This window comes from Phyllobates terribilis, unplaced genomic scaffold (genome assembly GCF_046119375.1).
Source record: "Phyllobates terribilis strain yellow unplaced genomic scaffold, ASM4611937v1 Scaffold_4__5_contigs__length_816908805, whole genome shotgun sequence".
NCBI lineage: Eukaryota > Metazoa > Chordata > Amphibia > Anura > Dendrobatidae > Phyllobates > Phyllobates terribilis.
Window position 1 is genome coordinate 418,170,275 of NW_027362764.1, and position 144,179 is coordinate 418,314,453.

Here is a 144,179-nt window from a genome sequence, read left to right on the forward strand (position 1 = left end):
CAGGCATGGTACGTGTGTGAGCATCGCCTCAGAGCCGCCACCAGGTTCCGGCCATTGTCACACACGACCATACCTGGCTGAAGGGTCAGCGGTGTCAGCCACAGATCTGCCTGCTCTTTCAGAGCTGTGCACAACTCTTCAGCTTTGTGCGGTTTGTCACCTAAGCATATAAGCTTCAGCACAGCCTGTTGCCACTTTGCCGAGGCAGTGCTGCAGTGCTTCCAGCTTGCCACTGATGTGGTCATTTCGGAGATGGAGGCTGAAGAGAAGGAGGAGGAGGTGTAGGAGCTGTAGAATGTGGGGGCAGCCCTGATTGACCCAGGGCCCGCAATCCTCGGCATCGGGAGGACGTGTTCCGCATCAAGGTCTGACAGGGTCTTGGCTTCCAATATATTAACCCAGTGTGCCATCAGCGAGATGTACCGTCCATGCCCACAAGCACTTGTCCACGTGTACATGGTTAGGTGGACTTTCCCAGTAACTGCGTTATTGAGGGCACGTCTAATATTGTGGGACACATGCTCGTCTAATACGGGGACGGCACACCAGGAGAAATAGTGGCGGCTGGGTACCGAGTACCACGGGACGGCCGCCACCATCAGGTTGCAGAAAGTTCCGTCTCCACGAGCCTAAAAGGCAACATTTTGACCACAAGCATTTGTGAAATGTGTGAATTTAGTAGTGTGGCCTGTGGGGCATTGGCTGCGTATTTACGCTTGCGTTCCAAGGACTGCGGTAGGGACAACTGAATGCTTCGCTGGGACAAAGATGTGGACGTGCTTTCTGATGGTGCTAGTTGAGAGTGTTCAACGACAGGTGCAGGGCGGGAGGCATCTTGGCATGCGCCATGGACAGGGGATTGGCGTGTACGCACAACAGTGGAACAAGCAGTGGTGTCACCAGCAGACACTGTTGCTGGACCCTGGGGTTCGGCCCACTTAGTCGGGTGCTTTACTGCCATGTGCCTGATCATGCTGGTGGTGGTCAGGCTGCTAGTTTTGCTACCCCTGCTGATGCTGGCCTGGCAGGTGGTGAAAATGGCCTTTTTGGGGTTATCTGCTGTGTCTTTAAAAAATAACCAGACTCGGGAAGACCTAACAGTTGTACTGGCAACTTCCTTCGTGTTGGTGTTATGGAAAACACTTGCCTGTCTTCTGTCTGCGGCCACCACACTGCTTCTTCCTGCCTGTTGGTGTGCTCTGCCTCGCTCACCCCTGTGTGCTGCTGTCCTCGCTCTGCATGTCCTCCTGCCAGGTTGGGTCAGTTACTATATCATCCACCACCTCTTCTTCCACTTTCGCACCCTGTTCCTCCTGACTTTCTGGCAATTGTATCTCATCATCATTATCATCCACCTCTTGCAACAGTAATTGCACTTTACCACCATCGCCTTCTTGTGACCGTGGCTGCTCCAATACTACATGCTACACATGTTCTACTACTCTTGACTCGCTTGAAGTTGGCCAGGCGAGAGGCCCGAATCTACAAATGGAAAGTGAAGAGCTCTTCTGAGTGTCCAACTGTGGGATCAGTTGTCTCCGGGCACTTGGCATGGTGGGAGGAAGGAGGATCAAGTTGAGGAATATGCGGTCCAGACTCACGGCTACTTAGACTTGACCGTGTGGAAGACAGGGTGGTGGTGGCGGTGGCTAAGTGACTGGAAGCATAATCTGCTATCCAACCAATAACCTTTTGACACTGCTCTGTGTTCAATAGTGGTGTCCTGCGGTCCCCTAGTAATTGGGACAGGAAGGTTGAGCGACAAGATGTGGGTGTTTGGTGTGGCACAATTTCAGCTTGCCCACGGCCACGTCCTCAGCCTCTGCATCCACCATCACCATCACGTCCACTTCCCCGTCCCTTACCACGTACCTTGCCCATTTTTAATGGAGGACAATATTTTCCACATTCGCGAGAAACGGCTGATTTTGAAACGCAGTTATATGTGATACATCTGACAGAGTACAACAATTTTAAATAGCAGGCCTGTAATTTGCTAATACTATCCTTCACAGACAGCTAGTGTGAATAGCTTGACCGACACACTGCAACGGAATGAAAATGGAAGAAATGTCTGATTTTGGAACACTCTTATATGTGTTATGTCTGACAGAGAATCACGGTTTTAAAGAGCAGGCCTGTAATTTACTAATACTATTCTTCACAGACACCTAGTGTGAATAGCTTGACGACACACTACAACAGACTGGAAAATGAGGTCAATATTTTCCACGTTCAGTTTAAATTTCTAGATTTTTATCGCTAAAATATGGAACAGATCTGGCTTTATTCTGCAGTGAGAACAAGCAAATGGAGCAGAAAAATGGATTGCTTTTTAAGCAAATAACCAGGATTAAGATCAATCAAATTTTTTCCCTGGCCCCTGATATCTGGGGATATGTCTACAAATATCTGTAAGAACAGCAGCAGCAGGAACATTCAATGGACCCTCTTGCACTATATGCACTGCAGTCTGCCACATACACTGCCTGCCTGCCTAACTCCTGCTAGCACCACTGAATTCATGTGTCACAGGTGTGTCAGAGGTGACAGACAGTCGCCCTGCAGTGGTTTGCAGGAGATCTCCACGTTTGGCAATGCAGAAAGCAGCCTAGATAGGAGGCTTTGTTTAGGACCCAGTGACTACCTCCCTTTAGTCTGGGTGTATATATACCTGGTGTGTCTAGGTGGTCGTCGCCGGTTATACTCATTTCTACTTGGAACTTGGCTGAAGCAGCATCATGTCCTCACTGGAGTCTTGAGGCCATGTGCCCTGTTGGAGTTCTTCTAAAGCTAAGTTTTTATTACCCTGTGTTGTCTTCCCTTTTTGTCTTTAGAGTGCTAGTGGATGTTGACTAGTGCTCATCTCCTTCCACCCCCAGCTATAGCCTTACACCAGGGATAGTAGGGCAAGGCACGTGATCGGAGACATCTGCGGAGGCTGTATAGGGACGATAGGGGGAGACAGGGTGACGCTAGTCCAGATTAGGAGGTCACCTCTTCCCCCTTTCCCTGGTGTTTGGACTTCCTTTCCCTTTCCGCTCTGTGTTGCACTCACACCTGGCGTGACTCTGTGTTGCACTCACACCTGGTGTGACAATATGCATCTGGATTAGTCCTCAGAAGGACTTTTAGCTCAGTTGGAGAAATATATATATATCTATATCTATATATTAGTGGAATACTTATACTAACTATGAAGAAGCAAATCTCTCCCTGACACAGCAGCACCTCTCCCTACTCTGCCTGGTTCTGGAGTAGACTGTGACGAGCATGGCGGCGCCCGGTCTTATATACACATAATGATGCTGTGCGGCCAGTTAATCACTGTAATGCCCACAACCAACATGCCTATGGCATTACAGTGCATGGCAGGCAACCCCTGCATGTTCATTGGCTTTCTAAAGAGCGCCAAACATACAGGGAGGGGACCCAGGTTCCTACCCGACCAACTAGGAAATACTTGCCGAGCTAGTCGAGCACAGTGATGCTCGGGCAAGTACCAAGCATGTTCGCTCATCACTAATCTTAACTAAAAAAGTCACAAAAATTTTCAGTTTGCATTAGAATTCTTTCTTTATGCATTATACTTTTAACCCTGAACATGTTAATTAACAACCACTCAAAAATTCATGAATATTCTTCAGATTGAAATTGAACATAATTTCCTAATAATTTTCACACAAAATATGATTATTTATGGCAATTTGACAGTTTTTGTAAGGGTTTTTAGAAAGCCCTGTTGCATGACAGTCTCTAATGCAGAATGTGAATCTAGGTCAGAGCACACAATTCTTCCTTCTTGTGTACAAATCACTGCATCTCCTCAGAACAGAATGTCACATCAAGCATCACAGACACTTTGCTACCACATTAACCAGGCACCACTGATCAAGAAGCAGAGACGACTCCTGGAGACAAAAGACAGAGATATCCCATTGTTAGTAATATGTTGGCATTAGTCAACATAAAAAGCACAGCAGTTGTATTATCTTACTTAAGCTAGGTCTTCTAGATTGTTTTCTCATTGTGTTTAATCTGTATTACACTTTTCAGAAATTATATTGATTCTGGGCTTGACATTTCTTAGCAGCATAACTGTAGCTTTTGTTTAATGAACGGTCAACAGCATATAATAGAAAGCAAAACAAAATAGGTCCATAAAAACATACGTAATATAAAAAGGCAGACTATGTTTGCTTAAATTAGCAGAAGAATGCCAATTTAAGTTACATATATTCATACAAAAGCATAATAAATTCCAGCTGGATCAGACAACTGGTTGACTCAGTGGGCTTGGAGAAAAAAAAGAGAATGATCACAATTTACATTTTATAGAAAATAATGTTGTTACATGAGTAAGGTAAACTTCTGGAATGGACTTTGGTATTATTGAGAGATCTTCTAGTAACTGGCGTAATGCAAATTGACTAGGCAAATGCTCTTGTACTTGAATTCACTAAGTGAGCAGCACAAACTAGGATGATACAGTGCAACTTGACTTGTTAGATGGCACATGGAATAGTGAGGACCAGTACAGCTGGATATGCAGGACAGCAGATGGAAGGGAAGATGGAAGCACTAGATGCATCAAAGCCAGATCTGCAGACTACACAGGAGCAACCTTGTTGCTGCAGTGTTGAATATGTAAACACTAGTGTTGAGCGAGCACTAAAATGCTCGGGTGCTCGAAGCTCGGGCCGAGCTCGCCGTGATACTCGGGTGCTCGACCCGAGCAACGAGCCCAATGTTAGTCTATGGGAGACTCGAGCATTTTTGCGGTGGCACCCCCGGCAGTCTTTTAAAAGCCTAACAAGTGCCCAAAACGATAGTGACAGTGCTCAAATGACATGGGGACAGCATGGGGATCGCCCCAGGAAGCATTTCTGACCCCCAGGTCACTGCTGTCAACAACGTGGTCAGAGGTATTAAGCCACTTTCACGGGCTCACAATAAAACGTTCAAAAACGAAAGTGAAACTTTTTTCCTGTGAAATATGTTAAGGAACATCCTTTCCAGGGAAAAGATTTGTGTATAAGTTAAAATAAATGACCAAAAACAAAAATACTCCTCCACACCTTCGGCTATGTTCGCAAGTAGCATTTTTTATGCGTTTTTGCACTTTTGTATTGCTTTCAACTATGACAAATGCATTCACCGGGAAATGTCATTTTAACATTTTACAACCTTATCTGGCCATGTGCTGTGTGACACATGCATAAAGTGCTGAAAAGACATGGCAACAGAATGGGGAAGACCCCTGGAAGCATCTCTGACTCCCAGGTCACTGTCTAAAAGTGTGCCCATCATAAGTGATCCTTGCTGCATCATAAGATGCAGACTTGCAACTATCCCCATGCAAGTTCTAGTCCCAGGGCAGTGTTCAATTGTACCTCCCCCATTCCTTGCAATGCAAGCGCAAGTATGCAGCCATAAACGGTCCCCAGCCGCCCCTATTTCTCCTTGGAACATCCCCCCACACACTTTTCTTAGCCCGGCCTGCTTTAGGCAGCATTGGACGAGCCCACCAGAGAACCAGACTCCTCCGGTGGGCCCTGACTTCTCCATCGGTGGAGTTGAGAGTGCCAAGGTGAGGAGCATGATGATGATGACAGAAGTTAGCATCTGCTATGTTTTCTTTTAATGCAAGTGTAAGGGTGCAGCCTGCCACCCACCCACCCCCAGACTGCAATTCCATACTGCTAGCTTGCACTTGAAATGGGGCCTTTTAGTTTGGAGGAGGCCGAAGCTGGCCACTACCTCATGGCTGCTTCGGCAGCGAGGTATCCATACCAAAACATTACCTGTGCCCTCCCCAGTGCATTTAGTGGGAAGGAGAGCCTATTCCGCTGTAGTGTGTGCATGCCAAACCCCTGTTTATGATACATGCGAAGATGCCTCCCACCTTGCACCAGTCGTTGCAGACTTGCAACTATCCCCATTCAAGTCCTTGTACCAGGTAGAGATGAGCGGTGTTCGACTTGAACTGTTCGCCAATCTCAAATTCGAGCTGTTTTGGGCGGTGTTCGAGCCGTTCGGCGAACACGAACGATTTGAAAAAAATTCGGCTGTTCGAGGTTATGTTCGATATCTGTTCGTGCACCAAAATCATAACTGGATTTTTTCTCAGTAATGATGAAAATTAATGTTAATACGCAGTTTGAGAGTACAGCGGGGCGGGGGGAGGGGCAGGGGATGGATCTCTGCAGGAATAATGAAGATCTCCATTTTTTTTTTCTCTTTCCCGCATTTACAGTGGGGAGGTGCAATCTGTCAGCCTATCAGCAGCGCACACACAGAGCGAAGTGCTTTTTTTCACACAAGCAAGGGCATGTGTCATAGGCAGCGTATGTCACATGTCCTTGCCCTATAAGACCAAGCCATTTTCCCCGTCGCCACCATTTTCTCACTGCTGCAGCTGCGTGTTAGACGGCACCGCTGTTGCTGTGTGCGCTATACCTTGTTCATTTCAAGCCAATTTTCGCACAAATCTACAGATAGCTTAGGAGTAGGGAATAGTTGTGATTGCAGTCCATTTAAGGACTAGGTTACAGCATTTCCTACGACTTTTATCAGGCAGGGCTGTGCTCTTAAATAGATAGGTTGGGAGTAAAGACTAATTGTAATTGCAGACCTTTTCAGGACTAAGTAAGATCAGTTCCTATCAGTTTTTGTCAGGCAGGTCTGTGCCAGTGCTGTGCAAGTTTTTTTCACAGCATTTGGCTAAATCTAGAAAAGCTAATCCTTTTTGGCCTATTGCAGAGTGGGTTAGTAAGTGGAGTAGCTACACCACCTGTGTATAGAATACCAATTTTTTTACTGCACCTAGTGAAGTAAAACCTTTTGGGCATAGCATCATTTAACACTAGAACTACTGATGGAGTCATTTTGACTCCTTTCGTTTTTTATTTCTCTTCTGTGACTACATTTTTCAGAATTCCGGCTTGAAACTCGGTGACTTTTCCTCAAATATGATGTGAAAAAAGATTTTGTGAGAATAAATAATTTTGGTGAAAAATTTGCGCGTTTTTTTCAAAATTTACCAAGAACTACTGAAGGGAGTCATTTTGACTCCCTACTATATTTTGAGGTCCTTTTGTCACTAAATGTTGCTATAAAGTTTTGTGCATAATTTTTTCACTCTGTCTTATTTACCCTGATGTTCATATAGATGTAGTTCAATTTACATGTCAACTTTTCACATTTTCCTTGTGTTTTACCTGCTTGTATTACTGTGTAATGCTGAACAAACTCTATCTGATGAGGAGCTAGATGCATTCATTGCGATATTCTATGCTCGTGGAATATCTGGCACGAACCGTCACTCGATTAGCAGTATTTGGTGTAATGACTTGGGAATACCGTTTTGCAAAGCGACAATGTCTAGGGACCGCTTTGTTGAAATTATGAGGTTTCTCAGATTTGATGAGAAATCTACTCGATCGGAGAGACTGCAAACAGACAAGTTTGCTCTATTTTCTACTGTGTGGGACAGGTTTATTGAAAATTGTATTGCGTGTTACAAACCTGGCCCATACATAATGGTGGATGTGACGCACCCCTGGGCCTGTGTCGCACAGCGTTGCGCATGCAGGAGCTTACCCGGAGCCGGATCTGTTGAGGGTTGTAGTCTCGTGGCGGTGACCCGGTCCGTGCCCAGGGAGTCAGACTAAGTGGCGTTGTATTAGCGGTAGATGTTGGACGACTACGCCACCCGTTGAATGCAGCGAAGGAGCTGCCGCTGCAGGGCAGACCGCTGAGGCCGGTGGTAGGATTGTGCAGCGTGGTAGTATCACCCCCAACGGGAGGGGTATGGCCTCAGGGCAGCCGACGTGGATGATGGGGGTAGCAGGAATCACTCAGAGACGATGCGGTGTAGTTCAGGGTCTTTACTGGTGATAAAGATTGACCCTCCCGGAGTACTGGCTAGCGATCGGGGCCTGGTCAGTCCTTGAGCAGTTGGGATCTCCCCTGGCCAGGCGGAGTTGTAGGCCTCCCAAACTGACTGTACTCTTCTGGCTACCTTGCTAGAGGCGGGTATAAGTAGCCCACGTCCCTGAGTGTACCGTGTGGTGCTCACCCGTATGGCCGGTGACTCGGGGCCTTCTAGTGGCGTCCGCTCCACGACGGCGGTGCTGGTCCCACGCGTGTGAGCGTGCCTTCGGGTTTCTTGGCCAGAGGACCTGAAATCCCCTGCCGGGCGGTTTCTGCTGCTGGGTAAAGATTAGTCCCCACAGCCTCGGACTCCGGGTCCGGTGATAGCTTCTCAGTCAGGGCGAGCTCTGCAGCTGCCAGCCCCTGACTCCTTATAGCACTGCTCCCACAGAGCTCCTGATGTTCTTCTCCTATATCTGCTGCTCTTCTCTGTCTCTACTTCTTCTCTACTCACTAACCCTGCCTCAGCCCTAGGTTTATATAGGGGAAGTCCTTCCCCTCCCAGGACTGGGCAGGAGGTGTGGCATGCAAAGGATCCCTGACCAAGAGACCTCCCACCTGCTCTCAGACATAACATAGCTGTTACTGTGGAAACCAGACCCCTGGGGTGCCACATTCCCCCCTAGTGAAATTTAGTACTCCGGGACTAAACATATTTTTAGAAAAACATAACAAGGTATAAACAATAATAATACAATAAGAAAAACACATAAAGATGGTTACGGCGTGTCCGCAACCGGGTGCAGTTTTGAAGAAAAGCAAGATGTCCATTTCACCAAAACAGGGAGACGTAACCAGGTAGGGGTCTGTCCTGACCCGAGTCCTTAACAGTCTTTAGTCCATTCCTAGGTTACGCTCCAACCAATTGTACAAGGATTCCCGGTAAATCCACCAAGGACTCCTAAAAATAACTAGAAACACATAATTATTTACAAGTAACAGACAGGTGACCACAAATAAAACAATTTAAACACTTCAAATCCTCCAACGTGCGGGTAACTGGCCTCTAGTGGCCCTAGTGGACCTACGGAGCTGACTGTCTGGCCCTGAACTACAGGGTGTAGGAGCTGTTAAGGGTAAACTGGGCAGCTGTTTACGGGCTCTTTGGCTCACTAGGGGTACGGCAGGCTCACTATGAGCAGAGGGTTGATCCTCCTGTTCTGCTTGTGTGGAGTCTGCTGCCTCCTGGACTGGCTGCTCTTCCAGCTCTACCTGTTGCTCCGTAGGCACTTGGGATGCTGGTTGGAGGAACGTGAGGACGGGTACCACAACTGCACCATTGACTTGAGTCCAGGACCGAGGGAAGTCTCCGAGCACAGTACTAACCATATCTTCCCTTTCCTCTACGGGTCGAGGGTCTTCTTGCTCTCCTTCTGGGTTCCGTAGCTGTTCGGGACACTTCTTCAGGTGATCCCGGGATACAATGGCTGTGGTTTCCCCTCCGTCTTTACTGATGGTACAAACCTTTGGGTTGTCGTGGCTTGAGGGCAGTACGGTGTACGGGTCCTTCTCCCACTGGTCGTCCAACTTGTGGAGCCGTCTCTTCCTCTTCAAGACCTGCTCTCCGGGTACCAGGGGAACAGCGGGAGCATACTGGTTGTAAGTTTTCTCTTGTCTTTCCCTAGCGAGACAGAGACTTCGCTCCACGCTCTCCTGTACTTTCCGGTACTGCTGCTGCCTCTCTGTGTCCCAGTCTGCTTCCAGTGAAGTGTCCTCGGGTGTCAGGACTCCCATCTCCAGGTCAACAGGTAGCTTACCAGGCCTTGCCCTCATTAGGTAAGCCGGGGTGCAGTTGGTGGAACCTACAGGGATGTAGTTGTATAGGTCCACCAGGTCGGGCAGCTTCTCAGGCCACAGACTGCGTTCTTCCAGGGGCAACGTTTTCAGAAGATCCATTACCACCTGGTTCATTTTCTCACAAAGTCCATTAGTTTGCGGATGATAGGGTGTCGTCCTTATCTTCCGGCAGCCATACAGATTGCAGAATTCCTGGAAGACCTCCGCTTCAAAGGCAGGTCCCTGGTCCGTCAGCACTTGGTCCGGGTACCCGTGTGGACGGCAGAAGTGCTGCTGGAAGGCTCTAGCTGCTGTTTCAGCTGTTAAGTCCTTAACGGGGACGACAACCAAGAACCGGGAGTAATGATCCACAATGGTTAACGCGTAGACGTAGCCACTTCTGCTTGGGGTCAGTTTTACATGATCCAAGGCTACCAGTTCCAACGGCTGCTTGGTGACGATGGACTGAAGGGGGGTCTTCTGGCTGGCACGGTCCTTCCTTCTTAGGTTGCACGGGCCACAGTCTCTGCACCACCTCTCGATGGTTCCCCTCATGCCTACCCAGTGGAACCGCCCGCGCAGCAGGAACTCCAGCTTCTTCCATCCGAAGTGCCCAGCCCCGTCGTGGTATGCCTCCATCACCATGGCTGCGTCTCTTCGTGGCACCACTACTTGCCAGATTAGTTCATGCGTCCGGGAGTTAACCATTCTGCGGCACAACTTCCCCTTGTAAAGGAACAGTCGACTCTTCTCAGCCCACAGTTGTTTGGCTTCCTCCGGAGCGTCTGGGTCAAGGCGAGCCTCTGGCCGAGTCAGCATCTCCTTCACCAGTCGGACGGCAGGGTCACTGTCTTGCGTTTCCTCCCAGTTGTAGTGAGGCAAGGGGTTAAACGTAGCGGCTTGCTTACTCCTTACCCGATGGGAATACTGGATAGTCCCATGACGGTGGAACGCGGGGAGTTCAACTTCTTCCAGTCCCTCTGGATCTTCTCCTACGTCCGGTAGGTTTGGCATCCTGGACAGGGCGTCCGCGTTGGTATTGGAGCGTCCTGCCCGGTATTTGATTGTGAACTCGTAGTTGGACAGATGGGCCATCCATCTCTGCTCTAGGGCACCGAGTCTTGCCGTGTCCAGGTGTGTCAACGGGTTGTTATCCGTGTACACGGTGAACCGGGAAGAAGCGAGGTAGTGCTTAAAGCGTTCGGTGACTGCCCACACCACTGCCAGGAACTCTAGCTTAAATGAGCTGTAATTCTCAGGGTTTCTTTCGGTGGGTCGCAGTTTTCGACTGGCGTAAGCGATTACTCGTTCTTTCCCCTGCTAGATCTGGGACAGTACAGCTCCTAGCCCGATGTTACTTGCGTCGGTGTAGAGGATAAAGGGCTGGCTGTAATCAGGGTACGCCAGGATTTCATCCCCCGTGAGGGCCATCTTTAGCTGGCGGAAGGACTCTTCTTCTAACTTCTCCCATTTGAAGGGCGGCTTCTGGTTCTTGGCCTTCCGGGACTGGCCTATCAGGAGGTCCTGCATAGGAGCTGCCTTTTTGGTGAAACCGGGGATGAATCTGCGGTAATAGCCTACCAACCCGAGGAACTGCCGCACTTCCTTTACACTGGAGGGACTTGGCCATTCCTTAATTGCGGTGATCTTATCAGGGTCGGGAGCCACTCCGTCAGCGCTTACCACGTGTCCCAGGTACTGCACCTTTGGTTTTAGGAGGTGACACTTGGAGGGTTTTACCTTTAAGCCGTAGTTTGCCAGAGCTTCGAACACTTCCGCCAGGTGTTTCAGGTGGTCCTCATAAGTCTTGGAATATACGATGACATCGTCCAGGTACAACAGGACCGTCTCGAAGTTTCTGTGGCCCAGACAGCACTCCATTAATCGTTGAAAGGTTCCTGGTGCGTTACAGAGTCCGAACGGCATGCAGGTAAACTCACTAAGTCCCATCGGGGTGGTGAATGCGGTCTTCTCCCGGTCCGCCTCTGCTACAGGAACCTGCCAGTACCCGCTAGTGAGATCCAAGGTAGAGAAGAAGTTAGCAGATCTTAAAGCAGCCAAAGACTCCTCTATCCTTGGTAAGGGGTACGCATCCTTGTGTGTGATACGGTTGATTTTCCGGTAATCTACACACATCCTCATGGTGTTGTCTTTCTTTTTGACTAAGACTAGTGGAGCTGCCCAGGGGCTACAGCTATCCCTGATCACCCCAGCCTCATTCATGTCCCTAAGCATCCCCTTGGCGTGTTGGTAGTGTGCAGGGGGTACAGGTCGATACCTCTCTTTTATGGGAAGATGGTCTCCCGTGGGGATGTGGTGTTCTACCCCCTTGACTCGCCCGAAGTCTAACGGGTGTTTACTAAACACTCTCTCGTACTCTTGAACCACCCGATAGACTCCCTGTCTCTGGTGCGAGGGAGTGGAGTCAGTACCCAAATGTAGTTGCTGACACCAGTCCTCCATTGTTTCCTTAGAGCCGTTACTTTCCTCCGGGGAAGATGGAGGCAAGGGTTCTACGGACTGTATGGAATTTTGATTGATGGTATACAATTTGGCTAGCGTGGCATACCGGGGAAGGTACACTTCCCTCTTCCCGATATTTATTATGCGAACGGGCACCCTCCCATGGCGTACATTGACCACCCCCCGTGCTGTCAAAATGGTGGGCCTACTGTCTGAGTAAACTGGTTCTACCATTGCCTGGTAATCTCTACCTCTCAGACCAATAGCTGCCCGGCACCAAATCATCATTTCACTTTTTGGGGGCATGGCAATAGGGAAAGGGTCACACATTCTTACGCTACCAATCTCACCACCGGAGAGTTCTATCTGTTGCCGTCGCATCAGTGCCCGGATCTCTTTCTGGAGCACTCGCTGCTGGCCGGAGCTGGCGTTCTTGGCAACCTGCTGTAAAAGGAAAATCACCTCTGCAAGACAATTTTCAATTACATTAGTTCTTTGGGTGACTCTCGTGCTTGTCAATGTCTACAATGATCAGTCCCTGTGCCGCCAGTTCAACTCTACCGATTTTAATGGTCACCTCTTTAAATCCAATCTGTGGCACGGGCTGACCATTGCTGGCGATGATACTCAAATCGTCGTTAGGGTAGCGGGTGATATCCGAGTCATTCCAGTACTGCTTGAAGAGCACGTACGGGATAGTGGTAACCTGTGACCCGGTGTCCAGTAGGGCACTCATAGGGATGCCATCCAGTACCACAGGCAAGACTGGACATCCTCCCACATATTTGTCGCGCCAGTTCGATGGGCCTGATGATCTTTTTCCTGGGGTTTGGCCCTCTACCCCAGGTTGTGCCAGTTTAAAGGACAGTACCTTGCCATATGTCCGGGTTGATTGCAGCGGCGGCAGATGGGTTGTCCGTCCTCGTTGTATCGGTCGCTGGGTCTTCCTCTGGCCGGTGGGGTCCTCCTTGGTCGACGCCACGGGATGTCCTCCGGTCCGGATGCCAGCTGGATCTTCCCTGGAGTGGAAACCTGTAAAGACTGCACAGTTCGGGTTAGCGCGGCAACGCTTTTAGCTAGCTCTTGGACCTGATGGTGCAGGTCTGGAGCCGGGTCATTGTTCAAAGCCTGCGCATCAGCTCCCACAGGCCCTGCCGACAAGGGCGCCGCCTCCTGGTGGTAAGTGGTAGTGGGGCGTCTGTGGGTCACAACGCCACCTGGTGCCGGTTCTCGGAGCACCCGGATGGCTCTGTCCTTGAACTGTGCAAATCCCAGATGAGGGTCCTGTAAGGCCATTGCCCGCAACTGGGTTCGGTGGGCATTGCAATATAAACCCTCTATAAATTGTTCAGTCAACAGCCTGTCCTCGTCTCCCACGCCGTCAGGGTCGGTCTGCTTAATGGCTCTAAGGGCCTCTTGTAGGTTCAGGGCATAGTCCCTTATACTCTCGTGTGCTCGCTGCTTGCACCCGTAGAATCTAAGCTTGATCTCGGCTGAGGTGCGGGTATCAAAGGTGTCCCTCAGCCGGGTTAGTATCCCTGTAACAGTCCTCCCCCCAGGTGGCCAGGACTTTACCTCCCTTTGGGCTGCCCCGGTTAATTGGGCCACCAGGATGCTCACTTTTTGCTCTTCTGTGAGGGGATACACCTGGAAGAGGCTATCCAGCTTTTCTCTAAAGTCATGCAGGGTATGTGACTCCCCTGAGTACTGGGGTAGCAAGGCCGCTCCCGGGATATAGGGCATGGTGAAAGGCATGACTGCAGCAGCGGTGGCGCTGGCGGGGGTTGAGGCAGTGAAGCTCTCCTCCGTATCCGACATCTTCCTCCCCCCTAGTGGACCGTGGCCTACCTTGCGATGATCCACTTCCGTAGGCCGCGGCTCCGCAGTGGATCGTCAGGGTTGAGGACCTTCCGTCGCGCTCCTGTGACGTCGGCGTCTGCTGGGCTCCTTCCAGGACCTTACGCAACGTCCGGACGTGAGGCGGGGCTTCAGTTCTCGCGCGCTTTCGGAGTCCACGCCCCTCTTCTTCCCGCGCGGCGTCTTCAAGATGGCGTCCAACGGCGGGAAAACTCCACGGATGGCGGGAAGAAGGCAGAAGATGGCGCCGGATGGCGGGAAAACTTCGCGGATGGCGGGAAGAAGGTAGAAGATGGCGCCGGATGGCGGGAAACCTCCACGGATGGCGGGAATCTTCACCACTGGTAAGTTTGAGCAGTCTTTTTCAGGCACGCAGTACCCGGTGGTTGCGGGCACGAGATCCTGCCGACTACGCCAAAAGTTGACGCACCCCTGGGTCTGTGTCGCACAGCGTTGCGCATGCAGGAGCTTACCCGGAGCCGGATCTGTTGAGGGTTGTAGTCTCGTGGCGGTGACCCGGTCCGTGCCCAGGGAGTCAGACTAAGTGGCGTTGTATTAGCGGTAGATGTTGGACGACTACGCCACCCATTGAATGCAGCGAAGGAGCTCCCGCTGCAGGGCAGACCGCTGAGGCCGGTGGTAGGATTGTGCAGCGTGGTAGTATCACCCCCAACGGGAGGGGTATGGCCTCAGGGCAGCCGACGTGGATGATGGGGGTAGCAGGAATCACTCAGAGACGATGCGGTGTAGTTCAGGGTCTTTACTGGTGATAAAGATTGACCCTCCCGGAGTACTGGCTAGCGATCGGGGCCTGGTCAGTCCTTGAGCAGATGGGATCTCTCCTGGCCAGGCGGAGTTGTAGGCCTCCCAAACTGACTGTACTCTTCTGGCTACCTTGCTAGAGGCGGGTATAAGTAGCCCACGTCCCTGAGTGTACCGTGTGGTGCTCACCCGTATGGCCGGTGACTCGGGGCCTTCTAGTGGCGTCCGCTCCACGACGGCGGTGCTGGTCCCACGCGTGTGACCGTGCCTTCGGGTTTCTTGGCCAGAGGACCTGAAATCCCCTGCCGGGCGGTTTCTGCTGCTGGGTAAAGATTAGTCCCCACAGCCTCGGACTCCGGGTCCGGTGATAGCTTCTCAGTCAGGGCGAGCTCTGCAGCTGCCAGCCCCTGACTCCTTATAGCACTGCTCCCACAGAGCTCCTGATGTTCTTCTCCTATATCTGCTGCTCTTCTCTGTCTCTACTTCTTCTCTACTCACTAACCCTGCCTCAGCCCTAGGTTTATATAGGGGAAGTCCTTCGCCTCCCAGGACTGGGCAGGAGGTGTGGCATGCAAAGGATCCCTGACCAAGAGACCTCCCACCTGCTCTCAGACATAACATAGCTGTTACTGTGGAAACCAGACCCCTGGGGTGCCACAGATGAGCAACTTTTCCCAAGCAAAACTAGGTGTCCATTCACGCAGTACATGCCTTCCAAACCAGATAAATATGGCCACAAATATTGGCTAGCTGTTGATAAGAGGAGCAAATATCTGGCAAATGGCTTCCCTTATCTAGGCAAAGATGACACACGCCGTGCTGAGGACCGTTTAGCTGACCATGTGGTAATGAAGTTATTGGACCCGTTTTTGAAAAAAGGTCGCAATGTTACAACCGATAATTATTTTACTTCAGTAAAATTAGCTAAACAGCTGAAAAGCAAAGGAACAACCATCGTGGGAACACTGAACAAGATAAGGCGAGAAGTGCCTAAAGAAATAAAATCCATGAAAGAGGAATTGTACAACACTAAAGTGTTTAGAAATGAAGACAATTTTACACTTACAGTATATCAAGGAAAGCCCAACAAAAATGTTGTCATTTTGAGTTCCGTCCATCCAGATGTTGTTGTTGCGTCTGATTCCGCTAAAAAAACTCCAGAAACGGTAAAGTTTTACAATGAAACAAAATATGGAGTAGATGTAGTGGATCAGATGGCACGAAAATATACCACACGAACATGCACAAGGAGATGGCCTGTTCATGCATTTGAAAATGCCTTAGACTTTGCGGGTATAAATGCATGGATAATATTCAAGGAGATTACCCACCAAAAAATGTCACGCAAGGCATTTTTGCAAACGCTTGTGAGAGAGTTGAGTGGTCCTTATGTCACAGATAGGGAAAAGGGTTCCACGTCCCAAGTTTCTACATGCTCAGAAGTGATGGTTCAAACAAAATTTTGCCAGATCAAAGAAAAGTGCAAGAAAAATAGATCTGTCGGAAATTGTAAGACTTGTGGTAAGTCTTTGGGTGGGCAAAGTACTGCCATAAATCAAAGGCAATGCCTAAAATGCGAAACACCAAATGTTTAGAAGGTGAATTCTGCACCATATTTTCATTTTTATGCACCTCCACCTACATTTTCTCTGCCTTTTGTTCTTCAGTTGTTGTTTATATGTGTGCACTTGAATAAAAAAAAATGTTTGAAAAACGTCTATTATAATTATTGTTATTTTCTGTAGAAAAATAAGAAAAGCAGAAAAAAAACAATCAAAAACATTACTGTTGGATCTCACAATAATACATTACAAAAAATATAATTATTAATAAATAACCACAAATGAAACTCTAAAAATAAACGAAAACAAGCAAGGAGTCAAAATGACTCCTTTCAGTAGTTCTAGGCGGGGTCACGAGTCCAGTAGTCCTAGTGTTAATTAGTCCATTTATACTTACCTCCATAAGGTTGCAAATTGAATATAATTTTTTTCTGCATCTACCTCTGAAAAAATATTTGGCCTTCTAGCAGTGTGTGGGACTTGTTCTATTAGTCCATCTATACTGACCTCCATCAGGTTGCAAATTGAATATTTTATTTTTCTGCATCTAGCTCTGAAAAAATATTTGGCCTTCTAGCAGTGTGTGGGACTTGTTCTATTAGTCCATCTATACTGACCTCCATCAGGTTGCAAATTGAATATAATATTTTTCTGCATCTAGCTATGAAAAAATATTTGGCCTTCTAGCAGTGTGTGGGACTTGTTCTATTAGTCCATCTATACTGACCTCCATCACGTTGCAAATTGAATATAATTTTTTTCCGCATCTAGCTCTGAAAAAATATTTGGGCTTCTACCTGTGTGTGGGACTTGTTCTATTAGTCCATCTATACTGACCTCCATCAGGTTGCAAACTGAATATAATTTTTTTCTGCATCTACCTCTGAAAAAATATTTGGGCTTCTAGCTGTGTGTGGGACTTGTTCTATTAGTCCATCTATACTGACCTCCATCAGGTTGCAAATTGAATATAATATTTTTCTGCATCTAGCTCTGAAAAAATATTTGGCCTTCTAGCAGTGTGTGGGACTTGTTCTATTAGTCCATCTATACTGACCTCCATCAGGTTGCAAATTGAATATAATATTTTTCTGCATCTAGCTCTGAAAAAATATTTGGCCTTCTAGCAGTGTTTGGGACTTGTTCTATTAGTCCATCTATACTGACCTCCATCAGGTTGCAAATTGAATATAATATTTTTCTGCATCTAGCTCTGAAAAAATATTTGGCCTTCTAGCAGTGTGTGGGACTTGTTCTATTAGTCCATCTATACTGACCTCCATCAGGTTGCAAATTGAATATAATTTTTTTCTGCATCTACCTCTGAAAAAATATTTGGGCTTCTAGCTGTGTGTCGGACTTGTTCTATTAGTCCATCTATACTGACCTCCATCAGGTTGCAAATTGAATATAATTTTTTTCTGCATCTAACCCAGACAATAGTTTTGGCCTAATACCACAGTTTGGCCACTCAGCTCTGCTCGGTTCCCATCCATTGTTTTCTTGTGCAAACAACTCCAGAGTTGTGAATTAGTTAACCACCAAAATGAGTGGAAAAAGGCCTGCTGCTGGTGGAAAGGGGAATAGGAGTGTTGGGAAGGGGAAAAAACGTTGTGTCCGTGGAGTAGGTGTTAAAGCAACAGTAACTTCGGCAGAAGAAAGACCATCTTCCAGCAAAACTAAAATGTCTACTTCTTTTAGCGGACAATGTGATAAGATCCCTTTCTTATGGCCACGCCAATCGCTACAAATTCCAGATGAGGCACAAAAACAGCAGGTGCTTCAACGGATATCAAGTGCTCCTTTAAGTGGGCTCTCCTCCACATCAACTTCAACATCACAAATACTCCAGTCCTCAGAGGTGTCACCCCAATCGCACTTGCTTCCTCACAGCTCCCAAATCTCCAGCAGCCAGTCTGAGTATGAGGTAGGACAGATGGTTGAGTCTGCAGAGCGGTTTACTCATACTATAGCCTGGGAATCAGAGGTCGGCTCCAGCGCTTCTGTGAATCCAGACGAGGAAATGATCTGCACTGATGCCCAGAATCTTTATGAGTTGGATCCAGGACCAGACGCAGAAGGTTCTGACCATAATGTAGACCCTCATTCCCAACCTGTTGGTGGAGACAATGAGGAAGACGATGATGAGACTCAAATACCTGATTGGAGTGACAACTTTAGTTTTTTGTCAGGGCAGGAACAGTTTGGCTCTGAGGACGACGGGTGTGATAACACACAGGGTGATGATGATGAGGTTGGAGATCCCACTTACTGTTAACCCACAGTCAGCCAAGAGATGAGGTCAGCAGAGGAGGTGGAGGAGGATGCTAGTGACGACGAGGTCAGGTTGCGCCTTCCTGGACAGAGACGTAGTACTGGAAGCACGTCAACAACTGCATCCTCAAACACAACTCTGCCTCTGACCACAAGTCGTGGTGGCTCTTCAGGTCGCATGGGTGCTAAGCCTTGCATAGCCTGGGCATTTTTTCAGATCGATAAAGATGACCCAACTCGTGTTATCTGTAACATTTGTCAACAAAAGCTAAGTAGAGGCCAAAAAATACATAGTTTGAGTACTTCATGCATGAACCGGCACATGAACATGAAGCATAAGTTGCAGTGGGAAGCTCACTGTGCTACAATGCGGCCTAGCCGGCCGGGCCAACCACCGTCTGCCCCATCTTGTGCATCTGCGGCCTCTTCATCCTCTGTGACTGGGGGGACAGCAGTCACACCTGTTTTGGGACGCAAACCTGCCACCTCTTTACCCGCAACAGCCAGCGTGATTGGCAGGTCATCATTTTCTTTGGAGGTGGTAACACCAGCTGGTGTTGAGCGCTGTCAGACATCGATAGCACCACCTTTGGTTCAAGGCAACCTAACATGTCCGCCTGCATCTTCCTCACAGACCGGCAGTTTGCCAGGGACACCCTTATCAACCCCGTCTAAGCACAACAGCCAGCCCTCAGTCCCTCAGATGTGGACAAGTAAAAGACCATTTTCTCCTAGACATGAGAAAGCTAAGAAGTTGAAATTCACCATCTGCAAGCTCTTGGCTACAGAAATGCTGCCTTTCCGCCTGGTGGACACATAGGATTTTCGAGACCTTATGTCCGTCGCAGTGCCCCAGTAACAGATGCCCAGTCGGCACTACTTCTCAAAGAAAGGTGTGCCTGAGCTCCACCAGCATGTCGCACACAACATCACCGCTTCTTTGAGAAACTCTGTGTGTGACAGGGTGCATTTCACCACAGACACTTGGACGAGTAGGCATGGACAGGGGCGTTACATTACGCTGACTGGGCACTGGTTAACTATGGTGACAGCAGGACAAGGGGCTGCTGTCCAAGTCTTACCGTCCCCACGAGTTGTGCGTCAATCCTCTTTATGTCAAAGTTCCTCCACTGCTTCTGCCTCCTCAACCTCCTCTCGGTCCTCCACGTGCACCCAAAGCCTGTCTGGTCATGCCACAAGCTTTCTAACTGCGCAGAAGTGATCCTGCACACCTCCTTACTATGCTGGCAGTAGGGCTCAACGTCATCAGGCGGTTTTTACTTTGAAATGTCTGTGAAATGTGAGTCACACAGCTGAGGAGTTGTGGTCAGCTCTGGAGAACCAATTTCATGAATGGTTGTCTCCACTGGACCTGAAACCAGGGAAGGCCGTGTGCGACAATGCTGCAAACCTGGGTGCGGCCCTTCGCCGGGGCAAAGTCACACACGTGCCTTGTATGGCTCACGTGTTGAACCTGTTGTCCAGCAATTTTTAGCCCACTATCCCGGACGAGATGGCCTTCTGCAGAGGGCACGTCGCTGTGTGCTCACTTTCGCCGTTCACATCCGGAAGCTCAGCGACTTACATCTCTACAGAAGTCGTTGGGCCTGCCACTTCACCGGCTAAAATGCAATGTGCCTACCCGGTGGAATTCAACTCTGCACATGTTGCAGCGACTGTGGCAGCACCGACGAGCCCTGGTGCAATACATTCTGATGTATAGCCTGAGCCAACGGGATCCAGAGGTGGGGCAAATCAAGCTGGAGGAGTGGTCTCAGATCAGGGACCTATGCACCCTTCTGCACAGTTTTGAAATGGCGACGAAGATGTTTAGTGGTGACAATGGCATTATCAGCATGACTATTCCGGTGATTTACATGCTGGAGCACATGTTAAACAGAATTTGGAGTCAGGTGGTGGCACAAGATTAGGTGGAGGAAGTAGAGGAGGAGGAGTTGTTTGCGGAAGGGCTAACATCTGCAAGGTCCAGCAGCACCAAGGCGGCAGGCATGTGAGGGTGGGGGAGATGGTTTTACCAGGGCGCATGGTAGCAGCCAAACTAGTGAGGAAGGTGCAGGAGCCCAGGAAGAAGTGGAGGACGAACTGATGGAAGACTCATCAGATGAGGGAGACCTTGATCACATTTCTGTTGTGCGAGGTTGGGGGGAGAGGACAGAGGATGGAAGCATGATTGTTACCTTGCCACCAACACAACAGGGACTTGGTGCTCCTGGATGCGCAAGACACATGAGTGCCTTCTTGCTGCACTACCTGCAACATGACCCTCGAATTGGGAGAATTAGAAATAATCCTGACTACTGGGTTGCCACACTGTTAGATCCCCGGTACAAAAGTAAATTTGCAGAAATAATTCCTGCCATAGAAAGGGATGCACGCATACAGCAGTATCAGCAGAGACTGTTGCAGAATCTTACATGTGCTTTTCCACAAAACACCAGTGGTGCACGTAGTGAATCTCACAGTTCCAACTTGCCAACCGTGGGACCGTCGAGTGTTCAGCACTCAAACCGTAACAGAAACACAGTATCTGCTGGTAACATCAATTTTGCGGAATCATTTCACCACATTTTTAGCTCATCCTTTGCAAGGCCACAGGAGACAAGAAGTCTGACACATAGTTAATGCCTAGAGACGATGGTACAGGAGTATCTCCAAGTAAACATTGAAGCCATGACTGTGTCACTGGACCCTTGCTCTTTTTGGGCTTCCAATCTGGATAAATAGCTGGAGCTCTCCACTTACGCCTTGGAGATCTTGTCATGCCCCGCAGCCCGCATTCTGTCTGAACGTGTGTTCAGCGCTGCTGGTGGTGTGCTGACAGATAAGCGCACGCGGCTCTCCACTGATAATTTAGACAGACTCACGTTCATAAAGATGAACAAATCATGGAACCGAAACGACTTTTCTACCCCTGTGTCATCCTGGGGAGAGTAAAAGCTTGATGATTGGTTAAAATCACCTCACCAACCATTTTAAGCTTACAAATTACTAATCATGTTTATCTGTATCTTGGCTGGAAAATAATTTGGGCTTTGTAGCAGTGTGCAGTACTGATTCTATTAGGCCATCTATACTAAGCTCCACCAGATTTAAAATTAATAATAATTTTTAGCTGCATCTAGTCCGGAAAATAATTTTGGGGCTCCGAGATGCGCAAGACACATAAGTGCCTTCTTGATGCACTACCTGCAACATGACCCTCAGATTGTCAGAATTTGAAGTAATCCTGACTACTGGGTTGCCACACTCTTAGATCCCCCACACTCTTCGATCAACCTTTTCATTTTAATAAAGACCAAAAAAATTGTCATTTTTGAAATTATAAGCATTAGCAGGTTATTACAAACTGAAATCAAACAGTTTTCAACTCAAAACTTTATTCTAGGTGATGTTACATTAGCACATAGGACCCCTTGTTCGAAAGGAGCTTCTGAACTCTCTCGTCCATTGAATTTGTCAGGTTTTGGATGGTTTCTGCTTCAATTGTTTTGCATGAGGACAGAATACCCTCCCAGAGCTGTTGCTTAGATGTGAACTGCCTCCCGCCATCATAGACACTCCTTTTGATGATGCTCCAGAGGTTATTAATGGGGTAGAGCTCAGGGGAGCATGGGGGTCACACCATAAGTTTGTCCCCTTTTATGCCCATATCAGCCAGAGATGCAGATGTGTTATGTGCAGCATGAGACGGTGCATTATCATGCATGAAAATGATCTTGCTGCGGAATACACGGTTCTTCTTCTTGAACCATGGCAGGAAGTGCTGTTTGAGAAACTCCACATACATTATGGAGTTCATCTTTACCCCTTCAGGGATCCTAAAGGGGCTGACAATCTCTCTCCCCATGATTCCAGCACAAAACATTACTCCACCTCCTCCTTGTTGGCGCTGTAGCCGTGTTTGCGTGGGGTGTCCATCAACCAGTCATCCTCCACTCCATCCATCTGGACCATCGAGCGTTGCACGGCACAGTTTTGAAATCTGTCTTCATGTAATGTTTGGCCCACTGGAGCCGTTTCTGCTTGTGTGCAGTGGATAGAGGAGGTCGACAGGATGGCGTACGCACAGCTGCAAACCTCTGAAGGACCCTGCATCTTGTTGTTCGGGGGACGTTGGAGGCACCAGCAGCTTCAAAAACTTGTCTGCTGCTATGACAAGGCTTTTTTGCCCCTGCTCTTTTAACCTGACGTAATTGCCTGCAGGAAAGAGTCCTCAATTTGCCCTTATCAGCACGCACACATGTGTACTGTGAATCAGCTACATACTTCTTGATTGCCAAGACACTTCATCCTGATCATCGCACAATGTTGATTGTAGTCATGCCTTGACCTAAACACTCCACAATTTGTTGCTTCTCGGCAGCCGACACATCCTTTTTCTTTCCCATTTTGGCAGAAAATGTAGGCTGCTTAATAATGTGGGACAGCCTTCTTAAGTAGTCTTGCCGTTCATTGGACACACCTGCCAAACTAATTAGCACAGGTGTCTGCAATTGCTTGCAGTGATATAAAGAGCCCTGACACACATCACCATCAATGAGTTTAACTGACAAACAAACAAATTCTTCCCTTATCACTCCTAAACACTTTTTGCATAATAATTTGGAACACAGTGTAGATGTGCTTTTCCACAAAACAACAGTGGTTCACGTAGTGAATCTTACAGTTCTAACTTGCCATCCGTGGTATGTATGGAGTTGTTCAATAAAGGGCCCAAAATTAGGATAACATAGACGGGAGAGGTCTCTATGAATAAGAATTACTAAGAATTTGATACTCTGTGAGGGCCAGGCAAAGGGAAAGTTAGGCAGGATGGAATACTGTATGGATTTGGGGAGGGAGACATCGAGGGCCTCAGACTTCGCTGTATTGATTTTAAAATTTGACCATGTAACAAAGTGATCTATTTCAGCCATAACAGCAGGGATGGATATATGTGATTGAGTGATATATACTAGGACATCATCAGCAAATAGAGAGCACTTGTACTCGGTGCCTCCCACCTCAATCCACCTAATATTGGGGTTATGGCGAATTGATTAGAGCAGGTGCTGCGTCACTAGGATGCATAAGAGAGGGGATAGAGGACATCCCTGCCTTGTCCATTGGTGATTATGAAAGATGATGAAAATGTTCTGACGTGCCCCCTGGGCCTTGGTACATCCGGAGCCGGACCCTTTCTGGTGGATGCTGGTGGTTGTAGTCTCCGTGGCGGTGACCCGGTTCCGTGCCTTAGGGCGGTCAAACCAGTGGCGCAACTATTTATGTGGTTTTGATGTTTAAATGTCCAACTACGCCACCCGTGGACTGCGGTCAGAGTGAACCGCCGCTGCAAGGCAGACCGCTGAGGCTGGTGTTGTGGGTGCAGCAGAGCGTAGCATAACTCCCCACGGGAGGAGTATAGCCTCAGGGCAGTGTATGCGGAGGATGGGGGTGATGGTGCAGGGCAGCAGCAGTAACGACACGGAGTCAGTGATGCAGTCCAGGGCCTTTACTCACAGTTCTTATTATCCAGACCACGTCTGCAGGTAACGGCTGCCCACGTCGTACTGTGCTCACCAGGTGAGGGGCTCAGACAACTCCCAGATAACTTTGGAGCGCTTCACAGGACCCCCTTTGTGTGTCCTTTGTCTGGCTTTTCTTACCAACCCTTCTGTCCGGCAGCCTCGGGCCTCCTCTTGGTAAACTTGGCGCCAGTTTCCCTGACTCTATGTGCTGCCCTCCTAGCGGGTGTAGCGAGGGGCTGCGCCACATAAAATGTCACAGCCTCCGGTTTCTAGCTGAGGGTCGTTTCCCGCCTCCACTAGTTTCGGGGACCGGTCTCCCCCTTTGGCCTGACCCCTCCACGCAGGTGGATTCGGGCGTGCGGTGGCGACTCGCCCATCCACACCCCTGGGATCCCTTCGTTCCTCGTTCCTGGAGCCTTCTCTGCTCCTCTTCCTTCCTTCTCCCTCTTCCAGGCCTTGGCCTCTGTTACTAGGCCCGCCTCTGGAGCCGAGCTCATGCAGAGCCCCTGCTCCCTGTCACTTCTGCTCAGACTTCTCTGCACTGAACTAAGATGGTGCCCACCTTTTATACTCCCTTCTCAATGCAACCAGGAACTGCTTCCTCCCTGCTCCTGCACTACAGGGTTCCCCTTCCTCAGTGTTCCCTCCCCCCACTCCAGCCAGGGACAGGGACTGTCATGCCCAGCTCAGGGGCATATTGGTCGCCCTGCCCCACGGCAATCTGGTGTAATGCATGCAGGTGTCAGGGTCCTGATCCACACACCATCCTTACCTGAGAGTGAGATATCACACCTCTGGGTGAGGTGCAATACCTCTGCAGCAACCGAGCCCTCGGGGTGCTACAGTTCCATTTATCTTCAGCCTAGGTGACGCATTGCAATACAGGGCCATGATTTTGGATATAAAAGGGTCCCCTAGACCCCTACCCCAAGCTTTTTAAGAGAATAATATATGGCGTGCCAGGAGACTCTATGGAATGCTTTCTCAGCATCCAACGAGAGTATCTAATTACAAATTTTTAACTGCATCTAGCCCAGGAAATACTTTGTGCCTAGTAGCAGTGTCTGCTAGTCAGCGGATTATCCCGGCTGTTAAGCAAGCTACACCACCTGTAGTTTGGACACTTAACTTTTTCAAAGGAAATGCTTCGGGACCACGGGATACTCAGTGAAGAGCATCAGGAGGCACCCCAAGGCATAAGGGCTGGGACTGGCGGTAGGACGCCTTGCGGTGGACAGCCGAGCTCGATCCTTATAAAAGCTTTTTAACTGCAGCAGCTTTAGTGGACGCTACTGGAGCTGGAATTACGCGGCTGCTGGCATGAGACTTGCCCTTCAATAGATCCTTGTAAAAGGATTTAAAGTGTATTCATTCAAATTAGAGAGACAATTTAAATTAAAAAGCTTAGAGCTGCCTCCACCACAGGGGGGCTCGCTCGACCCACCAGTGGACAGGCACCAGTATTGGGAGAGGGGGGCTGGCCGTCAGGGTCCACCGCGGCTCTGGCACAAACGGAGGTGGCAAGGGCAGGAACGGACTGGCCATGTCGGCTTCTCACTTTTTGGATTTTAGAAGGGCATGACATGCCTATATCTGTGTCTCCCCCTCCTATTACTCCTCCACCTCTTTTCTTTCCGCATGACTATATGTACTTGTCACTTTTCCATGTGTTAGTTATGTCTTCTGAGCAGTTTGTCAGCTTTTAGACACCTTTGAAGTTGTTCTCTATGTGTTTCCATGTGTTTTTGTTTGCCTGCCATTGGTTTTAACGGTGTTCGAAGGTGTTCGACGAACAGTTTGACGAACAGTTCGGCGAACACAAGGGTGTTCGACGAACCGAACTGAACTCGAACACTACGGGGGTGGCTCAACACTAATCCCAGGGCAGGGTTCAATTGTACCTCTCCCATTCCTTGCAAGTATGCAGCCTGCCACCCACCCACCCCCAGGCTGCAATACCATACTGCTTGCTTGCTTGCACTTTAAATTGGACCTTTTAGGCATGTGGAGGCGGAATCTGGCCACCACGCCATGGCTGTGTCGGCGGCCAGGTATCCATACTCAGTCCCCAGCCGCCTGGTGGCCGGGTGTCCCCTCTTGCTCCCCAGCCTCCAGGGGGTGGTCGGGTGTCCATACTCGGTCCCCAGCCACCCCTATTTGTCCCGGTAACCTTTCCCACACTTTTCTTAGCCTGGTCTCCTTTAGGGCAGCATTGTCCGAGCCCACCGGACTATCAGACTCCTCCGGTGGGCCCTGGCTTCTCTATCAGGGGAGTTGAGAGTGCCAAGGTGAGGAGCATGTTGAGGATGATAGAAGTTAGCATCTGCTTTGTTTTGTTGTAATGCAAGCGCATGTATGTATTAGCGGCTAGGCCTGAGGTGGTCAGCGTTTTGGCGCATATCCTACCTCCTCCAAGGATTGCTGGATGTTTTCCTGCTACTATCCAAGTTCTATGACTCCCGTTAAAACAAAGCTTCAGGTGATAAATGATGGATGAGGTAGTGGCAAAGGAGAAAGAGCAGGAGGAACAGGGACCATTCACATCAATATCAGGCCAGTCAACCAGATATGTCTTGTAGGATACGTTTCTGTAACAAAAGGAGCGGTTTGGCTACACAGTTATAGGGCATACAGTGAGTGCAATGCCTACCAAAAATTTCGAGGCACTCCAATGCTCCTTGGAAATGACATGGAGGTCAGAGGGCGTTAACTAAACCTTTTTTTCCATTTATAGCAACAGGGTCTCCTGTGCACTGTTGGCCTAAGCAGTGAATGGAAGGCTTTCCATAAATTATGAGGAACTGCAATGCCCCTTACAAGAGCCATGTGTGGCACCCCAGGGGTCTGGTCACCACAGTAATAGAGATATTACGTCGGAGAGCAAGTGGGATGTTTCCTGGTCAGGATCCCTTAAACATGCAACATCCTCCTGCCCCAGTCCTGGGAGGGGAGAATTCTGCCCTTATAAACTGGATCTGGGGCGGGGTTGAGTGAGTCAGAGAACAGAGAACAGTCAGAGTCAGAGTGAGAGCAAGGGAAAGTAACAGCAAGGAGCTCTGTAGGAGCTAGGAGCTACAGACCAGGGGCTGGAAGCTGAGCAGAGCTCGCCCTGGCAGAAGACAATAGGAACCGGACACAGGAGTCCGAGGCTGTGATGACTTATATATCCAGCAGCAGAAACCAGCCGGCAGGGGATTTCAGGTCCTCTGGCCATAGAAGCCCGGAGGCTCAGTCACAAGCAAGGGACCAGCACCGCCGTCGTGGAGCGGAGGCTAACAGAAGACCCGAAGTCACCAGCCATATGGTTGAGCACTACACGGTACACTCAGGGATGTGGGCTACTTCTACCCACTTACAGCAAGGTAGCCAGGAAGAGTGCAGACAGACGGGGAGGCCTACAACTCCACCTGGCCAGGGGAACTCCTGCTTGCTCACAGACTGACCAGGCCTCTTATGCTAGCCAGTACTCCCGGGAGGGTCTACATTATAATCACAGTAGAGACCCTGAACTGCACTGCAAAGACTCTGAGTCGTTCCTGCTGCGCTCGTGCACCATCACCCCCATCATGCACACTCTCTGCCCTGAGGCTATACTCCTCCCGTGGGGAGTTATCCCATTCTCTGCTGCGCACACAACACCAGCCTCAGCGGTCTGCCTCGCAGCGGTGGTACTCCCTGACCGCAATCCACGGGTGGCGCAGTCGGACAATTAACCTCAAAACCTAAGAAAGACTGCCACTGGTTTGACCAGCCTGAGCCACGGGACCGGGTCACCGCCACGGAGACTACAGACCCCAGAGACCCGGCACCGGGTATCCCACACACGTGTACACACGGCCCAGGGGGCGCGTCACATGCAGTACAGCATATTACAAACATAAGTCCCATTATTGGGGAGTGGGTGTCCCATAGTATTTGCTTATGCCTTGCAAGCAAAAGCTGCCAAAAATTAGGACGGAGCAACTTGCAATGCCCCTTACAAGAGCCATGCAGTACAGCATATTACAAACATAAGTCCCATTATTGGGGAGTGGGTGTCCCATAGTATTTGCTTATGCCTAGCAAGCAAAAGCTGCCAAAAATTAGGACGGAGCAACTTGCAATGCCCCTTACAAGAGCCATGCAGTACAGCATATTACAAACATAAGTCCCATTATTGGGGAGTGGGTGTCCCATAGTATTTGCTTATGCTTTCCAAGCAAAAGCTGCCAAAAATTAGGACGGAGCAACTTGCAATGCCCCTTACAAGAGCCATGCAGTACAGCATATTACAAATATAAGTCCCATTATTGGGGAGTGGGTATACCATAGTATTTGCTTATGCTTTCCAAGCAAAAGCTGCCAAAAATTAGGTCGGAGCAACTTGCAATGCCCCTTACAAGAGCCATGCAGTACAGCATATTACAAACATACGTCCCATTATTGGGGAGTGGGTGTCCCATAGTATTTGCTTATGCTTTCCAAGCAAAAGCTGCCAAAAATTAGGACGGAGCAACTTGGAATGCCCCTTACAAGAGCCATGCAGTACAGCATATTACAAACATAAGTGCCATTATTGGGGAGTGGATGTCCCATAGTATTTGCTTATGCCTTGCAAGCAAAAGCTGCCAAAAATAAGGATGGAGGAACTTGCAATGCTGGCACCCTGGTGGTATAGTGGTGGTGGAGGCTGAGGATAAGGAGAAGAAGATAAAACAGCCGAAACGAGGAAGTGTATACCCATGTGTGGGTGTGAAGCGGTGCATGTGAGTACACCTCCCGAAATAACACAGTGGATTTGACTTTATGTTACTCTGCTGTCATTTGGTGGTGATGAGAAGTCAGGCCCAATCCAGCCCTTGTTCATTTTGATAAGGGTCAGCTTGTCAGCATTGTCAGTTGACAGGCGAGTGCGCTTATCAGTAGAGATGAGCGTTGTTCTACTCGAACTGTTCGCCAATCTCAAATTCGAGCAGTTTTGGGCGTTGTTCGAGCCATTCGGCGAACACGAACGATTTAAGAAAAATTCGGCTGTTCGAGGTTATGTTCGATAACTGTTCGTGCACCAAAATCATAACTGGATTTTTTCTCAGTAATGATGAAAATTAATGTTAACACTAGGACTACTGGACTCGTGACCCCGCCTAGAACTACTGAAAGGAGTCATTTTGACTCCTTGCTTGTTTTCGTTTATTTTTAGAGTTTCATTTGTGGTTATTTATTAATAATTATATTTTTTGTCATGTATTATTATTGTGAGATCCAACAGTAATGCTTTTGATTGTTTTTTTTCTGCTTTTCTTATTTTTCTACAGAAAATAACAATAATTATAATAGACGTTTTTCAAACATTTTTTTTTATTCAAGTGCACACATATAAACAACAACTGAAGAACAAAAAGCAGAGAAAATGTAGGTGGAGGAGCATAAAAATGAAAATATGGCGCAGAATTCACCTTCTAAACATTTGGTGTTTCGCATTTTAGGCATTGCCTTTGATTTATGGCAGTACATTGCCCACACAAAGACTTACCACAAGTCTTACAATTTCTGACAGATCTATTTTTCTTGCACTTTTCTTTGATCTGGCAAAATTTTGTTTGAACCATCACTTCTGAGCATGTAGAAACTTGGGACGTGGAACCCTTTTCCCTATCTGTGACATAAGGACCACTCAACTCTCTCACAAGCGTTTGCAAAAATGCCTTGCGTGACATTTTTTGGTGGGTAATCTCCTTGGATATTATCCATGCATTTATACCCGCAAAGTCTAAGGCATTTTCAAATGCATGAACAGGCCATCTCCTTGTGCATGTTCGTGTGGTATATTTTCGTGCCATCTGATCCACTACATCTACTCCATATTTTGTTTCATTGTAAAACTTTACCGTTTCTGGAGTTTTTTTAGCGGAATCAGACGCAACAACAACATCTGGATGGACGGAACTCAAAATGACAACATTTTTGCTGGGCTTTCCTTGATATACTGTAAGTGTAAAATTGTCTTCATTTCTAAACACTTTAGTGTTGTACAATTCCTCTTTCATGGATTTTATTTCTTTAGGCACTTCTCGCCTTATCTTGTTCAGTGTTCCCACGATGGTTGTTCCTTTGCTTTTTAGCTGTTTAGCTAATTTTACTGAAGTAAAATAATTATCGGTTGTAACATTGCGACCTTTTTTCAAAAACGGGTCCAATAACTTCATTACCACATGGTCAGCTAAACGGTCCTCAGCACGGCGTGTGTCATCTTTGCCTAGATAAGGGAAGCAATTTGCCAGATATTTGCTCCTCTTATCAACAGCTAGCCAATATTTGTGGCCATATTTATCTGGTTTGGAAGTCATGTACTGCGTGAATGGACACCTAGTTTTGCTTGGGAAAAGTTGCTCATCCACCATTATGTATGGGCCAGGTTTGTAACACGCAATACAATTTTCAATAAACCTGTCCCACACAGTAGAAAATAGAGCAAACTTGTCCATTTGCAGTCTCTCCGATCGAGTAGATTTCTCATCAAATCTGAAAAACCTCATAATTTCAACAAAGCGGTCCCTAGACATTGTCGCTTTGTAAAACGGTATTCCCCAGTCATTACACCAAATACTGCTAATCGAGTGACGGTTCGTGACAGATATTCCACGAGCATAGAATATCGCAATGAATGCATCTAGATCCTCATCAGATAGAGTTTGTTCAGCATTACACAGTAATACAAGCAGGTAAAACACAAGGAAAATGTGAAAAGTTGACATGTAAATTGAACTACATCTATATGAACATCAGGGTAAATAAGACAGAGTGAAAAAATTATGCACAAAACTTTATAGCAACATTTAGTGACAAAAGCACCTCAAAATATAGTAGGGAGTCAAAATGACTCCCTTCAGTAGTTCTTGGTAAATTTTGAAAAAAACGCGCAAATTTTTCACCAAAATTATTTATTCTCACAAAATCTTTTTTCACATCATATTTGAGGAAAAGTCACCGAGTTTCAAGCCGGAATTCTGAAAAATGTAGTCACAGAAGAGAAATAAAAAACGAAAGGAGTCAAAATGACTCCATCAGTAGTTCTAGTGTTAATACGCAGTTTGAGTGTACAGCGGGGTGGGGGGAGGGGCAGGGGATTGATCTCTGCAGGAATAATGAAGAACTCCATTTTTTTTTCTCTTTCCCGCATTTACAGTGGGGAGGTGCAATCTGTCAGCCTATCAGCAGCGCACACACGGAGCGAAGTGCTTTTTTCACACAAGCAAGGGCATGTGTCATTGGCAGTGTATGTCACATGTCCTTGCCCTATAAGACCAAGCCATTTTCCCCGTCGCCACCATTTTCTCACTGCTGCAGCTGCGTGTTAGACAGCACCGCTGTTGCTGTGTGCGCTATACCTTGTTAATTTCAAGCCAATTTTCGCACAAATCTACAGATAGCTTGGAAGTAGGGAATAGTTGTGATTGCAGTCCTTTTAAGGACTAGGTTACAGCATTTCCTACGACTTTTATCAGGCAGGTCTGTGCTCTTAAATAAATAGATTGTGGGAGTAAAGACTAATTGTAATTGCAGTCCTTTATAGGACTAGGTTACATCAGTTCCTATCAGTTTTTGCCAGGCAGGTCTGTGCCAGTGTTGTGCAAGTTTTTTTCACAGCATTTGGCTGAATCTAGCAAAGCTAATCCTTTTTGGCCTATTGCAGAGTGTGTTAGTCAGTGGAGTAGCCTATCTGTGTTGCAAGATATACCACCTGTGTATAGAATACCAATTTTTTTACTGCACCTAGTGAAGTAAAATCTTTTGGGCACAGCATCATTCTATTAGTCCATCTATACTGACCTCCATCAGGTTGCAAATTGAATATAATTTTTTTCTGCATCTAGCTCTGAAAAAATATTTCGGCTTCTAGCAGTGTGTGGGACTTGTTCTATTAGTCCATCTATACTGACCTCCATCAGGTTGCAAACTGAATATAATTTTTTTCTGCATCTAGCTCTGAAAAAATATTTGGCCTTCTAGCAGTGTGTGGCACTTTCTCTATTAGTCCATCTATACTGACCTCCATCAGGTTGCAAACTGAATATATTTTTTTTCTGTATCTACCTCTGAAAAAATATTGGGCTTCTAGCTGTGTGTGGGACTTGTTCTCTTAATCCATCTATACAGACCTCCATCAGGTTGCAAACTGAATATAATTTTTTTCTGCATCTACCTCTGAAAAAATATTTGGGCTTCTAGCAGTGTGTGGGACTTGTTCTATTAGTCCATCTATACTGACCTCCATCAGGTTTCAAACTGAATATATTTTTTTTCTGCATCTACCTCTGAAAAGATATTGGGCTTCTAGCTGTGTGTGGGACTTGTTCTATTAATCCATCTATACAGACCTCCATCAGGTTGCAAACTGAATATAATTTTTTTCTGCATCTACCTCTGAAAAAATATTTGGGCTTCTAGCTGTGTGTGGGACTTGTTCTATTAGTCCATCTGTACTGACCTCCATCAGGTTGCAAACTGAATATAATTTTTTTCTGCATCTAGCTCTGAAAAAATATTTGGCCTTCTAGCAGTGTGTGGGACTTTCTCTATTAGTCCATCTATACTGACCTCCATCAGGTTGCAAATTAAAAATAATTTTTATCTGCATCCAGCTTTGAAAAAATATTTGGCCTTCTAGCAGTGTGTGGGACTTTCTCTATTAGTCCATCTATACTGACCTCCATCAGGTTGCAAATTAAAAATAATTTTTATCTGCATCCAGCTATGAAAAAATATTTGGCCTTCTAGCAGTGTGTGGGACTTTCTCTATTAGTCCATCTATACTGACCTCCATCAGGTTGCAAATTAAAAATAATTTTTTGTCTGCATCTAGCTCTGAAAAAATATTTGGCCTTCTAGCAGTGTGTGGAACTTTCTCTATTAGTCCATGTATACTGACCTCCATCTGGTTGCAAACTGAATATATATTTTTTCTGCATCTACCTCTGAAAAAATATTGGGCTTCTAGCTGTGTGTGGGACTTGTTCTATTAATCCATCTATACAGACCTCCATCAGGTTGCAAACTGAATATAATTTTTTTCTGCATCTACCTCTGAAAAAATATTTGGGCTTCTAGCTGTGTTTGGGACTTGTTCTATTAGTCCATCTATACTGACCTCCATCAGGTTGCAAACTGAAAATAATTTTTTTCTGCATCTAGCTCTGAAAAAATATTTGGCCTTCTAGCAGTGTGTGGGACTTTCTCTATTAGTCCATCTATACTGACCTCCATCAGGTTGCAAATTAAAAATAATTTTTATCTGCATCCAGCTCTGAAAAAATATTTGGCCTTCTAGCAGTGTGTGGGACTTTCTCTATTAGTCCATCTATACTGACCTCCATCAGGTTGCAAATTAAAAATAATTTTTATCTGCATCCAGCTCTGAAAAAATATTTGGCCTTCTAGCAGTGTGTGGGACTTTCTCTATTAGTCCATCTATACTGACCTCCATCAGGTTGCAAATTAAAAATAATTTTTTGTCTGCATCTAGCTCTGAAAAAATATTTGGCCTTCTAGCAGTGTGTGGGACTTTCTCTATTAGTCCATCTATACTGACCTCCATCAGGTTGCAAACTGAATATATATTTTTTCTGCATCTACCTCTGAAAAAATATTGGGCTTCTAGCTGTGTGTGGGACTTGTTCTATTAATCCATCTATACAGACCTCCATCAGGTTGCAAACTGAATATATTTTTTTTCTGCATCTACCTCTGAAAAAATATTTGGCCTTCTAGCAGTGTGTGGGACTTTCTCTATTAGTCCATCTATACTGACCTCCATCAGGTTGCAAATTAAAAATAATTTTTTGTCTGCATCTAGCTCTGAAAAAATATTTGGCCTTCTAGCAGTGTGTGGGACTTTCTCTATTAGTCCATCTATACTGACCTCCATCAGGTTGCAAACTGAATATATATTTTTTCTGCATCTACCTCTGAAAAAATATTGGGCTTCTAGCTGTGTGTGGGACTTGTTCTATTAATCCATCTATACAGACCTCCATCAGGTTGCAAACTGAACATAATTTTTTTTCTGCATCTACCTCTGAAAAAATATTTGGGCTTCTAGCTGTGTGTGGGACTTGTTCTATTAGTCCATCTATACTGACCTCCATCAGGTTGCAAACTGAAAATAATTTTTTGTCTGCATCTAGCTCTGAAAAAATATTTGGCCTTCTAGCAGTGTGTGGGACTTTCTCTATTAGTCCATCTATACTGACCTCCATCAGGTTGCAAATTAAAAATAATTTTTATCTGCATCTACCTCTGAAAAAATATTTGGGCTTCTAGCTGTGTGTGGGACTTGTTCTATTAGTCCATCTATACTGACCTCCATCAGGTTGCAAACTGAATAAAAAAATTTTCTGCATCTAGCTCTGAAAAAATATTTGGCCTACTAGCAGTGTGTGGGACTTTCTCTATTAGTCCATCTATACTGACCTCCATCAGGTTGCAAATTAAAAATAATTTTTATCTGCATCCAGCTCTGAAAAAATATTTGGCCTTCTAGCAGTGTGTGGGACTTTCTCTATTAGTCCATCTATACTGACCTCCATCAGGTTGCAAATTAAAAATAATTTTTTGTCTGCATCTAGCTCTGAAAAAATATTTGGCCTTCTAGCAGTGTGTGGGACTTTCTCTATTAGTCAATCTATACTGACCTCCATCAGGTTGCAAACTGAATATATTTTTTTTCTGCATCTACCTCTGAAAAAATATTTGGGCTTCTAGCTGTGTGTGGGACTTTCTCTATTAGTCCATTTATACTGACCTCCATCAGGTTGCAAATTGAATATAATTTTTTCTGCATCTAACCCAGCCAATAGTTTTGGCCTAATACCACAGTTTGGCCACTCAGCTCTGCTCGGTTCCCATCCATTGTTTTTTTGTGCAAACAACTCCAGAGTTGTGAATTAGTTAACCACCAAAATGAGTGGAAAAAGGCCTGCTGCTGGTGGAAAGGGGAATAGGCGTGTTGGGAAGGGGAAAAAAGGTTGTGTCCGTGGGGTAGGTGTTAAAGCAACGGTAACATCTGCAGAAGAAAGACCATCTTCCAGCCAAACTAAAATGTCTACTTCCTTTAGCGGACAATGTGATAAGATCCCTTTCTTACGGCCACGCCAATCGCTACAAATTCCAGATGAGGCACAAAAACAGCAGGTGCTTCAACGGATATCAAGTGCTCCTTTAAGTGGGCTCTCCTCCACATCAACTTCAACATCACAAATACTCCAGTCCTCAAAGGTGTCACCCCAATCGCACTTGCTTCCTCACAGCTCCCAAATCTCCAGCTGCCCATCTGAGTATGAGGTAGAACAGATGGTTGAGTCTGCAGAGCTGTTTACTCATACTATAGCCTGGGAATCAGAGGTCGACTCCAGCGCTTCTGTGAATCCAGACGAGGAAATGATCTGCACTGATGCCCAGAATCTTTATGAATCGGATCCAGGACCAGACGCAGAAGGTTCTGACCATAATGTAGACCCTCATTCCCAAACTGTAACTCCTGTTGGTGGAGACAATGAGGAAGACGATGATGAGACTCAAATACCTGATTGGAGTGACAACTTTAGTTTTTTGTCAGGGCAGGAACAGGTTGGCTCTGAGGACGACGGGTGTGATAACGCACAGGGTGATGATGATGAGGTTGGAGATCCCACTTACTGTCAACCCACAGTCAGCCAAGAGATGAGGTCAGCAGAGGAGGTGGAGGAAGATGCTAGTGACGACGAGGTCAGGTTGCGCCTTCCTGGACAGAGACGTAGTACTGGAAGCACGTCAACAACTGCATCCTCAAACACAACTCTGCCTCTCACCACAAGTCGTGGTGGCTCTTCAGGTCGCATGGGTGCTAAGCCTTGCATAGCCTGGGCATTTTTTCAGATCGATAAAGATGACCCAACTCGTGTTATCTGTAACATTTGTCAGCAAAAGCTAATTAGAGGCCAAAAAATACATAGTTTGAGTACTTCGTGCATGAACCGGCACATGGACATGAAGCATAAGTTGCAGTGGGAAGCTCAGTGTGCTACAATGCGGCCTAGCCGGCCGGGCCAACCACTGTCTGCCATATCTTGTGCATCCGCGGCCTCTTCATCCTCTGTGACTGGGGGGACAGCAGTCACACCTGTTTTGGGGCGCAGACCTGCCACCTCTTTACCCGCAACAGCCAGCGTGATTGGCAGGTCATCATTTTCTTTGGAGGTGGTAACACCAGCTGATGTTGAGCGCTGTCCGACATCGATAGCACCACCTTTGGATCAAGGCAACCTAACATGTCCACCTGCATCTTCCTCACAGACCGGCAGTTTGCCAGGGACACCCTTATCAACCCCGTCTAAGCACAATAGCCAGCCCTCGGTCCCTCAGATGTGGACAAGTAAAAGACCATTTCCTCCTAGCCATGAGAAAGCTAAGAGGTTGAATTTCACCATCTGCAAGCTCTTGGCTACAGAAATGCTGCCTTTCTGCCTGGTGGACACAGAGGATTTTCGAGACCTTATGTCCGTCGCAGTGCCCCAGTACCAGATGCCCAGTCGGCACTACTTCTCAAAGAAAGGTGTGCCTGCGCTCCACCAGCATGTCGCATACAACATCACCGCTTCTTTGAGAAACTCTGTGTGTGACTGGGTGCATTTCACCACAGACACTTGGACGAGTAGGCATGGACAGGGGCGTTACATGTCGCTGACTGGGCACTGGGTATCTATGGTGACAGCAGGACAAGGGGCTGCTGTCCAAGTCTTGCCGTCCCCACGAGTTGTGCATCAATCCTCTTTATGTCAAAGTTCCTCCACTGTTTCTGCCTCCTCAACCTCCTCTCGGTCTTGCACCTGCACCCAAAGCCTGTCTGGTCATGCCACAAGCTTTCTAACTGCGCAGAAGGGATCCTGCACACCTCCTTACTATGCTGGCAGTAGGGCTCAACGTCATCAGGCGGTTTTTACTTTGAAATGTCTGGGAAATGTGAGTCACACAGCTGAGGAGTTGTGGTCAGCTCTGGAGAACCAATTTCATGAATGGTTGTCTCCACTGGACCTGAAACCAGGGAAGGCCGTGTGCGACAATGCTGCAAACCTGGGTGCGGCCCTTCGCCGGGGCAATGTCACACACGTGCCTTGTATGGCTCACGTGTTGAACCTGGTTGCCCAGCAATTTTTAGCCCACTATCCCAGACTAGATGGCCTTCTGCAGAGGGCACGGTCGCTGTGTGCTCACTTCCGCCGTTCGCATCCCGCAGCTCAGCGACTTACATCTCTACAGAAGTCGTTGGGCCTGCCACTTCACCGGCTAAAATGCGATGTGCCTACCCGGTGGAATTCAACTCTGCACATGTTGCAGCGACTGTGGCAGCACCGACAAGCCCTGGTGCAATACGTTCTGACGTATAGCCTGGGCCAACGAGATCCGGAGGTGGGGCAAATCACGCTGGAGGAGTGTTCTCAGATCAGGGACCTATGCACCCTTCTGCACAGTTTTGAAATGGCGACGAAGATGTTTAGTGCTGACGATGCCATTATCAGCATGACTATTCCGGTGATTTACATGCTGGAGCACATGTTAAACAGAATTCGGAGTCAGGTGGTGGCACAAGAGGAGGTGGAGGAAGTAGAGGAGGAGGAGTTATATGCGGAAGGGCTAACATCTGCAAGGTCCAGACGGTCGGCAGCACCAAGGCGGCAGGCATGTGAGGGTGGGGGAGATGGTTTTACCAGGGCGCATGGTAGCAGCCAAACTAGTGAGGAAGGTGCAGGAGCCCAGGAAGAAGTGGAGGACGAACTGATGGAAGACTCATCAGATGAGGGAGACCTTGATCACATTTCTGTTGTGCGAGGTTGGGGGGAGAGGACAGAGGAAGGAAGCATGATTGTTACCTCGCCACCAACACAACAGGGACTTGGTGCTCCTGGATGCACAACACACATGAGTGCCTTCTTGCTGCACTACCTGCAACATGACCCTCGAATTGTGAGAATTAGAAATAATCCTGACTACTGGGTTGCCACACTGTTAGATCCCCGGTACAAAAGTAAATTTGCAGAAATTATTCCTGCCATAGAAAGGGATGCACGCATGCAGGAGTATCAGCAGAGACTGTTGCAGAATCTTACATGTGCTTTTCCACAAAACACCAGTGGTGCACGTAGTGAATCTCACAGTTCCAACTTGCCAACCGTGGGACCGTCAAGTGTTCAGCACTCAAACCGTAACAGAACCACAGTATCTGGTGGTAACATCAATTTTGCGAAATCATTTCACCACTTTTTTAGCCCATCCTTTGCAAGGCCACAGGAGACAAGAAGTCTGACACATAGTCAACGCCTAGAGACGATGGTACAGGAGTATCTCCAAGTAAACATTGAAGCCATGACTGTGTCACTGGACCTTGCTCTTTTTGGGCTTCCAATCTGGATAAATGGCCGGAGCTAGCCACTTACGCCTTGGAGATCTTGTCATGCCCCGCAGCCAGCGTTCTGTCTGAACGTGTGTTCAGCGCTGCTGGTGGTGTGCTGACAGATAAGCGCATGCGGCTCTCCACTGATAATGTAGACAGACTCACGTTCATAAAGATGAACAAATCATGGATCCGAAACGACTTTTCTACCCCTGTGTCATCCTGGGAAGAGTAAAAGTTTGATGATTGGTTAAAATCACCCTACCAACCGTTTTAAGCTTTCAAATTACTAATCATGTTTATCTGTATCTTGACTGGAAAATAATTTGGGCTTTGTGCAGTGTGCAGCACTGATCCTATTAGCCCATCTATACTAAGCTACACCAGATTTAAAATTAATAATAATTTTTAGCTGCATCTAGCCCGGAAGATAATTTTGGGGCTCCGAGATGCGCAAGACACATAAGTGCCTTCTTGCTGCACTACCTGCAACATGACCCTCATATTGTCAGAATTCGAAGTAATCATGACTACTGGGTTGCCACACTCTTAGATCCCCCAAACTTTTTGATCAACGTTTTCATTTTAATAAAGACCAAAAAAATGGTCATTTTTGAAATTATAAGCATTAGCAGGTTATTAGAAACTGAAATCAAACAGTTTTCAACTCAAAACTTTATTCTAGGTGATGTTACATTTTCACATAGGACCCCTTGTTCTAAAGGAGCTTCTGAACTCTCTCGTCCATTGAATTTGTCAGGTTTTGGATGGTTTCTGCTTCAATTGTTTTGCATGAGGACAGAATACCCTCCCAGAGCTGTTGCTTAGATGTGAACTGCCTCCCGCCATCATAGACACTCCTTTTGATGATGCTCCAAAGGTTCTGAATGGGGTAGAGGTCAGGGGAGCATGGGGGTCACACCATAAGTTTGTCCCCTTTTATGCCCATATCAGCCAGAGATGCAGATGTTTTATGTGCAGCATGAGATGGTGCATTATCATGCAAAAAAATGATCTTGCTGTGAAATACATGGTTCTTCTTCTTGAACCATGGCAGGAAGTGCTGTTTGAGAAAATCCACATATATTATGGAGTTCATCTTTAGCGCCTTCAGGGATCCTAAAGTGGCTGACAATCTGTCTCCCCATGATTCCAGCCCAAAACATTACTCCACCTCCTCCTTGTTGGCGCTGTAGCTGTGTTTGCGTGGGGTGTCCATCAACCAGCCATCCTCCACTCCATCCATCTGGACCATCGAGCGCTGCATGGCACTCATCCGTGAACAAAACAGTTTTGAAATCAGTCTTCATGTAATGTTTGGCCCACTGGAGCCGTTTCTGCTTGTGTGAAGTGGATAGAGGAGGTCGACAGGATGGCATATGCACAGCTGCAAACCTCTGAAGGACCCTGCATCTTGTTGTTCGGGGGACGTTGGAGGCACCAGCAGCTTCAAAAACTTGTCTGCTGCTATGACAAGGCTTTTTTGCCGCTGCTCTTTTAACCTGACGTAATTGCCTGTAGGAAAGAGTCCTCAATTTGCCCTTATCAGCACGCACACGTGTGTACTGTGAATCAGCTACATACTTCTTGATTGCCAAGACACTTCATCCTGATCATCGCACAATGTTGATTGTAGTCATGCCTTGACCTAAATACTCCACAATTTGTTGCTTCTCAGCAGCCGACACATCCTTTTTCTTTCCCATTTTGGCAGAAAATGTAGGCTGCTTAATAATGTGAGACAGCCTTCTTAAGTAGTCTTGCCTTTCATTGGACACACCTGCCAAACTAATTAGCACAGGTGTCTGCAATTGCTTACAGTGATATAAAGAGCCCTGACACACATCACCATCAATGAGTTTAACTGACAAACAAACAAATTCTTCCCTTATCACTCCTAAACACTTTTTGCATAATAATTTGGAACACAGTGTACATGTGCTTTTCCACAAAACACCAGTGGTTCACGTAGTGAATCTTACAGTTCTAACTTGCCAACCGTGGTCTGTATGGAGTTGTTCAATAAAGGGCCCAAAATTAAGATAACATAGATGGGAGAGGTCTCTATGAATAGGAATTCCTAAGTATTTGATACCCTGTGAGGGCCAGGCAAAGGGAAAGTTGGACTGGATGGAATCCTATATGGATTTGGGGAGGGAGACATCGAGGGCCTCAGACTTCGCTGCATTGATTTTAAAATTTGACCATGTAACAAAGTGATCTATTTCAGCCATAACAGCATGGATGGATATATGTGATTGAGTGATATATACTAGTACATCATCAGCAAATAGAGAGCACTTGTACTCGGTGCCTCCCACCTCAATCCACCTAATATTGGGGTTATGGCGAATTGATGAGAGCAGGTGCTCCGTCACTAGGATGTATAAGAGAGGGGACAGAGGACATCCCTGCCTTGTCCCATTGGTGATTGTGAAAGGTGATGAAAATGTTCTGATGCACCCCCTGGGCCTTGGGACACCCGGAGCCGGACCCTTTTTGGTGGATGCTGGTGGTTGTAGTCTTCGTGGCGGCGACCCGGTTCCGTGGCTCAGGGTGGTCAAACCAGTGGCGGCACTATTTATGTGGTTTTGATGTTTAAATGTCCGACTACGCCACCCGTGGATTGCGGTCAGAGTGAACCGCCGCTGCAGGGCAGACCGCTGAGGCTGGTGTTGTGGGTGCAGCAGAGCATAGCTTAACTCCCCACGGGAGGAGTATAGCCTCAGGGCAGTGTATGCGGAGGATGAGGATGATGGTGCAGGGCAGCAGCAGTAACGACACGGAGTCAGTGATGCAGTCCAGGGCCTTTACTCACAGTTCTTATTATCCAGACCACGTCTGCAGGTAACGGCTGCCCACGTCGTACTGTGCTCATCAGGTGAGGGGCTCAGACAACTCCCAGATAACTTTGGAGCGCTACACAGGACCCTCTTTGTGTGTCCTTTGTCTGGCCTTTCTTACCAACCCTTCTGTCCGGCTGCCTCGGGCCTCCTCTTGGTAAACTTGGTGCCAGTTTCCCTGACCCTATGTGCTGCCCTCCTAGCGGGTGTAGCGAGGGGCTGCGCCACATAAAATGTCACAGCCTCCGGTTTCTAGCTGAGGGTCGTTTCCTGCCTCCACTAGTTTCGGGGACCGGTCTCCCCCTTTGGCTTGACCCCTCCATGCAGGTGGATTCGGGCGTGCGGTGGCGACTCGCCCGTCCGCACCCCTGGGATCCCTTTGTTCCTCGTTCCTGGAGCCTTCTCCGCTCCTCTTCCTTCCTTCTCCCTCTTCCAAGCCTGGGCCTCTGTTACTAGGCCCGCCTCCGGAGCAGAGCTCATGCAGAGCCCCTGCTCCCTGCCACTTCTGCTCAGACTTCTCTGCACTGAACTAAGATGGTGCCCACCTTTTATACTCCCTTCTCAATGCACCCAGGAACTGCTTCCTCCCTGCTCCTGCACTACAGGGTTCCCCTTCCTCAGTGTTCCCTCCCCCCACTCCAGCCAGGGACAGGGACTGTCGTGCCCATCTCAGGGGCATATTGGTCGCCCTGCCCCACGGCAATGTGGTGTAATGCATGCAGGTGTGGGGTCCTGATCCAGACTCCATCCTTACCTGAGAGTGAGATATCACACCTCTGGGTGAGGTGCAATACCTCTGTAGCAACCGAGCCCTCAGGGTGCTACAGTTCCATTTATCTTCAGCCTAGGTGACGTATTGCGATACAGGGCTGTGATTTTGGCTATAAAAGGGTCCCCTAGACCCCTACCCCAAGCTTTTTAAGAGAATCATATATGGCGTGCCTGGAGACTTTATGGAATGCTTTCTCAGCATCCAACGAGAGTATCTAATTACAAATTTTTAACTGCATCTAGCCCAGGAAATACTTTGTGCCTAGTAGCAGTGTCTGCTAGTCAGCTGATTATCCCGGCTGTTAAGCAAGCTACACCACCTGTAGTTTGGACACTTAATTTTTTCAAAGGAAATGCTTCGGGACCACGGGATACTCAGTGAAGTGCATCAGGAGGCACCCCAAGGCATAGGGGCTGGGACTGGCAGTAGGATGCCTTGCGGTGGACAGCCGAGCTCGATCCTTATAAAAACTTTTTAACTGCAGCAGCTTTAGTGGACGCTACTGGAGCTGGAATTACGCGGCTGCTGGCATGAGACTTGCCCTCCAATAGATCCTTGTAAATGGATTTAAAGTGTATTCATTCAAATTAGAGAGACAATTTAAATGATAAAGCTTAGAGCTGCCTCCACCACAGGGGGGCTCGCTCGACCCACCAGCGGACAGGCAGCAGTATTGGGAGAGGGGGGCTGGCTGTCAGGGTTCATCGTGGCTCTGGCACAAACCCGGCGACACGGAGGTGGCACGGGCAGGAGCGGACTGAACGTGTCGGCTTCTCACTTTTTGGATTTTAGAAAGGCATGACATGCCTATATCTGTGTCTCCCCCTCCTTTTACTCCTCCACCTCTTTTCTTTTCTCATGACTATATGTACTTGTCACTTTTCCATGTGTTAGTTGTGTCTTCTGAGCAGTTTGTCAGCTTTTGGACACCTTTGAAGGTGTTTTCTATGTGTTTCTATGTGTTTTTGTTTGAATGCCATTGGTTTTAACGGTGTTCGAAGGTGTTCGACGAACAGTTCGACGAACAGTTCGGCGAACACACGGGTGTTCGACGAACCGAACCGAACTCGAACACTACGGGGGTGGCTCAACACTACTTATCAGTTATAATTCCCCCAGCGGCACTAAAAGCACGCTCCGATAACACGCTAGCGGCAGGGCAGGCCAGGACCTCCAAGGCGTACAGAGCGAGTTCATTCCAAGTGTCCAGCTTGGATACCCAATAATTAAAAGGCACAGAGGAATCACGGAGGACGCTGGTACAATCGGCAAGGTACTCCCTCACCATCTTTTGAAACTTTCCACTCCTTGTGAGAGTACCCCGCGCCTCAGGGCCTGTAAGCTGGGCGGGTGTCAGAAAACTGTCCCAGAACGTTGACAGTATTCCCCTGCCTCTGCTGGATTGGAGTTGCATCTCTCTCGCCTGTACGCCTTGGTTGGGTAACGAACTGTGACCTCTGCCGCTAGCGTGTTCAGATGGGAATTTTTTTAAGAGTTCTGCAGCAAAGGCCTTCTGGTACTGCCCCATTTTTGTAGACCTCTCCACCTCAGGAATAAGAGAGTGAAAGTTCTCCTTGTAGCGGGCGTCTACAAGTGTCACCAACCAGTAATGACTGTCACCCAACATTTTGACAACACGAGGGTCACGGTTAAGGCAGCATAACATAAAGTCAGCCATGCGTGCCAGACTGGTAACGGGCAAGATTTCCGTGTCCTCACCAAGATGACGACTGACCATGCTCTCCTCCTCCTCCTCCTCTTCCTCCTCCCCCCTGTCCTCAGGCCACCCACGCTGAACCGACGGTATGACATTTGTACAGGTACTACCGTCTACAATGCATGATAGCAGCTCCTCCTCCTCCTCCTCCTCTCCCTCATTGTCCCCCAATGCACGTTGGGATGAGATGAGGCTGGGCTGTGTGTAATCGCCCCCTACGGCTTCTTGATCCATATCATCATACTCTGGCTGCAATGCCTCCTCTTTAATTCTCTGTAGAGAGCGTTGCAAAAGACAGACAAGTGGGATGCTGACACTAATGATGGCGTCATTGCCGCTCACCATCTTGGTGGCCGCCTCAAAGTTTGTCAGGATGGTACATATGTCAGACATCCAGGTCCACTCCTGAGGTCTTATGTGTGGAGTCTGACCTGAATATCGACGGCCTTGTTGCAGCTGGTACTCCACAACTGCTCTCTTCTGCTCACAAATCCTTTGCAACATGTGGAGGGTAGAGTTCCAAAAGTGGGGACATCACACACCAGTCAGTGTGCCGGAAGCTGCAAACGCTGCTGCAACACAGCAAGGGCGGCGGAAGCTGTAGCCGACTTGCGAAAATGAGCTGACAGGCGGCATACTTTCACGAGCAGATCTGGCAACTCGGGGTACGATTTAAGAAACCGCTGAACCACGAGGTTAAGCACATGAGCCAGGCATGGTACGTGTGTGATCTCACCTCGCCTCAGAGCCGCCACCAGGTTACGGCCATTGTGACACACGACCATGCCGGGATGTAGGTTCAGCGGTCTCAGCCACAGATCTGCCTGCTCTTTCACAGCTGTCCACAACTCACAAGCAGTGTGAGGTTTATCACCTAAGCTTATGAGTTTCAGCACAGCCTGTTGCCGCTTGGCCGAGGCAGTACTGCACTGCTTTCAGCTTGTAACTGATGTGGTGATATCTGAGATGGAGGCTGAACATGAGGAGGAGGAGGAGGAGGATGCGCAGGAGCCGTACACTGTGGAAGCAACTCTGACTGACATAGGGCCCGCAATCCTCGGTGTGGGGAGGATGTGTTCCGTCCCAAGGTCCGACTGGGTCCCGGCTTCCACTATGTTTACCCGGTGTGCCGTCAGAGAGATGTACCGTCCCTGGCCACAAGCACTTGTCCACGTGTCCATTGTCAGGTGGACTCTCCCCGTAACTGTGTTGTTGAGGGCACGGCAGATGCTTTGGGACACGTGCTTGTGTAGTGCGGGGATGGCACACCAGGCAAAATAGTGTCGGCTGGGGACCGAGTACCGAGGGACGGCCACCACCATAAGATTGCGGAAGGATTCCGTCTCCACCAGCCTAAAAGGCAGCATTTCCAACGCAAGCAGTCATGAAATGTGCGAATTTAGGACTGTGGCCTGTGGGGCGTTAGCTGCGAATTTCCGCTTTCGTTCAAAGGTCTGGGATATGGACAATTGAACGCTGCGGTGGGACGTGGACGTGGACATTGATGCTGTTTCTTGAGAAACTGCCATAACAAGTGAAGACTGAGAGGAGGGGGCATCTTTACATGCAGTATGGACAGGGGATTGCCTTGCACACACAGCAGGGGGTTCTATTGCACGCACAACAGTGGAAGAAGCAGTGGTGACACCCGCTGACATTGGTCGTGGACCCTGGGTTTCGCCCCACAAAGTCGGGTGCTTTGCTGCCATGTGCCTGATCATGCTGGTGGTGGTCAGGCTGGTAGTTTTGTCACCCCTGCGGATGCTGGCATGGCAAAAGGAACATATGGCCTTTTTGGGGTTATCAGCAGAGTCTTTAAAAAAATTCCCAACTCTGGAAGACCTACCGCTTGTACTGGAAATGTCCCTCGTGTTGGTGTTACGGGGAACGGTTGCCTGCCTTCTGTCTGTGGCCACCACACTGCTTCTTCCTGCCTGTTGGGGTACTCTGCCTCCCTCCCCCTGTGTGCTGCTGGCCTCACTCTGCTTGTCCTCCTTCCATGTTGGGTCAGTTACTAGATCATCCACCACCTCCTCCTCTTCCACTTGCGCACCACGATCCTCCTCCTCACTTCATGGCAATTGTGTCTCGTCATCGTCCACCTCTTGTGACAGATTGCCAACGTCGACTTCCTGTGGCCGTGGCTGTTCAAATATTTGGGCATCGCAACATGGGATCTCCTCTTTCACCACTTCAAGCGTATCAGGCGAGGGGCCCAAATATGGAAATGGACCAGTGAACAGCTCTTCAGAGTGTCCAAGTGTGGGATCACTTGCTGTCTGACGACACTCGGCATGGTGGGAGGAAGGAGCATCAGGGTGAGGAGGAGTATGCGGTCGAGACTCACGGCTACTAAGAGTTGACCGTGTGGAAGACAGACCGGAGGTGGTGGTGCCCAGGTAACTGGAAGTATTATCTGCTATCCAATTAATAACCTGTTCACACTGATCAGTTCTCAATACTGGTGTTGTTCTGTGCTTCCCTAGTAATTCGGTCAAGAAGTGGGAGCGAGAAGATGTGGCTGTTGGTTGTGGCACATTTTCACCTTGGCCACGGCCCCGTCCTCTGCACGAACCATCACCAGAACGTCCAGTTCCACGTCCCTTGCCACGCGCCTTTCCCATTGTAAATGAAGTAAAATAGCTTACACTTGCACTATCAATGGAAAAAGGGTAATAAAGAGTAGATTAGAACCGTGGAAGAGGAAAACCACAGTTATTGTTTACTGGGGTATACCACACTTTTTTAAATAGAGATATTTGTGGCTGAACAGTGAGCGACACACTCAAACTGCTTTTTTTTTAGATACCAAAGGCCCAAAACTGGATAGTACAGCGATTTGACCCGTGGAACTGCGAAACCACACTGGGATGTCGGGCCTACACAAGACTATTTTCAACAGATATATTTTTGTGTCACAACAGTCAGGAGACACTACTGTTTTTCTTTACGGAAAAAAACGACCAAAAGCTGAATAATAGAGATTTTTTACCGTAGGATGGCAAAACCACAGTTATTGTTTACTGGGGTATATCACACTTTTTTAAATAGAGATATTTGCGGCTGAACAGTGAGCGACACACTCAAACTGCTTTTTTTTAGATACCAAAGGCCCAAAACTGGATAGTACAGCGATTTGACCTATGGAACTGCGAAACCACACTGGGATGTCGGTCCTACACAAGACTGTTTTCAACAGATATATTTTTGTATCACAACAGTCAGGAGACACTACTGTTTTTCTTTACGGAAAAAACTACCAAAAGCTGAATAATAGAGATTTTTTACCGTGGGATGGCAAAACCACAGTTATTCATAGTATCATAGAATGGTAGAGTTGGAAGGGACCTCCTGGGTCATCTGGTCCAACCCCCTGCTCAAAGCAGGATTCACTAAATCATCTCAGACAGATGTCTGTCCAGCCTCTGTTTGAAGACGTCCATTGAAGGGGAACTCACCACCTCTCGTGGCAGCCTGTTCCACTCATTAATCACCCTAACTGTCAAAAAGTTTTTTCTAATATCTAATCTGTGTCTCCTCCCATTTAGTTTCATCCCATTGCTTCTAGTCTTTCCTTGTGCAAATGAGAATAAAGATGATCCTTCTACAATGTGACAGCCCTTGACATATTTGTAGACAGCTATTAAGTCTCCTCTCAGTCTTCTTTTTTGCAAGCTAAACATTCCCAAATCCTGCAACCGTTCCTCATAGGACATGGTTTGCAGACCAGTCACCATTCTGGTCGCTCTTCTCTGAACTTGCTCCAGTTTGTCTATGTCTTTTTTAAAATGTGGCGCCCAAAACTGTACACAGTATTCCAGATGAGGTCTGACCAAAGAGGAGTAAAGACCGATAATGACTTCACGTGATCTAGACTGTATGCTTCTGTTAATACATCCCAGAATTGTATTTGCCTTTTTTGCTGCTGCATCACACTGTTGACTCATGTTCAGTCTATGATCTATTAGTATACCTAAGTCTTTTTCACATGTACTGTTGCTTAGCTCTATTCCTCCCATTCTGTATATGCTTTTTTAATTTTTATTGCCCAGATGTAGTACTTTGCATTTTTCCCTGTTAAAAGCCATTCTGTTGGTTGCTGCCCACTGCTCCAGTTTATTCAGGTCTTTTTGAATCCTCTCTCTCTCTTCTCTAGTATTAGCTATCCCTCCTAGCTTTGTGTCATCAGCAAATTTAATCAGTTTACCCTCAATTCCTTCATCTAAATCATTGATAAAGATGTTGAACAATACAGGTCCCAGGACGGAGCCCTGTGGTACCCCACTTGAGACATTCATCCAGCTGGATGTGAAGCCATTTACAACCACCCACTTTGAGTCCGACCACTAAGCCAGTTATGAATCCACCTAACAGTTGCCTGGTCCATTGCATACTTGGTCATTTTTTCAATAAGGATGGTGTGAGATACTTTGTCAAATGCTTTGCTGAAGTCAAGATATACTATATCTACAGCATTTCCCTGATCCACCCAGTCAGTGATTCTGTCATAGAAGTTTACTGTGGTATACCACACTTTTTTTAAATAGAGATATTTGCGGCTGAACAGTGAGCAACACACTCAAACTGCTTTTTTTTTAGATACCAAAGGCCCAAAACTGGATAGTACAGCGATTTGACCCGTGGAACTGCGAAACCACACTGGGATGGCGGGCCTACACAAGACTATTTTCAACAGATATATTTTTGTGTCACAACAGTCAGGAGACACTACTGTTTTTCTTTACGGAAAAAACGACCAAAAGCTGAATAATAGAGATTTTTTACCGTGGGATGGCAAAACCACAGTTATTGTTTACTGGGGTATACCACACTTTTTTAAATAGAGATATTTGCGGCTGAACAGTGAGCGACACACTCAAACTGCTTTTTTGTTAGATACCAAAGGCCCAAAACTGGATAGTATAGCGATTTGACCCGTGGAACTGCGAAACCACACTGGGATGTTGGGCATACACAAGACTATTTTCAACAGATATATTTTTGTGTCACAACAGTCAGGAGACACTACTGTTTTTCTTTACGGAAAAAACTACCAAAAGCTGAATAATAGAGATTTTTTACCGTGGGATGGCAAAACCACAGTTATTGTTTACTGGGGTATACCACACTTTTTTAAATAGAGATATTTGCGGCTGAACAGTGAGCGACATACTCAAACTGCTTTTTTTTTTAGATACCAAAGGCCCAAAACTGGATAGTACAGCGATTTGACCCGTGGAATTGCGAAACCACACTGGGATGTCGGGCCTACACAAGACTATTTTCAACAGATATATTTTTGTGTCACAACAGTCAGGAGACACTACTGTTTTTCTTTACGGAAAATATACCAAAACCTGAATAATAGAGATTTTTTACCGTGGGATGGCAAAACCACAGTTATTGTTTACTGGGGTATACCACACTTTTTTAAATAGAGATATTTGTGGCTGAACAGTGAGCGACACACTCAAACTGTTTTTTTTTTTTTAGATACAAATGGCCCAAAATGGATAATACAGAGGTTTGAACCGTGGAAGTGCAAAACAACACTTCTGTTTCTCTAGCCTACACCAGACTATTTTCAACAGTTATATTTGTGTCTGAAAAATCAGAGACACGCTTTTTTTTGGGGGGGGTGACACACCAAAAGGTAAATAAGACAGGTATTTGTACAGTGTGAAGGAGGAAAAAAAATGAGGATTTAGATGAAAAAAAAGGATTTTAACTGGCCCCCGACACCTGGTGCTAAGTCCAGCAATTTCAGCAACAGGAGCACACAGGACTGTAATGCAGCGTTTGCTGGTATAACCACTGTGTCTCCTATGCAGCCTGCCTGCCTGTTATCTGGGATGGATATTAGTCCTGAAAAGGACTGTTTGTTTGTTCTGGCAGCCTTTACAGACCCTACACTAATTATTTCGCAGTTTATATCTCTCCCTAAATCAGCAGCGCTGTCCCTACACTGTCTAATCCAGAGCAACTGTGTCCAAGATGGTGGCGCCCGGTTTTAAATACTCGAGGTGACGCTGTGCGGCCAGCCAATCACTGTAATGCCCACAACCAACATGGCTGCAGCATTACAGTGACTGGCTGGCAATCCCTGCATGTTCATTGGCTCTGTAAAGAGCGCCAAACATGCAGGGCGGAGACCCGAGCTCCCGCCCGAGTAACCCGAAATGCTCGGTGCTCGCCGAACATCCCGAGTAGCGTGATGCTCGGGCGAGTACCGAGCAGTTACGAGCATGTTCGCTCAACACTAGTAAACACCAGTAATACTAGAGATGAGTTTGCTACCAGGTACTTTCTTGCAGAAGTGAAGGTGGGGAGAACACCAAGTAATAACTGAGGTGAGTTAATTATCAGGCACATTGTTGTAGAAGGGTTTAAGCAGCTGGTGGCTAGATAGCAGTGTGGAGCAGCTGAACTATAAATCAGACACCAGGCTTGAACAGAAACAAGTGGGATATAAAGTTTGACTTCAGGAAGCAGAAGGTAGCTGAGTGAATTACTACCATAATACTCAGGCAATGCTTAGCCTACTACATCAGCCTTAAAAGGCTTAGGTTGATGACATCATTGGTACTTGCTGGGCTACTAAAGTAACTTTGCATATATTCACGCAAAGGGAGCTGGCCATAGAAGAATTGAGCAAGGCCCAATGCTGGAGCCAGTAAAAGTTATAAACATATAGACTATAGGTTTGGATATACATCCATTGTTGAAAAAAGTTAAGGGATTTCATACATAAGTATATGAAAGAACAAATGTTTTTAATGATATCCAGGACTGTTTTTCTAGCAACAGAAATTAACAAACATGAACATGTAGTAATTTTACACTTTGTTAAAGGTGACCTTTCACCAGGTGAAATCTGGAATTTTTTTATATTTTATTGCCACTTTTCACCTGAGAATGCCTTTATTAAAAAAAATCTGCCATTCGTTCCAGAAATGTGGGCCTTTTTATTTAAAGCTAATATTTATGGTCCACACTAAGGGGGCGCTGGTCACAGGAATCTGTGGGCATGTCTTTAGGCTGATCTGCATTTTTTCCCAGGGAGCAATCCATTGCCGGTTTTAGGCAAATTGTGGCCCTAGGCAAAATGAAAAGTGAGACTCCAATTGATAACATATTGCACCATCACACAAATATTTAGGCTATGTGCCCACGATGCAGAAATGCTCAGAATTTTTCCTGAGCGTTTCTGCATCTCCCTGGCAGAAAAAACGCATGCGGATTTTACATGCATTTTTTCAGCCAGGGACAAGCATTTGTCACGTGTTTTGCACATGCGATTTCACATGCGGGTTGTCAAGCGCTTTCCAAGCGATTTTAGCATCACTTGGAAAAGTGCTTGACAACTTGGTCACACTATATAAATCCATGCAACCGGCATGGATTTTATATAGTGTGACCAAGTCAGTTAGCCGACGTCTGCAGTCGCGTGACCTGTCCCATGACTGAATGACATCATGGAAGGTCCTTTTACTCCATCGTGAGCCACCGGGGAGCCATGACGTACCGGATAGAAGTCCTTGGGCCATCAGAAGGAGAGTATAATGTGTTTTTTTATTTTAAATTCTTTTTTTTTTACAGGTACTATGGTACTCGGGTCTGGAGGAGAGTCTCCTCTTCTCCAGACCCGGGTACCATCCCCACATTGAATCGCTTAATATCCGCATGTGCACATGTAGTCATGCATTATTAAGCAATTTAATGCAAGTCTATGGCAGCCAAATCACCTCGATTCCACAAAATAATTGGTAGTGCTGCGGATTTTTCCGCAATGATTTTCCGCAATGGAAATTTCCATAGCATGTGCTTAGCACATGCGGATTATCATTGGGGAACATAGCAGACCTAATAATAAGCGTTTTTTAAGCGTTTCTGTGGCGGAATTGACGCTGCTGAAACGCTTAAAAAACCCATAGTGGGCACACAGCCTAAGGGTACATTTACATGATCTGATTTCAGGACATTAACAATCATTAGACAGTAACAAGCAATAGACTATATTCCAGTCGTTTGGCACTCAATCACTGTACAAGCCACAGGCTAAGGAACAACAATGGGGATAGGACAATCACTAATATGTTCTGTCCCAATAAAGTATATTTTTGGCAGCACTTCTCCTGTTTACACAGTGCAATGTGCTGCAGATAGTGATGATTTTTATGCCGACAAAAGATCCACTTGACAAATTAACATTTTTCTCATTTGTGGGGTGATTGGTGGTGTATTTTCATGGGATATTTATTGCAAATGAGCGATCTTCCGAACTTTGGATAATTGTTAGATCGTCTAATTTAGTCATTACTATGATGCACATCTGGAGGGCCATGATGGCGATCTAGAAGCCTCCTCAGAACTTTTCCCTTTCCCAGATGTTTGTAGAAAGCAAGCTAGGAGTCCTATGTCAATATTGTTAAATGTCCTGGACAAAGAATGGCATTCAATGACTGGACAAAGCACATTGCCTCATCATTAAGGAGGTGGTCAAGGATCAGGTGATGAGAGACCCTGCTGCATCAATTCTGATTAATACAGCCAGATACTTATCCATCATTCAATACAATCAGGAAGGTATTTGATTTGCTCCAAATTTATTCTGCAGCAGGACAATAGCCCCAAATATATAGCCAATGGTAATATGAACTACTGTATCATCAGCATAAATAAGAGGAGTTGTGGAAGTGATAATAACATCCCCACAGAGTCCTGATCTTGTCATTAAGTCTGCAATTACAGGAACTGACAGAAGGATTTATGCAACATCCTACATCCACAAAAGACAAAAGTTCTGTGGTTAGTTATCAAAGATGTTTGGAACAATCTTCAAGAGTTTTCAAACACAGTGCGAACATACCTAAAAAAAATTCATGCTCTCATGCTGTTTAGATTTCTCTTGTTCATTCACTTTGAATTTTGTTATTTCATAAAAATAAACTATTAACATAACACATCTATGTTTGAAAACATTCTTATTTTGCAGCATTTTTCCCATATTTTCCCCACCAAGTGGAAGCCAGAAGGGATGGCATGGCATTAGAGAATGCTGTAGTAGCCATGCCGGGTAAATGTGCCTTGAATTTGGAATAAATTTCCAGCAGTGTCACCAGCAATGCACACTTACACCATCACATTTCCTGCTCCATACTTCATAAGAGGGAACTAAAAATGAAGAAACTATCTGATCACCTTTTCTGCATCTCATAAATACATTGCAGTTGATACCAAATAACACATTTTGACTCCTCAGACCACAGTAAGGTTATCCACTGATCTATTGTGTAGTCCTGGTGTTGCTTGGACCAAACAAGTCTCTTTTTGTTTGCGGTCCTCAGTAGTGGCTTTTTTGCAGCAATTAGACCATAATAACCTGCTTCTTGCAGTTTCCTTGACACAGTTGATGTTGAGATGTAACCTATAATAGAAGGAATGTAACCCTAATCAAAAACATGTAAAGGTGCAAGGAAGCACTAATTATAGCAGACCAATAACTATAAAATCTAAAAAAACCTAAAAAACTGCTTTGAATAATTTGGCAAATAGAATAAAAGAAACATGAACAAGGCAAAATTAAAAACACACAATATTAAAAAATTTTAGGCGGAGGAACATGGATAGTGTTGAGCCACCCCGTAGTGTTCGGGTTCGGTTCGGTTCGTCGAACACCGGGATGTTCGAGGAACTGTTCGTCGAACTGTTCGTCGAACACCTTAGAACACCGTCGAACACCGTTAAAACCAATGGCAGGCAAACAAAAACACATAGAAACACATAGAAAACACCTGCAAAGGTGTCCAAAAGCTGACAAACTGCTCAGAAGACACTCTCTTTAAAAAAGCCGGCCGGCAAATTCAGCAGCGGCATACACCGGTACCCGACAATTTAGACAAGAAGGAATAGAGCATCACACATAGATTAGATAGATAGAAACATGTCAGTCACACATATAAGAAGCACAGTGACAGTGTTGGTTACTGCACTTGTCATTTAGTGTAAAGGATTTATTAAAAAAAATATTAGTGTTTTCATGCACCGTCTCTTTAAAAAAGCCGGCCGGCAATTCAGCATCTGTACCCGACAATTTAGAACAGAAAGAATAGAGCTTCACACATAGATTAGATAGATAGAAACATGTCAGTCACATATATAATAAGTACAGTGATAGTGTTGCTTACTGTACTTGTCATTTAGTGTAAAGGATTTATTTAAAAAAATAATAGTGTTTTCATGCACTGTCTCTTTAAAAAAGCCGGCTGGCAATTCAGCAGCGGTACCCGACAATTTAGAACAGAAAGATAGAGCATCACACATAGATTAGATAGATAGAAACATGTCAGTCACATATATATGAAGTACAGTGATAGTGTTGGTTACTGTACTTGTCATTTAGTATTAAAATAAAGGATTTATTATTAAAAAAATTGGCGTGGGGTTCCCCTTAATTTTAGGCTCTAGCGGAGGTTAAGCAGACGGCTGGGGCAGATGTTTGAAGCCTGGGAAGGGGGTAATACCCACGGAGCTTCCCAGGCTACTAATATCAGCCCCCAGCTGAATACATAGCCTTTACTAGCTATTAAAATGGGGGACCCCCCAAAAAAAATGACGTGGGGTCCCCCCTAATTTAATAGCTAGCAAAGGCTAGGCAGACAGCTGGGGGCTGATATTAATAGCCCAGGAAGGGAGCCATGAATATTGGCCCCCTCCCAGGCTAGAAACACCAGCCGTCAGCCGCCCCAGAAATGGCGCATTCATAGGATGCGCCAATTCTGGCACTTAGCCTCGCTCTTCCACGCTGCCCTGGTGCGGTGGCAGGGGGTAATAGGGTTGGGGTTGATGTCAGCTTATAATGCCAGCTGACATCAAGCCCAGGTTAGTAATGGAGAGGCGTCTATAAGACACCCCCATTACTAACCCCATAGTCAAAGTTAAAAAAAACACAAACACCCAGAATAAAGTCCTTTAATTGAAATAAAGACACAATCCTTTATTGTTCTAAATTAAACCATACTTACCATCACGCCCATTCCAGCTGAAGCCAACGATCTCCTGCAATAAAAGAAAAATAATAAAGCAACCTCATCCTTACCTTTCCATGGATCCCACGACAGCTTCAGCTCTGCTACATCGAGATGACAGGCTGGACCGCAACAGAACACTGCCATCCAGCCTGTCATCCCGCAGACACTGAGAAGCGCAGGCTTGCTTGCGCTGCTCAGCGTCTCTCTGTGACGACATCCAGATAAGCCGAGTTCATGTCCAATGAACTCGGCTCACCTCATGCACGTCACTGACAGCGTGGGAAAATTCTCACGCTGAAGCGCTGATTGCAGGAGAATTTTCCCACGCTGTCAGTGACGTGCAGGAGGTGAGCTGAGTTCATTGGACATGAGCTCACCTCATGCACATCACTGACAGCGTGGGAGAATTCTCCTGCACTCAGCACTTCAGCGTGAGAATTTTCCCACGCTGTCAGTGACGTGCATGAGGTGAGCCGAGTTCATTGGACATGACCTCGGCTCATCTGGATGCCGTCACAGCGAGACAGTGAGGAGCGCAAGCATGCCTGCGCTTCTCAGTGTCTGCGGGATGACAGACTGGATGGCAGCGTTCTGCTGCGGTCCAGCCAGTCATCTCGATGTAGCAGAGCTGAAGCTGTCGTGGGAACCATGGAAAGGTAAGGATGAGGTTGGTTTATTATTTTTCTTTTATTGCAGGAGATCGTTGGCTTCAGCTGGAATGGGTGTGATGGTAAGTATGGTTTAATTTAGAACAATAAAGAATTGTGTCTTTATTTCAAGTAAAGGACTTTATTCTGGGTGTTGTGTTTTTTTTAAATACTTTACTAGAAATTCATGGCGGTCATGTCTAATAATGGCGTGACCCCATGAATTTTGGGCTTGGGGCCAGCTGATAATACCAAGCTGGCCCTAACCCCTTTATTACCCAGTGAGCCACTGCACCAGGGCCCTGGATGAGTTGGGTACAGCGCCAGAAGATGGCGCTTCTATGAACGCGCCATTTTCCGGGGTGGCTGCGGACTGCAATTTGTAGCGGGGGGGGGCCCAGAAAGCTTGGGCCTCCCTGCGCTGCAGATTCCAGCCCCCAGCTGCCTAGTTGTACCTGGCTGGACACAAAAATAGGGCGAAGCCCCACATACTTTTTTTTTAATTATTTCATGAAATTCATGAAATAATTAAGAAAAAAAGGCCTTCCCTATATTGTTGTGTTCGGCCAGGTACAAATAGGCAGCTGGTGGTTGGGGGCAGCCCGTTCCTGCCTGCTGTACCTGGCTGGACACAAATATAGTGCGAAGCCCCACTTCAATTTTTTTTAATTATTTCATGAAATTCATGAAATAATTAAGAAAAAAAGGGCTTCCCTATATTGTTGTGTCCGGCCAGGTACAAATAGGCAGCTGGTGGATGGGGGCAGCCCATTCCTGCCTGCTGTACCTGGCTGGACACAAATATAGTGCGAAGCCCCACTTCAATTTTTTTAAATTATTTCAGGAAATTCATGAAATAATTTAAAAAAAATTGACGTGGGGCTTCGCACTATATTTGTGTCCAGCCAGGTACAGCAGGCAGGAACGGGCTGCCCCCAACCACCAGCTGCCTATTTGTACCTGGCCGGACACAACAATATAGGGAAGCCCTTTTTTTCTTAATTATTTCATGAAATAATTTAAAGAAAATTGACGTGGGGCTTCGCCCTGTTTTTGTGTCCAGCCAGGTACAACTAGGCAGCTGGGGGCTGGAATCCGCAGCGCAGGGAGGCCCAAGCTTTCTGGGCCACCCCCGCTGCAAATTGCAGTCCGCAGCCACCCCGGAAAATGGCGCGTTCATAGAAGCGCCATCTTCTGGCGCTGTACCCAACTCATCCAGGGCCCTGATGCGGTGGCTCACTGGGTAATAAAGGGGTTAGGGCCAGCTTGGCATTATCAGCTGGCCCTAAGCCCGAAATTCATGGGGTCACGCCAATATTAGACATGACCACCATGAATTTCTAGTAAAGTATTTAAAAAAAACACAACACCCAGAAAAAAGTCCTTTAATTGAAATAAACACACAATTCTTTATTGTTCTAAATTAAACCATACTTACCATCACGCCCATTCCAGCTGAAGCCAACGATCTCCTGAAATAAAAGAAAAATAATAAAGCAACATCATCCTTACCTTTCCATGGTTCCCATGACAGCTTCAGCTCTGCTACATCGAGATGACAGGCTGGACCGCAGCAGAACGCTGCCATCCAGCCTGTCATCCCGCAGACACTGAGAAGCGCAGGCTTGCTTGCGCTCCACAGTGTCTCTCTGTGAGGGCATCCAGATGAGCCGAGTTAATGTCCAATGAACTCGGCTCACCTCATGCACGTCACTGACAGCGTGGGAAAATTCTCCTGCACTCAGCGCTTCAGCGTGGGAGAATTCTCACACTGAAGCGCTGAGTGCAGGAGAATTCTCCCACGCTGTCAGTGACGTGCAGGAGGTGAGCTGAGTTCATTGGACATGAGCTCACCTTATGCACGTCACTGACAGCGTGGGAGAATTCTCCTGCACTCACCGCTTCAGCGTGAGAATTTTCCCATGCTGTCAGTGACGTGCATGAGGTGAGCCGAGTTCATTGGACATGAACTCGGCTCATCTGGATGTCGTCACAGAGAGACGCTGAGCAGCGCAAGCAAGCCTGCGCTTCTCAGTGTCTGCGGGATGAGAGGCTGGATGGCAGCGTTCTGCTGCGGTCCAGCCTGTCATCTCGATGTAGCAGAGCTGAAGCTGTCGTGGGAACCATGGAAAGGTAAGGATGAGGTTGCTTTATTATTTTTCTTTTATTGCAGGAGATCGTTGGCTTCAGCTGGAATGGGCGTGACGGTAAGTATGGTTTAATTTAGAACAATAAAGGATTGTGTCTTTATTTCAATTAAAGGACTTTATTCTGGGTGTTTGTGTTTTTTTTAACTTTGACTATGGGGTTAGTAATGGGGGTGTCTTATAGACGCCTCTCCATTACTAACCTGGGCTTGATGTCAGCTGGCATTATAAGCTGACATCAACCCCAACCCTATTACCCCCTGCCACCGCACCAGGGCAGCGTGGAAGAGCGAGGCTAAGTGCCAGAATTGGCGCATCCTATGAATGCGCCATTTCTGGGGCGGCTGACGGCTGGTGTTTCTAGCCTGGGAGGGGGCCAATATTCATGGCTCCCTTCCTGGGCTATTAATATCAGCCCCCAGCTGTCTGCCTAGCCTTTGCTAGCTATTAAATTAGGGGGGACCCCACGTCATTTTTTTTGGGGGGGTTCCCCATTTTAATAGCTAGTAAAGGCTATGTATTCAGCTGGGGGCTGATATTAGTAGCCTGGGAAGCTCCGTGGGTATTACCCCCTTCCCAGGCTTCAAACATCTGCCCCAGCCGTCTGCTTAACCTCCGCTAGAGCCTAAAATTAAGGGGAACCCCACGCCAATTTTTTTAATAATAAATCCTTTATTTTAATACTAAATGACAAGTACAGTAACCAACACTATCACTGTACTTCATATATATGTGACTGACATGTTTCTATCTATCTAATCTATGTGTGATGCTCTATTCTGTCTGTTATAAATTGTCGGGTACCGCTGCTGAATTGCCGGCCGGCTTTTTTAAAGAGACGGTGTATGAAAACACTATTATTTTTTTTGATAAATCCTTTACGCTAAATGACAAGTACAGTAAGCAGCACTGTCACTGTACTTCATATATATGTGACTGACATGTTTCTATCTATCTAATCTATGTGTGATTCTCTATTCTTTCTATTCTAAATTGTCGGGTACCGCTGCTGAATTGCCGGCCGGCTTTTTTAAAGAGACGGTGCATGAAAACACTATTATTTTTTTTGATAAATCCTTTACGCTAAATGACAAGTACAGTAAGCAGCACTTTCACTGTACTTCGTATATATGTGGCTGACATGTTTATATCTATCTAATCTATGTGTGAAGCTCTATTCTTTCGGTTCTAAATTGTCGGGTACAGGTGTATGCCGCTGCTGAATTGCCGGCTTTTCATGTTTCACTGTTGGCACTGTTCCCATCGATTTGGGCAATCACTGTAATGCCACAACCACCATGGCTGTGGCATTACAGTGAGTGGCAGACAATCCCTGCATGATTGGTGCTCTAAATAGCACCAGACATGCAGGACACGCTTTTGGTGCACGAACAGTTATCGAACATAACCTCGAACAGCCGAATTTTTTGCAAATCGTTCGGGTTCGTCGAACAACTGGAACACCGCCCAAAACAGCTCGAATTTGAGATTGGCGAACAGTTCTAGTCGAACACCGCTCATCTCTAAACATGGACACCATGAACCATGCATAGTCGGGTTTCAGTAATATAATAAGTGAATATATTTTTATATAAAGACAGATATGTAAAGTTAAGAGCTATAATTACAAATTTGTGTCGGATGAATCTCACAACCACAAATGTGGATCATTAAAAAACAAATGATGAAAAGAAATTACTGACCTGGGTTCATGGTGGAAATGCTGCCGCTGCCCAACACTCCAACGCGCGTTGCACACGAGCTTCTTCTGAGGACTACTACTACTACTGTATTACCACTAATATTGTCACCAGTGACAGTAATACAAGGGTGCTCTGTAGATAGTATAAGTGTATACAGTACATGTAAAGCTTGTGGCTCCCATGGGAAATCTCTAATTGAAGTTGTGTCAAGAATTCTGTTGCCTTCTACAGTTTGACCACTAGTGGCCACTATTGTTCACTTTAATAATTGTGCTGTAATTTAACTCCTTACCACTGAAGGCTGCTGTTGTGTTCTACAATTGCTCTTTTCCAAGATAGCGGATTCTGAATCTATGGAATCCATCTTGTTTCCTGTTTGGGCCTACTTAAAGAGAACCCATCACCTCCACAGATATTATGGTATATTACAGTAAGGAGACTGTGGATATAAAGAAACATGAAATAAATTACCTTGGAAGAATTACTTGAATTATGAAATAGAAGAATCACAGTTATGTGAGCTGCCATCTTGGGATTGGCAGCTCAGCGTGCTGTGTTCTGAGACACGCCCCCATAGGCTGGTTGCTATGCAGCGCCTCTGGTCACCACATGTATGCTTATATATGTATCACTCTCTCTTGATATATATGTCATAGAGAGAGAAATACAAATATACCTGTGTACAATATATGTATCTCTCTACACAAGAGAGCTATACTTACACAAATATATCTGTAATATATAGTACTATATATATTACACAGGTATATTTGCATCTCTCTATGACATACACAAACACATACATACAGTATATAGTATATAAACACATACAATTCATACAAGTTTACATACAGTTCTCCAGTTCTCAAATGCACCATACACTCATGCATGCACTTTACACATATAAGTATACATTTCACACATGTATACACACAATTACACATACACTGATCATGTGAAGGAAATAAAACCCCATAACTGTTAGAACTCTCCTGTTGGTTTTTTTCTAGTTTGCTGGTCACATGACCTTTTTTTCCTATTTATCCGGCTCCGCCCTCCTGGCCTTGTTGGACTTCATTGTATTTACTATTCTTGAGCTAGCTTGGTGCTCTGTTACCGTTCTCTGTTAGTTTTGCTAGGTCTTCGGACCTCTATGTTCTTTGTTGTGTGTTTGTCTTTGACTGCTACAATTTCTGCTAGGAGGTGTCCAACTTTATCCCAGTCCCTAGTTCTTGAAGGGATCCCTCCCTTGCATCTATAGGTCTTCGTACAGACTAGCCGAGGACTTTAGCAGATCTGATCGCAGGATCAGGTTCCCCGTTACATCGTAGGGATCCAGTTTAGTTCTATTGTAGGGACAGATCTCCTGTCTTTCCTTAGTGCTTGTAGCAGATCATAACAATATCTTCTTTCAGCTTTCTCACCTCAGTGTGCTTGTGGTGACAGTGGGGGAGGGGCACAATCACTACTGGCAGGCTGCAGGATATAAACGTCTTTGCTCCATAGTGTGAGCAAGGGAAACAAGCAAGGCCTTTCAACCAGAAAGGGAGGTGAAGGAGGAAACAGGAAAGCTGCCTCCAGCTCAATGCCTGGTGCATTATGGAGCACATACCCACAGTTGCATGCTGGACTGAACACATCCAGCTCAGTCACTGTGCCTGGGCTCAGACCGGCAGACTGTCGTTCACTTTCCTTGATGCACTGCATCATGGGAGAGTGTCGTCAGCACAGCAGAGAAGTCTGGGAATTCCACAGCCTGGCCTGGAGGTGACTTCAGCTGAAGTCGGCTCAGTTAAGTCGAGGCTGGTGCTAAGAAGAGGAGTTTTTCTCCCACTTGGTCTATGCCTTGTTAATAATTTTTTGGTCAAATTATTAGTGATGAGCGAGCACTAAAATGCTTGAGTGCTCGGTCAGTATAACGAGCCCAATGTAAGTCTTTGGGAAACTTGAGCATTTTTCCGGCGGCTCACTGCCCCGGCGGTCTGCAGAGGGCTTAAAAATTGCCCAATTCGATGTGAACAGTGCTCAAATGACATGGGAACAGCATGGGGAAGACCCCTGGAAGCATTTCTGACTCCCAGATCAATGCTGTCAACAACACTGTCAGAGATATTACGCCACTTTTACGGACTCACAATAAAACATACAAAAAAGAAAACCCAAATGGATTTTCCTGGGAAATATGTTAAGGAACATCCATTCCTGTAATGACTTGTATATAAAGCAAAATAAATATACAAAAACAAAAATGTTCCTCCACACCTTGGGCTATGTTCACACGTAGCATTTTTGATGCGTTTTTTGAACTTTTGCTTTGCTTTCAACCATGACAAACGCATTCACCGAGAAATGTCATTTAAACATTTTACAACCTTATCTGGCCATGTGGTGTGTGACACATCATCAGACACATCCTGTTTCATTTATTAAAGAGGTACTCTGAAAGTCATAAAGCCTATTTTTATAGGGCCAACAGGCGGCCTTTACTATTCTTAAAGGGCCAGCAGTCGGCCCTTGATATTGTTAGAGAGCCATCAGCTGGCTATGCTTTGTTGTTACCATTATTAACGAGCGGGTCTCCTATACTGTTATTGCATATGTTGTGACTGCAAGGGCTGCCAAAAATTTGGACGCAACCCAATACCCCTTTGAAGAGATAGAGGAGGGTCTCAATAAAAAAATGTTCCCATTATAAAGGAGCAGGTCTCTTATACTGGTAATGCCCATCCTGTGACTGAAAGGGGTGACAAAATTTGGGAAAAAAACCCCCACTAACAATTTAAAGACACAGAGCTGGGCCACAGTAACGACATGTTCCCATTAGAAAGAAGAGGGTCTGCTATACAGTTATAGGGTATGCAGTGAGTCCAACTGCTGCCAAAATTTAGGAAAAACCCCACTAACAATTTAAAGACACAGAACTGGGCCACAGTAACGAGTACAACATGATCCCATTATAAAAGAGAGGGTCTGCTATACAGTAAGGCTGTGTGCCCACGTAGCATTTTTCAAGCGTATATGCTGCGGAATTTCCGCAGCGTAAACGCTTGAAAAACGCATGTATATCCGCACCCCATGTTCCCCAATGGGATTCCGCAAGTTCTATGCACATGCTGCGGATTTTTCCGCAGCGTTTATGCCGCGTTCAAAAATCCGCAGCATGTCATTTAATTTTGCGTTTCCGCAAGCGGAATTGCCTTTGTCCAATGCATAAAAAACGCAAGGCAATTCCGCATGTGGAAAACGCGTGATAAACGCGCGAAAAATGCGCGATAAACGCGTGCAGAATTCCGCATGCGTTTTTCCGGGAGAGGACTTGCATTTATGCAGCAGAAATTTTCTGCTTCATAAATGCAACGTGGGCACATAGCCTTATAGGTTATACAGTGAGTCGAATGGCTGCCAAAATTTGGGAAAAACCCCAATAACAATTTTAAGACACATAGAGGTTGGCCTCAGTAATGACATATTCCCATTACAAAGGAGCGGGTTTCCCATACTGTTTGCCTATGCAGTGAATGCAACGGCTGCCAAAAATATGGAGGAACTCCAATGCCCCCTGCAAGACACGTAGAGGTTGGAGGGCCTCCTGAAAAAAATGTTTCCATTATTAGGAAGTGGGTCTCCCTTACGGTTTGCCTATGCACTGAATGCAACAGCTGGCAAAAATTTGGATGAACTCCAATGTCCCTTGCAAGAGACGTAGATATGCTGATATGGTACATATGGTGGTGATATGATGTTGGAGGATGAGGATGCGAGAAGGAGGAGGACAAGAGCAAATAGACAAAATCTGGAAGCGTATACCTATGTCTGGGTGGGAAGACAGAGGTGCATGGGAATAGTTAGACCTCCCCAAAAAACAGACACTCTATTTGAGTTTATGTTACGCTGCTATCATTCTGTGGTGTTGAGAAGTCTGGCCCAATCCAGCCCTTGTTCATTTTTATAAGATTCAGCCTGTTAGCATTTCCAGTTGACAGGCTGATGCGCCTATCGGTTAGAATTCCACCGGCGGCACTAAAAACCCGCTCTGACAAAATGCTAGCGGCAGGGCGGGCCAGGACCTCCAAGGCGTAGAGAGCCAGTTCATGCCACATGTCCAGCTTGGATACCCAATAATCATAAGGCACAGAGGAATCATGGAGGACGTTGGTACGGTCAGTAAGGTACTCCCTCAGCATCTTCCGAAACAATTCCCTCCTTGTTAGAGTACCCCGCACATCAGCGCTTGTGCGATTGGAGGGTCTGAGAAAACTGTCCCAGAACTTGAACAGTGTTCCTATGCCTCTGCTGGATTGCATTTGTGTCTCTCTCACCTGTACTCCTTGGTTGTCCAACGAACTGTGACCTCTGCCGCCAGCGTTTTCAGATGTAAATTTTTTTAAATAATTCCGCAACAAGGGCCTTCTCGTACTGCCTGTCCTGTGCATTTTATTTTATTAGGCCTGTCCTGTGCAGGAATAAGAGACAGAAAGTTCTCTTTGTAGCATGGGTCTAGAAGTATCACCAACCAATAATGACTGTCACCCAAAATTTGGACATTGCGAGGGTCACTGGAAAGGCAGTGTAACAAACTCAGCCATGTGTGCCAGACTGCAAAGAGGCAAGACTTCAGTGTCCTCATGAAGAGGATGACTGACCATGCTGTCCTCCTCATCCTCCTCCTCCCTGTCCTCCTGCCATCCACGCTGATCAGACAGTATGACAGTTGTGCAGGTAGCACCATCTATAGCGCAGGAAACTAGCTCCTGTTCTTACTCCTCCTCTTCCTCATTTTCACCCAACCCATGTTGGGATGAGATGAGGATGGGCTGTTTGGAATCACCCTGTAGGGTTCCTGCTCCATCTCATCGTGCTCTGCCTGCAATGCATCCTCTTTAATTGTGAGAAGAGAGTGGGATGGTGATGCTAATTATGACATCATCGCCGCTCACCATCTTGGTGGAGTCCTCAAAGTTATGGAGGATGGTACATATGTCTGACATCCATGTCCACTCCTGAGGTCTTATATGTGGAGTCTGAACTCAATACAGATGGCGTTGTTGATGCTGGTAGTCAACAACTGCCCTCTTTTGCTCACAAATCCTTCCCAACATCTGCAATGTAGAGTTCCAACACGTGGTGACATCACACACAAGTCGGTGAGCTGGAAGCTGCAAACGCTGCTGAAGCATGGCAAGGGCGGCGGAAGCTGTAGCTGACTTTTTAAAATGGGCACGCAGGCAGCGTACTTTGACAAGCAGATCGGACAGATCTGGGTAGGTTTTGAGAAACCGCTTAACCACAAGGTTAAGCTCATGGGCCTGGCATGGTACGTGTGTGAGCTCACCTCAGAGCCGCCACCGGGTTCCGGTCATTGTCACACACAACCATGCCTGGCTGTAGGGTCAGCAGTGTCAGCCACAGATCTGCCTGCTCTTTCAAAGCTGTCCACAACTCTTCAGCGTTTTGCGGTTTGTCACTTAAGCATGTTAGCTTCAGCACAGCCTGTTGCTGCTTGGCCGAGGAAGTGCTGCAGTGCTTCCAGCTTGCGACTGATGTGGTCATTTCGGAGATGGAGGCTGAAGAGGAGGAGGAGGTGCAGTAGCTGTAGAATGTGGGGGCAACCCTGATTGACCCAGGGCCCGCAATCCTCGGCATCGATGAGTTCTGTCCCAAGGTCCGACTGGGTCCCGGCTCCCACTATATTAACCCAGTGTGCCGTCAGTAAGATGTACCGTCCCTGCTTACAAGTACTTGTCCACATGTCCGTGGTTAGGTGGACTTTCCCAGTAACTGCATTGTGTAGGCCACGGTTAATGTTGTGGAACACGTGCTCATATAATGCGGGGATGGCACACCGGGAGAAATAGTGGCGGCTGGGGACCAAGTACTGAGGGACGGCCGCTAACATCAGGTTGCAGAAACCTTCCATCTCCACAAACCTAAAAGGCAACATTTTGAGCGCAAGCATTCGCGAAATGTGTGAATTTAGTAGTGTGACCGGTGGGGCATTGGCTGTGTATTTGCATTGGCTGTGTATTTGCGCTTGCGTTCCAAGGACTGGAGTAGGGACAACTGAACTCTGCGCTGGACAAAGACATGGATGTGCTTGCTGATTATGCTAGTTGAGATTGTGCAACGACAGGTGCAGGGCGGGAGGCACCTTGGCATGCGCTATGGACAGGGGATTGGCATGCACGCAAAACAGCAGAAGTAGTGATGTCACCCACAGACACTGTTGCTGGACCCTGGGGTTCGGCCCACTTGGGTGCTTTGCTGCCATGTGCCTGATTGATCATGCAATGGTGGTCAGGGTGCTAGTTTTGCTACCCCTGCTGATGCTGATATTTGGGCATCACTACTCGTGTTCTCCTCTTGATTCGCTTGAAGCTGGCCGGGTGAGAAACCCAAATCTACAAATGGAAAAGTGAAGAGCTCTTCTGAGTGTCCAAGTGTGGGATCATTTGTCTCCGGGCACTCGGCATGGTGGGAGGAAGGAGGATCAGGGTGAGGAATATGTGTTCCAGACTCACGGCTACTGAGACTTGACTGTGTAAGACAGGGTGGTAGTGGAAGTGGCAAAGTGACTGGAAGCATCTGCTAATCAACCAACAACCTTTTGACACTGCTCTGGTTTCAATAGTGGTGTACTACGGTCCCCTAGTAATTGGGACAGGAAGGTTGAGCGACAAGATGTGGGTTTTTGTTGTAGCACCATTTCAGATTGCCCACGGCCACGTCCTCGGCCTCTGCATGCACCATCACCATCAAGTCCACTTCCCTGTCCCTTGCCATGCACCTTGCCCATTTTAAATGGAGAACAATATTTTCCACGTTCACAAAAAATGGCTGATTTTGGAACGCAGTTATATGTGATACGTCGGACAGAGAACCACTATTTTAAATAGCAGGTCTGTAGTTTACTAATATTATTCTACAGAGACCTAGTCTGAATGACTTGACCGACATACAGCAAAAGAATGGAAAAGGAGGCCAATATTTTCCACTTTCAGTTAAAATTTCTGGATTTTTATTGCTAAAATATGGAACAGATCTGGCTTTATTCTGAAGTGCTAACAGGCAAATGGAGCAGAAAAATGGTATACCCTGGATTGCTTTTTAAACAAATAACCAGGAATAAGATAAAAAAAATTTGCCCTGTCCCCTGATATTTGGGGCTATGTCTACAAATATCTGTAATTATTACAGCATCAGCAGACAGGACGTTCAATGGACCCTCTTGTGCTGTATCATATACTGCAATCTGCCACATACACTGCCTGCCTAGCACTGATTGTATGCAGCTGGATTAGTCCTCAGAAGGACTGTTAGTTCAGATGAGTATATATGTTGTGGAATACCTATACTAACAGGACATTTAATGGACCCTCTTGTGCTGTATCATGCATATGTCTGCCACATACCCTGCCTGCCAGCCTAACTCCTGCTATCATCACTGAATATATGCAGCTGGATTAGTCTTCAGAAGGACTGTTAGTTCAGTAGGATAAATTTATATGTTGTGGAATACCTATACTAACTAAACAAGCAAACCTCTCCCTGACTCAGCAGCACCTCTCCCTACTCTGTCTGTTTCCGGGGTAGACTGTGATGAGCAGAGCGGCACCAGGTCCTATATATACCTGATGATGCTGTTCGGCCAGCCAATCACGGTAATGACAATAACCACAATGGCTACGGCATTACAGTGTGTGGCAGACAATCCCTGCATGTTTATTGGCTCTCTAAAGAGTCCCAAACATGCAGGCAGGGGACCAGAGTTCCCGCCCAAGCAACCCGGAAATACTCGCCGAGCTTGTCGAGCACAGTGATGCTCGGGCGAGTATCGAGCAGTGGCAAGAACGTTCTCTCATCACTACAAATTGTACATTTTATTACATCTGCATTTTATTTAAATAAAAATTTTAGTGATAGGTGTGCTTTAAAGCCGCATGGATCTCTCACTCATTGCTTGAGTATTGTGTTTAGCTGTTAGCTTAGCTTCAGTCTTCAGCTCCTGAACATTCTTACCCAGTTTGTTCTAATTTATCTAGAGATTGTTTCCTATAACTCCTTGCTATCTCCAAGAACTTTTACTGCTGCTTGCTGTTCCTGCTTGTGCTCCTTCAGCAACTGGTTTCCAGCAGTGCTACGCCAGTATCGTAACAGGATACTCAAGCCTTCATCATGGACGCCACCAAGGGAGAAAAAGTGGAGGTACATGTAACTAAGATGAACCGTTTGCTTACCAACATCTATGCAGATATGCAAACACTAAAAACAAATTACACTGCATTTGAAAATCAGACAACTCATAACATTCACATTTTTCAACAAGCTACACAGGATCTACAGAATATTGTGTAATATCTAAGCAATAAGATTGCACTTCAGTCTGAACAGATCCTTCAGCTAAAAAATCAACATATTGCTCCAGCCCCTTCACCGACTCTTCCACTGTCACCCTTCAGGTTTGGTGGAGACCATGACAAATTTTGTGGATTCATCAAACAGAGCAGATTGTACTTTAGTGCACACCCTGCTCACTTCCATACTGACAGATCAAAAGTATTGTGTATTATTATGCTACTGACAATTAAAGCATTGGCTTGGGCCAGCCCACTTATTGAAACTCATGATGATCGACTTAATGATCTGGAGGCTTTCCTAGCAGCCATTAGCCAGGTGTTTGATGACCCTAATCTTTGTGCAACAGCTTCAGCTACACTGATGGCACTACATCAGGGTAAACGCAATGTTGCGGAATACACCACAGAATTCAGACGGTGGGTGATTGATACTAAATGGAATAATGCAGCAAATTTATTTTTTAAGAACGTACTATCCAGCGCACTCAAAGATGAACTAGCCCGGCTGGATGCTCCTACAAATTTTGTTGACTTTATTCACCATGGTATTCGTATAGACAACCGATATAATAAGTACAGTGATAGTGTTGATTACTGTACTTGTCATTTAGTGTTAAAATGAAGGATTTATTAAAAAAAAATTGGCATGGGGTTCCCCATAATTTTAGTTTCTAGCGGAGGTTAAGCAGACGGCTTGGGCAGATGTTTGAAGCCTAGGAAGGGGGTAATACCCACGGAGCTTCCCAGGCTACTAATATCAGCCCCAGCTGGATACCTAGCCTTTACTAGCTATTAAAATGGGGGACCCAAAAAAAAATGACGTGGGGTCCCCCCTATTTTAATAGCTAGCAAAGGCTAGGCAGACAGCTGGGGGCTGATATTAATAGCCCTGGAAGGGTGCCATGAATATAGGCCTCCTCCCAGGCTAGAAACACCAGTTGTCAGCTACCCCAGAAATGGCGCATCCATAGGATGCGCCAATTCTGGCACTTAGCCTTGCTCTTCCCACTGCCCTGTAGCGGTGGCAGTGAGTTAAGAGGGCTGGGGTTGATGTCAGCTTTTTGTTATGATCTGCTACAAGCACTAAGGAAAGACAGGAGATCTTGTCCCTACAATAGAACTAAACTGGATCCCTACGATGTAACGGGGAACCTGATCCTGCGATCAGACCCGCTAAAGTCCTTGGCTAGTCTGTACGAAGACCTATAGATGCAAGGGAGGGATCCCTACAAGAACTAGGGACTGGGATAAAGTTGGACACCTCCTAGCAGAAATTGTAGCAGTCAAAGACAAACACACAACAAAGAACATAGAGGTCCGAAGACCTAGCAAAACTAACAGAGAACGGTAACAGAGCACCAAGCTAGCTCAAGAGTAGTAAATACAATGAAGTCCAGCAAGGCCAGGAGGGCGGAGCCGGATTAAATAGGCAAAAAAGGTCATGTGACCAGCAAACTAGAAAAAAAACAACAGGAGAGTTCTAACAGTACCCCCTCTTCTAAGAGGATCCTCCGGATCCCCTAGGCCCGGGCTTATCAGGAAACCTCCTGTGAAACGCTCTGACAAGTCTGGAAGCAGAAACATCATCCGCCCTCACCCATGAGTTATCCTCGGGTCCGAAACCCTTCCAAGCGACGAGATACTGCAAACTCCCTCTATACCGTCTAGAATTTAGGATGTGGGAAATTTCATATTCCCCGTCCTCCACCACCGGAGGAACAGTGGCAGAGGCGTCACCAACCGACACATCAGCTTTTTTCAACAGAGAAACATGAAACACAGGATTAATCTTCCAGGAGGTAGGAACCTCCAACCTAACAGCAGATTGGTTAACTATCTGAAGCACCTTAAAGGGCCCTACAAACTTGGGACCCAACTTTTTAGAAGGAATCCTCAATCGCAGATTCCTAGAGGACAACCAAACCATGTCACCAATATCAAACGAAACCTCTTGCTGTTTCCTATCAAAGTACCTCTTAGATTTTTTGTTAGCCTCCTGAAGATTATCACGCACATCCGTCCAAACTCTCTCCAAATCACCGGAAAAACTCTCCTCCTCAGGCACAGCCGATACCAATTTGGAGAATGACCCAAAAGACGAATGTCTCCCAGAACAACAAAAAAAAGGCGAACACCCAGCAGAAGAGTATGTATGGTTGTTAAGAGCAAATTCAGCAAGTGGCAGAAACTCAGACCACCCCTCTTGATTGTCTGCCACAAAGCAACGCAAGAACTGCTCAACATCCTGGTTCTTTCTTTCTGTCTGGCCATTAGACTCAGGATTATATCCGGATGAAAACGACAAATGAACTCCCAACCTGTCGCAAAAGGCACGCCAAAAATGAGCCACGAACTGAGGTCCCCTATCAGAAACAATGTCAGTAGGAACGCCATGTAGTCTGACAATTTCCTTGACAAAGGCCTTAGCGAGTGTCTTAGCGCAAGGCAGTTTGATGAAGGGAACCAAGTGACACATCTTGCTAAAACGGTCCACGACCACCCAGATGACCGTGAAACCTTCAGAGGGGGGAAGGTCAGTAATAAAGTCCATAGCCAGATGTGTCCAAGGTGCACTAGGAACCTCCAGAGGGCAAAGCAACCCCGCAGCAGGAGCATGCGAAGACTTGGATCTAGCACACACAGTACATTGACGCACCCACTTAATGACTTCCTTCTGCCATCCAGGCCACCAAAAACTGCGACCCACAAGTCTCTTGGTCTCAGAAATTCCTGGATGACCTGCCAACCGAGACTCATGACACTCAACAAACAAATCTCTCCTAAAGGTCCTAGGCACAAACAACCTCCCATGGGGAGTGTTAGATGGGGCATTCTCCTGAGCTTTAAGAATCTCATCCTCCAAAACGGAGTCCAAAGCAGCAATCACAACACCTTCTTGTAAAATGCTCTCCTCCTCCTCCACAGCACCGGCCATGGGAGAAAAGCTGCGAGACAAAGCATCCGCTTTAACATTCTTTGTACCCGGGATGTAAGTAACGGAAAAATTAAACCGCGAGAAAAAAAGTGCCCACCTAGCCTGACGGGCATTCAAGCGCTTGGCAGCATCAAGATAGATCAGATTTTTATGATCAGTGAAAACCTGAATGGGAAATTCAGCACCTTCCAAGAGATGATGCCAGTGTTCAAATGCGAGTTTAATAGCCATCAATTCCCGATTACCAATATCGTAATTAAGTTCAGTCTCAGAAATTTTTTTTGAAAAAAAGGCACAGGGATGTACTCCATCCTTGTTTTCCTGAGACAACACCGCACCGACCCCACAGAAGAAGCATCAACCTCAACCAAAAACGGCTTAGTCACATCAGGCTGCATAATGATGGGAGCAGAGGTGAACCTCTCCTTAAGAAGCACAAAAGCTTCAATGGCCTCAGAAGTCCACTGAACCGCATTAGCACCTTTCCTGGTGAGATCGGTCAGCAGTTTGACAATAATAGAATTTTTTTTTATGAATTTTCTGTAATAATGGGCGAAACCCAAAAACCTCTGTATCGACTTCAAACCTATAGGCCTAGGCCACTCCTGCACAGTTTGAACTTTAACCGGGTCCATCTCAAAACCTTCACTGGAGATAATGTAACCCAAAAAACTAATTCTCTGTACAGCGAACTCACATTTCTCTAGCTTAGCAAAAAGCGAATTGTCCATTAATAACTGTAAAACCTCACGTACTCTCCGCCAATGAGACTCCAGATCAGGCGAATAAATCAGAATGTCATCCAAATACACAACCACATTTTTGCCGATTAAAGGTCTAAGGATGTCATTAATAAGATTCTGAAAAAATGCTGGAGCATTGGTAAGACCAAAAGGCATAACCAGATTCTCAAAATGACCCACAGGAGTGTTAAAAGCAGTCTTCCATTCATCACCCTCCTTCATGCGCAACAAATTGTATGCCCCTCGGAGATCAATTTTAGAGAACCACTTGGCCCCCACTAACTGGTTAAACAAATCAGGAATCAATGGCAGTGGGTAAGGATTGCGTACAGTAATTTTATTAATCTCACGAAAGTCCAGACAAGGACGTAAACCGCCATCTTTTTTTTTTCCAAAAAAAAATCCAACAGCCACAGGAGACTTGGAAGGCCTAATGTGACCGGCGGCCAAGCTTGTCTGTATGTATTCCTCCAAAGCCTTTCTCTCAGGAATAGTAAGATTAAATAAACGACTTTTAGGAAGAGTCGCTCCAGGGACAAATTCAATGGTACAATCATAGTCTCTATGGGGAGGCAAAATTTAAGACTCCTCCTCAGAAAAAACTCTCCAAAAATCCTGAATAGGTACAGGTAATTCCCCTTTTTCCACCGCAGCAATACGTCCGTTACAACACTTGTCATAACATTTAGGGCTCCAGGACTTAATTTCAGTGGTAGATCAATCCAGTACAGGATTGTGCAATTTTAACCAGGGCAACCCCAAAATTACCGGAGAAGGCAAATTATTTAATAGTGAGGGGAAATTCACAGACCTTGTGAGTAACACTCTTCAAGGGAGAGCCATCAACAGAAACCACAGCAATATGGGATGACAAAGGTTTGGGTTTTAATTTAAGTTTTTCCAAGAATCCCCCATCAATCACATTCAGAGTAGAACCACAATCCACAAATACCCGAAATTCAATTAATTCATCCTGAGCAGCGGTAGTAGCAGATAGGAATACTCCCTTAGTATTTAAACAGGCTATACATGCATGACTGACCATTTTTTTTCCTTTGTTCATACGAAGCACACAGTTCTTAATAAAATGACCAGAATTTCCGCAATAGAAGCACAAACCTTCAGAAAGCCTGCGGTCTTTTTCCTGAGAGCGGGGTGCCATCGCCCCAATCTCCATCGGCTCTCCTTTGTCAGCACAGACCCTCTCAGGACTCGGAGCTGACATAGCAGAGGATTTGCTCTCATTAACCCTTGCACGCAGTCTCCTGTCCACCCGTATAGCTAATTGCATTGCCTCCTGCAAGTTTCCAGGTGTGGGATAAGCAATCAGCAAATCCTTAACCCTTTCACCTAGCCCTGCAAGAAACAAGGTTTTCAAAGCTGAATCGTTCCACCCCACCTGGGCAGACCACCGACGGAAGTGAGAACAATATTTTTCCACATTACCTGATCCCTGCCTCAGATGTCTCAATTCAGACTCAGCAGATGAGACACGATCAGGGTCATCGTACAACAAACCCAAAGCAGAAAAGAAACTATCCACTGATCTAAAGCACGGATCACTAGGTTGGAGAGAGAAGGCCCATCCCTGAGGATCTTTGCGCAAAAGTGACATTATGAACCCTATGCGCTGTGATTCATCACCAGAGGATCTGGGTCTTAAACGAAAATACAATAAACAAGCATTTTTAAAAGAAAAAAAATCTTGTTGTTCACCAAAAAATAGATCAGGCAGACGTACCTTTGGTTCCACAAAATGTGCTCCAGAACAGCTACTCACGTGTTGTTGGAGATCGGCCACCTCCAGAGAGAGTCACTGCAAGCGTTGAGCCAAATCTTGAACCGAGACCATGATGGAAAACTGGAGGTCTTTCCTTAGAGAAATTATTTTTGTTTTATTGGGCTGGACTTACTGTTATGATCTGCTACAAGCACTAAGGAAAGACAAGAGATCTTGTCCCTACAATAGAACTAAACTGGAACCCTACGATGAAACGGGGAACCTGATCCTGCGATCAGACCAGCTAAAGTCCTCGGCTAGTCTGTACGAAGACCTATAGATGCAAGGGAGGGATCCCTACAAGAACTAGGGACTGGGATAAAGTTGGGCACCTCCTAGGAGAAATTGTAGCAGTCAAAGACAAACACACAACAAAGAACATAGAGGTCCGAAGACCTAGCAAAACTAACAGAGAACGGTAACAGAGCACCAAGCTAGCTCAAGAGTAGTAAATACAATGAAGTCCAGCAAGGCCAGGAGGGCGGAGCCGGATTAAATAGGCAAAAGAGGTCATGTGACCAGCAAACTAGAAAAAAACCAACAGGAGAGTTCTAACACTTATAATGCCAGCTGACATCAAGCCCAGTTTAGTAATGGAGAGGCGTCTAAAAGACACCCCCATTACTAACCCCATAGTCAAAGTTAAAAAAAACACAAACACCCAGAATAAAGTCCTTTAATTGAAATAAACACACAATTCTTTAATGTTCTAAATTAAACCATACTTACCGTCACGCCCATTCCAGCTGAAGCCAATGTCTTCTGCAATAAAAGTAAAATAATAAACCAACCTCATCCTTACCTTTTGATGGTTCCCAGGACGGCTTCAGCTCTGCTACATTCACATGACAGTCTGGATCGCAGCCGAAAGCTGCCATCCCGCTTGCCATGCCGCAGACACTGAGAAGTGCAGGCATGCTTGCGCTCCTCAGTGTCTCGCTGTGACTGCATCCAGATGAGCCGAGTTCATGTCCAATGAACTCAGCTCACCTCATGCACGTCACTGACAGCGTGGGAGAATTCTCTTGCACTCAGCGCTTGAGCAGGAGAATTCTCCCACGCTGGGATGGCATTCTGATGACAGGCTACATCGCAGCTGAGCGCTGCCATCCAGCTTGTCATCCTTCAGAGACACTGCAGAGCGCAAGCATGCCTGCGCTCTGCAGTGTCTATGAAGGATGGCATGCTGGATGGCAGCGCTCAGCTGCGATCCAGCCTGTCATCTCAATGCCATTGCAGCGTGGGAGAATTCTCCTGCTCACCGCATGCACAGGAGAACTCTCCCACCCTGTCAGTGACGTGCATGAGGTGAGCTGAGTTCATTGGACATGAACTCGGCTCATCTGGATGCCGTCACAGCGAGACACTGAGGAGCGCAAGCATGCCTGCGCTTCTCAGTGTCTGCGGCATAGCAAGCTGGATGGTAGCTTTTGGCTGCGATCCAGCCTGTCATGTGAATGTAGCAGAGCTGAAGCTGTCCTGGGAACCATGGAAAGGTAAGGATGAGGTTGGTTTAATATTTTACTTTTATTGCAGAAGACATTGGCTTCAGCTGGAATGGGCGATATGGTAAGTATGGTTTAATTTAGAACATTAAAGAATTGTGTTTATTTCAATTAAAGGACCTTATTTTGGGTGTTTGTGTTTTTTTTAACTTTGACTATGGGGTTAGTAATGGAGGTGGCTTATAGACGCCTCTCCATTACTAACTTGGGCTTGATGTCAGCTGGCATTTTAAGCTGACATCAACCCCAGCCCTATTACCCCACTGCCACCGCTACAGGGCAGCGGGAAGAGCAAGGCTAAGTGCCAGAATTGGCGCATCCTATGGATGCGCCATTTCTGGGGCGGCTGACGGCTGGTGTTTCTAGCCTGGGAGGGGGCCAATATTCATGGCACCCTTCCGGTGCTATCAATATCAGCCCCCAACTGTCTGCCTAGCCTTTGCTAGCTATTAATATAGGGGGGTCCCCACGTCATTGTTTTTTGGGTCCCCCATTTTAATAGCTGGTAAAGGCTAGGTATTCAGCTGGGGGCTGATATTAATAGCCTGGGAAGCTCCATAGGTATTACCCCCTTCCCAGGCTTCAAACATCTGCCCCAGCCGTCTGCTTAACCTCCGCTAGAGACTAAAATTATGGGGAATCCCACGCCAATTTTTTTTTTTTTAATAAATCCATTATTTTAACACTAAATGACAAGTACAGTAATCAACACTGTCACTGTACTCATTATATATGTCACTGACATGTTTCTATCTATCTAATCTATGTGCGATGCTCTGTTCTTTCTGTTCTAAATTGTCGGGTACCGATGCTGAATTGCCGGCCGGCTTTTTTAAAGAGAGGGGTGCATGAAAACACTATTATTTTTTTTAATAAATCCCTTAACACTAAATGACAAGTACAGTAACCAACACTGTCACTGTACTTCTTGTATATGTGACTGACATGTTTCTATCTATCTAATCTATGTGTGATGCTCTATTCTTTCTGTTCTAAATTGTCGGGTACCGATGCTGAATTGCCGGCCGGCTTTTTAAAGAGAGTGTCTTCTGAGCAGTTTGTCAGCTTTTGGACACCTTTGAAGGTGTTTTCTATGTGTTTTTGTTTGCCTGCCATTGGTTTTAACGGTGTTCGACAGTGTTCGACGGTGTTCTAAGGTGTTCGACGAACAGTTCCATAAGCATCCCAGTGTTCGACGAACCAAACTGCACCCGAACACTACGGGGGTGGCTCAACACTAGTCTTAACACAATAAAAACACTGATTTTCCCGAAGTCTCCCTTCTTTTCTCTCAGCACTTTCACGTTTTAAGAGGCTGTTGACCTTCATGGATTCAAAATCAGATATTTGAGGACTCTTTATCTCAAAGTCTCTGGGAATGGTGGTTGAAGCATGTGGATAACGATTATTGTTGCGGCACCACTTTGAATTCCACTTTTCCAATCTTCTCTCTGATATGTGACTGACATGTTTCTATCTATCTAATCTATGTGTGATGCTCTATTCTTTCTGTTCTAAATAGTCGGGTACCGGTGTATGCCGCTGATGAATTGCCAGCTTTTCATGTTTCACTTTGAGCACTGTTCCCATCGATTTTGGCAACCACTGTAATGCCACAACCACCATGGCTGTGGCATTACAGTGAGTGGCAGACAGTCCCTGCATGATGTGAAAAAATCCAGTTACTCTTTTGGTGCACGAACAGTTATCGAACATGACCTCGAACAGCCGAATTTTTTGCAAATCGTTCGCGTTCGTCGAACGACTCGAACACGGCCCAAAACAGCTCGAATTTGAGATTGACGAACAGTTCTAGTCGAACACCGCTCATCTCTAGTTAAGACTGACCATTTTCTCGTCAATTGTCCTTCTTGACTATGTAAAACAGTGGCAGTGGTAGCGAATCCCAACTTTTCCTATGAAGACTCTATGAAGTCATCCATTTAATTTCTTGTATTGCACCCAACATTAAAAAAGAAAACAAGAACTCTCATTGCTTCTTTTCTATCAAGTTTCAAGTTGATTCTCAATGAATTTCCACATCTGCCATGGTTGATTCAGGAGCAAACGAAAATGTTATGGACATCTCTTTTGCAAAGGAACATGGCATAAAAATTCAAAACAGACTTTTTCATCTATTATCATGGAAACTGTTAACGAATCTCCACTAGATTCGGAAACAGTGAATGAATAGACTGAACCCTAAGAGATAGTTATGGAACCTAATCACCATGAGGTCTTATCCTTCTTACTAATCTCATCTCCACATTTTTCAATAATCCTGGGGTTGCCAAGGCTGCAGACTCAAAATCCCACAATCAATTGGGTAACTAAAGTAGTGTCTTTTCCATTTACTGTCCACTCCCACAGGCTTCACCAAATGAAAAAGTTGTAAAGGACCCTGAACAAACTTCTAAACTACCATCTATATATATAAGCAATTTGCTGATGTAGGTGACAAGAAAAATGCCAGCAAACTCCCTCATCGGCCGTATGATTGTTCAATTGATCTATTGCATATCTTTGTATTAAGCTGGAAAAATGTGCGTTTCATCAAACCGAAATCCAGTTCTTGGGCTATAAAATCTCTACTCAAGGATTGCAAATGGACTCTATCAAGATTCAAACTATCACTGAGTGGCCAATGCTAAAGAACGTCAAAGAACTCCAACAGTTTGTGGGCTTTGCCAATTTTTACAGACGTTTCAATAAGAATTTTTCAGGAATAATTGCACCAATAACAAACTAACCAAGAAAGGCATATCGTTTGCTTGGTCTCCTCAAGCAACAGATGCTTTTTCCTGCCTGAAGATGAAGTTCACCACAGTTCCTATGCTAAGTCATCCCAACTGAACATGGCTTTATTGTAGAAGTGGATGCTTCAGACGATGCAGTAGGGGCCATTCTATCACAAAGTACAGGAACAAAAGATTTGCTACATCTTTGTGCTTATTTCTCCAGAAGTTTGACCATGTCAGAGAAGAATTATGATGTGGGGAACAAAGAGCTCTTAGCTATCATTGCTGCTTTCAAGGAATGGAGACATCATCTAGAAGGAGCAGCTCAACAAATTGTTGTTCTAACTTACCATTGTAACCTTGAATTTATCAGGTCTGTCAAATGTTTGTCCCTTCGCCAGGCTCTATGGAGCCTCTTTCTGAACCAATTCAACTTTGCTATCTCTTAAAGGCCTGGCTCCCGAAATGATAAGGCTGATGCTTTATCTAGGATCTTCTCCAAAGATCCTTCTACAGCAGCACCACCAACAACTATTCTGCCTGAGTCCAACTTCCTGGGGGTGATCCATAACAAAGACTTGCTGAAAGATATATGGGAAGCATACTAGACAGACCCAATTCTTCTGCATTCACCAGATGATATATCTCCTACCTTTCAAAATAAAGTATGGACTCATAAACATTGCATTTATGTTCCAGATACTGTGAGACTTAAAGTATTAAAACTAATCCATGACTCCAAGTTAGCAGGACACAAAGGAATTAAAAAAAACACAAGAATTTCTGTCTTGTTTTCTTTTGGTGGCCCAATTGCCAAAAAGATACTAAACAATATGTATCTTCCTGTAGCACCTGCACTATATATAAAACTCCCCGCACATCAGCAATGGGATTATTGCAGCTTCTGAAAATTCCATCTCGTCCATAGGGCTCTATATTTATGGACTTTATTGTGGAACTATTAGTTTCAAAGGGAAAGCGTTCAATCCTAGTAGTGGTGGGCCGACTCACCAAAGCAGCATATTTTGTCCCCTGCGCTGGTTTACCATTTGCTAAAGAGACTGCTGATCTTATAATTCAAAATGTGTTTAGTCTTTATGGGGTCCCAGACAAAGTAGTCTGTGATCGTGGAACACAATTTACATCTAGATTCTGAAAATTTTTTGTGCAGCATTGGACATTGCTGTTAGTTTATCTTCTGTATTTCATCCCCAATCTAATGGTCAGACTGAACACACAAACCAACCCTTAGAGCAATATCTCAGATGCTAAATTTGTCATCTCCAGGATGACTGGGTTGATTTGCTTCCTATGACAGAATTTTCATACAATTCTCAAAATGCTTGGACCAAACAAACACCATTCTTCGCAAATTCTGAGTACCATCCACGTATCCTTTCTAATTTTCCAAGAGAAACGCCTATCCCTGCTGTCATCGATGGAATACAATCCCTGCAACAGAATCTGGAAATACTAAAAGACACTTTAAGAATTGCCCAGGAGAAATATAATGAAGTAGCAGATAAATCTCTCAGACCTTCTCCAAGCTTCCAAGTGGGTGAGGAAGTATGGCTTTCCACCAAGAATTTGAAACTCCATATACCCTCACCAAAACTGGGTCAAAAATGTATTGGTCCAATTAAAATAATTGGACAATTTAGCTCAGTAGCTTTTCACCTTCAACTTCCCAGAACAATGAAGATACATTCAGTGTTCCATGTCTCCTTATTGAAGCCATTTGTTCCAAATCATTTTCCAGGGGGTAGTCTGCTTCCCCCTGATCCTATTGAAGTGGATGAGCAATAACATTACACAGTTGAAAAGGTCCTGGATTCCAGAATATTTAGAAACAAGTTGCAGTACTTATAAAGTGGCCAGGGTACGGCCCTGGAGATAACTCCTGGGAACCTGTAGAAAATCTCACTGCTCCTCGACTACCTAAAGAGTTTCACCAAAAATACCCACACAAACGAAGCCAAGCATCGTCTGGAGGCCGCTGTTGAAAGGGGGAGTCATGTCAGGAATTCTGTTGCCTTCTACTAGCCGCTATTGTTCACTTTTATAATTGTGCTGCTGTTTCACTCCTTAACACTGGAGGCTGCGGTTGTGTTTAGTGATACATGTGAGGAATGTGTAAGAAATAGAAATTCCTCACATGAATTAAAGCTGTCAAACAGTCGCAAGTCATGTACATGGGAGTGATTAAAACATATCACAGAGCAGCTGTAACTACTCGGTGCTCGCCCGAGCATACTCGGTGAAAGGGTTAACAAAACATACTCGCTCATCACTAGTTGCGTTCTACAATTGCCCTTTTCCAAGATGGTGGATTCTGAATCATGGAATTCATCTAGTTTCCTGTTTGGGCCTACTTAAAGCCACATGGATCTCTCACTCATTGCTTGAATATTGTGTCTAGGTGTTAGCTTAGCTTCAGTCTTCAGCTCCTGAACATTCTGACCCAGTCTATTCTAATTTATCTACGGATTGTTTCCTACAACTCCTTGCAATCTCCAAGAACTTCTACTACCGCTAGCTGTTCCTGCTTGTGCTCCTTCGGCCACTGGTTTCCAGCAGTACTACGTTAGTATTGTAACAAGTTGTTAATTTTCTTCAAAATTTGCTGTGATTTCTTCCAGTCAATACTCATTTTTGCAGAATGTAACAGCTATTTATGGCTGATTTCTTCTAGAGCTCCCTCCATACTTTTTCTTCCAATTCTACCCTGCACCAGATTGTTCTGTCTTCTTACACGTTCTCACGGTGTGCAATCTGACATACAGCATAAACTTTCTGTTTTCCAAAGAAGCAGACCATTCTCTGTAGTCTAACTTGTTTATTGGTCAACCGATAGATGTATAGAATCAAAATGTATGAATGTGTGATAAAACTACAAGAATACAAATAACAGATATTGAGCTTAGAATATCACATAACTATGACATGTACTATTAACAGTGAAAGCACACAGCAAGATGGAGCTTGTACGTGTGAACACATGACTTAGTAACATTCACTGCCTGATTTAACAACAGTTCTGAATACACAATACCACAGAACATAGATAGATACCAGATATACTTTATCCAGGATAATGGAGTGTTAGTAACATAATGCAGGAGAAAGTTTTACACAACTTACAAAATGACTGCTTCATCAGGACCTTCTTACCCAAAATGCATTGGTTTCTCCCACAATGCAATTGACAACTTAACAGAAAAATAACATGTAATGCAATTAAACATCACCAGATGGTGCTATTACCACTTTAGACATCACTAACAGAGTATTGCAGCTTATTAAATTGACAACAGTAATTTTAACCTCGTTTTTGCCCTAATGGGCAGAACACCAGATAAAGAAGAAAAGCAACGCAGTGCCACCCTGAAACCCTACCCATTAGCAGTACCACCCTTTTGTTCACCATTCTGTAACAATAACCCAAAATACATATACTGCATATTAATATTATATATACATATATATATATCAAGTTCAGGCAGCAGCCAGGCGTGACCCAGTGACGCGCTCCCCCCTGATTGATGGACTGTGGGCCGGGTTTCACCACTTGTCACATCCCAACATCCAGAGCACACTTTGCCAGTGAATGCAGAGGAGAGGGAAGAGCACTGTGAATGCTGGGCTGTGATGTTCTGTGAAACCCCACCCACAGCCCATCAATCAGGGGGAGCGTGTCACTGGGTCACACCGGGCTGCACTTGACGTGACATCAGCGGATGTCAGAGTCGACTGCAGCTGGGTCAAATAATGCTTGGCGAGCGGTTAGCAATAGCACTGTTCAGAGAAAGAACCAAAACACAAGGTACTTACAAAAAATCTTATTTCCACCTTTTAAGTCGATAGGGGCATTATTTATAGTAGCGGACAACCTCTTTAATGCATTTGTACCTTCTACATATGTACCCTGTAAAATTGTAACATTTGACTACGTGTTCCCATTCAATAATTATGACATTATTAATATATGGGGCCTCAATGAGATACATCATTATTGTAAAGTGACACAATGGGGAAATTATTAATGTATGTGGCCACAAAGCAAGACATTATTAATATCTCTCTTTGTCTCCCGATACATTAATAATGAACACTTATATCAAATTCTGGCTCCCACATACTTGTAATGGCCCACATTATAGCTCTCATATTATTATAATGTCACCCATTCTGGCTCCTAAATACTTATTACGTCCTGCAATTCTGGCTCACATATATTAAAGGAGTTTTCCACTACTTTTTCACCCCCCATTATATATCATAGTTCTTCAAAACAATATCTTTTGTAATTTACTTGTTTTTCATGTTCTATTCTATTAGCGCTTCTCAGCAGGGATCACATGGTACTGGATTGTTATGGAAATTCTTTTTACTCCTCTGTTTTGTCTCATACTTTCTTTTCCAGGCACAGTAATCATATCAAACAAAAGGAAGTTGTCACTGTGCTCCTGGTGGTGGGTGTAGACCTTTTGAATTGAATGGCAGCTTGCCTGAGCCTGCCTCCTGAAGAGAAAGGATGGAGGGAGGGAGGAGTCTGAGTGGAGAATGGAGGGGGGTGTGATAAGTGATAGCTCACAGGCATAGGCGGATTATAATGAGGGCAATCTGCGCTACCGCCCGGGGCCCGAAGCTCCTGGGGGCCCATGTCCAGATTGCCCTCATTATAATATGTGAAACGTACAAATTCTACGAGCGACCTCATGCTGTGTATAGATGGCTAAGTGCGGCCTCCTGCTGTGTGTAGATGGCTATGTGCAGCTCCCTGCTGTATATAAATGGCTGGGGGCGGCCTCCAACCTCCAGCTGTGTATAGATGCAACGTGCAGCCTCATGCTGTGTATAGATGGCTACGTGTGGCCTCCTGCTGTGTATAGATGGCTATGTGCGGCCTCCTGCTGTGTATAGATGGCTATGTGTGGCCTCCCGCTGTGTATAGATGGCTACATGCAGCCTCCAGCTGTGTATAGATGCTCCGTGCGGCCTCCCGCTGTGTATAGATGGCTACATGCGGCCTCCTGCTGTGAACAGATGCTACGAACGGCATCCTGCTATGAATAGATGGCTACGTTTGGCCTCCTGCTGTGTACAGATGGCTACGTGTGGCCTCCTGCTGTGTATAGATGGCTACATTCGGCCTCCTGCTGTGTATAGATGGCTGCGTGCGGCCTCCCGCTGTGTATAGATGACTTCGTGCGGCCTCCCGCTGTGCATAGATGGCTACGTGTGGCCTCATGCTGTGTATAGAAGGCTACGTGCGGCCTCCCACTGTGTATAGATGGCTACGTGCGGCCTCCCGCTGTTTTACAGATGGCTGCATGCGGCCCCCTGCTGTGCATAGGTGGCACCATGCGGCCTCCTGCTGTGTATAGATGCTACGTGCAGCATCCTGCTGTGTATAGATGGCTACGTACGGCCTCCTGCTGTGTACAGATGGCTATGTGCGGCCTCCTTCTTTGTAAAGATGGCTACGTGCGGCCTCCTGCTATGTATACATGGCTACATGTAGCCTCTCGCTGTGTACAAGTGCTACGTGCCGCCTCATGCTTTGTATAGATGGCTAAATGTTGCCTACTGCTGTGTACGGATGTCTATGTGCAGCCTCCTGCTTTGTATAGATGGCTAAGTCCGGCCTCCCGCTGTGTACAGATGGCTATGTGCGGCCTCCTGCTTTGTATAGATGGCTATGTGCGGCCTCCCGCTGTGTATAGATGGCGCTGTGCAGCCTCCCGATGGGTATAGATGGCTATGTGCTGCCTCCCGCTGTGTATAGATGGCTACGTGCGGCCTCCTGCTGTGTATAGATGGCTACGTGCGGCCTCCCGCTGTGTACAGATGGCTATGTGCGGCCTCCTGCTTTGTATAGATGGCTATGTGCGGCCTCCCGCTGTGTATATATGGCGCTGTGCAGCCTCCCGCTGTGTATAGATGGCTACGTGCTGCCTCCCGCTGTGTATAGATGGCTATGTGCGGCCTCCTGCTGTGTATAGATGGCTACGTGCGGCCTCCCGCTTTGTACAGATGGCTTTCCTTCGGCCCCCTGCTGGGTATAGGTAGTTGCGGCCTCCTGCTGTGTATTAATGCTATGTGCGGCATACTGCTGTGTATTCATGGTTACATGCGGCCTCATGCTGTGTATAGAGGGTACGGTGCGGCTTCCTGTTGTGTATAGATGGCTACGTGCGGCCTCCTGCTGTGTACAGATGACTATGTGCGGCCTCCTGTTGTTTACATATGGCTACGTGTGGCCTCCTGCTTTGTATAGATGGCTACGTGCTGCCTCCCGCTGTGTAAAGATGGCTTTGTGCCACCTCCTGCTGTGTATAAATGGCTACGTGCGGCCTCATGCTGTGTATAGATGGCACTATGCGGCATCCTGCTGTGTATATATGGCTAATTGCAGCCTCCTGCTTTGTCTAGATTTCTACGCGTGGCCTCCTGCTGTGTATAGATGGCTACGTGCAGCCTCCCGCTGTGTATAGATGGCTATATGTGGCCTCCCTGCTGTGTATAGATGGCTACATGCGGCCTCTTGCTGTTTACAGATGGCTACGTGCGGCCACCTGGTGCAGCCTCCCGCTGTGTATAGATGGCTATGTGTGGCCTCCCACTGTGTACAAATTCTTTGTGCGGCCTCCTGCTGTGTAAAGATGGCTACGTGCGGCCTCCTGCTGTGTACAGATGGCTATGTGCGGCCTCCTGCTTACTATAGATGGCTACGTGCGGCCTCCCGCTGTGTTCAGATGGCGCTGTGCGACCTCCCACTGTGTATAGATCGCTACGTGCGGCCTCCGGCTGTGTATAGATGGCTATGTGCGGCCTCCTGCTGTGAATAGATGGGTACGTGTGGCCTCCCACTGTGTATAGATGCTATGTGCGGCCTCCCTCTGCGTATAGATGGCTACGTGCGGCCAAATGATGTGTATAGATAGCTACATGCAGCCTCCCGCTGTGTACAGGTGCTATGTGCGGCATCCTGCTGTGTATAGATGGCTACGTGCGGCCTCCTGCTGTGTACAGATGGCTACGTGTGGCCTCCTGCTTTGTATAGATGGATACACTGGGCCTCCCGCTGTGTATAGATGGCTACGTGCGGCCTCCCGCTGTGTATGGATTGCTATGTGCAGCCTCCCGCTGTGTATGGATGGCTACGTGCTGCCTCATGCTGTGTATAGATGGCTACGTGCGGCCTCCCGCTGTGTATAGATGGCTACGTGCGGCCTCCCGCTGTTTTACAGATGGCTGCATGCGACCCACTGCTGTGCATAGGTGACACCATGTGGCCTCCTGCTGTGTATAGATGCTACGTGCAGCATCCTGCTGTGTATAGATGGCTACGTGCAGCCTCATACTCTGTATAGATGGCACTGTGTGGTGTCATGCTGTGTATAGATGGCACCGTGCGGCATCCTGCTGTGTATAGATGGCTACATGCGGCATCCTGCTGTGTATAGATGGCTATGTACGGCCTCCTGCTGTGTACAGATGGCTATGTGCGGCCTCCATCTTTGTATAGATGGCTACGTGCGGCCTCCTGCTGTGTATACATGGCTACATGCAGCCTCTCGCTGTGCACAAATGCTACGTGCCGCCTCATGCTGTGTATAGATGGCTACGTGCGGCCTACTGCTGTGTACAGATGTCTATGTGCAGCCTCCTGCTTTGTATAGATAGCTAAGTCCGGCCTCCCGCTGTGTACTGATGGCTATGTGCGGCCTCCTGCTTTGTATAGATGGCTATGTGCGGCCTCCCGCTGTGTATAGACGGCGCTGTGCAGCCTCCCGCTGTTATGGTCTGCTTCAAGCACTAAGGAAAGACAGGATCTCTGTCCCTACAATAAAACTAAACTGGATCCCTACGATGTAACGGGGAACCTGATCCTGCGATCAGACCCGCTAAAGTACTCGGCTAGTCTGTACGAAGACCTATAGATGCAAGGGAGGGATCTCTACAAGAACTAGGGACTGGGAAAAAGTTGGACACCTCCTAGCAGAAATTGTAGCAGTAAAAGACAAACAGACAACATAGAACATAGAGGTCAGAAGACCTAGCAAAACTATCAGAGAAAGGTAACAGAGTACCAAGCTAGCTCAAGAGTAGAAAATACAATGAAGTGCAGCAAGGCCAGGGGGGCGGAGCCGGATTAAATAGGCAAAAATGGTCATGTGACCAGAAAACTAGAAAAAACCTAACAGGAGAGTTCTAACACCCGCTGTGTATAGATGGCTACGTGCTGCCTCCCGCTGAGTATAGATGGCTATGTGCGGCCTCCTGCTGTGTATAGATGGCTACGTGCGGCCTTCCGCTGTGTACAGATGGCTACATGCGGCCCCCTGCTGTGTATAGGTAGCATCTTGCGTCCTCCTGCTGTGTATAGATGCTATGTGCGGCATACTGCTGTGTAATGATGGTTACGTGCGGCCTCATGCTGTGTATAGATGGTACAGTGCGGCATCCTGCTGTGTATAGATGGCTACGTGCGGCCTCTTGCTGTGTACAGATGACTACGTGCGGCCTCCTGCTGTTTACAGATGGCTACGTGTGGCCTCCTGATTTGTATAGATGGCTAAGTGCTGCCTCCCGCTGTGCAAAGATGGCTTTGTGCCACCTCCTGCTGTGTATAAATGGCTACGTGCGGCCTCATGCTGTGTAGAGATGGCACTATGCGTCATCTGCTGTGTATAGATGGCTAAGTGCAGCCTCCTGCTTTGTCTAGATTTCTACGTGTGGCCTCCTGCTGTGTATAGATGGCTACGTGCAGCCCCCCGCTGTGTATAGATGGCTATATGTGGCCTCCCTGCTGTGTATAGATGGCTACATGCGGCCTCCTGCTGTTTACAGATGGCTACGTGCGGCCACCTGGTGCAGCCTCCTGCTGTGTAAAGATGGCTACGTGCGGCCTCCTGCTGTGTACAGATGGCTATGTGCGGCATCCTGGTGTGTATATATGGCACTGTCCGACCTCCCGCTGTGTATAGATGGCTACGTGCGGCCTCCGGCTGTGTATAGATGGCTATGTGCGGCCTCCTGCTGTGTATAGATGGGTATGTGTGGCCTCCCGCTGTGTATAGATGCTATGTGCGGCCTCCCTCTGTGTATAGATGGCTACGTGCAGCCAAATGATGTGTATAGATGGCTACATGCGGCCTCCCGCTGTGTATAGATGGCTACGTGCGGCCTCATGCTGTGTATAGATGGCTACGTGCGGCCTCCTGCTGTGTACAGATGGCTACGTGTGGCCTCCTGCTTTGTATAGATGGATACATTCGGCCTCCCGCTGTGCATAGATGGCTACGTGCGGCCTCCCGCTGTGTATAGATGGTTATGTGCAGCCTCATGCTGTGTATAGATGGCTACGTGTTGCCTCATGCCGTGTATAGATGGCTACGTGCGGCCTCCCGCTGTGTATAGATGGCTACGTGCGGCCTCCCGCTTTGTACAGATGGCTATATGCGGCCCCCTGCTGTGTATAGGTGAAACCGTGTGGCCTCCTGCTGTGTATAGATGCTACGTGCGGCATCCTGCTGCATATAGACGGCTACGTGCGGCCTCCTGCTGTGTATATATGGCACTGTGCGGCATCCTGCTGTGTATATATGGCTACGTGCGGCCTCCTGCGGTGTACATATGGCTATGTGCAGCCTCCCGCTGTGTATAAATGGCTTTGTGTGGCCTCTCTGCTGTGTATAGATGGCTACGTGCGGCCTCCTACTGTTTACAGATGGCTACGTGCAGCCTCCTGCTTTGTATAGATGGCTAAGTACGGCCTCCCGCTGTTTATTGATGGCTACGTGCGGCCTCTCACTGTGTACAAATGAAACGTGCGGCATCCTGCTGTGTATATATGGCTACGTGTGGCCTCCTGCTCTGTACATATGGCTACATGCAGCCTCACGCTGTGTATAGATGGCCATGTGTGACCTCCCTGCGGTGTATAGATGGCTACGTGCAGCCTCCTGCTGTGTACAGATGGCTACGTGCGGCCTCCAGCTTTATATAGATGGCTATGTGTGGCCTCTCGCTGTGTATAGATGGCTACATGCGGCCTCTCGCTGTGTTCAAATGCTACGTGCGGCCTCCTGCTGTGTATAGTTGGCTACGTTTGTCCTCCTGCTGTGTGCATATGGCTATGTGCAGCCTCCTACTTTGCATAGAAGGCTACATGCGGCCTCCCGATGTGTACAGATGGCTACTTGCGGTCTCCTGCTTAGCATAGATGGCTACGCGTGGCCTCCCGCTGTGTAGAGATGGCGCTGTGCGGCCTCCTGCTGTGTATAGATGGCTACGTGCAGCCTCCTGCTGTGTACAGATGGCTACATGCGGCCCCCTGCAGTGTTTACGTGGCATCCTGTGGCCTCCTGCTGTGTATAGATGCTACGTGCGGCACCCTGCTGTGTAGAGGTGGCTACGTGCGGCCTCATGCTGTGTATAGATGGCACCATGCGGCATCCTGTTGTGTATAGATGGCACCGTGCGGCCTCCTACTGTGTGCAGATGGCTGCGTGCTGCCTCCTGCTTTGTATAGATGGCTACCTGCTGCCTCCTGCTGTGTAAAGATGGCTACGTGCGACCTCCCGCTGTGTATAAATGGCTACGTGCGGCCTCGTGCTGTGTATAGATGGAACTATGCGGCATCCTGCTGTGTATAGATGGCTACGTGCGGCCTCCTGCTTTGTCTAGATTTCTTCGTGTGGCCTCCTGCTGTGTATAGATGGCTACGTGCAGCCTCCCGCTGTGTATAGATGGCTATATGTGGCCGCCCTGCTGTGTATAGATGGCTACATACATCCTCATGCTGTATACAGTTGGCTACGTGCGGCCTCCCGCTGTGTATAAATGGCTACGTGCGGCCTCGTGCTGTGTATAGATGGCACTATGTGGCATCCTGCTGTGTATAGATGGCTATGTCCGGCCTCCTGCTTTGTCTAGATTTCTACGTGTTGCCTCCCACTGTGTATAGATGGCTACGTGCAGCCTCCCGCTGTGTATAAATGGCTACTATATGTGTCCTCATGCTCTGTATAGAAAGCTACATGCGGCCTCCTGCTGTGTACAGATGGCTATGTGCGGCCACCTGGTGCAGCCTCCCACTGTGTATAGATGGCTATGTGCGGCCTTCCACTGTGTACAAATGCTTTGTTCGGCCTCCTGCTGTGTATAGATAGCTATGTGCGGCCTCCTGCTGTGTACAGATGGCTATGTGTGGCCACCTGCTTTCTATAGATGGCTACGTGCGGCCACCCGCTGTGTACAGATGGCTCTGTGCGGCCTCCTGCTTTGTATAGATGTCTACGTGCGGCCTCCTGCTGTGTATAGATGGCGCAGTGCGGCATCCCGCTGTGTATAGATGGCTACATGTGGCCTCCCGCTGAGTATAGATGGCTACGTACGGCCTCCTGCTGCGTATAAATGGGTACGTGCGGCCTCCCGCTGTGTATAGATGCTATGTGCGGCCTACCTCTATGTGTAGATGGCTACGTGCGGCATCCTGCTGTGCTTAGATGGCAATGTGTGGCCTCCTGCTGTGTACAGATTGCTATGTGTGGCCTCCTGCTTTGCATAGATGGCTTCATTCAGCCTCCCGGTGTGTATAGATGGCTACGTGCAGCCTCCCGCTGTGTATAGATGGCTACGTGCGGCCTCATGCTGTGTATAGATGGCTATGTGCTGCCTCCCGCTGTGTATAGATGGCTACGTGCGGCCTCTCACTTGCTATAGATGGCTACATGCGGCCCCCTGCTGTGTATAGGTGAAACCGTGTGGCCTCTTGCTGTGTATAGATGCTACGTGCTTCATCCTGCTGTGTATAGATAGCTACGTGCGGACTCCTGCTGTGTATAGATGGCACTGTGCGGCATCCTTATATAGCTACTTGCGGCCTACTGCTGTGTACATATGGCTATGTGCAGCCTCCCACTGTGTATAGATGGCTATGTGTGGCCTCCCTGCTGTGTATAGATGGCTACATGCGACATCCTGCTGTGTATAGATGGCAACTTGTGTCCTCCTGCTGTGTACAGATGGCTACGTGCGGCCTCCTGCTTTGTATAGATGGATAAGTGCGGCCTCCCTCTGTGTATAGATGGCTACGTTTGGCCTCCTGCTGTGTGCAGATGGCTATGTGCAGCCTCATGCTTTGTATAGATTGCTACGTGCAGCCTCCCGATGTGTACAGATGGCTACGTGCGGCCTGCTGCTTTGCATAGATGGCTACGTGCGGCCTCCGGTTGTGTATAGATGGTGCTGTGCTTCCTCCCGCTATGTATAGATGGCTACGTGCGGCCTCCTGCTGTGTACAGATGGCTACATGCGGCCCCCTGCTGTGTATAGGTGGCACCCTGCGGCCTCCTGCTGTGTATAGATGCTACGTGCGGCATCCTGCTGTGTAGAGGTGGCTGCGTGCAGCCTCATGCTGTGTATAGATGGCACCATGCGGCCTCCTGCTATGTACAGATGGCTAAGCGCGGCCTCCTGCTTTGTATAGATGGCTGCGTGCTGCCTCCCGCTGTGTGAAGATGGCTACGTGCGGCTTCCCGCTGTGTACAGACGCTACGTGCGGCCTCCTGCTGTGTACGGATGGCTACGTGCGGCCTCCTGCTTTTTATAGATGGCTACGTGCGGCCTCCCGCTGTGTACAGTTGGCTACGTGCGGCCTCCTGCTTTGTATAGATGGCTACATGCTGCCTCCCGCTGTGTATAGATGGCACTGTGCGGCCTTCCGCTGTGTATAGATGGCTTCGTGCGGCTTCCAGCTGTGTATAGATGGCTACGTGTGACCTCCTGCTGTGTGCAGATGGCTATGTACGGCCTCCAGCTGTGTATAGAAGGGTATGTGCGGCCTCTCGCTGTATATAGATGCATTGTGCGGCCCCCCGCTGTGTATAGATGGCTATGTGGGGCCTCATGCTGTGTATAGAAGGCTACTTGCGGCCTCCTGCTGTGTACACATGGCTACGTGTGGCCTCCTGCTTTGTTTAGATGGCTACGTTCGGCCTCCCGCTGTGTATAGATGGCTGTGTGCGGCCTCCCGCTGTGTACAAATGCTTTGTGCGGCCTCCTGCTGTTTGTAGATAGTTACGTGCGACCTCCTGCTGTGTACAGATGGCTATATGCGGCCTCCTGCTTTCTATAGATGGATACGTGCGGCCACTCGCTGTGTACATATGGCTCCGTGCGGCCTCCTGCTTTGTTTAGATGTCTACGTGCGACCTCCCGCTGTGTATAGATGGCGCTGTGCGGCCTCCCGCTGTGTATAGATGGCTACGTGCTGCCTCATGTGTGTATAGATGGCTACATGCGGCCTCCCGCTGTGTACAGGTGCTACGTGCGGCATCCTGCTGTGTTTAGATGGCTATGTGTGGCCTCCTGCTGTGTACAGATGGCTACGTGTGGCCTCCTGCTTTGTATAGATGGCTACATTCGGCCTCCCGCTGTGTATAGATGGCTACGTGCAGCCTCCCGCTGTGTATAAATGGCTACGTACGGCCTCATGCTGTGTATAGATGGCTATGTTCGGCCTCCCGCTGAGTATAGATGGCTATGTGCGGCCTCCCGCTTTCTACAGATGGCTACATGCGGCTCCCTGCTGTGTATAGGTGAACCCGTGTGGCCATCTGCTGTGTATAGATGCTACGTGCGGCAATCTGCTGTGTATAGATGCTACGTGCGGCATCCTGCTGTGTATAGATGGCTACGTTGCTCCTCATGCTGTGTATAGATTGCACTGTGCTGCATCCTGCTGTGTATATATGGCTACTTGCGTTCTCCTGCTGTGTACATATGGCTACGTGCAACGTCCCACTGTGTATAGATGGCTATGTGTGGCCTTCCTGCTGTGTATAGATGGCTACATTCGACATCCTGCTGTATATGGATGGCTACGTGCGTCCTCCTGCTGTGTACAGATGGCTACGTGCAGCCTCCAGCTGTGTATAGATGGCTACGTGCGGCCTCCCGTTGTATATAGATGCATTGTGCGGCCCCCCGCTGTGTATAGATGGCTATGTGGGGCCTCATGCTGTGTATAGAAGGCTACTTGCGGCCTCCTGCTCTGTACACATGGCGGCATGTGGCCTCCTGCTTTGTTTAGATGGCTACGTTCGGCCTCCCATTGTGTATAGATGGCTGTGTGTGGCCTCCCGCTGTGTACAAATGCTTTGTGTGGCCTCCTGCTGTGTATAGATAGCTACGTGCGTCCTCCTGCTGTGTACAGATGGCTACGTGCGGCCTCCTGCTTTGTATAGATGGCTACGTGTGTCCTCATGCTGTGTATAGAAGGCTACTTGCGGCCTCCTGCTGTGTACACATGGCGATGTGTGGCCTCCTGCTTTGTTTAGATGGCTACGTGCAACCTCCCGCTCTGTATAGATGGCTATGTGTGGCCTTCCTGCTGTCTATAGATGGCTACATGCGACATCCTCCTGTGTATAGATGGCTACATGCGACATCCTGCTGTGTATAGATGGCTACGTGCGTCCTCCTGCTGTGTACAGATGGCTACGTGCGGCCTCCTGCTTTGTATAGATGGCTACGTGTGGCATCCCGCTGTGTATAGATGGCTTCGTGCGGCCTCTCGCTGTGTAAAAATGCTACGTGCGGCCTCCTGCTGTGTATAGTTGGCTACGTTTGGCCTCCTGCTGTGTACAGATGGCTACGTGCAGCCTCCAGCTGTGTATAGATGGCTACGTGCGGCCTCCCGTTGTATATAGATGCATTGTGCGGCCCCCCGCTGTGTATAGATGGCTATGTGGGGCCTCATGCTGTGTATAGAAGGCTACTTGCGGCCTCCTGCTCTGTACACATGGCGGCATGTGGCCTCCTGCTTTGTTTAGATGGCTACGTTCGGCCTCCCACTGTGTATAGATGGCTGTGTGTGGCCTCCCGCTGTGTACAAATGCTTTGTGTGGCCTCCTGCTGTGTATAGATAGCTACGTGCGTCCTCCTGCTGTGTACAGATGGCTACGTGCAGCCTCCTGCTTTGTATAGATGGCTACGTGTGTCCTCATGCTGTGTATAGAAGGCTACTTGCGGCCTCCTGCTGTGTACACATGGCGACGTGTGGCCTCCTGCTTTGTTTAGATGGCTACGTGCAACCTCCCGCTCTGTATAGATGGCTATGTGTGGCCTTCCTGCTGTCTATAGATGGCTACATGCGACATCCTCCTGTGTATAGATGGCTACATGCGACATCCTGCTGTGTATAGAAGCTACGTGCGTCCTCCTGCTGTGTACAGATGGCTACGTGCGGCCTCCTGCTTTGTATAGATGGCTACGTGTGGCATCCCGCTGTGCATAGATGGCTTCGTGCGGCCTCTCGCTGTGTAAAAATGCTACGTGCGGCCTCCTGCTGTGTATAGTTGGCTACGTTTGGCCTCCTGCTGTGTGCAGATGGCTATGTGCAGCCTCATGCTTTGTATAGATGGCTACGTGCGGCCTTGCGATGTGTACAGATGGCTACGTGCGGCCTCCTGCTTTGCATAGATGGCTACGCGCGGCCTCCCGCTGTGTAGAGATGGCACCGTGCGGCCTCCCACTCTGTATAGATGGTGCTCTGCGGCATCCCGCTGTGTATAGATGGCTACGTGCGGCTTCCTGCTGTGTACAGATGGCTACATGCGGCACCCTGCTGTGTATAGGTGGCACCCTGCGGCCTCTTGCTGTGTATAGATGCTACGTGCGGCATCCTGCTGTGTAGAGGTGGCTACGTGCGGCCTCATGCTGAGTATAGATGGCACCATGCGGCATCCTGTTTTGTATAAATGGCACCGTGCGGCCTCCTGCTGTGTACAGATGGCTACGTGCGGCCTCCTGCTTTGTAGAGATGGCTACGTGCTGCCCCCCCCGCTGTGTGATGATGGCTATGTGCGGCCTCCCGCTGTGTACAGATGCTACGTGCGGCCTCCTGTTGTGTAAGGATGGCTACGTGCGGCCTCCTTCTTTTTATAGATGGCTACGTGTGGCCTCCCGCTGTGTACAGTTGGCTACGTGCGGCCTCCTGCTTTGTATAGATGACTACATGCTGCCTCCTGCTGTGTATAGATGGCGCTGTGCGGCCTCCCGCTGTGTATAGATGGCTTCGTGCGGCTTCCAGCTGTGTAATGATGGCTATGTGTGACCTCCTGCTGTGTGCAGATGGCTACGTGCGGTCTCCAGCTGTGTATAGATGGCTACGTGCGGCCTCCCTCTGTATATAGATGCATTGTGCGGCCCCCCGCTGTGTATAGATGGCTATGTGGGGCCTCATGCTGTGTATAGAAGGCTTTTTGCGGCCTCCAGCTGTGTACACATGGCTACGTGTGGCCTCCTGCTTTGTTTAGTTGGCTACGTTTGACCTACCACTGTGTATAGATGGCTGTGTGCGGCCTCCCGCTGTGTATAAATGGATACGTGCGGCCTCGTGCTGTGTATAGATGACACTATGTGGCATCCTGCTGTGTATAGATGGCTACGTGTGGCCTCCTGCTTTGTCTAGATTTCTTCGTGTGGCCTCCTGATGTGTATAGATGGCTACGTGCAGCCTCCCGCTGTGTATAGATGGCTATATGTGGCCTCATACTGTGTATAGAAGGCTACATGTGGCCTCCTGCTGTGTACAGATGGCTATGTGCGGCCACCTGGTGCAGCCTCACGCTGTGTATAGATGGCTATGTGCAGCCTCCCGCTGTGTACAAATGCTTTGTGCGGCATCCTCCTGTGTATAGACAGCTACGTGCGGCCTCCTGCTGTGTACAGATGGCTATGTGTGGCTTCCTGCTTTCTATAGATGGCTACGTGCGGCCACCCGCTGTGTACAGATGACTCCGTGCGGTCTCCTGCTTTGTATAGAGGTCTACGTGGGGCCTACCGCTGTGTATAGATGGCGCTGTGCGGCCTCCCGCTGTGTATAGATGGCTACATGTGGCCTCATGCTGTGTATAGATGGCTACGTGCGGCCTCCTGATATGTATAAATGGGTACGTGCGGCCTCCCGCTGCGTATAGATGCTATGTGCGGCCTCCCTCTGTGTATAGATGGCTACGTGCGGCATCCTGCTGTATTTAGATGGCTATGTGTGGCCTCCTGCTGTGTACAGATGGCTACGTGTGGCCTCTTGCTTTGCATAGATGGCTACATTCGGCCTCCCGGCATGTATAGATGGCTACGCGTAGCCTCCCGCTGTGTATAGATGGCTACGTGCGGCCTCATGCTGTGTATAGATGGCTATGTGCGGCCTCCCGCTGTGTATAGATGGCTACGTGCGGCCCCCTGCTGTGTATAGGTGAAACTGTGTGGCCTTCTGCTGTGTATAGATGCTACGTGCTTCATCCTTCTGTGTATAGATGGCTACGTGTGGCCTCATGCTGTGTATAGATGGCACTGTGTGACATCCTGCTGTGTATATATGGCTACTTGCGGCCTCCTGCTGTGTACATATGGCTACGTGCAGCCTCTCGCTGTGTACAGATGGCTATGTGTGGCCTCCCTGCTGTGTATAGATGGCTACATGCGACATCCTGCTGTGTACAGATGGCTACGTGCGGCCTCCTGCTTTGTATAGATGGCTACGTGCGTCCTCTCACTGTGTATAGATGGCTACGTGCAGCCTCTCGCTGTGTAAAAATGCTACGTCCGGCCTCCTGCTGTGTATAGTTGGCTACGTTTGGCCTCCTGCTGTGTGAAGATGGCTATGTGCAGCCTCATGCTTTGCATAGATGGCTACGTGCGGCCTCCCGATGTGTATAGATGGTGCTGTGCGGCATCCCGCTGTGTATAGATGGCTACGTGCGGCCTCCTGCTGTGTACAGATGGCTACATGCGGACCCCTGCTGTGTATAGGTGGCACCCTGCAGGCTCCTGCTGTGTATAGATGCTACGTGCGGCATCCTGCTGTGTAGAGGTGGCTACGTGCGGCCTCATGCTGTGTATAGATGGCACCATGCGGCATCCTGTTTTGTATAGATGGTACCGTGTGGCATCCTGCTGTGTACAGATGGCTACACGCGGCCTCCTGCTTTGTATAGTTGGCTACGTGCTGCCCCCCGCTGTGTGAAGATGGCTACGTGCGGCCTCCCGCTGTGTACAGACGCTACGTGCGGCCTCCTGCTTTGTACGAATGGCTTCGTGCGGCCTCCTGCTTTTTATAGATGGCTACGTGCGGCCTCCCGCTGTGTACAGTTGGCTACGTGCGGCCTCCTGCTTTGTATAGGTGTCTACATGCTGCCTCCTGCTGTGTATAGATGGCACTGTGCTGCCTTCCGCTGTGTATAGATGGCTTCGTGCGGCTTCCAGCTGTGTATAGATGGCTATGTGTGACCTCCTGTTGTGTGCAGATACCTACGTGCGGCCTCCAGCTGTGTATAGATGGCTACGTGCTTCCTCCCGCTGTATATATATGCATTGTGCGGCCCTCCGCTGTGTATAGATGGCTATGTGGGGCCTCATGCTGTGTATAGAAGGCTACTTGTGGCCTCCTGCTGTGTACACATGGCTACGTGTGTCCTCCTGCTTTGTTTAGATGGCTACGTTCGGCCTCCCGCTGTGTATAGATGGCTATGTGCGGCCTTCAGCTGTGTACAAATGCTTTGTGCGGCCTCCTGCTGTGTATAGATAGCTACGTGCGGCCTCCGGCTGTGTACAGATGGCTATGTGCGGCCTCCTCTTTCTATAGATGGCTACGTGCGGCCACCCGCTGTGTACATATGGCTCCGTGCGGCCTCCTGCTTTGTACAGATGTCTACGTGTGACCTCCCGCTGTGTATAGATGGCTACGTGCGGCCTCATGCTGTGTATAGATGGCTACGTGCGGCCTCCCGCTGTGTACAGATGCTACGTGCGGCTTCCTGCTGTGTTTAGATGGCTATGTGTGGCCTCCTGCTGTGTACAGATGGCTACGTGTGGCCTCCTGCTTTATATAGATGGCTACATTCGGCCTCCCGCTGTGTATAGATGGCTACGTGCAGCCTCCCGCTGTGTATAGATGGCTACGTACGGCCTCATGCTGTGTATAGATGGCTATGTGCGGCCTCCTGCTGTGCATAGATGGCTACGTGCGGCCTCCCGCTTTCTACAGATGGCTACATGCGGCCCCCTGCTTTGTATAGGTGAAACCGTGTGGCCTCCTGCTGTGTATAGATGCTACTTGCGGCATTCTGCTGTGTATAGATGGCTATGTGTGGCCTCATGTTGTGTAAAGATGGCTACGCGCGGCCTCCTGCTTTGTATAGATGGTTACGTGCTGCCCCCCCGCTGTGTGAAGATGGCTACGTGCGGCCTCCCGCTGTGTACAGACGCTACGTGCGGTCTCCTGCTTTGTACGGATGGCTACTTGCGGCCTCCTGCTTTTTATAGATGGCTACGTGCTGCCTCCCGCTGTGGACAGTTGGCTACGTGCAGCCTCCTGCTTTGTATAGATGTCTACATGCTGCCTCCCGCTGTGTATAGATGGCACTGTGCTGCCTTCCCGCTTTGTATAGATGGCTTCGTGCGGCTTCCAGCTGTGTATAGATGGCTACGTGTGACCTCCTGCTGTGTGCAGATGGCTACGTGCGGCCTCCAGCTGTGAATAGATGGCTACGTGCGGCCTCCCCCTGTATATATATGCATTGTGCGGCCCCCCGCTGTGTATAGATGACTATGTGGGGCCTCATGCTGTGTATAGAAGGCTACTTGCGGCCTCCTGCTGTGTACACATGGCTACGTGTGTCCTCCTGCTTTGTTTAGATGGCTACGTTCGGCCTCTCGCTGTGTATAGATGGCTATGTGCGGCCTCCCGCTGTGTACAAATGGTTTGTGCGGCCTCCTGCTGTGTAAAGATGGCTACGTGCGGCCTCCTGCTGTGTACAGATGGCTATGTGCGGCCTCCTGCTTTCTATAGATGGCTACGTGCGGCCACCCGCTGTGTACATATGGCTCCGTGCGGCCTCCTGCTTTGTATAGATGTCTACGTGCGACCTCCCGCTGTGTATAGATGGCGCTCTGCGGCCTCCCGCTGTGTATAGATGGCTATGTGCGACCTCATGCTGTGTATAGATGGCTACGTGCGGCCACCCGCTGTGTACATATGGCTCCGTGCGGCCTCCTGCTTTGTATAGATGTCTACGTGCGACCTCCCGCTGTGTATAGATGGCTACGTGCGGCCTCATGCTGTGTATAGATGGCTACGTGCGGCCTCCCGCTGTGTACAGATGCTACGTGCGGCTTCCTGATGTGTTTAGATGGCTATGTGTGGCCTCCTGCTGTGTACAGATGGCTACGTGTGGCCTCCTGCTTTATATAGATGGCTACATTCGGCCTCCCGCTGTGTATAGATGGCTACGTGCAGCCTCCCGCTGTGTATAGATGGCTACGTACGGCCTCATGCTGTGTATAGATGGCTATGTGCGGCCTCCCGCTGTGCATAGATGGCTACGTGCGGTCTCCCGCTTTCTACAGATGGCTACATGCGGCCCCCTGCTGTGTATAGGTGAAACCGTGTGGCCTCCTGCTGTGTATAGATGCTACTTGCGGCATCCTGCTGTGTATAGATGGCTATGTGTGGCCTCATGCTGTGTAAAGATGGCTACGCGCGGCCTCCTGCTTTGTATAGATGGCTACGTGCTGCCCCCCGCTGTGTGAAGATGGCTACGTGCGGCCTCCCGCTGTGTACAGACGCTACGTGCGGCCTCCTGCTTTGTACGGATGGCTACGTGCGGCCTCCTGCTTTTTATAGATGGCTACGTGCGGCCTCCCGCTGTGTACAGTTGGCTACGTGCGGCCTCCTGCTTTGTATACATGTCTACATGCTGCCTCCCGCTGTGTATAGATGGCACTGTGCTGCCTTCCCGCTTTGTATAGATGGCTTCGTGCGGCTTCCAGCTGTGTATAGATGGCTACGTGTGACCTCCTGCTGTGTGCAGATGGCTACGTGCGACCTCCAGCTGTGTATAGATGGCTATGTGCGGCCTTCCGCTGTATATATATGCATTGTGCGGCCCCCCGCTGTGTATAGATGGCTATGTGGGGCCTCATGCTGTGTATAGAAGGCTACTTGCGGCCTCCTGCTGTGTACACATGGCTACGTGTGTCCTCCTGCTTTGTTTAGATGGCTACGTTCGGCCTCCCGCTGTGTACAAATGGTTTGTGCGGCCTCCTGCTGTGTATAGATAGCTACGTGCGGCCTCCTGCTGTGTACAGATGGCTATGTGCGGCCTCCTGCTTTCTATAGATGGCTACGTACGGCCACCCGCTGTGTACGTATGGCTCCGTGCGGCCTCCTGCTTTGTATAGATGTCTACGTGTGACCTCCTGCTGTGTATAGATGGTGCTCTGCGGCCTCCCGCTGTGTATAGATGGCTACGTGCGACCTCATGCTGTGTATAGATGGCTACGTGCGGCCTCCCGCTGTGTACAGGTGCTATTTGCGGCATCCTGCTGTGTTTAGATGGATATGTGTGGTCTCCTGCTGTGTACAGATGGCTACGTGTGGCCTCCTGCTTTATATAGATGGCTACATTTGGCCTCCCGCTGTGTATAGATGGCTACGTGCAGCCTCCCGCTGTGTAGAGATGGCTACGTACGGCCTCATGCTGTGTATAGATGGCTATGTGCGGCCTCCCGCTGTGTATAGATGGCTATGTGCGGCCTCCCGCTGTGTATAGATGGCTACGTGCGGCCTCCCGCTTTCTACAGATGGCTACATGCGGCCCCCAGCTGTGTATAGGTGAAACCGTGTGGCCTCCTGCTGTGTATAGATGCTACGTGCGGCATCCTGCTGTGTATAGATGGCTACGTGCGGCCTCATGGTGTGTATAGATGGCACTGTGCGGCATCCTGCTGTTTACATATGGCTACGTGCAACCTCCCGCTGTGTATAGATGGCTTTGTGTGGCCTCCCTTCTGTGTATAGATGGCTACATGCGACATCCTGCTGTGTATAGATGGCTACGTGCGTCCTCCTGCTGTGTACAGATGGCTACGTGCGGCCTCCTGCTTTGTATAGATGGCTACGTTCGGCCTCCCGCTGTGTATAGATGGCTACGTGCGGCCTCTCGTTGTGTAAAAATGCTGCGTGCGGCCTCCTGCTGTGTATAGTTGGCTACGTTTGGCCTCCTGCTGTGTGCAAATGGCTATATGCAGCCTCATGCTTTGTATAGATGGCTATGTGCAGCCTCCCGATGTGTACAGATGGCTACGTGTGGCCTCCTGCTTTACATAGATGGCTACGTGCGGCCTCCCGCTGTGTATAGATGGTGCTGTGCGGCATCCCGCTGTGTATAGATGGCTACGTGCGGCCTCCTGCTGTGTACAGATGGCTACATGCGGTCCCCTGCTGTGTATAGATGGCACCATGCGTCATCCTGTTTTGTATAAATAGCACCGTGCGGCCTCCTGCTTTGTACAGATGGCTACGTGCGGCCTCCTGCTTTGTATAGATGGCTACGTGCTGCCCCCCCGCTGTGTGAAGATGGCTACGTGCAGCCTCCCGCTGTGTACAGAAGATGCTACGTGCGGCCTCCTGCTGTGTACGGATGGCTACGTGCGGCCTCCTTCTTTTTATAGATGGCTATGTGCGGCCTCCCGCTGTGTACAGTTGGCTACGTGTGGCCTCCTGCTTTGTATAGATGGCTACATGCTGCCTCCCGCTGTGTATAGATGGCGCTATGCGGCCTCCCGCTGTGTATAGATGGCTTCATGCGGCTTCCAGCTGTGTATAGATGGCTACGTGTGACCTCCTGCTGTGTGCAGATGGCTACATGCGGCCTCCAGCTTTGTATAGATGGCTACGTGCGGCCTCCGCTGTATATAGATGCATTGTGCGGCCCCCTGCTGTGTATAGATGGCTATGTGGGGCCTCATGCTGTGTATAGAAGGCTTCTTGCGGCCTCCTGCTGTGTACACATGGCTACGTGTGGCCTCCTGCTTTGTTTAGATGGCTACGTTTGGCCTACCGCTGTGTATAGATGGCTACGTGCGGCCTCCAGCTGTGTATAGATGGCTACTTGCGGCCTCTCGCTGTGTCTATATGTCTACGTGTGGCCTCATGCTGTGTATAGATGGCTACGTGCGGCCTCCCGCTGTGTATAGATGGCACCGTTCGGCCTCCCACTGTGTATAGATGGCACCATGCGGCATCCTGCTGTGTATAGATGGCTACGTGTGGCCTCCTGCTGTGTACAGATGGCTTCGTGTGGCCTCTTGCTTTGTATAGATGGCTACGTGCGGCCTCCCACTGTGTATAGATGGCTACGTGCGGCCTCCCGCTGTGTACAAATGCTACGTGTGGCCTCCTGCTGTGTATAGATGGCTACTTGCGGCCTCCTGCTGTGTATAGATGGCTACTTGCGGCCTCCCGCTGTGTACAGATGGCTATGTGCGGCCTCCCGCTGTGTACAGATGGGTACGTGCGGCCTCCCGCTTTGTACAGATGGGTACGTGTGGCCTCCTGCTTTGTATAGATGGCTACGTGCGACCTCCCGCTGTTTATAGATGGCACTGTGCGGCCTCTCGCTGTGTATAGATGGCTACGTGCGGCCTCCCGCTGTGTATAGACGGCTACGTGCGGCCTCCTGCTGTGTATAGATGGCTATGTGCGGCCTCCCGCTGTGTATAGACGCTACGTGCGGCCTCCTGCTGTGTATAGATGGCTATGTGCAGCCTCCAGCTGAGTACAGGTGCTACGTGCGACCGTCTGCTGTGTACAGATGGCTACGTATGTCCTCCTGCTTTGTATAGATGGCTACATTCGGTCTCCCGCTGTGTATAGATGGTTATGTGCGGCCTCCTGCACAGTTTAGATGGCTACATTCGGCCTCCCGCTGTGTATAGATGGCTAAGTGCAGCCTCCCGCTGTGTATAGATGGCTACTTTCGGCCTCTCGCTGTGTATAGATGGCTACGTGCTGCCTCATGCTGTTTATAGATGGCTATGTGCGGCCTCCCGCTGTGTATAGAAGTCTAAGTGTGGCCTCCCGCTGTGTACAGATGGCTACACGCGGCCCCCTGCTGTGTATAGATGGCTATGTGTGGCCTCCCGCTGTGTTCAGATGGCGCCGTGTGGCCCCATGCTGTGTATAGATGGCCCTGTGCGGCCTCCCGCCGTGTATAGATGGCTATGTGTGGCCTCCTGCTTTGTATAGGATTGTGGCAGCTCATATTGTGTGTAGTGTCTCATACTGTATATAGAGGGTTGTCAGCATACTTAATATTGCTCAATATTAAGGCATACAATTAATGTAAAAAAATTATAATAATTAATATATTAATATTGTGCCAAATTAATTTCACGTGAACTATCACATGATCTATCAAAGGGGAACATATGACATGTTACGTGATACATCAGGTGTACGTGTGTGTGTGGGGGGGTCACGCCTTCTAACTGCCCGGGGCCCATGCAACTCTTAATCCACCCCTGCTCACAGGCCACTGCCTTGCATGATGGAACTTGTAGTATTAGAACACAGTAAGCCTGGGGACAGTAAGTGTTCCATCAGAGCTGCTGCTGGCAGACACCAAGATATGCTATCTGCATGATAAAGGTATATATTACTATAATAAGAGTATGGATTCATTCACTGGCATATAATAGCAAGATTAATGAATAAAAAATAAAATGAGTTATGGTAGTGGATAACTTCTTTAATAATGTACCATATTCTTGCTCTCATGTACTTATTCTGTCCCTTAATGTTGACCTTTGTACACTTATAATGTCCCCCATTCTGGCCTCCACATACTTATAATGGCTCTATTATATTTATAATATCTCCCATTCTGGCCCTTGTATAATTAGAATGTCCCCAGTTCAGGCCCCCATACATTTATAATGCCCTCATGATGGCCCCCTCATACCTTTTATGTCTCCATAATGGCACCCATATACTTGTAATGTCCCTATGTTGGCCCCCATATATTTAGAATGTCCCCCATTCTGACCCCAATATAGGTGCATCTCACAAAATTTGAATATCATCAAAAAATTAATTTATTTCAGTTCTTCAATACAAAAAGTGAAACTCATATACTATATAGAGTCATTACAAACAGAGTGATCTATTTCAAGTGTTTATTTCTGTTAATGTTGATGATTATGGCTTATAGCCAATGAAAACACAAAAGTCATTATCTCAGTAAATTAGAATACTTTATAACAACAGCTTGAAAAATGTTTTTAAAATCCGAAATGTTGGTCTACTGAAATGTATATTCAGTAAATGCACTCAATACTTGATCAGGGCTCCTTTTGCCTCAATTACTGCATCAATGCGGCATGGCATGGAGGCGATCAGCCTGTGGCACTGCTGAGGTGTTATAGAAGCCCAGGTTGCTTTAATAGCAGCCTTCAGCTCATCTGCATTGTTGGGTCTGGTGTCTCTCATCTTCCCCTTGACAATACCCCATAGATTCTCAATGGGGTTAAGGTCAGGGGAGTTTGCTGGCCAATCAAGCACAGTGACACTGTTGTTTTTAAACCAGGTATTGGTACTTTTGGCAGTGTGGACAGGTGCCAAGTCCTGCTGGAGAATGAAATTTCCATCTCCAAAAAGCTTGTGAGCAGAGGGAAGCATGAAGTGCTCTAAAATTTCCTGGTAGTCCGCTGCGCTGACTTTGGTCTTGATAAAACACAGTGGACCTACACCATCAGATGACATGGCTTCCCAAACCATCACTGATTGTGGAAACTTCACACTAGACCTCAAGCAGCTTGGATTGTGTGCCTCTCCACTCTTCCTCCAGACTCTGGGACCTTGATTTCCAAATGAAAATTGGAACTCTGGGACCTTGTGGAGTGTGTCAATGACTGCCTTCTGGACATCTGTCAAGTCAGCAGTCATCCCCATGATTGTGGAGCCTACTGAAACAGACTAAGGGACCTTTTTAAACGCTTAGGAAGCCTTTGCATGTGTTTTTTGTTAATTATTTTAATTTACTGAGATAATGACTTTTGTGTTTTCATTGCCTGTAAGCCATAATCATCAACCTTAATAGAAATAATCACTTCAAATAGATCACTCTGTTTGTAATGACTCTATAATATATGAGTTTCACTTTTTGTATTGAAGAACTGAAATAAATTAACTTTTTGATGATATTCTAATTTTGTGAGATACACATGTATGCATAATGTCTACAAATTCTGGCGCCAGAGTCGTTCTCTTCAGTTAAGTTACAAAAAGAGAACAACCTTTCCTCCCACCTGTCCCTATTCCCATGACAAGTGACTCCTTCTTCCTCCATCGTTCAGAGCAGGTGATGCAATCCAGTGATGTCATTGTGCCGCTGCAACTGCCCGACATCATCAACTGCTTCTGGCCTCAGAAACACTTGTCGCATGTTCACGTCTTGCAGGATGGGAAGCCAGAGCATTCTGCTCCTCAATAGCTTTTATATGGTTTCAAATTCGAGGATCCACATCCAGCCAAAAATAAAACTGGCATCGGCAGCCTCCCTGGCACTTCTGGCAGCGGATTTGACTGCAATCATTTCGCTCTTATGTTGAAGCTGTCTAAGATCTAGCAGTAGGACCCTTTAGGAATAAGAGCCCTGGACATTTGCTCAATTTGCCCACCTTCTCCCAACCTTAATACTGATCTTGAAGTCCTCTTTATTAGATTGACACATGTCAAATGGTAAAATAGGGTCTATAGGTCAGGCCTGAATCTAGCTGTCATGATTTCACAATTCACTTTGTCCCAGGGATGAAGTGAGTGACAACTCAGCCTTCCTATAGATTGCGGCTGTGCCAGGCTGTCAGCATTGAAAGTGATTGCTTGGTCATCCTATAGTATGCAGAGGTGTGCTGGGCTGTCAGTTTTGTGTATGGGATTTCCCTGTAGCCCAACTAGGCCGCACCTGCTGAAAGTCCTCCTGGTATCGCCCTTTCAGGGTGATTGCCTGGCTATTTAGCTGGCTGTGCTTGGACTATTGCCAGTCATATCTTTTGCACGGTGCTGTGTGTGTACTTTGTGCTCAGTATTCTCTGACTCTGATCTTTGTTTTCAGACCTCGGTTTTAGCCTCTTTGACCATTCTCTCGGATTTCCCCTTTTCCTTGATCTTCTCTTACCCTCGGTGCCAGACCTCGGACTTGTTCTTGACAATTCGTTTGTCTAATGCCTTTGTTACTGACGCACTCTCTTGGTTTTGACCTCAGACTCCTTGACCTCTCTGACTCACAGCTTGTCCATGAGAAATGACACAGCTTCACATTATGACTGGCCCTTACATTTGTCTCTTTCGCTAGTATGGAGCCTTTTCACACGCTCTTTGATCAGGTGGTGAAGCTCATGCAAATGATTCAGGATCTGGCTGAGCAATACCAGAGCCTTGAATCACTGCAAGCTCAGTTACAGGGTCATCAGGTAATTAGTTTGATGAAGACTTCCTATAGCTCTCCACTGCCGGCAGCTGCTGCAATATCAGTAAATCCTGATGTTCAGTTGTTCTCTTCTGAACCAATAGTGGTTTCATCCCGAGAAATTTTTGGGAAAGAAAAAACACTTTAGAGTGTTCAGGAAGAGATGTAAGTTATTGTTTACACTGCGACCTCGGTCTTCAGGGAATGAGTCCAAGCAGGTGGGAATAATTATGTATCTCCTGCGAGGGTGTCCTCAGACCAGGACATTTTCTTCAGTCCCAGAGGCCCCAGAACATGCTTCTGTGGATGCCTTTTTTGATGTCTTAGGTGTGATTTATGACAAACTTGACAGAATTTGGGTCGCGGAGGCTAAGATCATGAGTCTGACACAGGGGAGCCGCACCGCTGAAGACTATAGTAATGAATTCTGGCAATGGTCTAATGACGTTCAGCGGAACGATGTGGCCTTCAGGAGCCAATTCTATAGGGGCCTTACCAAAGCTCCTAAAGAGCTGGCTCTTTATACTCTCCCGTGTTCTTTGGTGGAAGCTATGACCCAGGCCATACGCTTGGACCTCAGGATTCGGGAGAGACGTGGTGAACAGGAAGGTGCTTTTTCCCTTGAACATGTCCATCTACCTGAGGTGGAGTTGATGGAGGTTGGAGTTGCCAGTTCTCGTGCTGTGGAAAGGAAATGTGGGCATCATCTAGGTCTCTGTCTCTACTGTGGTCTCGCTTAACATTTTCTCAAGAATTGCCCAACTCGTCCTCAGGCAAGTAAACCATCAGGAAAATGCTTAAATATGGATGATTGTCAGGGAGGTCACTCAGACTCTCAGATACCTTTTTTCTCCTCTGATAAAATACTGCTGAATACGGTATTATCCTTCAAGAATCAGGGGTTATCAGCATTGACGTTCATTGATTGAAAAGCTGCTAATTTTATTGATTCAGGACTGGTTCTAAAGTTAGGATTAGGGACAGTTAGCTTGGAAAGACCCATTCAAATTGTTGCCATTGACAGGACATGTTAGTCCGGAAATGGGTCAAGAAGGTATCGGTGGATTTCACTTCACTATGAATCCATCTCCTGTACTGTTTTGGATAATTTACATGTGGGATTGGTACTGGGGCTTCCATGGCTGCTTCTTCACAACGCTGTTATTGATTGGTGTCAAAAAGGAAATTGTTAAATGGAGCCCCAATAATCAAAAGAAATGTCTAATGTTGGTACAAATATGCTCAGGTAGTCTGAAGGGTATGCCGGGGGTACCTGAAGGACTTCGAAGATGTATTCTCAGAAAAAGAGTTGGAGATACTACCTCCCCATGCCAAAGTACCTAAAGCTCGCCTTTACAATTTGTCTGGGTCTGAAAGGACCACCATGAAAAACTATGTTAACGAAACTTTATGGAAGAGTCATATCCATCCTGCCTCATCCCCTGTAGCTGCCGGATTTTTCTTTATAAAAAGAAAGATGATGACCTCTGTTCTTGCCTCGATTTTCAAGAACTGAACAAAATCATGGTAAAGAATACATTCCCACTTATACTCATACCTAAACTATAATCAGCTTATGGGGGATAAGTGGTTTTCCAAGCTTGATCTTAAGGGGGCTTACAATTTGATACACATCCAGAAGGGTGATGAGTCTGAGGGTTTATTTGAAAATCTTGTCATGTCATTTGGGTTATCCAATGCACCTGCTGTATTTCAAAATGTTATGAATTATATTGTTTCTGAATGTATTATAAAATTTGTTGTGATTTACCTGGATGATATTCTAATTTTCTCACCCAAATTGGAATCTCACAATGAAAATGTCCATGTAGTATTAGAAAGGTTGAGGGAGAACTCTTTGTTTGCTAAATTAGAGAAATGTGTTTTTTCTGTTCAGGAAATTTCATTCCTGGGGTTTATTTTATCAGCAGAAGGGTTTAAGATGGACCCTGGGAAGGTGCAGGCTATAATTGATTGGGTTCAACCTCAACCCTTTTCAACGTTTTCTTGGATTTGCTAACTACTGTATTATAGAAAGCTCATCAAGGGCTTTTCCTAGATTGCTAAACTTCTTACTGACCTTTCATATAAAGGGGCGGATCTCAATGTTTGGTCGCTGGATACTATTTAGGCTTTTCAAAGATTAAAAGAGTATTTCATGTCTGCTCCTTTTCTCATTTAGCCCGATCGCCAAGAGCCTTTCATTGTGGAGGTGGATGCTTCAGCGGACAGGATAGGGGGCCTTGTCTGCTTAAAGAAATCATGATATTGGAAATCGTGAGTTACTCGCTGTTAAATTGGCTTTTGAGGAATGGATGCATTGTTTTGAAGGGGGCGGTTCTTCAAGTTACTGTGGTCACTGTTCATAAGAATCTAGCTTACATTGAATCAGCTAAAGAGTTAAACCTAGAGAACAAGGAACATCTGACCTGTCTGGGGGTTAAGTTCTCTATTACATTCAGACTGGAGTCCAAGAATGTGAAAGCTGACGCATTATCTTGCTCTCTTGATTAAGTTTATTCTCCAGAGCCTCCATCCTCCATTCTTCCTTGGGGTATTATGGTGTCTGTGATATCCTTAGAGCTGGAAGTCCATTCTTTGGCTTCCTCTGCTACTCCATGGTCCAAATTATTTGTGCTTGGGTATCTAAGATTGCATCTGTTACAGGAGTTTAATTTTTACATTTTGAGTGGTCATCCTGGGGTCACAGCTACGCGGAAAACTATTGCTAGACTTTTTTGTTGGCCATCCATGCATAATGATATTAAATATTTTGTGTCCGCCTGTGAAGTTTGCGTGTGCGCTAAGATCTGTCATAACTGGCCGGGGATTGACTCTATTGCCAATTCCAGAAAAACCATGGACTCATCTGTCCATGGATTTTATCACAGATTTGCCTCTATCTGGTGGGAAAATTGTTATTTGGGTGGTGGTTGACTGATTCAGCAAAAAAGCACATTTTGTTCCTTTTTTAGGATTTCCTAATGCAGAGACACTCTCTAGGTTGTTTATTTCTCATATTGTCAGGTTGCATGGGGAGTGCAATTTGTCTCTAAATTCTGGAGAGCTTTTTGTAGTAAACTGGGGATTGACTTGTCATTCTCCTCTTCCTACCACTCTGAAACCAATGGTTAGACAGAGGACAAATCAATCTTTGAAGCAAATTTTAAGGTGCTTTGTTGTAGCTCAGCAGGAGGACTGATCTGCATTCTTACATCTTGCTGAGTTTGCCTTTAAAAGTTGGGTCAGTCAGTCCACTGAAACCTCATCATTTGTCTGTAATTATGATTTTCATCCCCATTTTGGAGAATTTTGCAAGATTAGTTCTGAATGTCCTGGGCTGGAGGTCACCAGGCAAAATCTTGGAGATGTCAGGAGGGAGGTTCAAAAGAATATTGGGGCTGCTCAAATTAGCCAAAAACAGAAGTCTGATACAACAAAACGTTTGGTAGATCCTGTCTTTAAGGTAGGTGGTAAGGTATAGTTTTCATCAAAAAATATTAAACTTAAAGTACCATTGGCAAAGTTGGATCTGAAGTTCATTGGTCCTTATGAGATTTTGGTGGTGATCAATTCGGTGGCTTTTAGATTGAAGATTTCTCCATCTTTTCGGATCCCTAACATTTTCCATAGATCCCTATTAAAGGAGTTTGTCCCTTTGGTAGTGTCTCCCTCATCCCCACCTCTTCCGGTTTCTGTCAATGGTGATTTGGAGTATGAGGTATAGAGGATCGTGGATTCTCAGAGGGTCTGAAATTCCTTCCAATACCTCATCCTTTTGAGGGGATATGGACCCGAGATGTGAAGGACGATCAGTTACTAAGGGCTTTCTATTTTAAATTTAGAAATTTAAGGGAGTGACATGCTTGAGTCCCCACCCCACATGTTTTGTGGCTAATAGATACCCAAAAATACCACACGGGGATTGTATGCGATACTCGAGCAATCCCTGCATGTTTTTTTGGTGTCTAACAGCTCCAAAACATGTATGGTGGGAACTTGAGCATGTCACTCGAGCACCCGCGATACTCAGTGCATACCCGGGCACCCGATGCAAACTCAAGTAGCTAGCACTTGCGCTCAACAGTAATGACGACATAGTTAATATGACGACCTAATGTTATCAAATTCTGTGTAGTACCTTTGGATTCAAAATCATCACTATACCCTTGGATAAAATCCTTGAGTGGTGTAATTTCCAAAATGGGGTAATTTGTGGGGAGTTTCTGCTGCTCAGGCACCTTAGGGGCCCTGCAAATGCAACATGATGCCCACAATCTACTTCAGCCAATTTGTGTTCCAAAATTCAAATATTGATCTTTCGGTATCAAGCTTGACCGTTTGTCCTAACAGAACTTTTTCACTACATGTAGGGTATCGCCGCACTTTTAAAAAAGTGTGTAGCAAACTGTGGACTTCACTTTTTAAAGTTACTTCTTGCAAAAGTTAAAAATTAGGGGCTAAAGCAAGATTTTTGTGAAAAAAAAAATTACTTTTTCAATATGACGACCTAATGTTATCAAATTCTGTGTCTTACCTGTGAGTATAAAATGCTCACTGTACCCCTGGATAAAATCCATAAGGGGTGTAGTTTCCAAAATGGCGTCACTCGTGAGGTTTTTCCACTGTTTAGGCACATCAGGGGGGAATTATGCGTTCAAAAAGTCAAATAGTACTCCTTCCTTTCCGTGCCCTGTCGTGCGCCCAAACAATGGTTTTCCCCCCACATATGAGGTATCAGCATGCTCAGGAGAAATTGTAAAACATTTTCTCTTGTTACCCTTGTGAAAATAAAACTTGGGTCTAAAGTAAAATTTTTGTGGAAAAAAGTTAAAGGTTTATTGTTTTTGTTCCAATTCCTAAAATTCCTGTGAAGCACCTGAATGATTACTAAACTTCTTTAATGTGGTTCTGAGCACCTTGAGGGCTGCAGTTTTTAGAATGGTGTCACTTTTGCTTATTTTCTGTCATATAGGCCCCTCAAAGTCAATTCAAATGTGATGTGGTCCTTAAGAAATGGTTTTGTAAATTTTGTTGGAAAAATGAGAAATCACTTTTGATGTAAAGTAGACATGTGGGAAATGTTTTTATTAACTATTTTGTGTGACATAACTCTCTAGATTAAGGACATGCAAATTAAAAGTTTGAAAATTGTGAAATTTTCTAACTGATTGATTTTTTTCTCAAATGAACGCATGAAGTGATGGTACCACTATAATGAAGTACAATATGTCATGTTTAATTTATGTTTCAATAATGGTAAAGGGCGGTGAGCTGACTTTACTTTTTTTTTTTTAGACTCCTTAGCTGACTTAAACTTGTGATCATCTGATCGTTTATACTATATACTGTAATAATATAGTAACTAGTGTTGAGCGATACCTTCTGATATCGGGAAATATCGGATCGGATTGGATCGGACCGATACCGAAAAAGTATCGGATATCGCCGATTCCGATACCGAAAACCAATGCAAGTCAATGGGACAGAAATATCGGAATGAAAATAAACCCTTTCTTTCCTTGTAGGTTAATTCTACATGAAGGAAAACAACTAAGAATAATGTAGAATGTATTGGGGGAGGTGGGGGAGACAATAAAGGCATAGAGGTTTAGCCCAATCAAATGGAATAGCAGGAATTAATTTTTTTTTTAAGACGTTCTGAGTTACGGAAATATTGACTATGTTAAGTATTTTTATATTTTGTCAGATATTTATGTTTCACTACTTCCATGCTCTTCACCTTCTTTTTTACTTCTCCCACACTTTCTCCTTCATCATCCTCAGCATCTTTTTCATCCTCTTCTTCTTCACCTTCTTCATCTTCTCCTTCTTCACCTTCTTCGTATTATTCTTTTTTTTTACATTCTTCATATTCTACTTCTTCATCTTCTTCATATTCTTCTTCTTCATCATATTCTTATTTGTGACAGGCATTCCTGTAGTTGTTATCTATAAAAGGTTGGACATTACACCTTTCATTCTGCCCATCACAGAAGATTTACAACAGGATTTGTCCGCGTTCAGTTTGGCCTGCAGCAGCAGGTCTATTCCAGGGGCACCACGAGGAGGAACGGACTCACCCCCATACACTGCTTAGTCATCTTCTGCTTATAATTTAGATATTATCTTTTGCTCTGATTTTTAGTCTTATGCTTAATGTTCTTCCGCTTTTTGTTCTGCAGCTTCTTGTATTTCTGCTTCTTGGTTTTCTGTCTCTTGTTCTTCTGTATCTTGGTGCTTGTCTTCTCTTCTTTGTCCTCTTGGTCAACTTCTTCAGGGTCATCTTCTTGGTCTTCTTCGGGGTGGTCTTCAGGGTCGTCGTCTTCGGGGGTCCTCGTCTTCGGGGTCCTCATCTTCTTCGGGTTGGTCTTCTGGGTCCTCGTCTTCGGGGTCCTCGTCTTCTTCGGGGTGGTCTTCAGGGTCCTCGTCTTCTTCGGGGTGGTCTTCAGGGTCCTCGCCTTCTTCGGGGTGGTCTTCAGGGTCCTCGTCTTCAGGGTCGTTGTCTTCGGGGTCCTCGTCTTCTTAGGGTTGGTCTTCAGGGTCCTCGTCTTCAGGGTCCTCGTCAGGGAGATCCAGAGTGATTACCAAGAACCATTTCAAAAAGCTTGAACTTGGAAATGTAGCAGAAGGTACAAGAAAGCTGAGGAACTACCGAGAACCAGCAGACGGTACTGGAACCCGGATGGGTAGCAGAAGGTACAAGAGCCAATGGAACTGCCGAAGACCAGCTGACGGTACTGGAACTCGGTTACTAAGCAGGAGGTACCTGTGCCAGAAAGCACTACCAAGGACCAGCAGACGTTGGTGGAACTTGGATACCGAGAAGGAGGCACCTAATCCAAAGTCACTGCCGAGAACCAGCTGACGGTACTGGAACCCGGATGGGTAGTAGAAGGTACAAGAGCAAATGGAACTACCGAGGACCAGCTGACGGTACTGGAACCCGGATGGGTAGCAGAAGGTTCAAGAGCCAATGGAACTGCCGAAGACCAGCTGACGGTACTGGAACTCGGTTACTAAGCAGGAGGTACCTGTGCCAGAAAGCACTACCAAGGACCAGCAGACGTTGGTGGAACTTGGATACCGAGAAGGAGGCACCTAATCCAAAGGCACTGCAGAGAACCAGCTGACGGTACTGGAACCCGGATGAGTAGCAGAAGGTACCCATGTAAAAAAAAGTTCAAGGCCGCGAGCCGGCCGCAGTTACCAAAACCCACAGTCCTACAGGGGGTGCTTGTCCTATAGGCACTATGGAACCAGCCTTCATTGCCAGATCCCGCAGCCCACATAGGAGTCACCTAAACTGCAGGCACCATAGAGTCGGCTAACCCGGCCGCAACACGACAGGAAAACGCATTGGAGGCAAAGTGACGTTGACACTACCCGGAAACAGCTGGCGTGCTGGAACCAGGCTGGGCAGGAGGGAGTACCCATGCCAAAGACACTGCCGAGAACCAGCTGACGGTACTGGAACCCGGATGGGTAGTAGAAGGTACAAGAGCCAATGGAACTGCCGAAGACCAGCTGACGGTACTGGAACTCGGTTACTAAGCAGGAGGTACCTGTGCCAGAAAGCACTACCAAGGACCAGCAGACGTTGGTGGAACTTGGATACCGAGAAGGAGGCACCTAATCCAAAGGCACTGCCGAGAACCAGCTGACGGTACTGGAACCCGGATGGGTAGCAGAAGGTACCCATGTAAAAAAAAGTTCAAGGCCGCGAGCCGGCCGCATTTACCAAAACCAACAGTCCTACAGGGGGTGCTTGTCCTATTGGCACTATGGAGCCAGCCTTCATTGCTAGATCCCGCAGCCCACATATGAGTCACCTAAACTGCAGGCACCATAGAGTCGGCTAACCCGACCGCAACACGACAGGACAACGCATTGGAGGCAAAGTGATGTTGACACTACCCAGAAACAGCTGGCGTGCTGGAACCAGGCTGGGCAGGAGGGAGTACCCGTGCCAAAGTCACTGCCGAGAACCAGCTGACAGTACTGGAACCCGGATGGGTAGTAGAAGGTACAAGAGCAAATGGAACTACCGAGGACCAGCTGACGGTCTGGAACCCGGATGGGTAGCAGAAGGTACAAGAGCCAATGGAACTGACGAAGACCAGCTGACGGTACTGGAACTCGGTTACTAAGCAGGAGGTACCTGTGCCAGAAAGCACTACCAAGGACCAGCAGACGTTGGTGGAACTTGGATACCGAGAAGGAGGCACCTAATCCAAAGGCACTGCCGAGAACCAGCTGACGGTACTGGAACCCGGATGAGTAGCAGAAGGTACCCATGTAAAAAAAAGTTCAAGGCCGCGAGCCGGCCGCAGTTACCAAAACCCACAGTCCTGCAGGGGGTGCTTGTCCTATTGGCACTATGGAACCAGCCTTCATTGCCAGATCCCGCAGCCCACATAGGAGTCACCTAAACTGCAGGCACCATAGAGTCGGCTAACCTGACCGCAACACGACAGGACAACGCATTGGAGGCAAAGTGACGTTGACACTACCCGGAAACAGCTGGCGTGCTGGAACCAGGCTGGGCAGGAGGGAGTACCCGTGCCAAAGTCACTGCCGAGAACCAGCTGACGGTACTGGAACCCGGATGGGTAGTAGAAGGTACAAGATCAAATTGAACTACCGAGGACCAGCTGACGGTACTGGAACCCGGATGGGTAGCAGAAGGTACAAGAGCCAATGGAACTGCCGAAGACCAGCTGACGGTACTGGAACTCGGTTACTAAGCAGGAGGTACCTGTGCCAGAAAGCACTACCAAGAACCAGCAAACGTTGGTGGAACTTGGATACCAAGAAGGAGGCACCTAATCCAAAGGCACTGCCGAGAACCAGCTGACGGTACTGGAACCCGGATGGGTAGTAGAAGGTACAAGAGCAAATGGAACTACCGAGAACCAGCTGGCGGTGCTGGAACCCAGGGTAAATACTAAAAACAGAGTGGAGCCAGAGGTGTAATTATAGCAAGTTTTAAATCAGTAGTACAGTGGATGTGGACAAAGCAGGAGAATTTGCCGGACACACAGCAGGGGAACAGCTGACGTTACTGAACCCCAATAACACTGGAGCAAGCGTTGACTGTGCAGACGGCACTTCTGAGCAGCAACTAGCGGTATTGGAGCCCAGGGTAAATACTAAAAACAGAGGAGCCAGAGGTGTATTTGGAGGAGGTTTTAAATCAGTAGTACAGTGGATGTGGACAAAGCAGGAGAAATTGCCGTCTGCACAGCAGGGGAACAGCTGACGTTACCGAACCCCAATAACATGGCAGCAAGTGTTGACTGTGCAGACGGCACTTCCGAGCGCCAACTGGCGGTGTTGGAGCTCAGGGATAATACTGAAAACAGAGGAGCCAGAGGTGTATTTGGAGGAGGTTTTAAATCAGTAGTACAGTGGATGTGGACAGAGTAGGAGAAATTGCCGTCCGCACAGCAGGGGAACAGCTGACGTTACTGAACCCCAATAACACGGCAGCAAGTGTTGACTGTGCAGACGGCACTTCCAAGCGCCAACTGGCGGTGTTGGAGCTCAGGGATAATACTGAAAACAGAGGAGCCAGAGGTGTAATTGGAGCAACTTTAAAATCTGTAGTAGTGAGAATGTGGACAGAGCAGGAGAAATTGCCATCCACACAGCAGGGGAACAGCTGACGTTACTGAACCCCAATGACATGGCAGCAAGTGTTGACTGTGCAGACGGCACTTCCGAGCGCCAACTGGCGGTGTTGGAGCTCAGGGATAATACTGAAAACAGAGGAGCCAGAGGTGTAATTGGAGCAACTTTAAAATCTGTAGTAGTGAGAATGTGGACAGAGCAGAAGAAATTGCCGTCCGCACAGCCGGGGAACAGCTGACGTTACTGAACCCCAATGACACGGCAGCAAGTGTTGACTGTGCAAATGGCACTTCCGAGCGCCAACTGGCGGTGTTGGAGCTCAGGGATTACAGTTCAGGTGGTAGAAACATGAACAGAACAGGAGTCCTGGATACTTTTGCCAACAATTATTTATTCTGGAAGAGGACTGGCAAATTCACGAGAGATCCAGGCCTTGTTAATTTTGAGAAAAGTAAACCGGTCAACGTTATCGGAGGATAGTCGCATGCGACGGTCTGTTAGTACACCACCTGCGGCACTAAAGACGCGGTCCAATAATACACTAGCAGCAGGGCAAGCTAGCACCTCCAATGCATACTGACTTAGCTCTGGCCATGTATCTAGCTTACAGACCCAAAACTTGAAGGGAGAAGAGCCGTCTGGGAGTACACTAAGAGGGCAAGACATGTAGTCTGTCACCATCTGACGGAAACGTTGCCTCCTGCTGACTGGAACCGTCTGTGATGGTGTAGACATTTGTGGCGGCGGGGACACAAAACTTTGCCACATTTCGGCCATACTGGTCTTGCCTTGTGCTGAGGCGCTGCTTCTGCTCCCTCTTTGTGCAGAGCTTCCTCCACTGCCTCAACGCACTGAGCTGCTTTGTAAAGCACTAGCAGCACTGCTCTCGGTTGGAATGGAGAACATGATGGAATGCACCAGTGCGTCTTGGTACTCCCGCATTTTACGCTCCCGGTTCAACGGTGTTATGAGGCTTTGTAAGTTGTCCCGGTAGCGAGGATCTAGGAGGGTGGACACCCAATAATCAGCCGTGTTGAGAATGTGGGCGATGCAGCGGTCGTTTCTCAGGCACTGCAGCATGAAATCAACCATGTGCTGCAGACTGCCAACTGGCCAAGAAACGCTGTCCCCTGCTTGAGGCGTGATCTCTGCCTGCTCTGCATCACCCCACCCTCGCTCTAGATACTGACTACTAGAACATTGTGTACCTCCCTCCTCTGGACAGATGTCTTCCTCATCCATTGACTCCTCCTCATCCTCCTCACAAAGTGTCCCCTGCCTAGGCCTTTGTGAGGAACCACGTTGCGCAGACTGTAGAGAAGCAGATGGAATTTGTGACTCCTCATCCTCCACCTCTTCCAAAACCTCGTCCCTTAGTGCTTGCAGTGTTTTTTCAAGCAGGCAGATAAGGGGGATAGTCATGCTGACTAGTGCATCATCTGCACTCGCCATCCGCGTGGAATAATCGAAGGCATGCAAAACGTGGCAAATGTCCTTCATAGAGGCCCACTCAGTGGTGGTGAAGTGTGAACGGCGCGCACTGCGACTTGTTTGCGCCTGCTGCAGCTGGTACTCCATTACTGCTGCCTGCTGCTCACACAACCTCTCCAACATATGTAACGTTGAATTCCACCTGGTGGGTAGGTCACATATGATGCGATGTTCCGGAAGACGTAATCGGCGCTGCAGAGCTGCAATGCGTGATCTTGCATTGCTGGAACGCCGCAAGTGAGCGCACTCTATGCGGACCTTGTGAAGCAGTGCATCAAGATCCGGATAGTCCCTCAAAAAACTCTGCACGACCAAGTTGAGCACATGTGCCAGACATGGGATGTGAGTGAGGTTGCCTAGGCCCAGAGCTGCCACCAGATTTCGGCCATTGTCACACACTACCATGCCTGGCTGGAGATTCGCTGGCACAAACCACACGTCGCTCTGCTGCTTGATGGCATTCCAGAGCTCCTGCGCTGTGTGGCTTCGATTCCCCAAAGAAATTAATTTTAATACGGCCTGTTGACGTTTGGCCACGGCTGTGCTCATATTGGTCACCATAACAGGTAACCGTTCACGGGTCGATGTGGAGGTAGACCATGACGGCTCCTGCAGCGCTGATTCAGAGGAACTGGAGTATGAGGAGGAGTCAATGTGTACAGACTGGATTCCTGCAATCCTTGGAGTTGGCAGAACACGTACAGCGCCACTCTCAAGATCTGTACCCGGCTCCACAACATTTACCCAATGGGCAGTGAGGGAAAGGTATCGTCCTTGTCCATGCTTACTGGTCCACGCATCGGTGGTCAGGTGGACCTTGCTACTGACGACGTTTTGTAGCGCATGTTTAATTTTTCCCTCCACATGATGTTGCAGGGCAGGGACGGCTTGCCTGCTGAAATAAAATCGGCTGGGTACGTTGTATTGTGGGACTGCCAATGCCATAAAGTTACGGAATGTGTCAGTCTCCACCAGCCTGAATGATAGCATTTCAAGGGCCAGTAGTTTAGCAATGCCAGCATTCAGAGCCTGTGCTCGGGGGTGGTTTGCCGAGTATGGGCACCTTTTCTCCCATGCCTGTGCTAACGATGGCTGTAGACTGGCCTGGGAGTGTGAGGATGATTGGGAAAGTGGTGCTGTGAGTGGAATTACACTGTGTCTCTGTACAACAGTGCCAGAGATTCTTCCATGGCGATCCTGTGAGAAAGCCGAACCAGCTGTGTGTGAGCTGGAGGAAGAGCCTACAACACGAGCTGAAGAGGTGGTAGGTGGCGCTGTAGGTTGTCCTAGGTCTTCAGTGTGTTTTTGTAACTCCACCACGTGCTTGGTCCGCACATGTTTCCACATATTTGTGGTATTCAGGTTGCTGACACTTTTCCCTCTTTTCACCTTCTGATTACACAGCTTGCATTTGACAAAGCAAATGTCATCTACAACTCTGTCAAAAAAGGACCAGGCACTGCAAGTCTTGGGAGCGCCCGCTTTGGATTTTGGAAGAGCCATGCTCCTAATGGGTGCCGAAGTGGAGGCTACAGGCAACCAAGTCTGCCCCCTCCCTCTCCCTCCTTTTTGGGCTGTTCGGGGAATCTCTTCCTCAGAGCTGCTCCCACCACCTTCCTGTCCCTCACGCCATGATGGGTCAAGGACCTCATCATCTACACCACCCTCTTCAAACAACTGCTTCTCCTGGGTAGTCTCGACAGCACAGTACGCACCAGAAAGTGGCACCTGAGTCTCATCATCAGATGCGTACTGAGGTGTGCTGCTGACCATAGGCACTGGCCCACCCGCCTCTTCAGATTCAGAGAGACAAAACGGTTGCGCATCACTGCATACTACCTCTTCTTCAAATTCTCGAATTCTGCTTGGCTGGCCCCCTCTTTCCAAGCCAAGAGATTCAGAGAACAGAAGTAGAGATGGCTCCTGTCCAGGGCTCTCTGACTGCCTGGGCAATTTGGCAGGTGGTGAAGAGACAGATGGGTGCTCTTCAGTGCTCAGGACCTGAGAGGATCTGAAACTAATTGAAGTCGATGCGTTAGCTGCCATCCATCCGACAACGGCTTCAATTTGGTCCTCCCGCAGCAGTGGGGTACGGCTAGCTCCTACAAAGCCGCGCATAAAGGACTGTTCCCTGGTAAAACTGGGGGATGCTGAGTCACTGGTGCCCGCAGCAGGCACAGAATCCCCACGTCATCTCCCTGCAGGCACAGAATCCTCACGTCCTCTCCCTGCAGAAACTCCACGCCCACGCCCACGCCCACGACCACATGCCTTACTCCCTGCCTTCTTCATCTTGGTAGACTGATAAAGATAGGCAGAAAAGTACTAAGGGCTTAGTGTGCTTATTCCTGAACAGCTGCTAACAGGTATAAGAAACACTAATTTTATAAAGTGTGGACTAGACTTTAATATGAGCTAATGTGGCCTACACAACTGTAAAGTGGAGTGTTTGGTGAACTTTATTTAGGTTTTTTTTGTCACAAAAAGACACTGGATGTGCCTAAAGATGTAATAACGATAGTATCACAAACTTTTTGTAGCTATTACAATGTAGGAAGGTAACCTACAATGCAATAGATGAGGCTGCAAAAAATAGGCTAATACTAATCTGGCTGGGGCTGCAGGGCCCAATGCTGCAGAAAGGCTCCTCTAACTACTCCTATATAGTGTGTTTGGAAGCAATTTAGCTGAATACGGATGGAACCACCACACTAATAGGAGAAATCAGGAAAAATTATGAATTGCCAAAAAAGGACAATGTATGAGGCAGTGACACACACTGAGTGCACTACAACCAGGCGTGGTTGAAGCACACACTACATGGTGAGCTGCACTCACACACCAGACCTTGCAGACAGCGGTGAACAGTACAGATGCAGAGCACTGTGCACTAGCGCTGCAAGACCAAAAAAATTTCTCTATCTACTCCTATATAGTGTGTTTGGAACCAATTTAGCTGAATACGGATGGAACCACCACACTAATAGGAGATATCAGGAAAAATTATGAATTGGCAAAAAAGGACAATGTATGAGGCAGTGACACACACTGAGTGCACTACAACCAGACGTGGTTGAAGAACACACTACAGGGTGAGCTGCACTCACACACCAGACTTTGCAGACAGCGGTGAACAGTACAGATGCAGAGCACTGTGCACTAGCACTGCAAGACCAAAAAAATTTCTCTATCTACTCCTATATAGTGTGTTTGGAACAAATTTAGCTGAATACGGATGGAACCACCACACTAATAGGAGATATCAGGAAAAATTATGAATTGGCAAAAAAGGACAATGTATGAGGCAGTGACACACACTGAGTGCACTATAACCAGACATGGCTGAAGCACACACTACAGGGTAAGCTGCACTCACACACAGAGACCTTGCAGAAAGCGGTGAACAGCACAGAGAACTGTGCACTAGCACTGCAATGCACAGCGATTTATAAAGTAGCTTGGGTAAAGCAGAATAGACCAAATAGGTAGCTACAACTGTCCCTCAGAACAACAGCATCCAATCCCTAACTGAATTCACAGCAGAGTGAGCTCAAAATGGCGGCGGCGGCTTTTATAGTGCATCATGACATCATTTCAGCAGCCAATCACAGCCATGCCATTAGTTAAGATGCCTACATGCCTAACAGGATGTGCCCACACTTCTTAGGATCCTCATTGGCTGAATAAAATGAAAATGGCTCATTGCATTATGGGAACTTCCGATTCCGGTATACGATATTGCAAAAGTATCGGAATTAAGTATCGGAATTCCGATACCGCGAATATCGGCCGATACCCGATATTTCAGTATCGGAATGCTCAACACTAATAGTAACCCATTTGTATACCACGATTACTTGCGCATCGGCAACCACTACATTTGATGCCACTGTCAGAGATTTACAGTGGTACGTAAATGATCAACAGAAGTGTTGAGAGCTCAGCTCACTACTGTTAGAGGCAGATGCCAGATATTTAAGGGTATGTGCATTTGGTGTCTTTTTAGGTAGATTCAACTGACTGCAACCCACTTGAAAAAGTGCTTAATAAACAGTAAATAGGAATAACATATGCACTGCAATGTCAAAATGACAAAACAACTTAGTGTGGGTATGATCAGTGTTTTGTAACTTCCTTTAACTTCTTTAGGCATCAAAAGCAGTGAAGTAGCTAAAAGAAGTGACATGACCAATTTCATAAGCAGCTTCTGCTTGGAAGCCACCATTATTATATATATAACCTAAAAAAGATGTTTACGCAAAAGCATCTAAAAAGAGGAAGATGCTTAAGGAAAAATGGCTCGCCCCCTGGGCCGTGGGGCACTCAGATCCAGGCAACAGGGCAATAATGTGGGTAGTAGTGGCAACCCGGTCCGTGGCTCAGGGTGGTCAGACCAGTGGCAGTCTTCTATATGTTTTGCAATGTCCGACTACGCCACCCGTGGATTGCGGTCAGGGCTAATGGATGATGGAGGGGATGATTCCGACCGCGATAGCCAGGAAACGGAGTCCTCTTACACAGTTCAGGGTCTTTATTAGGACAGGTGAGACGACCCAAAAACAGTCCCGGCTAGGAGGGGGCCTGGATGTCTGAGAACAAGTGGGAAGCTGGCCCTGATCAGGGTGAGGGTGTAGACCTACCGTGCTCTCTGCGCTCTCTCTGGCTATTTCCCTCCTCGTGGTGTAATAGCCCACGTTCCTGAGCTCACCATGTCTTCTCACCCGTATGGCTGGCGACTTGGGTCCCTTTTTACTCTTGGCCTGGTACGGCTTTGCTGGTCCCTTCTGCTGTGGCGGAACCTCCGGGCTTCTTAGGCCAGGGAACATACAATCCCCTGCGGACTGGTTATTTGCTGTAGGACTTGGAATCCTAACAGCCTCAGACACCAAAGTCCGGTAGATTAGTTTCTCTATCTGCCAGGACAGGCTCGCTTCGCCTCTTGTCCCTGGCTCGTGGCTCTCCTCCTGCCACACGGCCTCTTAGGCTGCAACACAACTGTCTGTCCCTGCTCTGGGACACCTCTCAATCCAGAGACAGGTTGTCCAGTTCTCTCTAACCCTGCCCCCAGCTCCAGCTTTTATAGGGGCAGCCTGCTCCCCCTGCTGGCCTGGGACAGGAGGTATTGCATGATAATGGTCCTTGACCAGAGAACCTCCCCCTTGCTCTCAGACACAGCTTTATTATACATTTTTGGCATCAAGGCCAGGGTGACACATTCCCCCTAGTAAAATTTAGTACTCCGGGACTAAACAAGAAACATGAATAATATGCATGACCATAAAACATTAGTAGACAAACGACGCACAGGTTGAGTTCTTAAGGTCACAGTGTGGTCTGTGACCGGGTGTCCATTTCACCAACACAACGGGGAGCCTTAACCAGGTGGGGGTCTGTCCTAGCCCCAAGTCCTTTACAGTCTTAGTTCATTCCTTGGTTAGGCTCCGAACGCAGTCCATACAAAGTCCCGGTTATTAAAAGTTCATAACCTTTGAGTCCGTACGGCAACTGTAAGAAACTGAAATACACAATTACTAATTATGCATGTAACTTTGCAAACATTTCAACACTTGGCAACAGGGTTATTTACAGTTTTAGTGCACCCTATATTCTCCAGCGAGCGGGTATCTGCTCCTTTGTGCTCCTGGTTGACCTGCGTAACCCACTGTCTGGTGGTGGTCTAACCTGGTTTTCTTCACTACCATTTAGGGTACAGTCACTGGCTAGACTTACAGGCAGGGCAGGCAGCTGTCTTCGGGTCCTCTGGCTTACCGCAGGCATGGCAGGCTCACTGTCAGCAGAGGGTTGATTCTCCTGGGCTGCTGGTACAGGCTCTTCTGCCTCTGGAACTGCTTGTTCTTCTTCACTTTCCCGCTCTGGAGTAGGTTGCTGCTGAGTTGATTGCAGGAAATGCAGGACGGGAACCACTATAGCATAGTTTATTCGAGTCCAGGACTGAGGGAACTCTCCGAGAACGGTGCTGATCATTTCTTCCTTGTCCTCTGTGGGTTCAAGATCAGATCAGGGTTCAGAAAGAACATGAGGCGCAGCTGGGTCCTGTGGGCGCTAGACAGCAGACCTTCTATGAACTGTTCTGTTAGTAGCTTATCTGTATCCTGCACACTGCCAGGGTCAGCTTGTTTGATGGCTCTCAAGGCTTCCTGCAAATTTAGGGCATAGTCTCTGATGCTGTCCTGTGCCCGCTGCTTACATCCGTAGAACCGCATTTTAATTTCAGCGGAGGTACGTGTATCAAAGGTACCCCGCAGCTGGGCCAGAATGTCCTTTACGGTCCTTTTCTCCTCAGCAGGCCATGACTTTACCACCCGCTGGGCTGCGGCAGTTAACTGCACTGTCAGTATGCTGATCTTCTGTTCCTCTGTCAGGGGGTAAACTTGGAATAAACTGTACAGCCTTTCCTTAAAGTCAGTTAGTGCATGGGGCGCACCCTGAATACTTGGGCAGCCAGGCCGCTCCAGGGATGTAAGGCAGGGAGAATGGCATCACTGCTGCTGCAGCTGCGCTGGTAGTAGTGAGTGCCTCCATGTCCGACATCTTCCTCCCACCTAGTTAAGCGTGGTCTACCTTCAGACGATCCTCTTCTGTAGGCCGCGGCTCCGCTGGTGCTGCTCCGGATGAGGACCTTGCGTCGCGTCCTGGTGACGTCAGCGTCGCTCTCTCTCCCTTCCAGGACCTTGCGCAGCGTCGGTGTGTAGGGCGGAGCTTCGGGTCTCGCGCGGTTTGGATGTCCATGCCCCACTTCTTCCCACGCGGCGTCCTGGAGATGGTGTCCGATGGCGGGAAAACAGCTGAAGATGGCGGGAAGTGGCTCCGGATGGCGGGAAACCTCTTTTTACGGTACGTGTACAGTCTTTTTCAGGCGCGCAATACCCGTTTGTGGCGGGTTGGTCACAATCCTGCCGACTACGCCAAAGCTGGCTCGCCCCCTGGGCCATGGGGCGCTCGGATCCAGGCAACAGGGCAATAATGGGGGTAGTAGTGGCAACCCGATCCGTGGCTCAGGGTGGTCAGACCAGTGGCAGTCTTCTATATGTTTTGCAATGTCCGACTACGCCTCCTGTGGATTGCGGTCAGGGCTAACCGCCGCTGCAGTGCAGACCGCTGGGGCAGATGTAAATGTGCAGCACTGAATAGTACAACTCCCCACGGGAGGAGTATGGCCCCAGGGCAGTATATAATGGATGATGGAGGGGATGATTCCGACCGCAATAGCCAGGAAACGGAGGCCTCTTAAACAGTTCAGGGTCTTTATTAGGACAGGTGAGACGACCCAAAAACAGTCCCGGCTAGGAGGGGGCCTGGATGTCTGAGAACAAGTGGGAAGCTGGCCCTGATCAGGGTGAGGTTATAGGCCTACCGTGCTCTCTGCGCTCTCTCTGGCTATTTCCCTCCTCGTGGTGTAATAGCCCACGTTCCTGAGCTCACCGTGTCTTCTGGCCCGTATGGCTGGTGACTTGGGTCCCTTTTTACTCTTGGCCTGGTACGGCTTTGCTGGTCCCTTCTGCTGTGGCGGAACCTCCGGGCTTCTTAGGCCAGGGAACATACAATCCCCTGCGGACTGGTTATTTGCTGTAGGACTTGGAATCCTAACAGCCTCAGACACCAAAGTCCGGTAGATTAGTTTCTCTATCTGCCAGGACAGGCTCGCTTCGCCTCTTGTCCCTGGCTCGTGGCTCTCCTCCTGCCACACGGCCTCTTAGGTTGCAACACAACTGTCTGTCCCTGCTCTGGGACACCTCTCAATCCAGAGACAGGTTGTCCAGTTCTCTCTAACCCTGCCCCCAGCTCCAGCTTTTATAGGGGCAGCCTGCTCCCCCTACTGGCCTGGGACAGGAGGTATTGCATGCTAATGGTCCTTGACCAGAGAACCTCCGCCTTGCTCTCAGACACAGCTTTATTATACATTTGTGGCATCCAGGCCAGGGTGACACATTCCCCCTAGTAAAATTTAGTACTCCGGGACTAAACAAGAAACATGAATAATATGCATGACCATAAAACATTAGTAGACAAACGACGCACAGGTTGAGTTCTTAAGGTCACAGTGTGGTCTGTGACCGGGTGTCCATTTCACCAACACAACTGGGTGCCTTAACCAGGTGGGGGCCTGTCCTAGCCCCAAGTCCTTTACAGTCTTAGTTCATTCCTTGGTTAGGCTCCGAACGCAGTCCATACAAAGTCCCGGTTATTAAAAGTTCATAACTTTTGAGTCCGTACGGCAACTGTAAGAAACTGAAATACACAATTACTAATTATGCATGTAACTTTGCAAACATTTCAACACTTGGCAACAGGGTTATTTACAGTTTTAGTGCACCCTATATTCTCCAGCGAGCGGGTATCTGCTCCTTTGTGCTCCTGGTTGACCTGCGTAACCCACTGTCTGGTGGTGGTCTAACCTGGTTTTCTTCACTACCATTTAGGGTACAGTCACTGGCTAGACTTACAGGCAGGGCAGGCAGCTGTCTTCGGGTCCTCTGGCTTACCGCAGGCATGGCAGGCTCACTGTCAGCAGAGGGTTGATTCTCCTGGGCTGCTGGTACAGGCTCTTCTGCCTCTGGAACTGCTTGTTCTTCTTCACTTTCCCGCTCTGGAGTAGGTTGCTGCTGAGTTGATTGCAGGAAATGCAGGACGGGAACCACTATAGCATAGTTTATTCGAGTCCAGGACTGAGGGAACTCTCCGAGAACGGTGCTGATCATTTCTTCCTTGTCCTCTGTGGGTTCAAGATCAGATCAGGGTTCAGAAAGAACATGAGGCGCAGCTGGGTCCTGTGGGCGCTAGACAGCAGACCTTCTATGAACTGTTCTGTTAGTAGCTTATCTGTATCCTGCACACTGCCAGGGTCAGCTTGTTTGATGGCTCTCAAGGCTTCCTGCAAATTTAGGGCATAGTCTCTGATGCTGTCCTGTGCCCGCTGCTTACATCCGTAGAACCGCATTTTAATTTCAGCGGAGGTACGTGTATCAAAGGTACCCCGCAGCTGGGCCAGAATGTCCTTTACGGTCCTTTTCTCCTCAGCAGGCCATGACTTTACCACCCGCTGGGCTGCGGCAGTTAACTGCACTGTCAGTATGCTGATCTTCTGTTCCTCTGTCAGGGGGTAAACTTGGAATAAACTGTACAGCCTTTCCTTAAAGTCAGTTAGTGCATGGGGCGCACCCTGAATACTTGGGCAGCCAGGCCGCTCCAGGGATGTAAGGCAGGGAGAATGGCATCACTGCTGCTGCAGCTGCGCTGGTAGTAGTGAGTGCCTCCATGTCCGACATCTTCCTCCCACCTAGTTAAGCGTGGTCTACCTTCAGACGATCCTCTTCTGTAGGCCGCGGCTCCGCTGGTGCTGCTCCGGATGAGGACCTTGCGTCGCGTCCTGGTGACGTCAGCGTCGCTCTCTCTCCCTTCCAGGACCTTGCGCAGCGTCGGTGTGTAGGGCGGAGCTTCGGGTCTCGCGCGGTTTGGATGTCCATGCCCCACTTCTTCCCACGCGGCGTCCTGGAGATGGTGTCCGATGGCGGGAAAACAGCTGAAGATGGCGGGAAGTGGCTCCGGATGGCGGGAAACCTCTTTTTACGGTACGTGTACAGTCTTTTTCAGGCGCGCAATACCCGTTTGTGGCGGGTTGGTCACAATCCTGCCGACTACGCCAAAGCTGGCTCGCCCCCTGGGCCATGGGGCGCTCGGATCCAGGCAACAGGGCAATAATGGGGGTAGTAGTGGCAACCCGATCCGTGGCTCAGGGTGGTCAGACCAGTGGCAGTCTTCTATATGTTTTGCAATGTCCGACTACGCCTCCTGTGGATTGCGGTCAGGGCTAACCGCCTCTGGAACTGCTTGTTCTTCTTCACTTTCCCGCTCTGGTGTAGGTTGCTGCTGAGTTGGTTGCAGGAAATGCAGGACGGGTACCACTATAGCATCGTTTATTCGAGTCCAGGACTGAGGGAACTCTCCGAGAACGGTGCTGATCATTTCTTCCTTGTCCTCTGTGGGTTCAAGGTCAGATCAGGGTTCTGAAAGAACATGAGGCGCAGCTGGGTCCTGTGGGCGCTAGACAGCAGACCTTCTATGAACTGTTCTGTTAGTAGCTTATCCGTATCCTGCACACTGCCAGGGTCAGCTTGTTTGATGGCTCTCAAGGCTTCCTGCAAATTTAGGGCATAGTCTCTGATGCTGTCCTGTGCCCGCTGCTTACATCCGTAGAACCGCATTTTAATTTCAGCGGAGGTACGTGTATCAAAGGTACCCCGCAGCTGGGCCAGAATGTCCTTTACGGTCCTTGTCTCCTCAGCAGGCCATGACTTTTCTAGAGATGAGCGGTGTTCAACTAGAACTGTTCGCCAATCTCAAATTCGAGCTGTTTTGGGCGGTGTTCGAGTTGTTCGACGAACCCGAACGATTTGCAAAAAATTCGGCTGTTCGAGATTATGTTCGATAACTGTTCGTGCACCAAAAGCGTGTCCTGCATGTCTGGCGCTATTTAGAGCACCAATCATGCAGGGATTGTCTGCCACTCACTGTAATGCCACAGCCATGGTGGTTGTGCCATTAGAGTGATTGCCCAAATCGATGGGAACTGTGCTCACAGTGAAACATGAAAAGCCGGCAATTCAGCAGCGGTACACCGGTACCCGACAATTTAGAACCGAAAGAATAGAGCATCACACATAGATTAGATAGATAGAAACATGTCAGTCACATATATAAGAAGTACAGTGACAGTGTTGATTACTGTACTTGTCATTTAGTGTAAAGGATTTATAAAAAAAAATATTAGTGTTTTCATGCACCGTCTCTTTAAAAAAGCCGGCCGGCAATTCAGCAGCGGTACCCGACAATTTAGAATAGAAGGAATAGAGAATCACACATAGATTAGATAGATAGAAACATGTCAGTCACATATATAAGAAGTACAGTGACAGTGTTGATTAGTGTACTTGCCATTTAGTGTAAAGGATTTATTAAAAAAAATAATAGTGTTTTCATGCACTGTCTCTTTAAAAAAGCCGGCCTGCAATTCAGCATCTGTACCCGACAATTTAGAATGGAAGCAATAGAGCATCACACATAGATTAGATAGATAGAAACATGTCAGTCACATATATATGAAGTACAGTGACAGTGTTGATTACTGTACTTGTCATTTAGTGTTAAAATAAAGGATTTATTTAAAAAAAAATTGGCGTGGGATCCCCCATAATTTTAGTCTCTAGCGGAGGTTAAGCAGACGGCTGGGGCAGATGTTTGAAGCCTGGGAAGGGGGTAATACCCACGGAGCTTCCCAGGCTACTAATATCAGCCCCCAGCTGAATGCCTAGCCTTTACTATCTATTAAAATGGGGGACCCCCCAAAAAATTGACGTGGGGTCCCCCCTATTTTAATAGCTAGCAAAGGCTACGCAGACAGCTGGGGGCTGATATTAATAGCCCAGGAAGGGTGCCATGAATATTGGCCCCCTCCCAGGCTAGAAACACCAGCCGTCAGCCGCCCCAGAAATGGCACATCCATAGGATGCGCCAATTCTGGCACTTAGCTTCGCTCTTCCCACTGCCCTGTAGCGGTGGCAGTGGGGTAATAGGGCTGGGGTTGATGTCAGCTTATAATGCCAGCTGACATCAAGCCCAGGTTAGTAATGGAGAGGCGTCTATAAGACACCCCCATTACTAACCCCATAGTCAAAGTTAAAAAAAAACACAAACACCCAGAATAAAGTCCTTTAATTGAAATAAAGACACAATTCTTTATTGTTCTAAATTAAACCATACTTACAATCACGCCCATTCCAGCTGAAGCCAACGATCCCCTGCAATAGTGACGTGCAGGAGGTGAGCTGAGTTCATTGGACATGAGCTCACCTTATGCACGTCACTGACAGCGTGGGAAAATTCTCCTAACTCAGCACTTCAGCGTGGGAGAATTCTCACGCTGAAGCGCTGAGTGCAGGAGAATTCTCCCACGCTGTCAGTGACGTGCAGGAGGTGAGCTGAGTTCATTGGACATGAGCTCACCTTATGCACGTCACTGACAGCGTGATAGAATTCTCCTGCACTCACCGCTTCAGCGTGAGAATTTTCCCACGCTGTCAGTGACGTGCATGAGGTGAGCCGAGTTCATTGGACATGAACTCGGCTCATCTGGATGCCGTCACAGAGAGACGCTGAGCAGCGCAAGCAAGCCTGCACTTCTCAGTGTCCGTGGGATGACAGGCTGGATGGCAGCGTTCTGCTGCGGTCCAGCCAGTCATCTCGATGTAGCAGAGCTGGAGCTGTCCTGGGTACCATGGAAAGGTAAGGATGATGTTGGTTTATTATTTTATTTTTATTACAGGAGATCGTTGGCTTCAGCTGGAATGGGCGTGACGGTAAGTATGGTTTAATTTAGAACAATAAAGAATTGTGTCTTTATTTCAATTAAAGGACTTTATTCTGGGTGTTTGTGTTTTTTTTAACTTTGACTATGGGGTTAGTAATGGAGGTGTCTTATAGACGCCTCTCCATTACTAACCTGGGCTTGATGTCAGCTGGCATTATAAGCTGACATCAACCCCAGCCCTATTACCCCACTGCCACCGCTACAGGGCAGTGGGAAGAGCGAGGCTAAGTGCCAGAATTGGCGCATCCTATGGATGCGCCATTTCTGGGGCGGCTGACGGCTGGTGTTTCTAGCCTGGGAGGGGGCCAATATTCATGGCACCCTTCCTGAGCTATTAATATCAGCCCCCAGCTGTCTGCCTAGCCTTTGCTAGCTATTAAAATAGGGGGGACCCCACGTCATTTTTTGGGGGGGGTTCCCCATTTTAATAGCTAGTAAAGGCTAAGTATTCAGCTGGGGGCTGATATTAGTAGCCTGGTAAGCTCCGTGGGTATTACCCCCTTCCGAGGCTTCAAACATCTGCCCCAGCCGTCTGCTTAACCTCCGCTAGAGCCTAAAATTATGGGGGATCCCACGCCAATTTTTATTTTAATAAATCCTTTATTTTAACACTAAATGACAAGTACAGTAACCAACACTGTCACTGTACTTCATATATATGTGACTGACATGTTTCTATCTATCTAATCTATGTGTGATGCTCTATCTTTCTGTTCTAAATTGTCGGGTACCGCTGCTGAATTGCCGGCCGGCTTTTTTAAAGAGACAGTGCATGAAAACACTATTATTTTTTTTAATAAATCCTTTACACTAAATGACAAGTACAGTAAGCAACACTGTCACTGTACTTATTATATATGTGACTGACATGTTTCTATCTATCTAATCTATGTGTGAAGCTCTATTCTTTCTGTTCTAAATTGTCGGGTACAGATGCTGAATTGCCGGCCGGCTTTTTTAAAGAGACGGTGCATGAAAACACTAATATTTTTTTTAATAAATCCTTTACACTAAATGACAAGTGCAGTAACCAACACTGTCACTGTGCTTCTTATATGTGTGACTGACATGTTTCTATCTATCTAATCTATGTGTGATGCTCTATTGCTTCTTGTCTAAATTGTCGGGTACCGGTGTATGCCGCTGCTGAATTTGCCGGCCGGCTTTTTTAAAGAGAGTGTCTTCTGAGCAGTTTGTCAGCTTTTGGACACCTTTGCAGGTGTTTTCTATGTGTTTCTATGTGTTTTTGTTTGCCTGCCATTGGTTTTAACGGTGTTCGACGGTGTTCTAAAATGTTCGACGAACAGTTCGACGAACAGTTCCTCGAACATCCCGGTGTTCGACGAACCGAACCGAACCCGAACACTACGGGGGTGGCTCAACACTAGACTTTACCTCCCGCTGGGTTGCGGCAGTTAACTGCACTGTCAGTATGCTGATCTTCTGTTCCTCTGTCAGGGGGTAAACTTGGAATAAACTGTACAGCCTTTCCTTAAAGTCAGTTAGTGCATGGGGCGCACCCTGAATACTTGGGCAGCCAGGCCGCTCCAGGGATGTAAGGCAGGGAGAATGGCATCACTGCTGCTGCAGCTGCGCTGGTAGTGAGTGCCTCCGTGTCCGACATCTTCCACCCCCCTAGTTAAGCGTGGCCTACCTTCCGACGATCCTCTTCTGTAGGCCGTGGCTCCGCTGGTGCTGCTCCGGATGAGGACCTTGCGTCGCGTCCTGGTGACGTCAGCGTCGCTCTCTCTCCCTTCCAGGACCTTGCGCAGCGTCGGTGTGTGGGGCGGAGCTTCGGGTCTCGCGCGGTTTGGATGTCCACGCCCCACTTCTTCCCACGCGGCGTCCTGCAGATGGCGTCCGATGGCGGGAAAACAGCTGAAGATGGCGGGAAGCGGCTCCGGATGGCGGGAAACCTCTTTTTACGGTACGTGTACAGTTTTTTTCAGGCGCGCAATACCCGTTTGTGGCGGGTTGGTCACAATCCTGCCGACTACGCCAAAGCTGGCTCGCCCCCTGGGCCATGGGGTGCTCGGATCCGGGCAACAGGGCAATAATGGGGGTAGTAGTGGCAACCCGATCCGTGGCTCAGGGTGGTCAGACCAGTGGCAGTCTTCTATATGTTTTGCAATGTCTGACTATGCCACCCGTGGATTGCGGTCAGGGCTAACCGCCGCTGCAGTGCAGACCGCTGGGGCAGATGTAAATGTGCAGCACTGAATAGTACAACTCCCCACGGGAGGAGTATGGCCCTAGGGCAGTATATAATGGATGATGGAGGGGATGATTCCGACCGCGATAGCCAGGAAACGGAGGCCTCTTAAACAGTTCAGGGTCTTTATTAGGACAGGTGAGACGACCCAAAAACAGTCCCGGCTAGGAGGGGGCCTGGATGTCTGAGAACAAGTGGGAAGCTGGCCCTGATCAGGGTGAGGTTATAGGCCTACCGTGCTCTCTGCGCTCTCTCTGGCTATTTCCCTCCTCGTGGTGTAATAGCCCACGTTCCTGAGCTCACCGTGTCTTCTGGCCCGTATGGCTGGCGACTTGGGTCCCTTTTTACTCTTGGCGCTGGTACGGCTTTGCTGGTCTCTTCTGCTGTGGCGGAACCTCCGTGCTTCTTAGGCCAGGGAACATACAATCCCCTGCGGACTGGTTATTTGCTGTAGGACTTGGAATCCTAACAGCCTCAGACACCAAAGTCCGGTAGATTAGTTTCTCTATCTGCCAGGACAGGCTCGCTTCGCCTCTTGTCCCTGGCTCGTGGCTCTCCTCCTGCCACACGGCCTCTTAGGCTGCAACACAACTGTCTTTCCCTGCTCTAGGACCCCTCTCAATCCAGAGACAGGTTGTCCTGTTCTCTCTAACCCTGCCCCCAGCTCCAGCTTTTATAGGGGCAGCCTGCTCCCCATACTGGCCTGGGACAGGAGGTATTGTATGCTAATGGTCCTTGACCAGAGAACCTCCCCCTCGCTCTCAGACACAGCTTTATTATACATTTGTGGCATCTAGGCCTGGGTGACACAAAAACACTGGCATGTGCATATACCCCAAAACAACTGGCATCTTCTGAATGTCGAGCAGACTCCGCTCTTGAGCCAGCTCCACACACCCCTGACATGCTCTGTGGTGTTATCGAAGCTGAGTTTGGCAATTAAGGCAAGACCTGGACTGAAATCAGCCCAAGCATTTGAAAGCAGATAGGCATACAAGCAATGCTGCCCCCTCCTCCTCAGATCACAGTTTTTATTAAAAATGTGACCCTATCTAACGTTGTTGAATACCAAGATATACTACAAGACCAATATTACCATTGGTACCCCTATTCAAGGTTAAATAATACCACCTCTCTATGATCACATAAAATCACCACATATTGACAGAATAACGCCACCATATTGGTTGCTACTGTAACCAAGACCGATATTACCATAAATACTGCAATATAAGAAACAAAAAGAGTCAGACCATATCAACATGTTACCAACCTGTACACTAGTGATAATACCAACATACTGATTATTAACCAAACCTATTGAACTATTACTAATATTACCACCATACATTGACCATATAAAGATTGATGCTCTGCAGACCATATACGTGCACACTGTACAGACAGAGACATATTTGGTGTTCATTCTGACCTAGGCACTTGAATTGGTCGAGCCCCCTACTAGAAAGACAGGCTAAAAGTACCAATACCCTTTAGACAATAATTAAGGCCTACATTCACATTAGACTATTGTCAACTGAACCAAGCAATATTGATAGGTTCAGCTGATGGTCTAATGTATATGGGGTCCCCAGACAGATGATTGTCAGGGGAGATAAGGATCAGGCATGTCCAATTTTGACCTGCAGATCCATTTGTTATCTAAGATATAAGCTGCTGTCATGTATGTCTGACAGTGGCTCTCTCCTAGGGAGCACAGGAGCACTTGACAGAGCAAGCTCTCCTGTGTATAGGAGAGTTTGGTGAGATAGCTGCTATCATTAGGCTAATTGATTGGACAGAAGCTATCTAAAGAGTATAGGGGCTTTATTCAAACACTTTTTCCGCTAAGATATATATATAGCCTGGTTCATATTATTAGTCTTTGTGTTGTCTATGCATGCAATAGAGAGCACACTGACACTAAAATAATATTTTTTCAAAACTGACAAATTAAGGATTACTTAATCTTCATCTCTGCCAGTCCAGAACCAAAATCAGTACATAAATGCATCACCAGAACCACCATCAGTACAGTAATACATCACCAGAACAATAGTCAGTACATGAATACTGCACCAGAACCATAATAAGTACATAAATGCATAAGTAAAACCATCGTTAGTACATGAACACATCATTAGAACAACCATTAGAGCAGAAATAAAGCACCAGACCATAATCAATACACGAAAGCAGAACCACCATACGTTCATGAACACATGACCAGAACATCCATCAATAGAGGATTACAGAATCAGAGCCATCATCAGTACATGAGTACCACATCAGAATCACCATAAGTACATGAATATATCACCAGAACCGTCATCATTACATGAATACAACCACCATTTGTGCAGGAGAACAGCACCAGAACCATCATCAGTACATACAGTACAGACCAAAAGTTTGGACATACCTTCTCATTTAAAGATTTTTCTGTATTTTCATGACTATGAAAATTGTACATTCACACTGAAGGCATCAAAACTATGAATTAACACATGTGGCATTATATACTTAACAAAAAAGTGTGAAACAACTGAAAATATGTCTTATATTCTAGGTTCTTCAAAGTAGCCACCTTTTGCTTTGATGACTGCTTGGCACACTCTTGGCATTCTCTTGATGAGCTTCAAGAGGTAGTCACCGGAAATGGTTTTCACTTCACAGGTGTGCCCTGTCAGGTTTAATAAGTGGGATTTCTTGCCTTATAAATGGGGTTGGGACCATCAGTTGTGTTGTGCAGAAGTCTGGTGGATACACAGCTGATAGTCCTACTGAATAGACTGTTAGAATTTGTATTATGGCAAGAAAAAAGCAGCTAAGTAAAGAAAAACGAGTGGCCATCATTACTTTCAGAATTGAAGGTCAGTCAGTGCGAAAAATTTGGAAAAATTTGAAAGTGTCCCCAAGTTTAGTTGCAAAAACCATCAAGCGCTACAAAGAAACTGGCTCACATGAGGACCGTCCCATAAAAGGAAGACCAAGAGTCACCTCTGCTTCTGAGGATACGTTTATCCGAGTCACCAGCCTCAGAAATCGCAGGTTAACAGCAGCTCAGATTAGAGACCAGGTCAATGCCACACAGAGTTCTAGCAGCAGACACATCTCTTCAACAACTGTTAAGAGGAGACTTTGTGCAGCAGGCCTTCATGGTAAAATAGCTGCTAGGAAACCACTGCTAAGGACAGGCAACAAGCAGAAGAGACTTGTTTGGGCTAAAGAACACAAGGAATGGACATTAGACCAGTGGAAATCTGTGCTTTGGTCTGATGAGTCCAAATTTGAGATCTTTGGTTCCAACCAGCGTGTCTTTGTGCGACGCAGAAAAGGTGAACGGATAGACTCTACATGCCTAGTTCCCACCGTGAAGCATGAAGGAGGAGGTGTGATGGTGTGGGGGTGCTTTGCTGGTGACACTGTTGGGGATTTATTCAAAATTGAAGGCATACTGAACCAACATGGCTACCACAGCATCTTGCAGCGGCATGCTATTCCATCTGGTTTGCGTTTAGTTGGACCATCATTTATTTTTCAACAGGACAAAGATCCCAACCACACCTCCAGGCTGTGTAAGGGCTATTTGACCAAGAAGGAGAGTGATGGGGTGCTACACCAGATGACCTGGCCTCCACAGTCACCAGACCTGAACCCAATTGAGGTGGTTTGGGGTGAGCTGGACCGCAGAGTGAAGGCAAAAGGGCCAACAAGTGCTAAGCATCTCTGGGAACTCCTTCAAGATTGTTGGATGACCATTTCCAGTGACTACCTCTTGAAGCTTATCAAGAGAATGCCAAGAGTGTGCCAAGCAGTCATCAAAGCAAAAGGTGGCTACTTTGAAGAAGCTAGAATATAAGACATATTTTCAGTTGTTTCACACTTTTTTGTTAAGTATATAATTCCACATGTGTTAATTCATAGTTTTGATGCCTTCAGTGTGAATGTACAATTTTCATAGTCATGAAAATACAGAAAAATCTTTAAATGAGAAGGTGTGTCCAAACTTTTGGTCTGTACTGTACATGCACCTCTATAACTATCATCAGCACATGCAGATATCAGTAAAACCACCATAACTGCATGATGCTGTTCACTGAACCATCAACAGTACATGAATACATCATTAGAACCACCATCAGTACCTGAATACTGCACTCAAACTACCATCAGTTCAGAAATACATCACCAGAACTATCATCAGGACATGAATACATCACAAAGCTTTATACAGAAATCAATTTAAATGTCAGGTCAACCTCTGCTCTATACAGTTGTATTGCAGGACCCTGCAACTCCCAGTATCTCTTTACAAATGGAAAGGAGATGATTGGAGTTTTTGTTGTTACCAGACATCATCAGACTGCAGACCGCACAAGAAACACAATACTGATAAGACTCAGGCAGCAGCCCTGTTAAACATTTAAAGAGTGTTGAGAGAGCGTGCTCATTTAACCCTTTAAATGAGCACACTCGGGTGCTCGCCGAGTATTTTCGGCGTGCTCAGCATCTATGCTTGAGCCGCCCTGGCTGCATGTGTCACGGCTGTTAGACAGCTGTGACACATGCAGGGATTGCTCGCTCAACACAAGTGACAACTTTTATATGTTTAATTCTGAGCAGATTGGTGGGTGTCTGATTCCTAAGACCCCCACTGATCGCTTAAAAAAAAGCCTCAACATTTTTGAGACAGGAGCTTATGATTTTTACTGCGTCCATACTCAGCTGTGTGTACTATCTAGTCTCCAGAGCTGCGCACTTATAAGAGGTCTTTTGAGCTATTGGTGTGGGTCTGAGGACCAGAAGCCCCACTGACCTGCTCCAAATTAAATGGCTTTATACATATTAAAAAATCTCCCAAAAATTGAATTACTCTTTAAGGTGCATTTACACTTTTCCTGATTATCAGCCGATGTAAACACACTAATCACCTGATGCACGAGCAAAACATTAGTTTGCCGGGTAAAATTATTTATACACTTACTTAAATATCAAAATTCTTGGCAGCAGATTTTTTTGCGTAAACAGGAGATATGCTGTTGAGAACAGTGCAATTCTATGAGCACAGGATAATCATGTTAATGATAGTTATGTGCAAAAGAAAGTGTGTCCAACCTGCCTGTCTAAAAAGGCTATTAAAAGACATCCAATTGGCTTCATCTAGCCAGTTAGCGGTCATTAAAAATCCAGTGTAAAAGCACTGTTATATTTAAAGGGGTTGTACTAGGACAACCCCTTCATGATCTAAATGTTTGGCCCTGATAAATAAAATCTTATACTCACCTCCCGTGCTGGCGCCGTTCCAGCAGAGTCAGCACTCGCGCTCCCGGGCTTCTCATGCATTTGTGAGGCTGGTGCCTAAGCAGCACTGGTGTTACTGGCCCCTCCTTCATACGAATTGAACTTGAAAAGGAAATCAAGGCTGCGGCTGCTCTCTCACTTCCTCTTCATGTTCAATTCGTATGAACATAGGGACAGTGATGCCAGCGCTGCCTTAGCACCAGACTCATGTATCATAACAACTGCACAAGAGCCCTGGGACTGCAAGTGCTGACACCACTGGAAAAGCTTCGGCACATCAGGTGAGTATAAGATTTATTTTATCGGGGACAAACATTTAGATCAAGAACGAGTTGTCCTAGAAATGAACAACCCTTCTAAGTACCTTTATAGGTGATGGCTTCCTTGATTGGAGGTATTCTTATTACTTTCTTCTTCAAATGGTCCTGACAGCAGTAATGTTCCCTCTGTGCTAGTACAGGAATAGAACCCGCCTTCTGTGCTCCCCCTGTTACCGTGCCCTGTTTGAGCTCCTAGATAAAATGGTAATAATGCCCCCTTTGGCTCCTTAAGTTTACGCAGCCCAGATAGTAGTAATATACCCCTGTGCTTCCTTATAAGGGTAGGCTCACACTTGCATATAAAAAATGGAACCCATTCTCACCCAGGAGTGTGATGATTTTTTCTCACTTGTCATCCGTGTGCTATCCGTGTACAGTCTGTTTTTTTTTACTAAGCAGCTATTAATCTTTTACAGGACCATTTGCAGTTTCCTATGTTTCAGAATCCTATGAACCGTAAAAATCAGATGCCATACTGATGGTCTGTATGGTATGCGATTTTCTTTTCGCACTGTCCACTGTGAGTAAATTATACGGAGTCATAATAAGAGCATTATTAATATTATAATGAGGCATCGTGAGACATTACCATGAGGAGGACATGATTATAAGGGTTCGCTCATACATGCGTATAAATCGGACGAGAGCAATTCAATAAAAATCAGATTGAATTTGGACCAATGTTATCAATGAGGCAGTGCAGATCTGCATATTTTTTCTCAGCTGTATTTGGCATAAGAAAAAAATCAGCAGCATTTCACTCTGAAATTTGATGGGTGTGAGAAAAAAAAAAATCGTATGCCATACGGACTAGCAGTGTGGCATCCAATTTTTACGGATACATTACAATTGTGTAGCATAGGAAACTGTAAATGGTCCTGTAAAAGACTAATAGCTGCTGAGTATAAAAACAGATTGCATACGGACAGCACCCGTACAGCACCCGGATGACGAATGAGAAAAAAATCATTCCACTCTTCTGGATGAGAATGGGACCAATATTATTTACGCTAGTGTGAGCGAACCCTTATAATGACCCCCTACACCAACTGTGCTTTCTATATTGCTGCAGGTCATTAATGACCCCTTTCTGATGTGAGATGTATCCATACAACCCTGTGGCCTGGTACTTATTGACCAGGGACGTATGGCTACGTCTTGGTGATTTTGCGCGCACAGGGGCTGTGCGTGAGTGATCGCCACCGGATGTCAGCTGATTCTAAGAGTTGATACCTGGCACTCAGGGTCAGGATCCTGGCACTTTAACCTGCTAAATGCTGCAATCGCAGCATTTAGCGTGCAGGCAGAGGAAGAATGACCCCCTGCCTTTGGATTGGAAACATCAGAGCTAGGGTCACCAGAGCTAGGAAACTTGGTAGATCATGCACAGTGCATGATCTAACAAGTTTTCCTGTAAGTGCAGCACTGATTTTGTTTAGTATAGGATTGCTGCTGCATCCCTATGCTATAAAAGTGATCAGCCTGTAAAAATATTTTAAAAATAAATAAATCGCAAAATAAAAAAATAAAAATATATTGTACCCATAAATAAATATTTTTATGAAAAAGCAAAAAGCAAAAAAGTACACATATTTGGTATCGACATGTCCGGAACATAAAACTGTCTCACTAGTTAACCTCTTCAATGAACACCGAAAAAAAAAAAAAATAAAAAAATGAGGCAAAAAATAATGCTTTATGATCACACCACTGAACAAAAAGTGGAATAAAACATGATAAAAATAATGAATGTAAATAAAAATGGTACTACTGAAAACGTCATCTTGTCCCGCAAAAAACAAGCTGCCATACAGCTCCATCAGCAGAAAAAAGTTATATCTCTCAGAATAAAGAGATGCAAAAATAATATTTTTTTCTATAAAATACTGTATAAACTATAAAATAGCTTTTATTGTGTAAAATAGAAAAAACATAAAAAAAAGCTAGAAATGTGGTACTGCTGTAATCGTACTGACCCAAAGAATAAAGAGTCCAATTTTACCACGCGCGAAATGATAAAAAACAAAAACAGAAAAAAATTCCTGAATTGCTGGTTTTTGTTCATTCTGCCTCCTAAAAAAACAGAATAGAAAGCGATCAAAAAATGTCACATGCCCAAAAATGGTACCAATAAAAACGTCAAGTCGTCCCTTAAAAAACAAGCTCTCATATGACTGTTGGCCAAAATATGGAAAAATTATAGCTCTCAAAATATGGCGATGCGCAATAAAAAGCGTCTTTTTGTGTGTGACAGCAGCCAAACATAAAGAACCGCTAATTTACAGGTGCGTGTCTCCAGAAGCATGAGCTGGGCACAATGTGGTCACTATAACATACTGGTCACTACAAAGTACTGGTCACTACAACAGCAGTTTGCAATTTTCAATTAGCAACATCCATTGCTGCTTGTTTCTATAAAATACAATTTATACAGAGCCACGTTGTAAAATTTTGTTAAGCAACTGTATGTTCAAGATGCTCACCGCGCATCTAAATAAATTCCTTGAGGGGTCTAGGTTCCAAAATGGGGTCACTTGTGGTTGGTTTCCACTGTTTAGACACATCAGGGGCTCTCCAAACGCGACATGGCGTCCGTCAATTATTCAAGCAAATTTTACATTCAAAACGTCAAATGGCGCTCCTCCCCTTCCGAGCCATGCCTGTACACCCAAACAGTGGTTTTCCCCATATATGGAGTATCGGAGTGCTCAGGAGAAATTGGACAACAAATTTTGGGGTCCATTTTTTCCTGTTACTCTTGCAAAAATTAAAAAAATTGGGGTCTAAATGAAATTTTTGTGAAAAAAAGTTTTTAGAATGGTGTCACTTTTTGGTATTTTCTGTCATAAAGGCCCCTCAAAGTCACTTCAAATGTTATGTGGTCCCTAAAAAAATGTTTTTGTAAATTTTGTTGGAAAAATTAGAAATTGTTGATCAAGTTTTAACCCTTATAACTTTCTAACAAAAAAAAATTTTGTTCCAAAATTGTGCTTATGTAAAATAGACGTGGGAAATGTTATTTATTAACTATTTCGTGTGACATATCTCTCTGATTTAAGGGCATGCAAATTCAAAGTTTTAAAATTGCTACATTTTTAACATTTTCACCAAATTTCCAAGTTTTTCACAAATTTTACCGCTTTCATGAAGTACAATATGTCACGAAAAAACATTCTCAGAATCAGTGGGATCCATTGAATCATTCCAGAGTTATTATCTCATAAAGTGACACTGGTCAGAATTGTAAAAACTGGCCTGGTCATTAACGTGCAAACAGCCTTCAGAGGTGTAAAGATCTGAGATTGTGGGTTTTAATAATAACCTACAACAGCCTACAGCCAACAGCCCGAAACACCGTGTCTGCAAATTGAGATTCTGATTTGGCTTTTAGCCTAAGTCATATTGCACGACTCGTTAAAGGGTTGATTGTGACTTGTAGGATTGCTACTTCCAATAGGTGGCGCTATAGAGTACAAGTCCTCTTTTCCTCTGAAGAGGCAATTTGCATATTAAATTTCCCAGAGGAGCATTGCATGGCGAATAAGCCTCCTTACCTTGACGTGCCAGAGCTGGTGTGTCACTCTCCATAAGGAGAAATGCTACCCCTTAGACCTCAGTCCAGATCCTCTCACCTAGCCAAATCAGTTCTCATACTTTGCACTGACGAGGGCCAACAGCCTGAAACACCGTGTCTACATATTGAGATTCTGATTTGGCTTTTATCCTAAGTCATATTGCACGACTCGTTAAAGGGTTGATTGTGACTTGTAGGATTGCTACTTCCAATAGGTGGTGCTATAGAGTACAAGTCCTCTTTTTCTCTGAAGAGGCAATTTGCATAATAATAACCTAGGCAGGTAAATGATGTAAACAATATTTTATTCCTTACGTCCATGGTAACACAGCAATTCCAGGTAAATGTCCAAAATACAATTGTCTCAGTCCATAAGATCCCCTCCCTTAGCAGGTAGTTCCACTGCCTTTGTGCCAAGCGATACTCACTGTCCCCCAACTTTTGGTTGGCCCACATATTTTGTATCTCCAGCCAGTATGGTCTCTAGTCACAGTCCACGATCTTCCATATCAATGTAAAAAATCGCTGCACTGTTGAGTAATGGTGCTCAAGTAGGGGCCGAACCCTTTTGTATATCAAAATAATCTTGGCACTCAAGTATGTATTAAGGAAGTGAGAATTTAATGCAGTCCATTCATATTACAAACAAAAACGTTTCGGTAATACAGACCTTCATCAGTTCTCTGTAGTTAACTGATGAAGGTCTGTATGACCGAAACGTTTTTGTTTGTAATATGAATGGACTGCATTAAATTCTCACTTCCTTAATACATACTTGAGTGCCAAGATTATTTTGTTACACGATCTTCCATATGACAGATAAAATGATAAAAGCAAAGGTATCCAGTAGCAACAGTCATTTTTGAAAGTTTATCAACTACAGATGACAGATCCCTTCTCCATAAGCCATGGATCCATCCATGGTCCAGGTCCTCAAACTAGATCCTACCCCTTCAACAACATTCCACCAACTCCCCACTAAACATGTTGCTTCTTTTCTCCTTCACTGGGATCGGCCCCCTGAATGGGCAGACTGATCTCATCCTCCCTCCCAAAGCTAAGTGTGCATTAGTGGAGGTATTTTTCTTAGGTTGAATGCATCACCTGAGTCTGCATGTTAGACTCCCCGTGGTGACGGCACTGCCAGATCTACATTCAACACTCACATAATGGGCATAGTCGCTGTTTGAACAATGGTTAGAGGCTCCTGAGATACTAATGATATTACTGGAATGCTGTACACTTTACAAGTGAAATTTGTGCACATACTGACGAGCAAGCAGAACATTAAAACACAGCAAGAAATCACTAATAAAACACAACAATAAGATCGATGAAAATCAGTAATCTGTGCTGGAAAAGTCTTTAGTAAATGGGCAGCTACTCACAGGGGCTAAAGGGGTAAATTGATTATAATTTATACACTCAGCCACCCCACCTCATTAAAGAGATTTTCCATCTTTTGGTATTACTTGTATTGAGAGATGCGGAAGAGAAGTTAATTGCCATGTGACCAAGTATGCAAATATCTTGGTCACAGAACAACCTCTTAAAGCGGCAAGTAGAGCTGAATCCTAATAATGTGTACTGGTGTGGCCACAAAGACTGACAAATTTTGGTTCTTACAAAGTTTGCTGCTTCAGTGTTTTTAGATCTTTTAGCCAGATGTTTCTATAGTTAATGAAGAATAGTTAGAAGCATTTTATAAGTTTTAATTTTCTTTTTAATGACAAATACATCATTTTGCAGTGATTCAACAAATACAGTGTTGACCCTTATTTTTCAAGATTTCTGCAATTTGCCCTGGCAGGGTGTATGTCAGCTTCTGGGACTTATTGCACCTCATTCTTTTCTAGTGCTTGTTTATCAGAATTTATGGGTTTTTTGTTTATCCACCACTTCTTTTACAATTGACCACAGATACAGTAATTTCCTGGTCATCGACTCAAAATTCCAATGTTTTGCTCACCGAACCACTTATTTAACACTATTGCCTTATGACAAGGTGCTCCACCATGCTGCAAAAAACATTGCTCATCACCAAATAGCTCCTGGATTGTTGGGAGAAGTTCTTGGAGGATATTTAGATACCATCCTATATTTATGGCCGTGATCTTAGGAAAAAATCTGAGTGAACCTACTTCCCTGGATGAAATCCCACACATAAATAGTATCAGGATTATTTACTGATCTAATGATGCAGGACTCATGGTAATGCTCACTTTTTATTCTATCGCGAAACATTCTTCCAGATGTTATAATGGAAGTGCCATTTCTGGGGTGGCTGAGGGCTGGTCTTTTTAGGCTAGGAAGGGGCCAATATCCATGGACCTTTCCTGACTATTAATATGAGCCCTCAGCTGTCTGTTTTGCCTTAGATGGTTATTAAAAATAGGGCGACCCCACATCATTTTCTTTAGGGTCCCCTCATTTTTAATAACCAGCAAAGGCAAAGCAGACAGCTGTGGGCTGATATTAATAGGTTGGGAAGGTCCATGATTTTGGTCCCTTCCCAGCGTAATAAGACAAGCTCACAGCTGTCTCATTTCCCTTGACTCGTTATAAAATTAGGGGGACCTCATGTAATTTTTTTATTTTATTTATTAAGAAATACAGTAAAATACACATGCAAGGCACTGTTCCACTCTTCCACTTGTACCTCCACCTCATGTTTCAAGAACATTTTTTAAATTTTTTTCCTATGTGATTTTATATTATTATCCTATCCACATTTATTTGCAGGGCAATTGATTGTCCTGCTCTTACCTCCATTTTGCTTTCTTTTGCAGCTCCTTAGCCCTTACTACGACCATTTTATAGCCATTTTACAGCACCAAAGTTCGGGTCTCTATTGAGTTATATAGGATTCGGGTCTGGAGTCAAGTTCTGATTGTGGATGGCATGTAGCATTTACAGAGACCCTGAGGTGATAAATTAGCAGAGATGCCATATAAATGACTCAATTGTGGAAATGAAACACCTTCTAGCATTCTATTAGTGGTTTATTGAGCATTTTTAAACCACAAGTGATTGATTAAATATTATTACATTGGGCAGTAAAAAAAAATGAAAAAAAAAAACGTGTTTTTTTCTTTCAACTAATATGTTGCTATAGCTCTTTAGCAACTTTTTCATTTTCTCAAGGGGTAATAAGAGAAGATTGACCTTTTAGTTTGTTATGCAATTTATCCCAAATGTGGCAAACCCAAATTTGTGCTTGGGAGCTACTGTTTGGCCACACGGCAGGGCTTCTGAGCGTCAGTGCGCTATTTGTCTTTAGGAAATTTTAGTTGGAACATATTGAAGACACCCATTCACATTTCCAGAGCCCGTGAGGTGCAAACACAGCAGAAAACTCTGATACATGACCACATTTTGAACAGTACATCCTTCAAGAAATTAATTAAGAATATAGTGAGCATTTTGTACCCACGGCAACTTCACAGAATTTTATAACATTTTGATGTGAAATTGAAACATTTTTTTTCAACTAGAATGTTGGTTTTCCCCTAATTTTAATTTTCACATGGAATAATGTGAAAAAAAATTAACTCTGCAATTTGTAAGAGAATTTTTCCTTACTATGCAAATCCATCATATATGGTCAAAAACTACAGTATCAGCATACAGCAAAGCACAGAATGGAAGGAACATCATTTTGCTGAAATGATTTCCAGGTGCCAAGTCAAATTGCTAGAGTCCTTGAGGTGCCAAAATAGCAGAACCCCAAAAAACACCATTTTACAAATTATTTCCATCAGTGAATTAATCTAGAGTGTACGGTAAGTCTATTGAAATTTTTAACACCACAGCTGTTTCACAGAATTTTATACCATCGTGCAATGAAAAAAAAACAACACATTTTTAAAGCTAAATTGTTATTTTAGCCTAATATTTTTCATTTTCACAAAACTTCATGAGTAAAAAGGGACACTATAATTAGTTACACACATTTTCCCAAACATCTTTGAGAATATAGCAGGGCTCGGAAAGAAAGAGCATGATTTGCCTTTTGGAGCACAGATTTTCCTGGAATAGTTTGCAGTTACCATTTGCAGACACCCTAAGTGCCAGAGCAGCAGAAATCCCCTCAATGAAACCCATATTGAAAATTACACTCCTCTGGGAATTCATCTATGGGTATTAAGACTATTTTGACCCCACAAAGGTAATTCGGAAATAAGCACAATTTGGTGTTGCAGAGTAAAAATTTAAAATAATCTTAGTGCCCAGCTTGTGCTTCTGGAGACATGCATTCCGTAAGATGATAAGTGGGGTCTCCCTGCTACATTAGTGCCTTATGTGTTAATGCTAGCTGCAGTAGAAACTGCAGGACTTACAGATGGTAAGGGGGTCATTTCGATTTATGAGCCTTTGTGGTACCGGTAACATGGAAATTCCATTTATTTCCATTGTCAGATGACAGATCTAACTGAGGGCTTGTTTTTAATTGATTGAC

At 46.9% G+C, this 144,179-nt stretch overlaps 1 long non-coding RNA gene across 3 annotated transcripts; it reads right to left on the reverse strand.

Annotated features, from left to right (window-relative positions):
- Positions 1-3,186: 3,186 nt before the first annotated feature.
- LOC141264357 (uncharacterized) lies at positions 3,187-80,678 on the reverse strand. Of its 3 annotated transcripts, XR_012319906.1 has the most exons (4): positions 80,617-80,678; positions 59,713-59,859; positions 53,095-53,320; positions 3,187-3,911 (listed from the first exon to the last, which is right to left on the reverse strand). It is a non-coding gene; the product is annotated as an uncharacterized lncRNA (long non-coding RNA). The 3 variants fall into 3 exon arrangements; XR_012319905.1 differs by lacking the exon at positions 3,187-3,911 and having other exon boundaries at positions 50,837-53,320; XR_012319907.1 differs by lacking the exon at positions 3,187-3,911 and having other exon boundaries at positions 50,837-53,320; positions 59,421-59,859.
- Positions 80,679-144,179: the final 63,501 nt, after the last annotated feature.